The following is a 132925-nucleotide window of genomic DNA, read 5'->3' as shown; positions in this document are numbered from 1 at the left end:
ACCTCCGATCCGGTGATACTAGAGCCCGATGAACCCGACACTGGCCTTCAAGCCGAATCAGCCTTGCCAGAAGAACCTACTGCACCATCAGAAACTACTACACCCCCGAGGCGTTATCCGGGCCGAGTCAGGAAGCCTCCTGAGAGACTAACTTATAATTAATTAATACAGCAATGTATATTATTTTGCATATAACATGTAATTAATAATTACTTAAAATATGATGTACTAGTTAGCCAGAAGGGGAGGAATTGTGGTGTATGTGCCTTTAAGAGCAATTATGGTGTATGTGCCTTTAAGAGCCCCAGGTGTGCGTAATGCCGGTAATTGCCACTTGGGCTATATAAGCCTGTGTATTGTGTATATCCTTTGGAAACCCCCCCCCAGACTTGCTTAGTAAATACCTATGAACCAACTCCTGTCTTCAGTGTCTTTATCTACACACGGACACTACAATCACCATCACCTGTGATCAGAATGTCGTCCAGGTAGCATTGTGTGCCTGGAATTCCCTGTAATACCTGCTCCATGGCCCTCTGCCAAATTGCTGGAGCCGATGCCACACCAAAAACCAGCCTATTGTACCGGTACAACCCTCGATGCGTGTTGATCGTGAGGTATTGGCGTGACTCTTCTTCAACCTCCATCTGCAAGTACGCCTGCGCCAGGTCTATCTTGGTGAAGTGTTTCCCGCCAGACAGTGAAGCGAAAATATCCTCAATCCGTGAAAGCGGATACTGCACCGTGTGAAGCACTGGATAAACGGTGATCTTGAAATCTCCACAGATGCGAACCTTCCCTGGATCTCCTGGCTTATTGTTCGCAGGACGTTTCATAATGGGAACAATGGGCGTAGCCCACTCACTCCAATCTACTTTAGACAGTACCCCTGAACGTTCTAGTTCTTCCAGCTCCGCTTCAACCGCAGGTCGTATTGCATAGGGTACCGGTCTGGCTTTAAAAAATTTTGGTTGTGCATGTTCATCAATCTTGATGTTTGCCGTAATTCCTCTCAGTGTTCCCAGTCCCGGCTGGAACACCTCTTTAGCCTCATCCAATATTCTGGACAATCGTTTAGGTTTGACAGCTGTTTCCCCGGAATCTACCGTTAGTGCTTTCAAGGAGTGCCAGCCCATATTCATTTTCCTAATCCACTCCCGTCCTAGTAGTGGTGGACCTCCTTCAGGTAGCACATATAAGTCCATTACTTGGCTTCCTTCGCCCTTGTGGACCACTTGTACCTCTATTTTTCCGATGGGGTACACTCTTTGCCCCGTGTACGTTTTCAATATAATCTCCGTATCCTGTAAGGGAATATGTTGGAATAACCTTCTGTAATCTTTCTTATTCATGACCGTCAATGCCGATCCAGTGTCCAATTCCATTTTTACTTGGACTCCTGCTATCTTAAGAGTGACCCAAATTGTCTGGAGGTCTGTATCCTTACCAACGTTGTGTATTCTTAAGCTATCCAGTTCATTACTGCTAGCGTCTGAATCTGACTTCTGTTCAGTCAAAATGTTCTTTGTCACCTTGTGTACCTTTGCATATTTTCCTTGCGGTGACTTTTTATTGCTGGTCTTCTTTCCTGACCGGCATATTTTAGCTATGTGGCCAAACCTGCCACACGTTCTGCATTCTTGGTTTTTAAACCAACACTGGTTCTGATCGTGCGTTGTCTTTCCACAACGATAACATTTGACAGAACTCAAACCCAATTTGTTTGTACCTAGTTCCGGTGGCCGTAGCTGCATTACTGCCGTGCCTCTCGCTGCGGCCTCGTGTGCTGCTGCCATAGTGACCGCCTTCTCGAGAGACAGCTCATTCTCCTCGAGCAGTCGCCTTTGTGTATCCTGTTTAAATAAACCACACACAAATCTATCTCGAAGTGCCGCTGTCAGTCCCGTTCCAAACGGACAATATTTTGCTAGCTTACGTAATTCCATCAAATATTCAGCATTGCTTTCATTTTGCAGCTGTCTTCTATCGTAAAATTTAAATCGTTCCGCTAGCATCAGCGACGTGGGGCTAAGATGATTTTTTAGGACAGTAACAATCTGTTCGAACGTCTTATCCGCCGGTTCATCTGGTGATAACAGGTGTTTCAATTGCCTGTATGTCTTCGCACCCATTAAGTTTAGTAATGTTAGTGCTTTATCTGTCTCAGGAATTTTATTTGCCTTACAATAGTTTTGTATGCATTCTACATACATAGCCCAGTCTTCTGTATCACTGTCGAAGGCATTAATGTTCCCATGTTTAGGCATCGTAGCAATTTATCGTATTTTTAATGTTATCTAAGATGGCAGCTTCCCGCTCTTGCCGTCGTCCTCCGCCCACAAAATGGCGGTTTTCCCGCGCTTGGCGGTCTTCACCCGTCCCCCGACGCTGTCTCCGCTTCACCGCGGCTCTCGCGCCTTCAGTTTCCCCAGACGCTGCGCCTTTAGCGCGAATGCGGCCCTTATCTCCGGTCGCGATCGACCTCACCGCCCTTATTCCTCCGTCTTCCCAGCCCCGTCTGTACAGCCAACGCGGTTGACTTTCTGTCACGTCGCTGCCCGGCTTACCCACCACGAGGTAGTAGAAGAAGCTGACCGTCGCTGATGGAGGCTTCGAGGTCAGGATGTCTTCTGCACTCCGGTTGCTCGATGCCTGCCGCTCGACGTGTCTTCCCGTAGGTGATGAGGGTGGAAACCTCTCTTCGACGTTCTGTCTGTGGACGAAGTCACCGTGGAAATTACTGCAGCAGGGTAAGAATCGGACTCGTCGCCACTGTTAAGTCTGTGTTATAGTGAGAATTACTACACAGACCACAAGAGTAAATTCAACAGGTCTTTACTGGTTGGAGGTTGGACTATACTGAATACAATATTATTACACTGTGCTTATATACCGGTGTGGTCACCACCGGTATTACGTATACAGCAGCCAAAGAAAGTAGTACCTTTCTTAAGGTGGACCAGGCTTAAGTTCTCTTAAGGTGGAACAGGTTACATACACCACAGCGACGAGGCGGTTGGGCAGCCACGACAGGCTCACTCTGATCTAGGTGGGCTGGTTTGAGCCAGTCGATAGAGATGGTATCAGACTTTCCACCGACTTCGACTGTGAAAAACTTTTCCCCTGATGAGATGACACGAAAAGGTCCGGTTAACGGCGGCTTGAGCGGGTCTCTGTGACCATCCTGTCTAATAAAGACATAGTCCGAACTCATGAGCTCTGTCAGGACGTGAGGCCTCTGCAGGTCATGCTGTGAGGTTGGGATGTGTAGGATTCGCAAAAATCCATGAAATACAGTATACGGGTAGGGCCCCTGAAGTGGCCACATTGTGAGAACACAGAATGGAGTTGGCAGTTCTCATGGCCCAGTTCAAAAGGACACACACACAGTACCTAACAGCAGTCTGAGTCATCATCGATTAGAATAATCCAATACCTTACTGTTTTTGATATTGTAATGTGGTTACAGCAGTAAACAAAACTATTAGCACCTGGAGGTGCGCTAATCGCTGGCAGAGCAGTAACTGATCTCAGAAACCACTGAGCACACACAAACGGAGGGACACTAAACGGATTCCCATTATGGTAAAGCGGTAACCGATCTCAGAAACTGCTGAGCACACACAAGCGAAGGGACACTAATCGGATTCCCATTAGTTCGAGTTGCGAGCAGTTAAAATTAATGTGCTTGCTTTTGTTAAAGCAACCTTAACAAAGGAAAACGGTTGATTTGGCGCCAATATTAGGGCCAGAAAAGAGTATAACCGTTCAGGTAAATCATCAGCAAGTCAGTCTAAGATTCGACCAGAGTAAGGAAGACTCCTCCGGAGACGGTTCACACCGTGAAGTCCAAGTCCAGTTACCATCAAGAGTTCGAGGACCGTGCGGAACAGAAAACGGCTCAAGGATTTCGGAGGACTTCCAAAGTTTGTACAGGAGAGCGAGTCCAGGAGCCGGTCCCATAAGGAAGGTTGGAGGTCCCGGACGACACCAAGTAACAGGGTCCAGGAGCTGGTCCCATAAGGAAGATCGGAAATTCCAGACGTAACAAGAAGTACCAAGGTCCAGAAGGGTTTTGAAATTCTGGTGAGCATAAAGGCCCAACTCTACCTAACTGACATAATTGAGGTATATTCAGTAACGGGAGGGTTTGTAACGTTAAGGGTATTTGTAAGTCAGGAGTGTGATTTATCCCTCGATGTGTCCGTGCGCTTCCCTCACCCCCGCTTTTAGCTTATCGCTATTTTAGAACTGTTTATATGCTTTAAAGTTATTTTTCTCAGTGTATAATTTAGTCCTCTGTGAGAAACGTTATTTTTCGTCTGCATTTATTCTTGCCATTTTTCTCTGTGCACATTCCCTTTCAAAAATAAAGATCGTTTTGATTTAAAACTCAATCTGTCTCATCTGACCATTTGTCTTCCGAATCACGAGTTGGGCCAACACACAAAGGTTGTCTGGCAATAAGCCCAGTGTCTAGAACCATGAGGGGGGAGCGCTTTGAAACCACTCATGAGTAGTGCGAAAATCAATACCGATTTAGCACACCATAAGCTCGTTAAAATGACCCCTTACAGAATGGCGACCGCGGCAGGACACTGGCTACAGAAACGTTGTGTGGTGGACAAAGACTCGGGTGAGACAGATGTGATGGAAGATAAGTTAGCTTCCTACGTGTGTGGGAAAGTCAATGTAGCGAAAAAATGGGTGTATAACATGTTAGGAGCCGAGCGTCCCCTAAAGGCAGCCGCTCAGTGGATGGCTAGTAAAAAGCACCGCAAGGGCATTGAGAAAGCGGTATGGCTCATGTGTTACAAAAAGCAGGTTCTGGTACTGGACCACGCAGTGGCCAGTAAAGAATCTAAGATGAGGCATTTGTCCCAAGAGCTGCAGGAAAAGGTTGCAGCAGAAGGGAAAGTGCTAGTGGCCCTGGAGGCAATAAGCCAAGAGAGGGCAGCGATGGTCCGGGATCATCGGGGGAAAGTAGAGCACATGGAAAGCCAGGCCGCTGAAGTACAGCATGAGCACCAAGCCAGGGTAGGAAGGCTAATGGGCAAGATAGCTGAGTTAGAGGGGAGTGCTAGTTTTAGGGTAGAACATGTTGAGTACCAAGCAAGAGAATCTAGGGAAAGAGAAAGGAAGTTAAAGGCGGAAATTAGCAGTCTCACGGGGGAACTTAAGGCACAGGAGGAGAAAGTAGCCGAGGTAAAAGCAGCTTATAAGGTGGCTTGCGCTCAGGGGTTTGAGGAAGCAGACCACGGCCCCTGTAGGCAGGAAATTGAAAGCCTACGTATGGAGTTGGCCAAAGCAAAGGGGATGATATGTCTCATTAGCCCAAAAATCGGCCAGGCCAAATTTAACGGCAACCCCCAGAACAAAACGGGTTAGGGAACCTGAGGTTGCACAGCCACCACCCCTAGCCCCTAGTTTTCCAGAGGTCTGGGAACAGGAGCAGGTGGGGGATGAAGAACCCCAGGTAGACCAGGCTAGCCCAAGAGAGAGCCAGGGACCGGGACCGGTGTACCCCGTTGTACAGCGGAGGTACGGAACACCTGGTAATGACGGGGAAACTGGGGACATCCAGAACCAATTCCAGATTCCACACGGTACGCAACGATTGCGTTCCATGGTGAGCTACATCCCCAAGCTCACCATGTAATGGTGGATCCCTCACCCTGTCAGTACTGGTACTGGCCCCTCTCCTGCAGTATTAACAGTGAGCCTTATCTCACAGCACTGGTGAATCGCTCACTCTGTCAGATTGAACCACCCATTCTCTCGGGCTGAACCGTCCCCTCTCTCAGGCTGAACCGTCCCCTCTCTCAGGCTGAACCGTCCCCTCTCTCAGGCTGAACCGTCCCCTCCCTCAGGCTGAACCGTCCCCTCCCTCAGGCTGAACCGTCCCCTCCCTCAGGCTGAACCGTCCCCTCCCTCAGGCTGAACCGTCCCCTCCCTCAGGCTGAACCGTCCCCTCCCTCAGGCTGGACCGTCCCCTCCCTCAGGCTGGACCGTCCCCTCCCTCAGGCTGGACCGTCCCCTCCCTCAGGCTGGACCGTCCCCTCCCTCAGGCTGGACCGTCCCCTCCCTCAGGCTGGACCGTCCCCTCCCTCAGGCTGGACCGTCCCCTCCCTCAGGCTGGACCGTCCCCTCCCTCAGGCTGGACCGTCCCCTCCCTCAGGCTGGACCGTCCCCTCCCTCAGGCTGGACCGTCCCCTCCCTCAGGCTGGACCGTCCCCTCCCTCAGGCTGGACCGTCCCCTCCCTCAGGCTGGACCGTCCCCTCTCTCAGGCTGGACCGTCCCCTCTCTCAGGCTGGACCGTCCCCTCTCTCAGGCTGGACCGTCCCCTCTCTCAGGCTGGACCGTCCCCTCTCTCAGGCTCAACCGTCCCCTCTCTCAGGCTCAACCGTCCCCTCTCTCAGGCTCAACCGTCCCCTCTCTCAGGCTCAACCGTCCCCTCTCTCAGGCTCAACCGTCCCCTCTCTCAGGCTCAACCGTCCCCTCTCTCAGGCTCAACCGTCCCCTCTCTCAGGCTCAACCGTCCCCTCTCTCAGGCTCAACCGTCCCCTCTCTCAGGCTCAACCGTCCCCTCTCTCAGGCTCAACCGTCCCCTCTCTCAGGCTCAACCGTCCCCTCTCTCACGCTCAACCGTCCCCTCTCTCACGCTCAACCGTCCCCTCTCTCACGCTCAACCGTCCCCTCTCTCAGGCTGAACCGTCCCCTCTCTCAGGCTGAACCGTCCCCTCTCTCAGGCTGAACCGTCCCCTCTCTCAGGCTGAACCGTCCCCTCTCTCAGGCTGAACCGTCCCCTCTCTCAGGCTGAACCGTCCCCTCTCTCAGGCTGAACCGTCCCCTCTCTCAGGCTGAACCGTCCCCTCTCTCAGGCTGAACCGTCCCCTCTCTCAGGCTGAACCGTCCCCTCTCTCAGGCTGAACCGTCCCCTCTCTCAGGCTGAACCGTCCCCTCTCTCAGGCTGCACCGTCCCTCTCTCAGACTGAATCCTCCCTCTCAGAATGAACACCCTCTCTCTCAGACAGAACCCTCTCTCTGACTGAACCGCGCCCTCTCACACACTGAACCGCCCCTCTCTCAGACTGAACCGTCCACTCTCTCAGGCTGAACCGCCCCCTCGCTCAGACTGAACCGTCCCCTCGCTCAGACTGAACCGTCCCCTCTCTCAGGCTTAACCGCCCCCTCTCTCAGGCTTAACCGCCCCCTCTCTCAGGCTTAACCGCCCCCCTCTCTCAGGCTTAACCGCCCCCCTCTCTCAGGCTTAACCGTCCCCCTCTCTCAGGCTGAACCGTCCCCTCTCTCAGACTGAACCGTCCCTTCTCTCAGACTGAACCGCCCCCTCTCTCAGACTGAACCGTCCCCTCTCAGACTGAACCGTCCCCTCTCTCAGACTGAACCGTCCCCTCTCTCAGACTGAACCGTCCCCTCTCTCAGACTGAACCGTCCCCTCTCTCAGACTGAACCGTCCCCTCTCTCAGACTGAACCGTCCCCTCTCTCAGACTGAACCGTCCCCTCTCTCAGACTGAACACACCCTCTCTCAGACTGAACCGTACCCTCTCTCAGACTGAACCGTCCCCTCTCTCAGACTGAACCGCCACCTCTCTCAGACTGAACCGCCCCCTCTCTGACTGAACCGCCCCCTCTCTCAGACCGAACCGCCCTCTCTGAGACCGGACCGTCCCCTCTCTCAGACACAACCGTCCCCTCTCTCAGACCGGACCGTCCCCTCTCTCAGACCGGACCGTCCCCTCTCTCAGACCGGACCGTCCCCTCTCTCAGACCGGACCGTCCCCTCCCTCAGACACAACCGTCCCCTCTCAGACACAACCGTCCCCTCTCTCAGACACAACCGTCCCCTCTCTCAGACACAACCGTCCCCTCTCTCAGACACAACCGTCCCCTCTCAGACACAACCGTCCCCTCTCTCAGACACAACCGTCCCCTCTCTCAGACACAACCGTCCCCTCTCAGACACAACCGTCCCCTCTCTCAGACACAACCGTCCCCTCTCTCAGACACAACCGTCTCCTCTCTCAGACACAACCGTCCCCTCTCTGACTGCACCGTCCCTCTCTCAGACTGAATCCTCCCCCTCAGAATGAAAAACCCTCTCTCTCAGACAGAACCCTCTCTCTGACTGAACCGTCCCCACTCTCAGACTGAACCTCCCCTCTCTCAGACTGAACCCTCCTCAGACTGAACCGCACCCTCTCACACACTGAACCGCCCCCTCTCTCAGACTGAACCGTCCCCTCTCTCAGGCTGAACCGCCCACTCTCAGACTGAACCCCCCCTCTCTCAGACTGAACCGCCCCCTCTCCCAGACTGAACCCCCACTCCCTCAGCTGAACCCCCCCTCTCTCAGACTGAACTGCCACTTCTCTCAGACTGAATCCTCCCTTTCAGAATGAATACCCTCTCTCTCACACAGAACCCTCTCTCTGACTGAACCGTCCCCACTCTCAGACTGAACCTCCCCTCTCTCAGACTGAACCGTCCACTCTCTCAGACTGAACCTTCCCCTCTCTCAGACTGAACCGCCCCCTCTCTCAGACTGAACCGCCCCCTCTCTCAGACTGAACCGCCCCCTCTCTCAGACTGAACCGCCCCCTCTCAGACTGAACCGTCCCCTCTCTCAGACTGAACCGCCCCCCTCTCAGACTGAACCGTCCCCTCTCTCAGACTGAAACGTCCCCTCTCTCAGACCTAACCGCCCCCTCTCTCAGGCCTAACCGCCTCCTCTCTCAGGCCTAACCGCCCCCTCTCTCAGGCCTAACCGCCCCCTCTCTCAGGCCTAACCGCCCCCTCTCTCAGGCCTAACCGCCCCCTCTCTCAGGCCTAACCGCCCCCTCTCTCAGGCTTCACCGCCCCCTCTCTCAGGCTTCACCGCCCCCTCTCTCAGGCTTCACCGCCCCCTCTCTCAGGCTTCACCGCCCCCTCTCTCAGGCTTCACCGCCCCCTCTCTCAGGCTTCACCGCCCCCTCTCTCAGGCTTCACCGCCCCCTCTCTCAGGCTTCACCGCCCCCTCTCTCAGGCTTCACCGCCCCCTCTCTCAGGCTTAACCGCCCCCTCTCTCAGGCTTAACCGCCCCCTCTCTCAGGCTTAACCGCCCCCTCTCTCAGGCTGAACCGCCCCCTCTCAGGCTGAACCGCCCCCTCTCTCAGACTGAACCGCCCCCTCTCTCAGACTGAACCGTCCCCTCTCTCAGACTGAACCGTCCCCTCTCTCAGACTGAACCGTCCCCTCTCTCAGACTGAACCGTCCCCTCTCTCAGACTGAACCGTCCCCTCTCTCAGACTGAACCGTCCCCTCTCTCAGACTGAACCGTCCCCTCTCTCAGACTGAACCGTCCCCTCTCTCAGACTGAACCGTCCCCTCTCTCAGACTGAACCGTCCCCTCTCTCAGACTGAACCGTCCCCTCTCTCAGACTGAACCGTCCCCTCTCTCAGACCGAACCGTCCCCTCTCTCAGACCGAACCGTCCCCTCTCTCAGACCGGACCGTCCCCTCTCAGACCGGACCGTCCCCTCTCTCAGACCGGACCGTCCCCTCTCTCAGACCGGACCGTCCCCTCTCTCAGACCGGACCGTCCCCTCTCTCAGACCGGACCGTCCCCTCTCTCAGACCGGACCGTCCCCTCTCTCAGACCGGACCGTCCCCTCTCTCAGACCGGACCGTCCCCTCTCTCAGACCGGACCGTCCCCTCTCTCAGACCGGACCGTCCCCTCTCTCAGACCGGACCGTCCCCTCTCTCAGACCGGACCGTCCCCTCTCTCAGACCGGACCGTCCCCTCTCTCAGACCGGACCGTCCCCTCTCTCAGACCGGACCGTCCCCTCTCTCAGACCGGACCGTCCCCTCTCTCAGACCGGACCGTCCCCTCTCTCAGACCGGACCGTCCCCTCTCTCAGACCGGACCGTCCCCTCTCTCAGACCGGACCGTCCCCTCTCTCAGACCGGACCGTCCCCTCTCTCAGACCGGACCGTCCCCTCTCTCAGACCGGACCGTCCCCTCTCTCAGACCGGACCGTCCCCTCTCTCAGACCGGACCGTCCCCTCTCTCAGACCGGACCGTCCCCTCTCTCAGACACAACCGTCCCCTCTCTCAGACACAACCGTCCCCTCTCTCAGACACAACCGTCCCCTCTCTCAGACACAACCGTCCCCTCTCTCAGACACAACCGTCCCCTCTCTCAGACACAACCGTCCCCTCTCTCAGACACAACCGTCCCCTCTCTCAGACACAACCGTCCCCTCTCTCAGACACAACCGTCCCCTCTCTCAGACACAACCGTCCCCTCTCTCAGACACAACCGTCCCCTCTCTCAGACACAACCGTCCCCTCTCTCAGACACAACCGTCCCCTCTCTCAGACACAACCGTCCCCTCTCTCAGACACAACCGTCCCCTCTCTCAGACACAACCGTCCCCTCTCTCAGACACAACCGTCCCCTCTCTCAGACACAACCGTCCCCTCTCTCAGACACAACCGTCCCCTCTCTCAGACACAACCGTCCCCTCTCTCAGACACAACCGTCCCCTCTCTCAGACACAACCGTCCCCTCTCTCAGACACAACCGTCCCCTCTCTCAGACACAACCGTCCCCTCTCTCAGACACAACCGTCCCCTCTCTCAGACACAACCGTCCCCTCTCTCAGACACAACCGTCCCCTCTCTCAGACACAACCGTCCCCTCTCTCAGACACAACCGTCCCCTCTCTCAGACACAACCGTCCCCTCTCTCAGACACAACCGTCCCCTCTCTCAGACACAACCGTCCCCTCTCTCAGACACAACCGTCCCCTCTCTCAGACACAACCGTCCCCTCTCTCAGACACAACCGTCCCCTCTCTCAGACACAACCGTCCCCTCTCTCAGGCTGAACCGTCCCCTCTCTCAGGCTGCACCGTCCCTCTCTCAGACTGAATCCTCCCTCTCAGAATGAACACCCTCTCTCTCTCTCAGACAGACCCCTCTCTCAGACCGGACCGTCCCCTCTCTCAGACCGGACCGTCCCCTCTCTCAGGCTGAACCGTCTCCTCTCTCAGGCTGAACCTCCCCTCTCTCAGACTGAACCCTCCTCTCAGACTGAACCGCGCCCTCTCACACACTGAACCGCCCCCTCTCTCAAGCTGAACCGCCCCCTCTCTGACTGAACCGTCCACTCTCTCAGACTGAACTGCCCCGCTCTCAGACTGAACCGTCCCCTCTCTCAGATTGAAACACCCCCTCTCTCAGACTGAACCCCCCCTCTCTCAGACTGAACCGCCCCCTCTCCCAGACTGAACCCCCACTCCCTCAGCTGAACCCCCCCTCTCTCAGACTGAACCGTCGCGTATCTCAGACTTAACAGCCCCCTCTCTCAGACTGAACTGCCACTTCTCTCAGACTGAATCCTCCCTTTCAGAATGAATACCCTCTCTCTCACACAGAACCCTCTCTCTGACTGAACCGTCCCCACTCTCAGACTGAACCTCCCCTCTCTCAAGCTGAACCGCCCCCTCTCAGACTGAACCGTCCCCTCTCTCAGACTGAACCGTCCCCTCTCTCAGACTGAACCGTCCCCTCTCTCAGACTGAACCGTCCCATCTCTCAGACTGAACCTTCTGTTAAATCTGTGAGTTGTTCAAGTAATTAATACTCAGACTTAATCAGTAACAATAAAACAGGTCTTTACTGGTTGGAGGTAGGGACTATACGTAGGTCTTTACTTCATGCCCACAGGCGGGAACTGAGGGGAGATCAGTACCCACAGTACTATTTATACCCCTATGGCCAGGAGTGGTACTGCGTATCACTACGCCCAACAAGTAGTGCAGTCCTGTCCATAGGTTCAAAGTAGCACACATATTACATACACAACACCTTCCCCTCTCTCACACTGAACCGCCCCCTCTCTCACACTGAACCGCCCCCTCTCTCACACTGAACCGCCCCCTCTCTCACACTGAACCGCCCCCTCTCTCAGACAGAACCGCCCCCACTCTCAGACTGAACCGTCCCCTCTCTCCGACTGAACCGCCCCCCTCTCAGACTGAACCGTCCCCCCTCTCAGACTGAACCGTCCCCCCTCTCAGACTGAAACGTCCCCCCTCTCAGACTGAAACGTCCCCCCTCTCTCAGGCTCAACCGCCCCCTCTCTCAGGCTCAACCGCCCCCTCTCTCAGGCTTAACCGCCCCCTCTCTCAGGCTTAACCGCCCCCTCTCTCAGGCTTAACCGTCCCCCTCTCTCAGGCTTAACCGTCCCCCTCTCTCAGGCTGAACCGTCCCCGCTCTCAGGCTGAACCGTCCCCTCTCTCAGACTGAACCGTCCCCTCTCTCAGACTGAACCGTCCCCTCTCTCAGACTGAACCGTCCCCTCTCTCAGACTGAACCGTCCCCTCTCTCAGACTGAACCGTCCCCTCTCTCAGACTGAACCGTCCCTCTCTCTCAGACTGAACTGTCCCTCTCTCTCAGACTGAACCGCCCCCTCTCTCAGTCTGAACCGCCCCCTCTCAGACTGAACCGTCCCTCTCTCAGACTGAACCGCCCCCTCTCTCAGACTGAACCGTCCCTCTCTCAGACTGAACCCCCACTCTCTCAGCTGAACCCCCCCTCTCTCATACTGAACCGTCTCGTATCTCAGACTGAACAGCCCCCTCTCTGACTGAACCACCCCTTTTCTCAGGCTGAATCCTCCCTCTCAGAATGAACACCCTCTCTCTCTCAGACTGAACCGTCCCCACTCTCAGACTGAGCCTCCCTTCTCTCAGACTGAACCCTCCTCAGACCGAACTGCGCCCCCTCTCACACTGAACCGCCCCTTCTCTCAGACTGAACCGTCCCCTCTCTCAGACTGAACCGTCCCCTCTCTCAGACTGAACCGTCCCCTCTCTCAGACTGAACGCCCCCTCTCTCAGACTGAACCGCCCCTTCTCTCAGACTGAACGGCCCCTCTCTCAGACTGAACCGCCCCCTCTCTCAGACTGAACCGCCCCCTGTCACACTGAACCGCCCCCTCTCTCAGACTGAACCGTCCCCCCTCTCAGACTGAACCGTCCCCCCTCTCAGACTGAACCGTCCCCCCTCTCAGACTGAACCGTCCCCCCTCTCAGACTGAACCGTCCCCCCTCTCAGACTGAACCGTCCCCTCTCTGACTGAACCGCCCCTCTCTGACTGAACCGCCCCCTCTCTCAAGCTGAACCGCCCCCTCTCTCAGACTGAAACCCCCTCTCAGACTGAAACCCCCTCTCTCAGACTGAACCGTCCCCTCTCTCAAATTGAACCGCCCCCTCTCTCAGACTGAACCGTGTCGTCTCTCAGACTGAACCCCCCCTCACAGACTGAACCGTCCCCTCTCTCAGACACAACTGTCCCCTCTCTCAGGCTGAACCGTCCCCTCTCTCAAGCTGACCCGCCCCCTCTCGCAGACTGAACTCCCCCTCTCTCAGACTGAACCGTTCCCTCTCTCAGACTGAACCGTCCCCTCTCTCAGACTGAACCGTCCCCTCTCTCAGACTGAACCGTCCCCTCTCAGAGGCTTAACCGCCCCCTCTCTCAGGCTTAACCGCCCCCTCTCTCAGGCTTAACCGCCCCCTCTCTCAGGCTTAACCGCCCCCTCTCTCAGGCTTAACCGCCCCCTCTCTCAGGCTTAACCGCCCCCTCTCTCAGGCTTAACCGCCCCCTCTCTCAGGCTTAACCGCCCCCTCTCTCAGGCTTAACCGCCCCCTCTCTCAGGCTTAACCGCCCCCTCTCTCAGGCTTAACCGCCCCCTCTCTCAGGCTTAACCGCCCCCTCTCTCAGGCTTAACCGCCCCCTCTCTCAGGCTTAACCGCCCCCTCTCTCAGGCTGAACCGCGCCCTCTCTCAGGCTTAACCGCCCCCCTCTCTCAGGCTTAACCGCCCCCCTCTCTCAGGCTTAACCGCCCCCCTCTCTCAGGCTTAACCGCCCCCCTCTCTCAGGCTTAACCGCCCCCTCTCTCAGGCTTAACCGCCCCCTCTCTCAGGCTTAACCGCCCCCTCTCTCAGGCTTAACCGCCCCCTCTCTCAGGCTTAACCGCCCCCTCTCTCAGGCTTAACCGCCCCCTCTCTCAGGCTTAACAGCCCCCTCTCTCAGGCTTAACCGCCCCCTCTCTCAGGCTTAACCGCCCCCTCACTCAGGCTTCACCGCCCCCTCTCTCAGGCTTCACCGCCCCCTCTCTCAGGCTTCACCGCCCCCTCTCTCAGGCTTCACCGCCCCCTCTCTCAGGCTTCACCGCCCCCTCTCTCAGGCTTCACCGCCCCCTCTCTCAGGCTTCACCGCCCCCTCTCTCAGGCTTCACCGCCCCCTCTCTCAGGCTTCACCGCCCCCTCTCTCAGGCTTCACCGCCCCCTCTCTCAGGCTTCACCGCCCCCTCTCTCAGGCTTCACCGCCCCCTCTCTCAGGCTTCACCGCCCCCTCTCTCAGGCTTCACCGCCCCCTCTCTCAGGCTTCACCGCCCCCTCTCTCAGGCTTCACCGCCCCCTCTCTCAGGCTTCACCGCCCCCTCTCTCAGGCTTCACCGCCCCCTCTCAGGCTTAACCGTCCCTCTCTCAGACTGAACCGTCCCTCTCTCAGACTGAACCGTCCCTCTCTCAGACTGAACCGCCCCCTCTCTCAGACTGAACCGGCCCCCCTCTCAGACTGAACCGTCCCCTCTCTCAAGCTGAACCGCCCCCTCTCTCAGACTGAACCGTCCCCCCTCAGACTGAACCGTCCCCTCTCTCAGACTGAACCGGCCCCCCTCTCAGACTGAACCGTCCCCTCTCTCAGACTGAAACGTCCCCTCTCTCAGACTGAACCGTCCCCTCTCTCAGGCTGAACCCTCCTCTCAGACTGAACCGCGCCCTCTCACACACTGAACCGTCCCCTCTCTCAGACTGAACTGCCCCCCTCGCAGACTGAACCGTCCCCTCTCTCAGACTGAACCGTCCCCCCTCAGAGAGGGGACGGTTCAGTCTGAGGGGGGACGGTTCAGTCTGAGAGAGGGGACGGTTCAGTCTGAGAGAGGGGGCGGTTCAGCTTGAGAGAGGGGACGGTTCAGTCTGAGAGAGGGGACGGTTCAGTCTGAGAGAGGGGGCGGTTCAGCTTGAGAGAGGGGACGGTTCAGTCTGAGAGAGGGGACGTTTCAGTCTGAGAGGGGGGACGTTTCAGTCTGAGAGAGGGGCCGGTTCAGTCTGAGAGAGGGGACGGTTCAGTCTGAGAGGGGGGACGTTTCAGTCTGAGAGAGGGGACGGTTCAGTCTCAGACTGAACCGTCCCCTCTCTCAGACTGAACCGGTCCCTCTCTCAGACTGAACCGGTCCCTCTCTCAGACTGAACCGCCCCCTCTCTCAGACTGAACCGCCCCCTCCTCTCAGACTGAACCGTGCCCTCTCACACACTGAACCGCCCCCTCTCTCAGACTGAACCTCCACTCTCTCAGGCTCAACCTCCCCTATCTCAGACTGAACCCCCATCTCAGACTGAACCGTGCCCTCTCACACACTGAACCGCCCCCTCTCTCAGACTGAACCGCCCCCTCTCTCAGGCTGAACCGTCCCCCCTCTCAGGCTGAACCGTCCCCCCTCTCAGGCTGAACCGCCCCCTCTCTCAGGCTGAACCGTCCCCCCTCTCAGGCTGAACCGTCCCCCCTCTCAGGCTCAACCTCCCATCTCTCAGACTGAACCCTCCTCAGACTGAACCGTCCCCCCTCTCAGGCTCAACCTCCCCTATCTCAGACTGAACCCCCATCTCAGGCTGAACCGCCCCCTCTCTCAGACTGAACCGCCCCCTCTCTCAGACTGAACCGTCCCCTCTCTCAGACTGAACCGTCCCCTCTCTCAGGCTCAACCTCCCCTATCTCAGACTGAACCCCCATCTCAGACTGAACCGTGCCCTCTCACACGCTGAACCGCCCCCCCTCTCAGGCTCAACCGCCCCCCCTCTCAGGCTCAACCGCCCCCCCTCTCAGGCTCAACCGCCCCCACTCTCAGGCTCAACCGCCCCCCCTCTCAGGCTCAACCGCCCCCCCTCTCAGGCTCAACCGCCCCCCCTCTCAGGCTCAACCGCCCCCCTCTCAGGCTCAACCGCCCCCCCTCTCAGGCTCAACCGCCCCCCCTCTCAGGCTCAACCGCCCCCCCTCTCAGGCTCAACCGCCCCCCCTCTCAGGCTCAACCGCCCCCCTCTCAGGCTCAACCGCCCCCCCTCTCAGGCTCAACCGCCCCCCCTCTCAGGCTCAACCGCCCCCCCTCTCAGGCTCAACCGCCCCCCCTCTCAGGCTCAACCGCCCCCCCTCTCAGGCTCAACCGCCCCCCCTCTCAGGCTCAACCGCCCCCCCTCTCAGGCTCAACCGCCCCCCCTCTCAGGCTCAACCGCCCCCCCTCTCAGGCTCAACCGCCCCCCCTCTCAGGCTCAACCGCCCCCCCTCTCAGGCTCAACCGCCCCCCCTCTCAGGCTCAACCGCCCCCCTCTCAGGCTCAACCGCCCCCCCTCTCAGGCTCAACCGCCCCCCCTCTCAGGCTCAACCGCCCCCCTCTCAGGCTCAACCGCCCCCCCTCTCAGGCTCAACCGCCCCCCCTCTCAGGCTCAACCGCCCCCCCTCTCAGGCTCAACCGCCCCCCCTCTCAGGCTCAACCGCCCCCCCTCTCAGGCTCAACCGCCCCCCCTCTCAGGCTCAACCGCCCCCCCTCTCAGGCTCAACCGCCCCCCCTCTCAGGCTCAACCGCCCCCCTCTCAGGCTCAACCGCCCCCCCTCTCAGGCTCAACCGCCCCCCCTCTCAGGCTCAACCGCCCCCCCTCTCAGGCTCAACCGCCCCCCCTCTCAGGCTCAACCGCCCCCCCTCTCAGGCTCAACCGCCCCCCCTCTCAGGCTCAACCGCCCCCCCTCTCAGGCTCAACCGCCCCCCCTCTCAGGCTCAACCGCCCCCCCTCTCAGGCTCAACCGCCCCCCCTCTCAGGCTCAACCGCCCCCCCTCTCAGGCTCAACCGCCCCCCCTCTCAGGCTCAACCGCCCCCCCTCTCAGGCTCAACCGCCCCCCCTCTCAGGCTCAACCGCCCCCCCTCTCAGGCTCAACCGCCCCCCCTCTCAGGCTCAACCGCCCCCCCTCTCAGGCTCAACCGCCCCCCCTCTCAGGCTCAACCGCCCCCCCTCTCAGGCTCAACCGCCCCCCCTCTCAGGCTCAACCGCCCCCCCTCTCAGGCTGAACCGCCCCCCCTCTCAGGCTGAACCGCCCCCCTCTCAGGCTGAACCGTCCCCCCTCTCAGGCTGAACCGTCCCCCCTCAGGCTGAACCGTCCCCCCTCTCAGGCTGAACCGTCCCCCCTCTCAGGCTGAACCGTCCCCCCTCTCAGGCTGAACCGTCCCCCCTCTCAGGCTGAACCGTCCCCCCTCTCAGGCTGAACCGTCCCCCCTCTCAGGCTGAACCGTCCCCCCTCTCAGGCTGAACCGTCCCCCCTCTCAGGCTGAACCGTCCCCCCTCTCAGGCTGAACCGTCCCCCCTCTCAGGCTGAACCGTCCCCCCTCTCAGGCTGAACCGTCCCCCCTCTCAGGCTGAACCGTCCCCCTCTCAGGCTGAACCGTCCCCCCTCTCAGGCTGAACCGTCCCCCCTCTCAGGCTGAACCGTCCCCCCTCTCAGGCTGAACCGTCCCCCCTCTCAGGCTGAACCGTCCCCCCTCTCAGGCTGAACCGTCCCCCCTCTCAGGCTGAACCGTCCCCCCTCTCAGGCTGAACCGTCCCCCCTCTCAGGCTGAACCGTCCCCCCTCTCAGGCTGAACCGTCCCCCCTCTCAGCTGAACCGTCCCCCCTCTCAGGCTGAACCGTCCCCCCTCTCAGGCTGAACCGTCCCCCCTCTCAGGCTGAACCGTCCCCCCTCTCAGGCTGAACCGTCCCCCCTCTCAGGCTGAACCGTCCCCCCTCTCAGGCTGAACCGTCCCCCCTCTCAGGCTGAACCGTCCCCCCTCTCAGGCTGAACCGTCCCCCCTCTCAGGCTGAACCGTCCCCCCTCTCAGGCTGAACCGTCCCCCCTCTCAGGCTGAACCGTCCCCCCTCTCAGGCTGAACCGCCCCCCTCTCAGGCTGAACCGCCCCCCCTCTCAGGCTGAACCGTCCCCCCTCTCAGGCTGAACCGTCCCCCCTCTCAGGCTGAACCGTCCCCCCTCTCAGGCTGAACCGTCCCCCCTCTCAGGCTGAACCGTCCCCCCTCTCAGGCTGAACCGTCCCCCCTCTCAGGCTGAACCGTCCCCCCTCTCAGGCTGAACGTCCCCCCTCTCAGGCTGAACCGTCCCCCCTCTCAGGCTGAACCGTCCCCCCTCTCAGGCTGAACCGTCCCCCCTCTCAGGCTGAACCGTCCCCCCTCTCAGGCTGAACCGTCCCCCCTCTCAGGCTGAACCGTCCCCCCTCTCAGGCTGAACCGTCCCCCCTCTCAGGCTGAACCGTCCCCCCTCTCAGGCTGAACCGTCCCCCCTCTCAGGCTGAACCGTCCCCCCTCTCAGGCTGAACCGTCCCCCCTCTCAGGCTGAACCGTCCCCCCTCTCAGGCTGAACCGTCCCCCCTCTCAGGCTGAACCGTCCCCCCTCTCAGGCTGAACCGTCCCCCCTCTCAGGCTGAACCGTCCCCCCTCTCAGGCTGAACCGTCCCCCCTCTCAGGCTGAACCGTCCCCCCTCTCAGGCTGAACCGTCCCCCCTCTCAGGCTGAACCGTCCCCCCTCTCAGGCTGAACCGTCCCCCCTCTCAGGCTGAACCGTCCCCCCTCTCAGGCTGAACCGTCCCCCCTCTCAGCTGAACCGTCCCCCCTCTCAGGCTGAACCGTCCCCCCTCTCAGGCTGAACCGTCCCCCCTCTCAGGCTGAACCGTCCCCCCTCTCAGGCTGAACCGTCCCCCCTCTCAGGCTGAACCGTCCCCCCTCTCAGGCTGAACCGTCCCCCCTCTCAGGCTGAACCGTCCCCCCTCTCAGGCTGAACCGTCCCCCCTCTCAGGCTGAACCGTCCCCCCTCTCAGGCTGAACCGTCCCCCCTCTCAGGCTGAACCGTCCCCCCTCAGGCTGAACCGTCCCCCCTCTCAGGCTGAACCGTCCCCCCTCTCAGGCTGAACCGTCCCCCCTCTCAGGCTGAACCGTCCCCCCTCAGGCTGAACCGTCCCCCCTCTCAGGCTGAACCGTCCCCCCTCTCAGGCTGAACCGTCCCCCCTCAGGCTGAACCGTCCCCCCTCTCAGGCTGAACCGCCCCCCCTCTCAGGCTGAACCGCCCCCTCTCTCAGGCTTAACCGCCCCCTCTCTCAGGCTGAACCGCCCCCTCTCTCAGACTGAACCGTCCCCCTCTCTCAGACTGAACCGTCCCCCCCTCTCAGGCTGAACCGCCCCCTCTCTCAGGCTTAACCGCCCCCTCTCTCAGGCTGAACCGCCCCCTCTCTCAGACTGAACCGTCCCCCTCTCTCAGACTGAACCGCCCCCTCTCTCAGACTGAACCGTCCCCCTCTCTCAGACTGAACCGCCCCCTGCCTCTTCATTGTCTCTGAACAACTATACGAATTTCTGCAGCTCCTTTAATGTAGTAAAACTTCCCGAGCTCTTTACAGGAGCGTAATCTGAAAAAACATTGAGACCGAGTCACCTTAGGAGATATTAGGACAGGTGAGCAAAAGTTTGTTCACAGAGGTAGGTTTTAAAGAGAGTCTGAAAGCAGGACGGAGTGGGAATGCCTGAGCTTCGGGCCGAGGCAGCTGAAAGCCAATGGATGGATGAAGGAAATCAGGGATGTCCGAGAGGGTAGGCCATTCAGGACTGAGATGAGAAGAAATTTCTTCACAAGGAGGGTGGTGAATCTTTGGAATTCTCTACCACAGAGAGCTGTGGAGGTGCAGTCATTGGGTATATTCAAAACAGAAGTCAATGTTTTTCTGACTAGTAAGGGCATCAAGGGATATTGCGATAAGGCCAGTGAATGGAATTGAGGCAGAAGATCAGCCATGATCTCATTGAATGGCGGAGCAGAATCAAAGGGCCGAATGACCTACTTCAGCTCCTATTTCTTATGTTTTAATGTTCTTATGCAATGGTGGATCCCTCACCCTGTCAGTGCTGGTACTGGCCCCTCTCCTGCAGTATTAACAGTGAGCCTTATCTCACAGCACTGGTGAATCGCTCACTCTGTCAGATTGAACCACCCATTCTCTCGGACTGAACCGCCCCCTCTCTCGGACTGAACCGCCCCCTCTCTCGGACTGAAACCCCCCTCTCTCGGACTGAAACGCCCCCTCTCTCGGAATGAACCGCCCCCTCTCTCGGAATGAACCGCCCCCTCTCGGGCTGAAACCCCCCTCTCTCGGGCTGAAACGCCCACTCTCTCGGGCTGAAACCCCCCTCTCTCGGGCTGAAACCCCCCTCTCTCGGGCTGAACCGCCCCCTCTCTCGGGCTGAACCGCCCCCTCTCTCGGGCTGAACCGCCCCCTCTCTCGGGCTGAACCGCCCCCTCTCTCGGGCTGAACCGCCCCCTCTCTCGGGCTGAACCGCCCCCTCTCTCGGGCTGAACCGCCCCCTCTCTCGGGCTGAACCGCCCGCCCTCTCGGGCTGAACCGCCCGCCCTCTCGGGCTCAACCGCCCCCCCTCTCGGGCTCAACCGCCCCCCCTCTCGGGCTCAACCGCCCCCCCCTCTCGGGCTCAACCGCCCCCCCTCTCGGGCTCAACCGCCCCCCCTCTCGGGCTCAACCGCCCCCCCCTCTCGGGCTCAACCGCCCCCCCTCTCGGGCTCAACCGCCCCCCCCTCTCGGGCTCAACCGCCCCCCCTCTCGGGCTCAACCGCCCCCCCCTCTCGGGCTCAACCGCCCCCTCTCTCAGACTGAAACGCGGCCCCTCTCAGACTGAACCGCCCCCTCTCTCAGGCTGAACCGTCCCCTCTCTCAGACTGAACCGACCCCTCTCTCAGACTGAACCGCCCTCTCTCTCAGACTGAACTTTGCCCTCTCTCGGACTGAACCTTCCCCTCTCTCGGTCTGAACCGCCCCCTCTCTCGGACACAACCCCCACTCTCGGGCTGAACCGCCCCCTCTCTCGGACACAACCCCCACTCTCGGGCTGAACCGTCCCCTCTCTCGGGCTGAACCGTCCCCGCTCTCGGGCTGAACCGCCCCCGCTCTCGGGCTGAACCGCCCCTCTCGCGGACAGAACCCCACCTCTCTCGGGCTGAGCCGCCCCCTCTCTCGGGCTGAGCCGCCCCCTCTCTCTGACTGAACCGTCCCCTCTCGCAGTCTGTACCGCCCCCTCTCTCTGACTGAACCGTCCCCTCTCTCTGACTGAACCGTCCCCCCTCTCTGACTGAACCGTCCCCCCTCTCTGACTGAACCGTCCCCCCTCTCTGACTGAACCGTCCCCCCTCTCTGACTGAACCGTCCCCCCTCTCTGACTGAACCGTCCCCCCTCTCTGACTGAACCGTCCCCCCTCTCTGACTGAACCGTCCCCCCTCTCTGACTGAACCGTCCCCCCTCTCTGACTGAACCGTCCCCCCTCTCTGACTGAACCGTCCCCCCTCTCTGACTGAACCGTCCCCCCTCTCTGACTGAACCGTCCCCCCTCTCTGACTGAACCGTCCCCCCTCTCTGACTGAACCGTCCCCCCTCTCTGACTGAACCGTCCCCCCTCTCAGGCTGAACCGCCCCCCCTCTCAGGCTGAACCGTCCCCCCTCTCAGGCTGAACCGTCCCCCCTCTCAGGCTGAACCGTCCCCCCTCTCAGGCTGAACCGTCCCCCCTCTCAGGCTGAACCGTCCCCCCTCTCAGGCTGAACCGTCCCCCCTCTCAGGCTGAACCGTCCCCTCTCTCAGGCTGAACCGTCCCCCCTCTCAGGCTGAACCGTCCCCCCTCTCAGGCTGAACCGTCCCCCCCTCTCAGGCTGAACCGTCCCCCCTCTCAGGCTGAACCGTCCCCCCTCTCAGGCTGAACCGTCCCCCCTCTCAGGCTGAACCGTCCCCCCTCTCAGGCTGAACCGTCCCCCCTCTCAGGCTGAACCGTCCCCCCTCTCAGGCTGAACCGTCCCCCCTCTCAGGCTGAACCGTCCCCCCTCAGGCTGAACCGTCCCCCCTCTCAGGCTGAACCGCCCCCCCTCTCAGGCTGAACCGCCCCCCTCTCTCAGGCTTAACCGCCCCCTCTCTCAGGCTGAACCGTCCCCCTCTCTCAGGCTGAACCGTCCCCCTCTCTCAGACTGAACCGTCCCCCTCTCTCAGACTGAACCGTCCCCCTCTCTCAGACTGAACCGCCCCCTGCCTCTTCATTGTCTCTGAACAACTATACGAATTTCTGCAGCTCCTTTAATGTAGTAAAACTTCCCGAGCTCTTTACAGGAGCGTAATCTGAAAAAACATTGAGACCGAGTCACCTTAGGAGATATTAGGACAGGTGAGCAAAAGTTTGTTCACAGAGGTAGGTTTTAAAGAGAGTCTGAAAGCAGGACGGAGTGGGAATGCCTGAGCTTCGGGCCGAGGCAGCTGAAAGCCAATGGATGGATGAAGGAAATCAGGGATGTCCGAGAGGGTAGGCCATTCAGGACTGAGATGAGAAGAAATTTCTTCACAAGGAGGGTGGTGAATCTTTGGAATTCTCTACCACAGAGAGCTGTGGAGGTGCAGTCATTGGGTATATTCAAAACAGAAGTCAATGTTTTTCTGACTAGTAAGGGCATCAAGGGATATTGCGATAAGGCCAGTGAATGGAATTGAGGCAGAAGATCAGCCATGATCTCATTGAATGGCGGAGCAGAATCAAAGGGCCGAATGACCTACTTCAGCTCCTATTTCTTATGTTTTAATGTTCTTATGCAATGGTGGATCCCTCACCCTGTCAGTGCTGGTACTGGCCCCTCTCCTGCAGTATTAACAGTGAGCCTTATCTCACAGCACTGGTGAATCGCTCACTCTGTCAGATTGAACCACCCATTCTCTCGGACTGAACCGCCCCCTCTCTCGGACTGAACCGCCCCCTCTCTCGGACTGAAACCCCCCTCTCTCGGACTGAAACGCCCCCTCTCTCGGAATGAACCGCCCCCTCTCTCGGAATGAACCGCCCCCTCTCTCGGAATGAACCCCCCCTCTCTCGGGCTGAAACGCCCCCTCTCTCGGGCTGAAACCCCCCCTCTCTCGGGCTGAACCGCCCCCTCTCTCGGGCTGAACCGCCCCCTCTCTCGGGCTGAACCGCCCCCTCTCTCGGGCTGAACCGCCCCCTCTCTCGGGCTGAACCGCCCCCTCTCTCGGGCTGAACCGCCCCCTCTCTCGGGCTGAACCGCCCGCCCTCTCGGGCTCAACCGCCCCCCCTCTCGGGCTCAACCGCCCCCCCTCTCGGGCTCAACCGCCCCCCCTCTCGGGCTCAACCGCCCCCCCTCTCGGGCTCAACCGCCCCCCCTCTCGGGCTCAACCGCCCCCCCTCTCGGGCTCAACCGCCCCCCCTCTCGGGCTCAACCGCCCCCCCTCTCGGGCTCAACCGCCCCCCCTCTCGGGCTCAACCGCCCCCCCTCTCGGGCTCAACCGCCCCCCCTCTCGGGCTCAACCGCCCCCTCTCTCAGACTGAAACGCGGCCCCTCTCAGACTGAACCGCCCCCTCTCTCAGGCTGAACCGTCCCCTCTCTCAGACTGAACCGACCCCTCTCTCAGACTGAACCGCCCTCTCTCTCAGACTGAACTTTGCCCTCTCTCGGACTGAACCTTCCCCTCTCTCGGTCTGAACCGCCCCCTCTCTCGGACACAACACCCACTCTCGGGCTGAACCGCCCCCTCTCTCGGACACAACCCCCACTCTCGGGCTGAACCGTCCCCTCTCTCGGGCTGAACCGTCCCCGCTCTCGGGCTGAACCGCCCCCGCTCTCGGGCTGAACCGCCCCTCTCGCGGACAGAACCCCACCTCTCTCGGGCTGAGCCGCCCCCTCTCTCGGGCTGAGCCGCCCCCTCTCTCTGACTGAACCGTCCCCTCTCTCTGACTGAACCGTCCCCCCTCTCTGACTGAACCGTCCCCCCCTCTCTGACTGAACCGTCCCCCCTCTCTGACTGAACCGCCCCCTCTCTCAGGCTGAACCGCCTCCTCTCTCAGGCTGAACCGTCCCCTCTCTCAGGCTGAACCGTCCCCTCTCTCAGGCTGAACCGTCCCCTCTCTCAGGCTGAACCGTCCCCTCTCTCAGGCTGAACCGCCTCCTCTCTCAGACTGAACCGCCCCTTCTCTCAGACTGAACCGCCCCTTCTCTCAGACTGAACCCTCCTCTCAGACTGAAACGCGGCCCCTCTCTCGGACTGAACCGTCCCCTCTCTCGGACTGAACCGTCCCCTCTCTCGGACTGAACCGCCCCCTCTCTCGGACTGAACCGCCCCCTCTCTCAGACTGAACCGCCCCCTCTCTCAGACTGAACCCTCCTCTCAGACTGAAACGCGGCCCCTCTCTCGGACTGAACCGCCCCCTCTCTCGGACTGAACCGCCTCCTCTCTCAGACTGAACCGCCCCTTCTCTCAGACTGAACCCTCCTCTCGGACTGAAACGCGGCCCCTCTCTCGGACTGAACCGCCCCCTCTCTCGGACTGAACCGCCCCCTCTCTCGGACTGAACCGCCCCCTCTCTCAGACTGAACCGTCCCTCTCTCAGACTGAACCGTCCCTCTCTCAGACTGAACCGTCCCTCTCTCAGACTGAACCGTCCCTCTCTCAGACTGAACCGTCCCTCTCTCAGACTGAACCGTCCCTCTCTCAGACTGAACCGTCCCTCTCTCAGACTGAACCGCCCCTCTCTCAGACTGAACCACCTCCTGCCTCTTCATTGTCTCTGAACAACTATATGAATTTCTGCAGCTCCTTTAATGTAGTAAAACTTCCCGAGCTCTTTACAGGAGCGTAATCTGAAAAAACATTGAGACCGAGTCACCTTAGGAGATATTAGGACAGGTGAGCAAAAGTTTGTTCACAGAGGTAGGTTTTAAAGAGAGTCTGAAAGCAGGACGGAGTGGGAATGCCTGAGCTTCGGGCCGAGGCAGCTGAAAGCCAATGGATGGATGAAGGAAATCAGGGATGTCCGAGAGGGTAGGCCATTCAGGACTGAGATGAGAAGAAATTTCTTCACAAGGAGGGTGGTGAATCTTTGGAATTCTCTACCACAGAGAGCTGTGGAGGTGCAGTCATTGGGTATATTCAAAACAGAAGTCAATGTTTTTCTGACTAGTAAGGGCATCAAGGGATATTGCGATAAGGCCAGTGAATGGAATTGAGGCAGAAGATCAGCCATGATCTCATTGAATGGCGGAGCAGAATCAAAGGGCCGAATGACCTACTTCAGCTCCTATTTCTTATGTTTTAATGTTCTTATGCAATGGTGGATCCCTCACCCTGTCAGTGCTGGTACTGGCCCCTCTCCTGCAGTATTAACAGTGAGCCTTATCTCACAGCACTGGTGAATCGCTCACTCTGTCAGATTGAACCACCCATTCTCTCGGACTGAACCGCCCCCTCTCTCGGACTGAACCGCCCCCTCTCTCGGACTGAAACCCCCCTCTCTCGGACTGAAACGCCCCCTCTCTCGGAATGAACCGCCCCCTCTCTCGGAATGAACCGCCCCCTCTCGGACTGAAACCCCCCTCTCTCGGGCTGAAACGCCCCCTCTCTCGGGCTGAAACCCCCCTCTCTCGGGCTGAAACCCCCCTCTCTCGGGCTGAACCGCCCCCTCTCTCGGGCTGAACCGCCCCCTCTCTCGGGCTGAACCGCCCCCTCTCTCGGGCTGAACCGCCCCCTCTCTCGGGCTGAACCGCCCCCTCTCTCGGGCTGAACCGCCCCCTCTCTCGGGCTGAACCGCCCCCTCTCTCGGGCTGAACCGCCCCCTCTCTCGGGCTGAACCGCCCGCCCTCTCGGGCTCAACCGCCCCCCCTCTCGGGCTCAACCGCCCCCCCTCTCGGGCTCAACCGCCCCCCATCTCGGGCTCAACCGCCCCCCCTCTCGGGCTCAACCGCCCCCCCTCTCGGGCTCAACCGCCCCCCCTCTCGGGCTCAACCGCCCCCCCTCTCGGGCTCAACCGCCCCCCCTCTCGGGCTCAACCGCCCCCCCTCTCGGGCTCAACCGCCCCCCCTCTCGGGCTCAACCGCCCCCCCTCTCGGGCTCAACCGCCCCCCCTCTCGGGCTCAACCGCCCCCCCTCTCGGGCTCAACCGCCCCCCCTCTCGGGCTCAACCGCCCACCCTCTCGGGCTCAACCGCCCCCCCTCTCGGGCTCAACCGCCCCCCCTCTCGGGCTCAACCGCCCCCCCTCTCGGGCTCAACCGCCCCCCCTCTCGGGCTCAACCGCCCCCTCTCTCAGACTGAAACGCGGCCCCTCTCAGACTGAACCGCCCCCTCTCTCAGGCTGAACCGTCCCCTCTCTCAGACTGAACCGACCCCTCTCTCAGACTGAACCGCCCTCTCTCTCAGACTGAACTTTGCCCTCTCTCGGACTGAACCTTCCCCTCTCTCGGTCTGAACCGCCCCCTCTCTCGGACACAACACCCACTCTCGGGCTGAACCGCCCCCTCTCTCGGACACAACCCCCACTCTCGGGCTGAACCGTCCCCTCTCTCGGGCTGAACCGTCCCCGCTCTCGGGCTGAACCGCCCCCGCTCTCGGGCTGAACCGCCCCTCTCGCGGACAGAACCCCACCTCTCTCGGGCTGAGCCGCCCCCTCTCTCGGGCTGAGCCGCCCCCTCTCTCTGACTGAACCGTCCCCTCTCGCAGTCTGAACCGCCCCCTCTCGCAGTCTGAACCGCCCCCTCTCTCTGACTGAACCGTCCCCTCTCTCTGACTGAACCGTCCCCCCTCTCTGACTGAACCGTCCCCCCTCTCTGACTGAACCGTCCCCCCTCTCTGACTGAACCGTCCCCCCTCTCTGACTGAACCGTCCCCCCTCTCTGACTGAACCGTCCCCCCTCTCTGACTGAACCGTCCCCCCTCTCTGACTGAACCGTCCCCCCTCTCTGACTGAACCGTCCCCCCTCTCTGACTGAACCGTCCCCCCTCTCTGACTGAACCGTCCCCCCTCTCTGACTGAACCGTCCCCCCTCTCAGGCTGAACCGTCCCCCCTCTCAGGCTGAACCGTCCCCCCTCTCAGGCTGAACCGTCCCCCCTCTCAGGCTGAACCGTCCCCCCTCTCAGGCTGAACCGTCCCCCCTCTCAGGCTGAACCGTCCCCTCTCTCAGGCTGAACCGTCCCCCCTCTCAGGCTGAACCGTCCCCCCTCTCAGGCTGAACCGTCCCCCCTCTCAGGCTGAACCGTCCCCCCTCTCAGGCTGAACCGTCCCCCCTCTCAGGCTGAACCGTCCCCCCTCTCAGGCTGAACCGTCCCCCCTCTCAGGCTGAACCGTCCCCCCTCTCAGGCTGAACCGTCCCCCCTCTCAGGCTGAACCGTCCCCCCTCTCAGACTGAACCGACCCCTCTCTCAGGCTGAACCGTCCCCTCTCTCAGACTGAACCGACCCCTCTCTCAGACTGAACCGCCCTCTCTCTCAGACTGAACTTTGCCCTCTCTCGGACTGAACCTTCCCCTCTCTCAGTCTGAAATGCCCCCTCTCTCAGTCTGAACCGCCCCCTCTCTCAGGCTGAACCGTCCCCTCTCTCAGGCTGAACCGTCCCCTCTCTCAGGCTGAACCGTCCCCTCTCTCAGGCTGAACCGTCCCCTCTCTCAGGCTGAACCGCCTCCTCTCTCAGACTGAACCGCCCCTTCTCTCAGACTGAACCCTCCTCTCAGACTGAAACGCGGCCCCTCTCTCGGACTGAACCGTCCCCTCTCTCGGACTGAACCGTCCCCTCTCTCGGACTGAACCGCCCCCTCTCTCAGGCTGAACCGTCCCCCCTCTCAGGCTGAACCGTCCCCCCTCTCAGGCTGAACCGTCCCCCCTCTCAGGCTGAACCGTCCCCCCTCTCAGGCTGAACCGTCCCCCCTCTCAGGCTGAACCGTCCCCCCTCTCAGGCTGAACCGTCCCCCCTCTCAGGCTGAACCGTCCCCCCTCAGGCTGAACCGTCCCCCCTCTCAGGCTGAACCGCCCCCTCTCTCAGGCTTAACCGCCCCCTCTCTCAGGCTGAACCGTCCCCCTCTCTCAGACTGAACCGTCCCCCTCTCTCAGACTGAACCGTCCCCCTCTCTCAGACTGAACCGCCCCCTGCCTCTTCATTGTCTCTGAACAACTATACGAATTTCTGCAGCTCCTTTAATGTAGTAAAACTTCCCGAGCTCTTTACAGGAGCGTAATCTGAAAAAACATTGAGACCGAGTCACCTTAGGAGATATTAGGACAGGTGAGCAAAAGTTTGTTCACAGAGGTAGGTTTTAAAGAGAGTCTGAAAGCAGGACGGAGTGGGAATGCCTGAGCTTCGGGCCGAGGCAGCTGAAAGCCAATGGATGGATGAAGGAAATCAGGGATGTCCGAGAGGGTAGGCCATTCAGGACTGAGATGAGAAGAAATTTCTTCACAAGGAGGGTGGTGAATCTTTGGAATTCTCTACCACAGAGAGCTGTGGAGGTGCAGTCATTGGGTATATTCAAAACAGAAGTCAATGTTTTTCTGACTAGTAAGGGCATCAAGGGATATTGCGATAAGGCCAGTGAATGGAATTGAGGCAGAAGATCAGCCATGATCTCATTGAATGGCGGAGCAGAATCAAAGGGCCGAATGACCTACTTCAGCTCCTATTTCTTATGTTTTAATGTTCTTATGCAATGGTGGATCCCTCACCCTGTCAGTGCTGGTACTGGCCCCTCTCCTGCAGTATTAACAGTGAGCCTTATCTCACAGCACTGGTGAATCGCTCACTCTGTCAGATTGAACCACCCATTCTCTCGGACTGAACCGCCCCCTCTCTCGGACTGAACCGCCCCCTCTCTCGGACTGAAACCCCCCTCTCTCGGACTGAAACGCCCCCTCTCTCGGAATGAACCGCCCCCTCTCTCGGAATGAACCGCCCCCTCTCTCGGAATGAACCCCCCCTCTCTCGGGCTGAAACGCCCCCTCTCTCGGGCTGAAACCCCCCTCTCTCGGGCTGAAACCCCCCTCTCTCGGGCTGAACCGCCCCCTCTCTCGGGCTGAACCGCCCCCTCTCTCGGGCTGAACCGCCCCCTCTCTCGGGCTGAACCGCCCCCTCTCTCGGGCTGAACCGCCCCCTCTCTCGGGCTGAACCGCCCCCTCTCTCGGGCTGAACCGCCCGCCCTCTCGGGCTCAACCGCCCCCCCTCTCGGGCTCAACCGCCCCCCCTCTCGGGCTCAACCGCCCCCCCTCTCGGGCTCAACCGCCCCCCCTCTCGGGCTCAACCGCCCCCCCTCTCGGGCTCAACCGCCCCCCCTCTCGGGCTCAACCGCCCCCCCTCTCGGGCTCAACCGCCCCCCCTCTCGGGCTCAACCGCCCCCCCTCTCGGGCTCAACCGCCCCCTCTCTCAGACTGAAACGCGGCCCCTCTCAGACTGAACCGCCCCCTCTCTCAGGCTGAACCGTCCCCTCTCTCAGACTGAACCGACCCCTCTCTCAGACTGAACCGCCCTCTCTCTCAGACTGAACTTTGCCCTCTCTCGGACTGAACCTTCCCCTCTCTCGGTCTGAACCGCCCCCTCTCTCGGACACAACACCCACTCTCGGGCTGAACCGCCCCCTCTCTCGGACACAACCCCCACTCTCGGGCTGAACCGTCCCCTCTCTCGGGCTGAACCGTCCCCGCTCTCGGGCTGAACCGCCCCCGCTCTCGGGCTGAACCGCCCCTCTCGCGGACAGAACCCCACCTCTCTCGGGCTGAGCCGCCCCCTCTCTCGGGCTGAGCCGCCCCCTCTCTCTGACTGAACCGTCCCCTCTCTCTGACTGAACCGTCCCCCCTCTCTGACTGAACCGTCCCCCCTCTCTGACTGAACCGTCCCCCCTCTCTGACTGAACCGTCCCCCCTCTCTGACTGAACCGTCCCCCCTCTCTGACTGAACCGTCCCCCCTCTCTGACTGAACCGTCCCCCCTCTCTGACTGAACCGTCCCCCCTCTCTGACTGAACCGTCCCCCCTCTCTGACTGAACCGTCCCCCCTCTCTGACTGAACCGTCCCCCCTCTCTGACTGAACCGTCCCCCCTCTCTGACTGAACCGTCCCCCCTCTCTGACTGAACCGTCCCCCCTCTCTGACTGAACCGTCCCCCCTCTCTGACTGAACCGTCCCCTCTCTGACTGAACCGTCCCCTCTCTGACTGAACCGTCCCCTCTCTGACTGAACCGTCCCCTCTCTGACTGAACCGTCCCCTCTCTGACTGAACCGTCCCCTCTCTGACTGAACCGTCCCCTCTCTGACTGAACCGTCCCCTCTCTGACTGAACCGTCCCCTCTCTGACTGAACCGTCCCCTCTCTGACTGAACCGTCCCCTCTCTGACTGAACCGTCCCCTCTCTGACTGAACCGTCCCCTCTCTCAAGCTGAACCGCCCCCTCTCTCAAGCTGAACTGCCCCCTCTCAAGCTGAAACCCCCTCTCTCAGACTGAACCGTCCCCTCTCTCAGATTGAACCGCCCCCCCACTCAGACTGAACCGTCCCCTCTCTCAGACTGAAACGCCCCCTCTCTCAGACTGAACCCGCCCCCTCTCAGACTGAACCGCGTCGTCTCTCAGACTGAACCGCCCCCTCTCAGACTGAACCGCGTCGTCTCTCAGACTGAACAGCCCCCTCTCTCAGGCTGAGCCGCCCCCTCTCTCAGGCTGAGCCGCCCCCTCTCTCAGGCTGAACCGTCCCCTCTCTCAGGCTGAACCGCCTCCTCTCTCAGGCTGAACCGTCCCCTCTCTCAGGCTGAACCGTCCCCTCTCTCAGGCTGAACCGTCCCCTCTCTCAGGCTGAACCGTCCCCTCTCTCAGACTGAACCGTCCCCTCTCTCAGGCTGAACCCTCCTCTCTCAGGCTGAACCGTCCCCTCTCTCAGGCTGAACCGTCCCCTCTCTCAGGCTGAACCGTCCCCTCTCTCAGGCTGAACCGTCCCCTCTCTCAGGCTGAACCGTCCCCTCTCTCAGGCTGAACCGCCTCCTCTCTCAGACTGAACCGCCCCTTCTCTCAGACTGAACCGCCCCTTCTCTCAGACTGAACCCTCCTCTCAGACTGAAACGCGGCCCCTCTCTCGGACTGAACCGTCCCCTCTCTCGGACTGAACCGTCCCCTCTCTCGGACTGAACCGCCCCCTCTCTCAGACTGAACCCTCCTCTCAGACTGAACCCTCCTCTCAGACTGAAACGCGGCCCCTCTCTCGGACTGAACCGCCCCCTCTCTCAGACTGAACCCTCCTCTCGGACTGAAACGCGGCCCCTCTCTCGGACTGAACCGCCCCCTCTCTCGGACTGAACCGCCCCCTCTCTCGGACTGAACCGCCCCCTCTCTCGGACTGAACCGCCCCCTCTCTCGGACTGAACCGCCCCCTCTCTCGGACTGAACCGCCCCCTCTCTCGGACTGAACCGCCCCCTCTCTCGGACTGAACCGCCCCCTCTCTCGGACTGAACCGCCCCCTCTCTCGGACTGAACCGCCCCCTCTCTCGGACTGAACCGCCCCCTCTCTCGGACTGAACCGCCCCCTCTCTCGGACTGAACCGCCCCCTCTCTCGGACTGAACCGCCCCCTCTCTCGGACTGAACCGCCCCCTCTCTCGGACTGAACCGCCCCCTCTCTCGGACTGAACCGCCCCCTCTCTCGGACTGAACCGTCCCTCTCTCGGACTGAACCGTCCCTCTCTCGGACTGAACCGTCCCTCTCTCGGACTGAACCGTCCCTCTCTCGGACTGAACCGTCCCTCTCTCGGACTGAACCGTCCCTCTCTCCGACTGAACCGTCCCTCTCTCAGACTGAACCGTCCCTCTCTCAGACTGAACCGTCCCTCTCTCAGACTGAACCGTCCCTCTCTCAGACTGAACCGTCCCTCTCTCAGACTGAACCGTCCCTCTCTCAGACTGAACCGTCCCTCTCTCAGACTGAACCGTCCCTCTCTCAGACTGAACCGTCCCTCTCTCAGACTGAACCGCCCCTCTCTCAGACTGAACCGCCCCTCTCTCAGACTGAACCACCTCCTGCCTCTTCATTGTCTCTGAACAACTATATGAATTTCTGCAGCTCCTTTAATGTAGTAAAACTTCCCGAGCTCTTTACAGGAGCGTAATCTGAAAAAACATTGAGACCGAGTCACCTTAGGAGATATTAGGACAGGTGAGCAAAAGTTTGTTCACAGAGGTAGGTTTTAAAGAGAGTCTGAAAGCAGGACGGAGTGGGAATGCCTGAGCTTCGGGCCGAGGCAGCTGAAAGCCAATGGATGGATGAAGGAAATCAGGGATGTCCGAGAGGGTAGGCCATTCAGGACTGAGATGAGAAGAAATTTCTTCACAAGGAGGGTGGTGAATCTTTGGAATTCTCTACCACAGAGAGCTGTGGAGGTGCAGTCATTGGGTATATTCAAAACAGAAGTCAATGTTTTTCTGACTAGTAAGGGCATCAAGGGATATTGCGATAAGGCCAGTGAATGGAATTGAGGCAGAAGATCAGCCATGATCTCATTGAATGGCGGAGCAGAATCAAAGGGCCGAATGACCTACTTCAGCTCCTATTTCTTATGTTTTAATGTTCTTATGCAATGGTGGATCCCTCACCCTGTCAGTGCTGGTACTGGCCCCTCTCCTGCAGTATTAACAGTGAGCCTTATCTCACAGCACTGGTGAATCGCTCACTCTGTCAGATTGAACCACCCATTCTCTCGGACTGAACCGCCCCCTCTCTCGGACTGAACCGCCCCCTCTCTCGGACTGAAACCCCCCTCTCTCGGACTGAAACGCCCCCTCTCTCGGAATGAACCGCCCCCTCTCTCGGAATGAACCGCCCCCTCTCGGACTGAAACCCCCCTCTCTCGGGCTGAAACGCCCCCTCTCTCGGGCTGAAACCCCCCTCTCTCGGGCTGAACCGCCCCCTCTCTCGGGCTGAACCGCCCCCCTCTCGGGCTGAACCGCCCCCTCTCTCGGGCTGAACCGCCCCCTCTCTCGGGCTGAACCGCCCCCTCTCTCGGGCTGAACCGCCCCCTCTCTCGGGCTGAACCGCCCCCTCTCTCGGGCTGAACCGCCCCCTCTCTCGGGCTGAACCGCCCCCTCTCTCGGGCTGAACCGCCCCCTCTCTCGGGCTGAACCGCCCCCTCTCTTGGGCTGAACCGCCCGCCCTCTCGGGCTCAACCGCCCCCCCTCTCGGGCTCAACCGCCCCCCCTCTCGGGCTCAACCGCCCCCCCTCTCGGGCTCAACCGCCCCCCCTCTCGGGCTCAACCGCCCCCCCTCTCGGGCTCAACCGCCCCCCCTCTCGGGCTCAACCGCCCCCTCTCTCAGACTGAAACGCGGCCCCTCTCAGACTGAACCGCCCCCTCTCTCAGGCTGAACCGTCCCCTCTCTCAGACTGAACCGACCCCTCTCTCAGACTGAACCGCCCTCTCTCTCAGACTGAACTTTGCCCTCTCTCGGACTGAACCTTCCCCTCTCTCAGTCTGAAATGCCCCCTCTCTCAGTCTGAACCGCCCCCTCTCTCAGGCTGAACCGTCCCCTCTCTCAGGCTGAACCGTCCCCTCTCTCAGGCTGAACCGTCCCCTCTCTCAGGCTGAACCGTCCCCTCTCTCAGGCTGAACCGCCTCCTCTCTCAGACTGAACCGCCCCTTCTCTCAGACTGAACCGCCCCTTCTCTCAGACTGAACCCTCCTCTCAGACTGAAACGCGGCCCCTCTCTCGGACTGAACCGTCCCCTCTCTCGGACTGAACCGTCCCCTCTCTCGGACTGAACCGCCCCCTCTCTCGGACTGAACCGCCCCCTCTCTCGGACTGAACCGCCCCCTCTCTCGGACTGAACCCTCCTCTCTCGGACTGAAACGCGGCCCCTCTCTCGGACTGAACCGCCTCCTCTCTCAGACTGAACCGCCCCTTCTCTCAGACTGAACCCTCCTCTCAGACTGAAACGCGGCCCCTCTCTCGGACTGAACCGCCCCCTCTCTCGGACTGAACCGCCCCCTCTCTCGGACTGAACCGCCCCCTCTCTCGGACTGAACCGCCCCCTCTCTCGGACTGAACCGCCCCCTCTCTCGGACTGAACCGCCCCCTCTCTCGGACTGAACCGCCCCCTCTCTCGGACTGAACCGCCCCCTCTCTCGGACTGAACCGCCCCCTCTCTCGGACTGAACCGCCCCCTCTCTCGGACTGAACCGCCCCCTCTCTCGGACTGAACCGCCCCCTCTCTCGGACTGAACCGCCCCCTCTCTCGGACTGAACCGCCCCCTCTCTCGGACTGAACCGCCCCCTCTCTCGGACTGAACCGCCCCCTCTCTCGGACTGAACCGCCCCCTCTCTCGGACTGAACCGCCCCCTCTCTCGGACTGAACCGCCCCCTCTCTCGGACTGAACCGCCCCCTCTCTCGGACTGAACCGCCCCCTCTCTCGGACTGAACCGCCCCCTCTCTCGGACTGAACCGCCCCCTCTCTCGGACTGAACCGCCCCCTCTCTCGGACTGAACCGCCCCCTCTCTCGGACTGAACCGCCCCCTCTCTCGGACTGAACCGCCCCCTCTCTCGGACTGAACCGCCCCCTCTCTCGGACTGAACCGCCCCCTCTCTCGGACTGAACCGCCCCCTCTCTCGGACTGAACCGCCCCCTCTCTCGGACTGAACCGCCCCCTCTCTCGGACTGAACCGCCCCCTCTCTCGGACTGAACCGCCCCCTCTCTCGGACTGAACCGCCCCCTCTCTCGGACTGAACCGTCCCTCTCTCGGACTGAACCGTCCCTCTCTCGGACTGAACCGTCCCTCTCTCGGACTGAACCGTCCCTCTCTCGGACTGAACCGTCCCTCTCTCGGACTGAACCGTCCCTCTCTCGGACTGAACCGTCCCTCTCTCGGACTGAACCGCCCCTCTCTCAGACTGAACCGCCCCTCTCTCAGACTGAACCGCCCCTCTCTCAGACTGAACCGCCCCTCTCTCAGACTGAACCGCCCCTCTCTCAGACTGAACCGCCCCTCTCTCAGACTGAACCGCCCCTCTCTCAGACTGAACCGCCCCTCTCTCAGACTGAACCGTCCCCTCTCTCAGACTGAACCGCCCCTCTCTCAGACTGAACCACCTCCTGCCTCTTCATTGTCTCTGAACAACTATATGAATTTCTGCAGCTCCTTTAATGTAGTAAAACTTCCCGAGCTCTTTACAGGAGCGTAATCTGAAAAAACATTGAGACCGAGTCACCTTTGGAGATATTAGGACAGGTGAGCAAAAGTTTGTTCACAGAGGTAGGTTTTAAAGAGAGTCTTAAAGCAGGACGGAGTGGGAATGCCTGAGCTTAGGGCCGAGGCAGCTGAAAGCCAATGGATGGATGAAGGAAATCAGGGATGTACGAGAGGGGAGGCCATTCAGGACTGAGACGAGAAGAAATTTCTTCACAAGGTGTTGTGTATGTAATATGTGTGCTACTTTGAACCTATGGACAGGACTGCACTACTTGTTGGGCGTAGTACATCGGGCTCGAACTCAACTCCATTTCAAACTACAACAGCAATTAGAACAAATGCTTCGCCGTTTTGAGCAAGAGTTGAATGCAACGAAAGAGTTCTTTGATATAGAGTTGGAGAATCTGGAAAGACAACAGAAGCAGCTGATGGAGAAAATGGAGCAGGAGCACACAAAATGTCTGATGTCAGAGGAGTTAACGGTCAGCCAACTCCTGCATATGCTGAAGGACAGGACTCTGAAATGGAAAAAACTTGAACACGAACTTCAATATTCAAACGAAAGGGGTTCGGAGCTCACAAAGGTTATTGGAAGAGCTGAGGTGGCAACACAGACTGAGATGACTGCAACAGAGCAGCCCTTGGATGCCAAAAGTACGCTGACTCACGTCAACGTAGAACAACAGACCGCTGAAACAGCTGCTCCGGTAGAGGGATTGAATAGTCCGATCAATCAATCTCCAAAAGAAGTTGAAGTAGTAAAATCTCAAATGAGGTCATTAGTAAACGACTTGCTGAAAGCCCAGAAAAAGCTGGATGAAGAGGTACGCATGAAGAAGTCTCTTCAGGAAAGATGTCTGGACTTGGAACAAAAGCTGGCTAACGCCCAGCTGGGTATGGAGGAAATAGAAGACCCTCTCGCTGGCCTAGATCAGGACGACACCGAATATTACTATGTCCTGTCCTGCCCAACTTGTAACTTCGACTCCCACCATACAGAAATCATGGAGGAGCACCGAAAGTCTACGGAACATCGGGAGAAGGTGGCTCTACTACGGAAAAAGGAGGGAGAGAAGGAGGAACTGCGCATGCAGCTGGCAGCTGACAGTGGAGCCCAGAGAGTCTCCAAGAAGCAGAAAAGGAAAAGTCGAAACAGAAGATGACCCATCTGAACCATTATTACCTCTACCAGATCACACACGTGGTCCCTCCGAACGGAGCCAATTCAGTTCGGAAGTTCAAACTGTTAAATCCATGGAAGGACTATTGAATGAGTCACTCCAGCAACGTGAACCGACTCCACCACAGAGATTGAATCTGTGAACTGTTTTCCGCAGAGACTGAATCTGTGATCTGTTTTGACATGAAGTTATCTATGTATCTATGTTATTCTGTTATGTAAACCTGAAGTTATATATGTATATATGTTATTACGTTATGTTAAATGGGGAGATGACTGTAAAGCTAGGAAGGGAGGAATGTTGTGTATGTAATATGTGTGCTACTTTGAACCTATGGACAGGACTGCACTACTTGTTGGGCGTAGTGATACGCAGTACCACTCCTGGCCATAGGGGTATAAATAGTACTGTGGGTACTGATCTCCCTCAGTTCCCGCCTGTGGGCATGAAGTAAAGACCTATGTATAGTCCCTACCTCCAACCAGTAAAGACCTGTTTGAGTTATACGTTTAAGTCTTTGTGTTAATTGTTCAATACAATACACATACTTAACACAAGGAGGGTGGTGAATCTTTGGAATTCTCTACCACAGAGAGCTGTGGAGGTGCAGTCATTGGTTATATTCAAAACAGAAGTCAATGTTTTTCTGACTAGTAAGGGCATCAAGGGATATAGCGATAAGGCCAGTGAATGGAATTGAGGCAGAAGATCAGCCATGATCTTATTGAATGGCGGAGCAGAATCAAAGGGCCGAATGACCTACTTCAGCTCCTATTTCTTATGTTTTAAAGTTCTTATGTAATGGTGGATCCCTCACCCTGTCAGTGCTGGTACTGGCCCCTCTCCTGCAGTATTAACAGTGAGCCTTATCTCACAGCACTGGTGAATCGCTCACTCTGTCAGATTGAACCACCCATTCTCTCGGACTGAACCGCCCCCTCTCTCGGACTGAACCGCCCCCTCTCTCGGACTGAACCCTCCTCTCGGACTGAAACGCGGCCGCTCTCTCGGACTGAACCGCCCCCTCTCTCGGACTGAACCGTCCCCTCTCTCCGGCTGAACTGCCACCTCTCTCGGACTGAAACGCGGCCCCTCTCTCGGACTGAACCGCCCCCTCTCTCGGACTGAACCGTCCCCTCTCTCCGGCTGAACCGTCCCCTCTCTCCGGCTGAACCGTCCCCTCTCTCCGGCTGAACCGTCCCCTCTCTCCGGCTGAACCGTCCCCTCTCTCCGGCTGAACCGTCCCTCTCTCAGACTGAACCGTCCCTCTCTCTCAGACTGAACCGTCCCCTCTCTCAGACTGAACATTGCCCTCTCTCAGACTGAACATTGCCCTCTCTCAGACTGAACATTGCCCTCTCTCAGACTGAACATTGCCCTCTCTCTCAGTCTGAACCGCCCCCTCTCTCAGGCCGAGCCGTCCCCTCTCTCAGGCCGAGCCGCCCCCTCTCTCAGGCCGAGCCGCCCCCTCTCTCAGGCCGAGCCGCCCCCTCTCTCAGGCCGAGCCGCCCCCTCTCTCAGGCCGAGCCGCCCCCTCTCTCAGGCCGAGCCGCCCCCTCTCTCAGGCCGAGCCGCCCCCTCTCTCAGGCCGAGCCGCCCCCTCTCTCAGGCCGAGCCGCCCCCTCTCTCAGGCCGAGCCGCCCCCTCTCTCAGGCCGAGCCGCCCCCTCTCTCAGGCCGAGCCGCCCCCTCTCTCAGGCCGAGCCGCCCCCTCTCTCAGGCCGAGCCGCCCCCTCTCTCAGGCCGAGCCGCCCCCTCTCTCAGGCCGAGCCGCCCCCTCTCTCAGGCCGAGCCGCCCCCTCTCTCAGGCCGAGCCGCCCCCTCTCTCAGGCCGAGCCGCCCCCTCTCTCAGGCCGAGCCGCCCCCTCTCTCAGGCCGAGCCGCCCCCTCTCTCAGGCCGAGCCGCCCCCTCTCTCAGGCCGAGCCGCCCGCTCTCTCAGGCCGAGCCGCCCCCTCTCTCAGGCCGAGCCGCCCCCTCTCTCAGGCCGAGCCGCCCCCTCTCTCAGGCCGAGCCGCCCCCTCTCTCAGGCCGAGCCGCCCCCTCTCTCAGGCCGAGCCGCCCCCTCTCTCAGGCCGAGCCGCCCCCTCTCTCAGGCCGAGCCGCCCCCTCTCTCAGGCCGAGCCGCCCCCTCTCTCAGGCCGAGCCGCCCCCTCTCTCAGGCCGAGCCGCCCCCTCTCTCAGGCCGAGCCGCCCCCTCTCTCAGGCCGAGCCGCCCCCTCTCTCAGGCCGAGCCGCCCCCTCTCTCAGGCCGAGCCGCCCCCTCTCTCAGGCCGAGCCGCCCCCTCTCTCAGGCCGAGCCGCCCCCTCTCTCAGGCCGAGCCGCCCCCTCTCTCAGGCCGAGCCGCCCCCTCTCTCAGGCCGAGCCGCCCCCTCTCTCAGGCCGAGCCGCCCCCTCTCTCAGGCCGAGCCGCCCCCTCTCTCAGGCCGAGCCGCCCCCTCTCTCAGGCCGAGCCGCCCCCTCTCTCAGGCCGAGCCGCCCCCTCTCTCAGGCCGAGCCGTCTCCTCTCTCAGACCGAACAGCCCCCCTCTCAGACTGAACCCTCCTCTCTCAGGCTGAACCATCCCCCCTCTCAGACTGAACCTCCCCTCTCTCAGACTGAACCCTCCTCTCTCAGACTGAACCCTCCTCTCAGACTGAACCGCCCCCTCTCACAGACTGAACCGTCCCCTCTCTCAGACTGAACCTCCCCTTCTCTCAGACTGAACCGTCCCCTCTCAGACTGAACCGCCCCTTCTCTCAGACTGAACCGTCCCCTCTCTCAGACTGAACCGCCCCCTCTCTCAGACTGAACCTCCCATCTCTCAGACTGAACCTCCCCTCTCTCGCAGACTGAACCGTCCCCTCTCTGACTGAACCGTCCCCTCTCTCAAGCTGAACCGCCCCCTCTCTCAGACTGAACCGTCCCCTCTCTCAAACTGAACCGTCCCCTCTCGCAGACTGAACCGTCCCCTCTCTGACTGAACCGTCCCCTCTCTCAGGCTGAACCGTCCCCTCTCTCAGGCTGAACCGTCCCCTCTCTCAAACTGAACCGCCCCCTCTCTCAGACTGAACCGCCCCCTCTCGCAGACTGAAACCGCCCCCTCTCAGACTGAACCTCCCCTCTCTCAGACTGAACCGCCCCTTCTCTCAGAATGAACCGCGTCGTCTCTCAGGCTGAACCGCCCCCTCTCTCAGGCTGAACCGCCCCCTCTCTCAGGCTGAACCGCCCCCTCTCTCAGGCTGAACCGCCCCCTCTCTCAGGCTGAACCGCCCCCTCTCTCAGGCTGAACCGCCCCCTCTCTCAGGCTGAACCGCCCCCTCTCTCAGGCTGAACCGCCCCCTCTCTCAGGCTGAACCGCCCCCTCTCTCAGGCTGAACCGCCCCCTCTCTCAGGCTGAACCGCCCCCTCTCTCAGGCTGAACCGCCTCCTGCCTCTTCATTGTCTCTGAACAACTATACGAATTTCTGCAGCTCCTTTAATGTAGTAAAACTTCCCGAGCTCTTTACAGGAGCGTAATCTGAAAAAACATTGAGACCGAGTCACCTTAGGAGATATTAGGACAGGTGAGCAAAAGTTTGTTCACAGAGGTAGGTTTTAAAGAGAGTCTTAAAGCAGGACGGAGTGGGAATGCCTGAGCTTAGGGCCGAGGCAGCTGAAAGCCAATGGATGGATGAAGGAAATCAGGGATGTCCGAGAGGGTAGGCCATTCAGGACTGAGATGAGAAGAAATTTCTTCACAAGGAGGGTGGTGAATCTTTGGAATTCTCTACCACAGAGAGCTGTGGAGGTGCAGTCATTGGTTATATTCAAAACAGAAGTCAATGTTTTTCTGACTAGTAAGGGCATCAAGGGATATAGCGATAAGGCCAGTGAATGGAATTGAGGCAGAAGATCAGCCATGATCTCATTGAATGGCGGAGCAGAATCAAAGGGCCGAATGACCTACTTCAGCTCCTATTTCTTATGTTTTAATGTTCTTATGTAATGGTGGATCCCTCACCCTGTCAGTGCTGGTACTGGCCCCTCTCCTGCAGTATTAACAGTGAGCCTTATCTCACAGCACTGGTGAATCGCTCACTCTGTCAGATTGAACCACCCATTCTCTCGGACTGAACCGCCCCCCTCTCTCGGACTGAAACGCCCCCTCTCTCGGACTGAAACGCCCCCTCTCTCGGACTGAAACGCCCCCTCTCTCAGAATGAACCGCCCTCTCTCAGACTGAAACGCCCCCTCTCTCAGAATGAACCGCCCCCTCTCTCAGACTGAACCGCCCCCTCTCTCAGACTGAACCGCCCCTTCTCTCAGACTGAACCCTCCTCTCAGACTGAAACGCGGCCCCTCTCTCGGACTGAAACGCGGCCCCTCTCTCGGACTGAACCGCCCCCTCTCTCGGACTGAACCGCCCCCTCTCTCGGACTGAACCGCCCCCTCTCTCGGACTGAACATTGCCCTCTCTCAGACTGAACCGTCCCCTCTCTCAGTCTGCACCGTCCCCTCTCTCAGTCTGAACCGCCCCCTCTCTCAGACAAAACCCCCACTCTCAGACTGAACCGTCCCCTCTCTCAGGCTGAACCGTCCCCTCTCTCAGGCTGAACCGCCCCCTCTCTCAGTCTGAACCGCCCCCTCTCAGACTGAACCGTCCCCTCTCTCAGGCTGAACCGTCCCCTCTCTCAGGCTGAACCTTCCCCTTCTCAGACTGAACCTCCCCCCTTCTCAGACTGAACCGCCCCCTCTCTCGGACTGAAACCCTCCTCTCTCGGACTGAACCGCCCCCTCTTCTCGGACTGAACCACCTGCTGCCTCTTCATTGTCTCTGAACAACAATACGAATTTCTGCAACTCCTTTAATGTCGTGAAACTTCCCGAGCTCCTTTCCAGGAGCGTAATCTGAAAAAACATTGAGACCGAGTCACCTTAGGAGATATTAGGACAGGTGAGCAAAAGTTTGTTCACAGAGGTAGGTATTAAAGAGAAGCTTAAAGCAGGATGGAGTGGGAATGCCTAAGCTTAGGGCCGCGGCAGCTGAAGGCCAATGGATGGATGAAGGAAATCAGGGATGTACGAGAAGCCACAATTGGAGGAGAGCAGAGTTATCGGAGGGTTGCAGGTCTGGAGGAGGTTACTGAGATAGAGAGGAGCGAGGCCATGGATGTGAACTTTAAAATCGAGGCGTTACTGGACCGGGCGCCAATGTAGGTCAGTGAGCACAGGGGTGATGGGTAAACAGGGAGCGGCACTGAATACCATCCACTCACATGAGAGAAGTGACCATGGAGACATCATTTCCTCCCCATTCAAGGACACCTTTCAGCAGTGAAATGGTTAATGTGTTGGTCCTTCGAGGCGGCTGGTCCTCCCCGCACTGAAACACCGGCTCTGAGGTGTTGGTCTGAAAGTGAAGTCCAAGATAGAGGCATTACAATTCATTCGTAGAACTGTGTCTCTTTTATTGGGATAATACTTCATAAAGAATTGTTTCTAATTAACTTTGTTCATCGTTAAACAAGTTGTCAAACCGGTTCGATTAGTATTTTGAAACAGCAGCTTCCAGTCAGAGGGCAGAGATTGGCTCAAATCTCAAATAACAAAGATCAGCTCCAATTACCAAACTGTGATTGGCAGGAAGAAAACCAGGAACAGCCTCCTGATTGGTGGCAATGAGTTTACAAAGACAGAACTCGCAAGCTGCACACGGAACGGGAGATTCTGCGGATCCAGGTAAGGTTCATGTAGTTTGCAGCCCGTGTCCAGTGTGTAACTTTAATCTCCCTGTTTAAAGCCGGTGTCTCCCGGTGAGATGATGTTCCACGGGCCCCCTCCCCGCAGCTCTAGCCATTCTCTCAGTGTGAACTCGGACAGTTTCCCAGGGCAGAGGCTCTTGTTAACAGCGAGGGTCCCGGGGACCAGCCCACTGCACCGCCCTTCTCAATCTTCAGAGGGATGGAGTGAGATGAATTAGAGTGTTACCCCATCCTCGGCAGCTGAGACTGCGGTGGGCTCTGGACCCTCTTCCTCTCTGAGGATCTTCACCACACACACAGACTGTGTTCACACACTGCCTCTTTTGGGGACGCTCTCAGTTTTGAAGGTGATGTGGACCAGGTTGAGGAACTCTGGCGCTCGCCACCCACACAGTGGATCTGCGCCCATCCCCTCACTCGGACCTCAGCACCTCAGCTCATGAAAGCGCTCTCAGGTGTTTGACTCAATCTCCAAACATCAGGCGATCGGTGGGAGTTTCCACAATGTCCCAAATGTTAATGGAACAATTGATCTAACACTGGGTCTGTTTTGCTGCACTGACTGAACAGGAAGTGATACAGAAATGTTTCTAACTCACTTTGTCTATAGTTGAACGGGGCGAGGACTTGTCAAACCGGCTCGATTGGTTTTTACCAGAAACTCCGCTCTTCTTTCTAAAAATAGATTGTTTTGCATCTGAAGAATTTCTAAGAGCAAAAACCACCTTTTCACCAGAGGGTGAAACTCTGGCACAAATCTCAACAAGGATCAGCTCAAATGGCTGCAGTGAATTTCCACAGACGGAGCTTGCAGAGAGACAGAGAATCCCGGGGACCAAGGTAATGTGAATGGAGCTCAGAAACATAGAAGATAGGAGCAGGAGTAGGCCATTCGGCCCCTCGAGCCAGCTCCGCCATTCAATGAGATCATGGCTGATCATCCAAATTCAGTACCCTGTCCCTACCTTCTCCCCATATCCCTTGATCCCTTTAGCCTTAAGAAATATATCCAACTCCTTCTTGAATATATTTAATGAACTGGCCTCCAACCTGTATTCTGTCTCACTCCGCATTGATTCTTTACTCTTCCCTTTTAAAGCCGGGCTCTCCCGGGGAGATTCTGTTCCACGGGCCGCTGTGGCCAATCCATTCCCTGGCGGCTATCGCCATTGCCTGTGTCCGCTCGCACAGTGACTGAGAACGGTCTGTCCAACACTGGGGCCCGCGGCTCAACCTGCTCCCATTAACCACAACAACAACTTGTATTTATATAGCGCCTTTAACATAGTAAAACGCCCCAAGGCGCTTCACAGGAGTATTATAAGAAAAAAAAATTGACACTGACCCACGTAATGAGAAATTGGGACAGGTGATCAAAAGCTTGGTCAAAGAGGTCGGTTTTAAGGAGAGTCTTAAAGGAGGGTGGAAAGGATTAGGTAGGGAGTTCCAGGGCTTCGGGCCGAGGCAGCTGAAGGCACTGTCAGCAATGGTTGAGCGATTTTATAATCGGGGATGTTCAAGACGGCAGAATTTGAAGAGTGCAGATATCTAAGGGGGAGGGGGGTGTTGTGGAGCTGAAGGAGATTAGAGATAGGGAGGGGCGAGGCTAACAGGGATGATAATTTTGAAGTTGAGGCTGTGCTTAACCGGGAGCCACTGTAGGTCAGCGAGCACCGGGCAGACGGGTGAATGGGACTTGGTGTGAGTTAGGACATGGGTTGCTGAGTTTTGGATGACCTCAAGTTTACTCCACCATCCCCCTCATTGTTAAGAGGGGTCAAGCGAGAGTAACCAGGAACACGGACTCCACAGTGTCCGCCAATCCTAGGCTGGTCAGGCAGACAGCGGTGGGGTTGTGGAAATAGTTTAATGTAACACAATGTGGGCCAAATACTCTGGAATGAAGAGTTACAGGCTGGAATACAGCGTGAATAGGGAATGACTGGGAGAGGGTCACAGAGTTCGCTCTAGATCCAGAAATCACTAAACCTTGGATTCATGCTCTAAACAATACTCGAGGTCACTGCAGTTGTTCAATGAGCTGGAACTCGGTGTATTGAGCTTGAGACGCCTGTCGCAGTAAGGACAGATTGGCTCTGGAGGGAGTCTGGCTGGAATTGTTCAGGGTGAGAGCTGAGATGAAGGGACTGAGCTGTGATGAGAGTCTAGGTTAAATTTAGTAAGATGATTAAACATGGAGTGAGAGGAAATCCTATTAAAATGAGTTAAACTCTGTACAAAATGCACACAGTTTCTGTAATAAAACAGGGGAGCTGAAGGCAATCATAAGACACGAGGAACCAGACGTAGTAGTGATTACTGAGACATGGCTACAGAAAAATCAGCACTGGGAATTAAACATTGCACGGTATAACATATTTAGAAAAGATAGAGGGATAAATGGGATGTGGAGTACCTGTACTTAGGGATAACATAATGGCAGTAGAAAAAAGTGATGCAGATATCCGCAAGACAAATAGAATCCATATGGATAGAGATAAAAGATAAAGGATCAATCACATTAATAGGCATAATCTACAGACCACCTAATAGTGGAAGGGAGGTGGAGGAAGAAATATGCAGATAAATTAGGGAAATGAGTAAAAACATAGAATAATCATGGGGGATTTCAACTACTGTGATATTGATTGGACAGAAGAGGTAGGTAAAGGGGATAAGGGAATGGAGTTCCTACAATGTCTACAGGACTCCTGTCTAACCCAATATGTAAAAAGCCCAACAAGGGAGGATTCGATATTGCATCTAGTAATGGGGAATGAACCAGAGCAGATAAGAGAAGTAATGGTAGGGGAACATATAGGCAATAGTGACCATAATATAATACGCTTTAAGATGATAATTGAGAAGGACGCAAGTATGATGAAAACCAGGTTAATAGATTGGGGAAAAGTTGTTTTTGAGGGGCTGAGAATAGAACTTGGGAAACAAAAATGGGCAACAATATTTACAAGCAACGATGCAGAATAGCAATTGGAAACATTAATGCGAAACATTTGAAATGGTTTTCAACAGAGTGCAGGGAAAATATATTCCGCTAAAAGGGAAGAACAAACTAAACAATAATGAGACTCTGTGGATGAATAAAGCCATAAGGGCACAATTGAGGGTAAGGAAAGAGACATACATTAACTACATAGACAGCAGGGGAGTGCATGATAAGAGAGAATAAGAAAAGATTAGGAGAGAAGTCAAAAAAACAATTCGGGAGGCTAATAGGAACGATGAAATTAAATTATCAGGGACCATAAAACAAAACATTAAAATATTTTATAGGTACATCAATAAAAAATGGAAGGTTGGGATGGGAATACGGCCATTAAGGGATAGTCAGGGCAATACCACAGGTAACGATAGAAAGATGGCAGAAATATTAAATAATTATTTTGCTTCAGTATTTAATGGGAGATAGAACAGGAGGACATGAAATTGGATGATAAGATTAGTAATGGCATAAGTGCATTTAAAATAATAAAGGTTATATATTAAATAAATTAATCAAACTCAAGATAAAATCCATCGTCTGGATGGATTGCATCCACGCATTTTAAAAGAATCTAGGGAAGAGATAGCAGAGGCATTATTACAAATATTTAATAATTCATTAGAAAAAGGTATAGAGCCAGAGGATTGGCGGATAGTTGACATAATACCGATATTTAAGAAGGGCGATAGAACATGTCCAGGGAATTCTAGACCGGTCAGCTTAACATTGGAGGTAGGAACAATAATGTAATTCCTAATAAAGGAGAATATAGAAGAACATCTAGAAACCAAAAATAATAATAATATTCAATATGAATAATGTTGCTTGACCAACATTATTGAATTTTTTGAAGAGGTAACCGAGAGAGTAGACAATGGTAATGCAGTAGATGTAATGTATGTGGATTTTCACAAGGCCTTCGATAATATACCCATAATAGACTGATGAACAAGGCCAGCGAATGCGGAGTCAGGGGACAAGTAGCAGAATGGAATGCTGGCTGGCTTCAGGGCAGAAAGCAGAGAGTTGGAGTAAAGAGTAGCTATTCACAGTGGCGGAAGGTGGGTAGTGGTGTTGTAGAAGGATCAGTGCTGAGATAACTGCTGTTCAGAATTTACATTACCGATTTAGACTTGGGAAACAAAAACACAAATTCTAAATTTGTGAATGACTCCAAATTGCGGGGGGAGGAGTAATCAATACTGAGGATAAGATACAGGACATTAATAAACTTGCTGAATGGGCATTTAATTGGCAAATGAAGTTCAACACAGATAAATGTGAGGTATTATTTTGGCAGGAAGAATAGGGAGGTCACCTCACTTTGTGCGATTCTAGATGGGGTAGAGGAACAAAGGGATCTAGGAGTACAAATACACAAATCACTAGAAGTTGTGACACAGGTTAGCAATGCCATAAAGAAAGCAAACCAAGAACTAGGGTTTATTTCTAGAGGTATAGAATTAAAAGTAGGGAAGTTCTACTGAACCAGTATCGAACCTTGGTTAGACCACACTTGTAGTACTGCGTGCAATTCTGGTTGCTATATTATAAAAACGGATATAGAGGCACTGGAGAGGGTGCAGAGATAATTTACAAGGATGATACCAGAAATGCGAGTGTATTCATATCAGGCAAGGATGAACATGGTCTCTTTTCCCTTGAAAAAATAAGGCTGAGGGGTGACCCAATACAGTTATTTAAAATTATGAAAGCTCTTGAAGTGGAAACATTCTCTCTCTAGCCATTCTGTTGGGAGGAGTATAATAGAGGCCATCAATATATAAGATAGTCACCAAGCAACCCAACATGGAATTAAGAAGAAACTTCTTTACCCAAAGAGTGGTGAGAATGTGGAACTCTCTACCACTGGGAGTGGTTGAAGCGAATAGTATAGATGCATTTAAGGGGAGGCTAGACAAGCATTGAAGGAGAAGGGAATAGAGGGTTATGCTGATAGATTTCGATGAGGAAAGGCGGGAGGAGGCTTGTGTGGAGCATAAACGCCGGCATGGCCTGTTTGGGTCGAATGGACTGTTACTGTGCCTGTATATCCTATGTAATCCTGTTTGTAATCCTCTTGTTGTCTCTTGCTCTCCAACACGGGGACATTTCCCTCTGAGTTCCCGCATTGAGCCACATTTAATGCTGGTTGTGATTGTTGCATATTCTGATTAATATGCCTCACTTGTAAATAGAAACTTTCCCGCCCCGCCCCACACAGCCAAACGTTACAGTTTGCAGCGAACTGCAGACACGGCTCACCTCTCAGTCAGTGAGAGAGGGAGATTCCCATTGACATGGTTACATAGAAACATAGAAAAATAGGAGCAGGAATAGGCCATTTGAGCCTGCTCCGCCATTCAGTATGAATCACAGAAACCCCACAGTGCAGTTAGAGGCCATTTCGGCCCATCGAGCCTGCACCGATCCCACCCGATCCCCGTAACCCCTACACCAACACATAGCCCACCCTATCCCCGTAACCCCACGTATTTAATCCCCCTAACACTAAGGGTCAATTTATCATAGCCAATCAACCTAACCCGCACATCTTTGGACTGTGGGAGGAAACCGGAGCACCCGGAGAAAACCCACGCAAACACGGGGAGAATGTGCAAACTCCACACAGACAGTCACCCGAGGCCGGATTCGAACCTGGGTCCCTGGCGCTGTGAGGCAACAGTGCTAACCACTATGCCACCGTGCTGATCCTCTATCTCAATAGCATGTTCCCGCTCTCTCCCCATATCCCTTGATGCCTTTTGTGCCTAGAAATATATTCAGTGACTTGGCCTCCACAGCCTTCTGTGGTAGAGAATGCCACAGGTTCACCACCCTGAGTGCAGAAAGGTCTCCTCATCCCAGTGCTAAATGTTCTACCCTGTATCCTGAAACTATGACACCTCGTTCCAGACCCTCCAGGCAGGGGAAACATCCTCCCTGCATCCAGTCTATCTAGACCTGTCAGAATTTTATTAGTTTCAATGTGATCCACTCATTCTTTTAAACTCTAGTGAAAACCGGCCTAGTTGACCCACTCTCTCCTCATACAGCAGTCATGCCATCCCAGGTATCAGTCAGGTGAACCTTCGCTGCACTCACACTATGGCAAGTATATCCTTTCTTAGGTAAGGAGACCAAAACTGCACATAGTACTCCAGGCATCCTCTCACCAAGGCCCTGTACAACTGTAGTAAGACATCCTTGCTCCTGTACTCAAATCTTCTTGCAATGAAAGCCAACATACCATTTGCCTTCCTAACTGCTTGCTGCAACTGCATGTTTGCTTTCAGTGACTGGTGACCAAGTACACACAGGTCCCTTTGTACATCAACATTTCCCAATCTGTCACCATTTAAGTAATACTCTGCCTTTCTGTTTTTCCTACTGAAGTGGATAGCTTCACATTTATCCCAGTTATACTGCATCTGCCATGGATTTGCCCACTCAATCAACTTCTCTAAATCGCCTTGAAGCCTCTTTCCATCCTCCTCACCACTCACAATCCCACTTAGGTTTGTGTCATTGGCAAACTTGGAAATATTACATTTGGTTCCCTCATCCAAATCATTGATATATATTGAGAATAGCTGGGGCCCAAGCATTGATCCCTGCGGTACCTCACTAGACATTGCCTGCCACCCTGAAAAAGACCCATTTATTTCTACTGTTTCCTGTCTGTTAAACAATTTTGAATCCATGCCAGTATATTACCTCCAATCCCATGTGCTTTAATTTTGCAAACTAACCTCTTTTATGTGGGACTTTTTTAAAGGCCTTCTGAAAATTCAAATACACCACATCCATTGGTTCTCCCTTATCTATTCTACCAGTTACATCCTCAAAAACGCCAGAAGGTTTGTCAAACATGATTTCCCTTTCATAAATCCATGCTGACTGTCTAATCCTGTTGATATTTTCAGTGTCCTGTTATCACATTCTTTATAATAGACTCTAGCATTTTTCCTACTACTAATGATAGGCTATCTGGTCTGTAGTTCACTCTTTTTTCTCTTCCCTCCATTGTTAAATAGTGGGGTTACATTTGCCACCCTCCAATCTGCAGGAACTGTTCCATAATCAATAGAATTTTGGAAGATGACAACCTATGCATCCAATATTTCATGGCTACCTCCTTTAGTACTCTGGGATACAGATTAACAGTCCATAGGGATTTATTGGCCTTCAGTCTCATTAATTTATTCAGCACTTTTTTACTGTTACTAATTTCCTTTAATTCCTCCTTCTCACTAGATTCTTCGTTCCCTAGCATTTCTGGGAAGTTATTTGGTTCTGTCTTCATGGAAGAGGGCACCATGTATTTTTTTAAAGCTCTGCCATTTCCCTGTTCCCCATTATAATTTCTCCTGTCTCAGCCTGTCAGGGACCTACATTTGTCTTCACTAGTCTTTTTCTTTTTACATACTTGTAGAAGCTTTTACCGGCCGCTTTTATGTTCCTTGCCTGTTTACACTCCTACACTATTTTCCCCTTTTAATCCAGCTCTTGGTCCTTTTTTGCTGAACTCTAAACTGCTCCCGATCCTCAGGCTTGCTACTTTTTCTGGCAACTTTATATGACTTTTGGATCTAATAATATCCTTAATTTATTTTGTTAGCCATGGTTGTGCCGCTTTTCCTTTATGTTTTTGTTCCAGAAAGGAATGTTCAACAGTTGCAAGTCATGCATTCGTTCCTTAAATGTTAGCCATTGCCTATCCACCGTCATGCCTTTTAATGAAGCTCCCCAATCTCATTGCCAACTCACTCCTCATACAGTCGTAGTTTCCTTTGTTTAGATTTAGGACCCTAGTTTTGGAGCAGACATTTTCACTTTCCATCTTAATGAAGAATTCTATCACGTGTTTTTGCGCCAGAAAGGAATATATAACTGTTGCAATTCATGCATTTGTTCCTTAAATGTTAGCCTTTGCCTATGGTTCTGGAGATGGACTGGGGAGAAAGGTTAGAGATTCCCTATGACTCAGATACACACTGGTCCTGGAGATGGACCGGGGAGAATGGTCAGAGAGAGTCACATTGACTCAGATACACACTAGTCCTGGAGATAGAAACATAGAAGATAGGAGCAGGAGTAGGCCATTCGGCCCCTCGAGCCTGCTCCGCCATTCAATGAGATCATGGCTGATCATCCAAATTCAGTACCTCGTTCCAGCCTTCTCCCGATATTCCTTGATCCCTTTAGCCTTAAGAAATATATCCAACTCCTTCTTGAATATATTTAATAAATTGGCCTCTACTGCCTTCTGTGGTAGAGAATTCCACAGGTTCACCACTCTCTGGGTGAAGAAATTCCTCCTCATCGCAGTCCTAAGTGGCTTACCCCTTATCCTTAGACTATGACCCCTAGTTCTGGACTCCCTGGCCATCAGGAACATCCTTCCTGGATCTAGTCTGTCCAGGCCTGACAGAATTTTATAGGTTTTGATGAGATCCCCTCTCAATCTTTTAAACCCCAGTGAGTACAAGCCCAATCGACCCAGTCTCTCCTCGTACGTCATTCCTGCCATCCCAGGTATTAGACTGGTGAATCTTCGCTGCACTCCTTCCATGGCAAGACTGTCCTTCCTCAGATAAGGCGACCAAAACTGCACACAATACTCACGGTGCGGTCTCACCAAGGCCCTGTACAACTGCAGCAAGACATCCTTGTTCCTGTACTCGAACCCTCTTGCTATGAAGGCCAACATACCATTTGCCTTTTTAACCGCCTGATGCACCTGCATGCTTACTTTCAGCGACTGGTGCACAAGAACACCCAGGTCTCTTTGCACTTCCCCTTCTCCCAATCTATCGCCATTCAAATAATAATCTGCCTTCCTGTTTTTGCCACCAAAGTGGATAACCTCACATTTATCCACATTATAGTGCATTTGCCATGTTTCTGCCCAATCTCACAACCTGTCCAAATCGTACTGGAGTTTCACAACATCCGCCTCACAGCATACCCTCCCACCCAACTTTGTGTCGTCTGCAAATTTGGAGATACTACATCCAATTCCCTCGTCCAGATCATTAATATATATTGTGAACAGCTGGGGTCCTACGACCGATTCCAACGGTTCCCCACTCGTCACTGCCTGCCACTCGGAAAACGACCCGTTTATTCCAACTCTTTGCTTTCTATCTGCCAACCAGTTCTCTATCCAAGTCAATACCTTGCCCTCAATCCCATGTCCCTTAATTTTACAAGCTAATCTCTTATGTGGGACCTTATCGAAAGCCTTCTGAAAGTCCAAATACACCACATCCACTGGTTCTCCCTTATCTATTTTACCAGTTACATCCTCAAAAAAACTCCAGTAGATTAGTCAAGCACGATTTACCTTTTGTAAATTCATGTTGACTTTGTCTGATCCTGTCGCTGCTTTCCAAGTGCTCTGCTATTACATCTTTTATAATGGACTCTAGCATTTTCCCCACTACCGATGTCAGGCTTACCGGTCTATAATTCCCTGCTTTTTCTCACCCCACTATTCAAAAAAGGTGGTAAACATTAGCTACCCTACAATCCATGGGTACTGTTCCAGCGTCTATCAAGTTCTGGAAGATGACCAGCAATGCATCTACTATCTCCAGGGCCACTTCTTTAAGTACCCTGGGATGTAGATTATCAGGCCCTGGGGATTTATCGGCCTTCAATCCCATCAACTTCCCCAACACCATTTCCCTACAAATACTGATTTCTTTCAGTTCCTCCCCCTCAATAGTTCCTATTTTCCCCGACATCTCTGGGAGGTTATTTGTGTCCTCCTTTGTGCAGACAGAACCAAAATATGTATTTAATTGGTCTGCCATTTCTTTGTTCCCCATTATAATTTCCCCTGATTCTGACTGCAAGGGACTTCACCAATCTTTTTCTCTTCACTTATCTATAAAAGCTTTTACAGTCAATTTTTATGTTCCCTGCAAGCTTACTTTCATAATCTATTTTCCCCCTCTTAATGAATCCCTTTGTCCTCCTTTGCTGAATCCTAAACTGCTCCCAATCCTCAGGTTTGCTTTTTTTGGCCAATTTATATGCCCTCTCTTTGGATCTTATGTTATCCCTAATTTCCCTTGTTAGCCACGGTTGACTCACCTTTTTTGTTTTATTTTTATGCCAAACAGGGATGAACAAATTCTGTAGTTCATCCATGTGATCTTTGAATGTTTGCCATTGCCTTTCCACCGTCAACCCTTTGAGTGACATTACCCAATCAATCCTACCCAACTCGCGTCTCATACCATCATAGTTCCCTTTATTTAAATTCAGGACCTTCGGGCTAGATTTTCAGTTGCTTGCGCCAGCAGTTAGCGCCTTAAGAGCAGTGATTTTCGGGCGCTATGTGTGTAGCGCCCGGGCGCAGCGCAGTTTGCGCCCCGCCCCAAATTAAGTTGCCCGTTAGCGCCGGCGCAAAGTTTAGCGCCCGGCCGGATGCGCGCGCAGAAAATGACGTCACATCCTCGTGCAACGCCCTTTGGCCGCCCCGAATCCAAACTTCAGTCGGACCGCCCCATTGTGCGGCTGGCGTGCAGAGCGTTTGTAAAATGGAACGCAACACACCCCTGGGGAGCGCAAATTAAAGGGCACTCCTCCTGCACTATAACAGGCAGTCTGCATGTGTTGTGTGGAGGGATCCAGTGTGCTGTTGTGAACGGTACCACCACCACTCCCCCAGACTCTGCCTTTGAAAAAAGCACATACACCCCCTTCCCCTTTAAGAGCTTACTGGCACCAGAGTGTCTGCCGTGCGCTGCGGGCGCTAACCTCGGGCGGGCGCAAAGGTTAGCGCCCCAAAACTGTCTATACTGAAAATCTAGCCCTCCGTCTCTGAGTCAACTACTTCCCTCTCCATCTTAATGAAGAATTCGATCATATTATGATCGCTCTGACCTAAGGTGCCTCGCACAACAAGATTGCTTATTAATCCTTTCTCATTGCATAATACCCAGTCTAAGATGGCCTGATCCCTAGTTGGTTCCTCGACATATTGGTCCAGGAAACCATCCCATATACACTCCAGGAATTCCTCCTCCACAGTATTGTTACTAATTTGGTTAGCCCAATCTATATGTAGATTAAATTCACCCATGATGACTGCTGTGCCCTTATTGCACGCTTCTCTAATTTCCCTTTTAATGCCATCCCCAACCTCTGCATTACTGTTTGGGGGTCTATACACCACTCCCACTAATGTTTTCTGCCCTTTGGTATTTCTCAGTTCTACCATACAGATTCCACATCATCAGAGCTAATATCTATCGTTACAATTGTGTTAATCCCCTCTTTAACCAGCAATGCTACCCCACCTCCTTTTCCTTTTTGCCTATCTTTCCTGAATATTGAATACCCCTGGATGTTGAGTTACCAGCATTGGTCCCCCTGGAGCCATGTTTCTCCGTAATTCCAATCATATCATGTTCATTTACCTCTATTTGCGCTGCTAACTCATCCACCTTATTACGAATACTCCTTGCATTAAGACACGAAGCCTTCAGGCTTGTTTTTGTAACGCACTTAGACCTTTTAGAATTATTATTTACTGTGGCCATGTTTGTTTTAAACACTTGGGCCTAGAAATTCAGTATAGCCACTTTTGGGGCAGTAAAGTCGGGCGGGCGCTAAAGTTTGCGCCCGGTGCAAAGTCGATGGCACGTCGCCGATATTCAGTAGCTTCGCCCTAAGAGGTTGCTTGAGCGCTAAAACTGGCGTTGCACGCCTATCTTTAGGCGCTAAGCTGGCGGTGCAGAGGGATAGCGCCGAGGCCGGGCGCAGCGCAGGTGCGGTCATTTCTTGATTGACAGCAGACACCCTGGCGCCGGCTAGCTCTTAAAGGGGGAAGGGTCGACTTGCTCTGCTGCAACGGCCTGCACACTGCAGCCTTCCAGCTAGGCCTGAACACTGCTGGTGATCAGAAGGAGCCATGGCAATGGTACAGAAGGCCCGTGAGCGTGCCCTGCGCTTCTCAGCCCATGACTTGAAGGTGATGGTGAGGGCCTTGGAGAAGAGACAGCACATCTTGTTCCCGGACACTGGCAGGAAGCCTCCAACCAGCGTCTATAGGAAAGCCTGGAGGGAGGTCGCCCGCTGGGTGTCGGCCACCGGCGATGCCCCCAGGGACAATGTCCAATGCCGGAAGAAGTTTAATGACCTGGCCAGGATTGTCAGGGTGAGTACCCTTTCCAGTCTCCTCCTCATCCTTGCATGTACACCTGACATGATGGGCAAAGGGACCTGAAAGCCCTAATGGTCAGCCCTCAGCCAGCAGCTATGGGACAGTCATGAACATCAATTGCACATTCTGCACTTTACACCATGGGAGGCAGCGCACACCACATCAGGGCTACACACTGGCCAAGCTATTCCACCATGGGAGGCAGTGCACACCACATCAGGGTTACACACCGTACTTACAGGCTGTCCTTTCTCTTGCAGGGAAAACTTGCCAACAACCGAAGGCACCAGGAGCGGACCGGGGGAGGCCGCCCCCAGATCCAGGAGCTCACTCCCCTGGAGGAGCGCGTGAGTCGCCTCATGGGACCCCGGGTGATTGGGCCCGTCGCCTGTGGAGATGCCGACCCTCTTCTGGGCCACAATGGTATGGACATCACCTTTTGGACCTCTCTCGTCGCACTTGTGCATCCGATCTACCTCCTTTGCCATTGTCCGACCAATGCGCTGAATGCCACCAGTCATGCCTCCCTCGCTGACGCCCTCTCCTCACTCTAAAGCTACTCTTGCGCCTTCCTGCTTTCAGCTGGTGATGAGGAGCTCCCTGAAGCTGCCAGTGACAGCCCCGAGGAGGAGGAGGAGGAACAGGAAGGCGGACCTTCCCCCCCCCCCCCCACAAGAGGGGGGAAGGATCGGAGGGGAGTGCAGTAGCTGGGCCCAGTCGCTGCCGGCAACGTGGCAAGGGTCGGCCAGCTCTGCCCCCTGCGCCCCAGCGGGAGAGTCCGGACTCCAGTCCGGCCACCTTCAACTCAGAGGAGGTGCGCCACCTCGATCAAATGGCCCAGGATTCGGATCACCGGCACACCGAGCTGATGGGGGTAGTGGCACGGATGCCTGAGGCCATCGAGTCCCTGGCTAGTAGTGTGCGCGAGTTCGGGGCCTCGCATGCCGCGAGTGGCCGGCTGATCAGTGATGCCGTCCAGACAGTGGCTGCTCTGTTGCGGTCGCAGGGCAACAGGGGCACTGACTGCTGCCACACACGCTGCGTCAGCCAGGCATCGCCTGGACACCCGCCGTGCTGCAGCAGCACAGCAGGCTGCCCTTCGGCAGATTGGTGCGCATGCTGCAGTGCGGGCCCGTGCGAGTGCCAGAGTGGCACATCACCAGCCAGGGCCGACCATCCGCCAGATTGCACACATTCCTCCAGCCGTCACCGCCACTCCCCCAGTGGCGCCTCAACGGCAAGCGGCTGCGAATGATGTTGGCCAGGCACAGCTGCGCCAATCACCAGCCGGACCCTCGAGGGGCAAACCCCGTCTAGGCCGCCCCCCAAGGGCACCTGCCGGAAGGACATCTGACCCTCAGGAGCCTTTCCCCAGCCTCGCAGCAGCCACTGGGCAGAGCTTGCGGAGGAGCAGCAGGCCGGGCAGGGGCCCCAAAAGGCTCGACAAGGTCTCGCCCTCGTGGCCCAAGAAGTAGACGGTGTGGCCAAGTGTTATTTTATATGGCGATGCCTGTTTCTTTTGGCCATGGTTGTTTTGTTTCTGGGGATGTTTTTTGGGTTAAGGCCGAGGATGAAGGCCATTTTTGAACAAACGTTCAGTTATTCCTCCCCAGGTTGTGGGAGTGAGTCATTTGATGTACTGCTTTTTGGGGCCGTTTAATGTTTCTGGGTTTCATGTGTGAAGGGGTTTCATTGGTCTAAAATAAAGATTTCTCTTTATTCAGAGAGTGTCCATGTTTGTTGCTGTAAGTGTTTGTTGCCTTCGCCGGCTGAGGGCTTGCGGAGCGGCTGCGTTCATGTTCCTTCATGGCCACTAGGCATTCCCTGACGGGGCTTAGAAGTGACGTTCAATAAGCCGCCGACGGACAGCCCTTGGACCTTCTCGCTCCCTCCTGGGATGGTACTCCTCCTCCTCATGCTCCTCCTCCTGAGGTGGTGGTCCAACGTGAGGTGGCAGTGCCTGAGTCCTGCGGAGAGCCAGGTTGTGCAGCATGCAGCAAACAACGACGAATTGGGACACTCGGTCCGGGGAATACTGCAGAGATCCGCCGGAACGATCCAGGCAGCGGAACCGCTGCTTGAGGACGCCAATTGTTTGTTCGATTATGTTCCTGCTCGCTTGATGACTCTCGTATGCCTCTTCAGCAGGGGTCCTGGGCGCGCGGAGCGGGGTCATGAGCCAGGTACACAAAGGATAGCCTTTGTCCCCGAGAAGCCATCCTCTTGGGGGAGGCTGTGCCTCGAACATGTCACGCACAGTTGTCTGCCGCAGGATAAAGGCATCGTGGCTGCTGCCTGGAAAGCGGGCATTGACAGCTAGGATGCACTGCTTGTGGTCACACACCAGCTGCACATTGAGGGAATGGTAGCCCTTCCGGTTGCGGTAATCCTCGGCATGCTCCACAGGTGCCCGCAAAGCCACATGCGTACAGTCAATGGCGCCCTGCACCAAGGGGAAGGCCGCAAATCTTGCAAATCCCAGTGCACGCTGATGCTGCCTCTCCAGGGCCATGGGGAAGGAGATGAATTGCCGTCTCCTTCTGAAAAGGGCATCGGTCACCTGGCGGATGCAGCAATGCACGGCAAACTGGGATATGTTAGCTATGTCCCCAGCAGCGGATTGGATGGAGCCGGTGGCATAGAAGTTCAAGGCCACCGTCACCTTCGCCTCCACCGACAGAGACGTCCTGCTCCTGAGCTTTGGATGCAGATCTCTGTGAAGCAGATGCCAGATCTCTGCAACCACCTCCTTTCGGAATCTCAGCCTTTTTACACATCTCGCGCCACTCATGTTGAGGTAGGTGCGCTGCTGGCGGTATGCCCTGACTGGGTAAGGCCTATGTTGCCAGCGCCTGTTGCCCCCGCTGCGTCTAGCCAGGGCTGCCCCTCTCACACCGCGTCTGCGAGCCCTACGGACATGACGCTGAAACTCAGCGTTGGCACCCCATGCAGCACCCATAATATGCTGCCAAACAGTCAAATATACAAGAGGCCACTTGCAACGCTCTGGCCTGAAGCCAAAAATACCTGAGCTAGTGTGGGCCCAAACCAGAAAGCTGTCTTCCTTGGTCTCTCGCTCCAGAAATCCGTTGCACAAGAGCGTTTGCTGCAAAATGGCTGCCCTTTATAGTGCAGGGTAAGTGCCCTTTAATTTACGCTCCCCGGGTCCCGCGTCGGCTCTGTTGCGTTCCACTAAACAAGCGTGCCGGCCGCACAATGGGGCGGTCCCACTGAAGTTCTGGATCGGGGCGCGCAAAGGGCGTTGCACGAGGATATGACGTCATTTTCTGCGCGCGCAGGTGAGCGCGTGCTAAACTTTGCGCCGGCGCTAAATGTGTACTTAATTTGGGGCGAGGCGCAGATCGCGCTGCGCCCGGACGCTACACACATAGCGCCCGAAATTCACTTCTCTTGGCGCTAACGGCTGGCGCAAGTAACTGAATTTCTAGGCCTTGATTTCTCCGTTTGCCACCTTTGTTATTCTCCTTCCTGTATTTTGCTTCTATCCTTGTTTCCCTTTCCTTTGTCTCCCTGTTCAGGTTCCCAACCCCCTGCCATTTTAATTTAAACCCTCCCCCACAGCACTAGCAAACACTCCCCCAAGGACTTCGGTCCCGGTCCTGCCCAGGTGCAGGCCGTCCAGTTTGTACTAGTCCCAGCGTCCCCAGAACCGGTTCCAATGTCCCAGGAATTTGAATCCCTCCCCCTTGCACCATTCCTCTAGCCACGTATTCATTTGAAGTATCCTTCTATTTCTACTCTGACTTGCACGTGGCACTGCTAGCAATCCTGAGATTACTACCTTTGAGGTCCTATTTTTTAATTTACCTCCTAACTCCCTATATTCAGCTTTTAGGACCTCATCCTGTTCTTTACCTATATCGTTGGTGCCTATATGCACCATGACAACTGGCTGTTCACCCTCCCTTTCCAAAATTTTCTGCAGCTTCTCCGAGACATCCTTGACCCTTGCACCAGGGAGGCAACACACCATCCTGGAGTCTCATTTGCTGCCGCAGAAACGCCTATCTATTCCCCTTACAATAGAGCCCCCTATCACTATAGCTCTCCCAGTCCTTTTCCTCCTGTTTTGTGCAGCAGAACCACCCCTGGTGCCTGGAAGTTGGCTGCTGCTGCCTTCCCCTGGTAAGCCATCCCCCCCCCCCCCCCCCCCCCCCCCCCCCCCCCCCCATCAGTATCCAAAGCGGTATATCTGTTTGAGGGGGGGATGGCCACAGGGGACCCCTGCACTACCTACCTGCGCCTACTCACAGAAACCCCACAGTGCAGATAGAGGCCATTTCGGCCCATTGCGCCTGCACCGACACATATCCCACCCGAACCCCGTAACCCCTACACCAACACATATCCCATGTTGGTCTGTTGGTCACCCGCTCCCTCTCTGCCTGTGCCAACTTTACCTGCGGTGTGACCGACTGATCAAACGTGCTATTCACGTTGTCCTCAGCATCGCGAATGGTCCAGTATGTATCGAATCGCTGCTCCAGCACCGTAATGCGGTCTGCCAGTAGCTGCAGCTGGACACACTTCCTGCACACATGGTTGTCAGGGACACAGGAAGTGTCCATGATTTCCCACATAGTGCAGGAGGAGCATACCACGGCACCGGGCTGCTCTGCCATGAATTACCCTTTAATTAATTGCAATTAAATTAAACAAATGAATCCCACCAATTTCAGTACAGTTACATGATATATTTAAGGGCACTGGTTTACAAACTGTCCCCGCTACACCACAGAGACCTTAAACTATAAACCACAGAGTTAAAATTTTAAGAGAGAAATACTCCAGCCAATCACTTACCTGTTTTGGGGTGACGTCACACCGCGATTACTTTTTACTTCTCTCCTTCCCTGAGATTGGAGATTAGTAAACCTACCTGAGCCTCTGGGGCCTCTTGTAGTCGATCCTCCGCTCCGAGATTCCTCCCGCCGCTGATGCACTGAGGCCTACCTGAGCCTCTCGGGCCTTTTGTAGCCGCTCCGAGATTCCTCCTGCCGCTGACGCACTGAGGCCTAACTGAGCCTCTGGGGCCTTTTGTAGACGCTCCGTTGCTCCGAGATTCCTCCTGCTGCCGCCGCCGCTGATGCACTGAGGCCTACCTGAGCCTCTGGTGCCTTCTATAATCACTTCGCCGCTCCGAGATTCCTCCCACCGCCGCTGACTCACATGGACTTGATATTAAAGGGACGGTGGTAAATTGTTTTTTTAATTGCCTGAGTGATGGGAGGCAGTGAGCAGTTGTGAACAGATGTTCTTTCTGACTAGAGAGAAGTATGCATTGGGACATCCAGGGGTCGGAATTGGGACCTTTGGCTTCCTTATGTTTTAAATGACCTGGACTTTGGGATAGGGACTGGACCTTTGCGGTTTGCTGATGATACAAAGTTTGACTCTTGTAAATGCTGACCAGGGTAGTAGCAGACATTAGAAATACACAGACAGTCCTCTACTCCCTCTTCACCCACGACTGTGTGGCTGTTAATGGTTCCAACACCATCATCAAGTTTGCAGATGACACCACGGTAGTAGGCCAGATCACCAACAACGATGAGTCAGCCTACAGGGAGGAGGTCCAGCTTCTCGAAGTGGTGCGCCGACAACAACCTGGCCCTTAACACCAAGAAAACAAAGGAAATAATCGTGGACTTCTGGAAGTCCAAAGGCGGAAGTCACACCCCCATCCACATCAATGGGGCGGAGGTGGAAAGGGTGGCCAGCTTTAAGTTCCTCGGAGTCCACATCACGGAAGACCTCTCCTGGTCCTTCAACACCTCCTCTCTGGTGAAGAAGGCCCAGCAGCACCTATATTTCTTGAGGAGGCTGAAGGGATGTAATCTGTCACCCCCGATCCTCTCTAACTTCTACCGCTGCACTATAGAGAGCATCCTGACAAACTGTATCACGGTATGGTACGGCAGCTGTAGCTCCCATGACCGGAAAGCCCTGCAGCGGGTAGTCAAAACTGCCCAACGCATTACCGGCACCCGGCTACCGACCATAAAACATATATATCAGAAACGCTGCCTACGGAGGGCACGGTCCATCATCAAAGACCCTACCCACCCCAGCCACAGTCTGTTCACCCTCCTACCATCTGGAAGACGCTACAGATGCATTCGCACCCGTACGACCAGATTTAGGAACAGCTTCTTTCCCAGGGCTGTCATCCTACTGAACTCCACAAATAAACACTAAAGCCTGCACATCTGCCGATGCACTTTATTATGGTCATATTTATGCTAATATATATGTACAAATGTATGTTGAAATGTTTAAGTGTCCTAATCCAAATTGTACACTCTCTGGAGCCGCAAGCCTACATTTCGTTGTACAGCACTTGTGCACTAACAATGACAATAAAAGTTGATTTGGTTTGATTTGATTTGGGCAGACACATGGCAGATGCTATTTAATGCGGATCAGTGTGAACTGACTTGATTGTCGTATTTTGAGTCTGTGGGAAATAGCAGAGGGATTGGCGGGGGTGGGGGGGGGGATTATTCAGAAATCTTTGAAGGTGGCAGGCTACGTTGATGAGGCTTTTGAGAGTGCGTGGGATATCTTGCTTTGTAAATGGGGCATTGAACTCTATAACAAGGAGGTCAATGCTAACCCATTACAAATCACTGGTTGGGCTGGAGTATTGTGTACAATTCTGGACACCGCACTTTAGGAAGGATGCCAAGGCCATGGAGAGGGTACAGCGGTGGTTTGCCAGGATGATACCAGGGATGATGGACTTCAATTATGTGGAGAGATTGGCGAAGCTGGGATTCTTGCCTTTAGAGCCAGGAAGGTTAAGGGGAGACCTAATAGTTATTCAAAATTGTCGGGGGTTTTGATAGATCAAGTAGGAAGAAAGGTTTCCTCTGGCAAGTGGGGTGTTAATGAAAGGTCATAGTTTTAAAATAATTGACAAAAGAGCTGGAGGAGAAATGAGGAGTATTTGTTTTTCAGAGGTTTAAAATCTGGAATGCACCACCTGAGAAACTGATGTAAACAAATTCCATGGGAGCTTTCCAAAGGCAATTGGAGCTGTACTTGAAGAGGATGATTTTCCAGGGTTATGCGGAGAAAGCTGGGGTGTGGGATGAGTTTGCACATTTTTTCAAAGAGCCGGCACAGGCACCGTGGGCCGAATGGCCTCCTGTGTTGTAAGATTGGAAGGGGTTTGATCCAAGAGCCCAGCAGATATTAACTGTCTGCCCGCCCGCAGCACCAACTTGGAAAGAACTGACTTTTTTGTTCCCCACAATATCAATATTCTACTGCGTGTTAAGGTAGTAGCAGACACCCAAATATATTTCAAATCCAACTCTCAATAAATAATCTTACAATTCTGAACTGGACACTGGGTTTTACTTAGTTATTTTCTATCAGTAAATCTATTTCTGAATTTCACAATGGCAGTTGAATTAAATGATTATCATTTAAGTATAAACAGATAAAATGATACGTAAATCTCATATTTTACTAAATATTAGTAAAATTATTCCAATTAATTATTTTGTGCTATCAGAATAAAGTTTCTTGTTGGTCACATGAACCAGGCTAATAAATACATATAATTTGTTAACAGTAACAAATTGAAATGGTTTAAGACAATCAGATGTTCAGAGCTGATGAGGTGTATTTCTAACATATAGTCATAATGGCACAGAAGGAGGCCATTCGACCCTTCGAGTTCATGCCGGCTCTCTGCAGTGCAATCCAGTCAGTCCCATCCCCCTGCGCTATCCCCGTAGCCCTGCAAGTTTATTTCACTCAAGGGCCTATCCAGTCTCCCTTTAAAAATATTGAGTGTCTCTGCTTCCACCATTTCTTCTGTCGGCAGCGAATTCCAGGTTATCACCACTCGCTGCGTAAAAAAGATTTTCCTCACATCCCCCCTGTATCTCTTGCCCAAAACCTTAAATCTGTGTCCCCTAGACCTTGCACCATCAACTAGTGTGAAAAGCCTTTCCCTGTCGAGCCTATCCAAACCCATCATAATCGTGTACACCTCTATCAAATCACCCCTCAACCTCCTTTCCTCCTATGAAAACAAATCCAGCTTCTCCAACCTGTCCTTGTAGCTAAGATCCCCCATCCCCAGAACCATTCTGGTAAATCTCCTCTGCACATTCTTCCTAATGTGTGGTTACTAGAACTGGACACAATACTCCGGTTGTGGCCTAACCAGCGCTTTATAAAGGTTTAGCATTTCTTCTCTACTTGTGTACTCAATACCTCTATTAAATATGCCCACGATTCCTTATGCTTTGCTAACCACTCTCTCAATATGCCCTGCCACCTTCAGGGACCTATGCACATTAATTCACAGGTCCCTCTGTCCCTGCACATTCTTTAAAACTGTGCCATTAAGTGTACATTGCCTCTCACTCTTCCTTCTGCCAAAATGCATCTCCTCATACTTGCCTGTATTAAATTCCATCTGCCACTTGGCTGCCCATTCTGCTCGACTTTCTATGTCCTGTTGCAGTCGATTGGTATCATCATCACTGTTTGCCACACCACTAAGTTTGGTGTCATTGGCAAATTTAGAAATTCTACTCTGTATTCCAATATCCAGGTCATTTATTTAGATCAAAAACGCAGTGGCCCCAGCACTGACCCTTTGGTAACACCACTGTCTACCATCCTCCAGTCTGGATAAACAGCCATTTGCTACAATGTGCCGTTTTCTGTACTGAAGCCAATGCCTTATCCAAGCTGCCACTGACCCACCTATTCCATGAGCCTCAATTTCATTAACCAGCCTTCTATGTGGTACATTTCCATCCTCCGGCAGCCCCCCCGCCACCACCGCGCATCTAGGGAATATTGGAAAATTATGGAAAGCCCTTCCACTATCTCCTCTCCTAATTCCCTTAGCAACCTGGGATGCAAGCCATCTGGACCAGACGATTGTCCACTCTAAGCATAACCAGCCTTTTTAGTACATCCTATATCAATTTTCACCCCTTCCATTGCTTCTACCGATATTTTGTCACCTCCTTAGTAAACACCGATACCAAGTACTCTTGAGTATTCTATCCTTGCCCTGCGTCTCTAAGCATATAGCACCTTCGTTGTCTCTAATAAGCCCCACCCCACCTCTTACTACCTGCTTACTGTTTACATGCCGGTAGAATATTTTTGGGTTCCCTTTTATGTTAATCGCCATTCTACTCTCATATTCTCTCTTTGCCAATCTTATTTTCATCTTCAGATCACCTCTCAACTTATTGTATTTGATCTGATTCTCCCTTAAAGAAATCAACTGACATGCATCATACACCCTCCCTTTTTTTCCCCATCATTTTCTCTATCTCCCTCCTCATCCAAAGAGCCCTTGCTTTGGTTCCTTCACCCTTCCCTCTTGTTGGAATGTACCTAGCCTGTACTTGGAACATCTCCAGAAAGATCACCCATTGTTGCGTTACAGTTTTTCCTGTCAGTCTTTGGTTCCATTTTAGCATGGCTAGATCCTTTTGCATCCCAATGAAGTTAGCCCAATTCCAGTTTAGAAGTTCCACTCTAGATTGTTACTTGCTGATCTAAATCTTATGATAAGATGATCACTCGTACCCAAGTGTTCTCCCAAAGACACTTGGTCGCCCTGGCCCATTTCATTCCCCAGCACCAAATCCAGCAATGCCTCCTTCCTAATTGGGCCAAGAACATATTGGACAAGGAAATTCTCCTGAACACATTTCAGAAATTCCTCCCCCTTCTCTCCCTTTACCCGAGCATTGTCCCAATCGATATTTGGCTAATTAAAGTCCCCCAATATCAACACTTTATAGCTCTTGCATATCTCTGCAATTTCCCTGCAGAATTGCTCCTCTGCCTCCCTCACTATTTGGGTGGGGAGGATGGGCCCAGTGAGCTCACAGTGTGTAACCCGGGGAGGAACAGCCAGTGAGACCAGACAGGTGGAACCCGGGGAAGATGGGCCCAGTGAGATCAGACCGTGTGTAACCTGGGGAGGATGGGCCTAGAGAGATCAGACAGTGTGATACCCGGTGTGGATGAGCCCAGTGAGATCAAACAGGGTATAGCCCGGGGAGGATGGGCCCAGTGAGATCAGACATTGTAGCACGGGTAGGATGGGCCCAGTGAGATCAGTGTTTACCTGGAGAGGAAGGGCCCAGTGAGATCAGACATTGTAACACAGGGCAGGTGGGCCCAGTGAGATCAGACAGTGTGTAACCCGTGGAGGATGGGCCCAGTGAGACCAGACATGTGTAACCCGGGGAGGATGGACGCAGTGAGATCAGACATTATGTATCCTGTGTGGAACGGGCCCAATGAGATCAGAGTGTGTGTAACCCAGGGAGGATGGGCCCAGTGCGATCAGACAGTGTGTAACCCGGGGAGGAATGGCCCAGTGAGATCAGACAGTGCATAACCTGGGGAGGAAGGGCCAGTGAGACCAGACAGTGTTTTACCCAGGGAGGATGGGCCCAGTGAGATCAGACAGTGTGATACCCGGTGTGGATGAGTCCAGTGAGATTAAACAGGGTGTAGCGCGGGGAGGATGGGCCCAGTGAGATCAGACATTATGTATCCTGGGTAGAACGGGCCCAGTGAGATCAGACAGTGTGTAACCTGTGGTGGATGGTCCCAGTGAGATCAGACATTGGCCCAGAAATTAGGTTTGGGGGCTTGCCGCTCGTGCAAGCCTCCGATTTGCACTCACCTGGCGTGCCGACATATGAAGCCTGGGCCTGCTTGGAATTCCTGTCACTGGCCCGGTTCAGATGTCGGCACGCTGTGCTTGCCTGATCCAGTGGCGTAGTTAGTGCGATGTGCCGGCAGGGATCAGGTGAGCACTGTGCAGCAAATCAGGGGAGGGGAAACTTCATTCATGAGTTTGATAGTAAGAACTGTCAAACTCATGAAAAGTACGGGCGCCCAAAAGACTAGTTTAACTTTAAATAAAATTTTAAAAAACAACCCAATAATTAAATAAACTATAAATAACTTTAAAAAACTATTTTAAACAATTAATCAAATTTTTGAAAAAAATAATTTTTTAAGAAATCGGGTCTAAAAATAAACTTACCTTACTGTCAAGTCCTTAAAAACAATAAAGCTGTGGAAAAAATGTCATAATTTTAAATAATAGACCACTTACCTTAAAGAATCAAGTCCTTACGCCTCCTTTTTATATGTCTAAAAAGTTCAGGCCCTTACACACGGGCAAACCTGTCAAAAAGAAGGAAGTTCAACACGTGCGCGCAGAGTCCTGCGCGCGCGCGTTGGACCTCTGAACCCCTTGGAGGAAATGCCGTTTCCCGCGCATGCGCTGTGCATGCTGAAATCCGGCACTTCCAACGGGTCCATGCGTGAGTACCCCGTCCGTACTCACGCGTTGGGACCGAAATTACTGGCCCATTATATATCCTGGGTGAGATTAGACAGTGTGTAACCTGGGGAGGAAGGGCCAGTGAGACCAGACATGTGGAACCTGGGGAGGATGGGCCCAGTGAGATCAGACAGTGTTTTACCCAGGGAGGATGGGCCCAGTGAGATCAGACAGTGTGTAACCTGGAGAGGATGGGCCCAGTGAGATCAGACAGTATGTAACCCCGGGGAGGATGGGCCCAGTGCGATCAGACATTGTAACACAGGGAGGATGGGCCCAGTGTCTAACCTGGAGAGGATGGGCCCAGTGAGATCAGACAGTATGTAACCCCGGGGAGGATGGGCCCAGTGCGATCAGACATTGTAACACAGGGAGGATGGGCCCAGTGTCTAACCTGGAGAGGAAGGGCCCAGTGAGATCAGACTGTGTGTAATCCGGGGCGAATGGGCCCAGTGAGATCAGACAATATGTAACCCCGGGGAGGATGGGCCCAGTGCGATCAGACAGTGCGTAACCCATGGAGGATGGGCCCAGTGAGATCAGACTGTGTTTGACCCGGGGAGGATGGGCCCAGTGTGATCAGACAATGTGTAACCCTGGGAGGATGCGCCCAGTGAGATCAGACTGTTTGTAACCCGGGGTGGATGGTCCCAGTGAGATCAGACATTGTAAGACGGGGAGGATGGGCCCAGTGAGTTCATGACAGTGTGTAATCGGAGAGGATTGGCCCAGTGAGATCAGAAAGTGTGTAACCCATTGGGGATGGGCCCAGTGAGATCAGACATTATGTATCCTGGGTAGAACAGGCCCAGTGAGATCAGTCAGTGTATAACCCAGGGAGGATGGGCCCAGTGAGATCAGACAGTGTGTAACTCGGTGTGGGTGGGCCCAGTGAGATCAGACAGTGTTTTACCCAGGGAGGATGGGCCCAGTGAGATCAGACATTGTAACACGGGGAGGATGGGCCCAGTGTTTAACCTGGAGAGGAAGTGCCCAGTGAGATCAGACACCCAGAGAGGATGGGCCCAGTGTGATCAGAAAGTGCGTAACCCGGGGAGGATGGGCCCAGTGAGATCAGACATGTGTAACCCGTTGTGGTTGGTCCCAGTGAGATCAGACATTATGTATCCTGGGTAGAACGGGCCCAGTGAGATCAGACTGTGTGAAACCAGGGGAGGATGGGCCCAGGGATGTCAGACAGTGTGTAACCTGTGGTGGATGGTCCCAGTGAGATCAGACATTGGCCCAGAAATTAGGTTCGGGGGCTTGCCGCGCGTGCAAGCCTCCGATCTGCACTCACCTGGCGTGCCGACATATGAAGCCTGGGCCTGCTTGGAATTCCTGTCACTGGCCCGGTTCAGATGTCGGCACGCTGTGCTTGCCTGACCCAGTGGCGTAGTTAGTGCGATGTGCCGGCAGGGATCAGGTGAGCACTGTGCAGCCAATCAGGGGAGGGGATACTTCATTCATGAGTTTGATAGTAAGAACTGTCAAACTCATGAAAAGTGCGGGCGCCCAAAAGACTAGTTTAACTTTAAATAAAATTTAAAAAAACTCTTTTAAACAATTAATCAAATTTTTGATTTTTTTTTTAAGAAATCGGGTCTAAAAATAAACTTACCATAGAGTTATACAGCACGGATCGAGGCCCTTCGGCCCATCGTGTCCGCGCCGGCCATCAAGCCCTGTCTAATCTAATCCCATATTCCAGCATTTGGTCCGTAGCCTTGTATGCTATGGCATTTCAAGTGCTCATCCAAATGCTTCTTAAATGTTGTGAGGGTTCCTGCCTCCACAACCCTTTCAGGCAGTGAGTTCCAGACTCCAACCACCCTCTGGGTGAAAAAGTTCTTTCTCAAATCCCCTCTAAACCTCCCGCCCTTTACCTTGAATCTATGCCCCCTAGTTATTGACCCTTCTACTAAGGGGAAAAAGCTCCTCAGTATCCATCCTATCTATGCCCCTCATAATTTTGTACACCTCAATCATGTCCCCCCTCAGCCTCCTCTGCTCCAAGGAAAACAAACCCAATCTGCCCAGTCTCTCTTCATAGCTGAAGCGCTCCAGCCCTGGTAACATCCTGGTGAATCTCCTCTGCACCCTCTCCAAAGCTATCACATCCTTCCTGTAGTGTGGCGACCAGAACTGCACACAGTATTCCAGCTGTGGCCTAACCAGTGTTTTATACAGCTCCATCATAATCTCCTTGCTCTTATATTCTATGCCTCGGCTAATGAAGGCAAGTATCCCATATGCCTTTTTTACCACCTTATCCACCTGTTCCGCCGCCTTCAGGGATCTGTGTACTTGCACACCCAGATCCCTCTGACCCTCCGTCTTGCCTAGGGTCTTACCATTCATTGTGTATTCCCTTGCCTTGTTAGTCCCCCCAAAGTGCATCACCTCGCACTTTTCCGGGTTAAATTCCATTTGCCACTGTTCCGCCCATCTGACCAACCCATCTATATCGTCCTGCAGACTGAGGCTACCCTCCTCGCTATTTACCACCCTACCAATTTTTGTATCATCCGCGAACTTACTGATCATACCTTTTACATTCATATCCAAGTCATTAATGTAGACCACAAACAGCAAGGGACCCAGCACCGATCCCTGTGGTACCCCACTGGCCACAGGCTTCCAGTCACAAAAACAACCTTCGACCATCAATTCAATTCAATTCAATTCAAATCGCTTTATTGGCATGACAAGTTACATCTTATGTTGCGAAAGCATTGGAAAACATTCATGTTTGTTCACAAAAATACAGATCTATCCATACAGTGTATAGACAGATATATCCCTGAGTGTATAAATATACTTTCATATAATTTATATATACTCTTATCTTATCTTTAGTGGTTGTCCCTCTGTTTATGGCAAGCTGTAACATAGTGTGCCGCCAGTGTTATGCAACTTCTCTCTTCCCCTAGTAGGTATGGGAGATTTTGGTCGTCATTCAATTTTCTGAATTCCGGGCATATTTTTGTAAATTTTGGGTAGAAATTCTCCCTTATGCCCTGATATTTTCTACAAGCTGTGAGGAAGTGCATCTCTGTCTCCACCATTCACTGACTGCAGTGAGAGCATATCCTGTCCTCCCTTGGTAGCCGGGTCTGCCTGTGTCTATCTTTTTCGATCGCCAGGCTATGTTCACTAAGTCTGTACATTGTCAGGATTTTTCTCAGTTTGCTGTCCTTTACCATGGTCAGGTAATCAGCTATGTTGTATTGTCTGTTTAGGGCCAAGTAGCAATTGAGTTTGCTTTGGGTTTTTGTTGTTTCTGCCCAATATGTCAGATATTTTTCCTTTTGCTTAGCGACGATTGTGTTGGGTCGAATTCTTTGTGTTACGCTGTCACTGTCCTGTGGCTGGTTATTGTTAGTAGTGTTAGTAGTTACTTCACTGAGTCCCAGGACTAGTTGACTGAGGGTATTCTTCTTTATGGTCAGCTCTTGGCATTTCAGGGCGTCGTAGTGATAGCATTGGGGGTTGCTCATTTGTAGGTGATTCCAAAATTTGGTGGCTCTTTTTTGGATAGTGATTATTAATGGATATTGGCCTAGTTCCGCCTTTGCCTTCTGCCTTCTGTCACTAAGCCAGCTTTGTATCCAATGTGCCAAGGCACCCTGGATTCCATGGGCTCTTACCTTCTTGACCAGCCTCCTGTGCGGGACTTTATCGAAGGCCTGACTGAAATCCGTGTATACCACATCCACTGCGTTACCCTCATCCACACACCTAGTCACCCCCTCAAAAAATTCAATCAAATTAGTCAGACATGATCTTCCCTTGACAAAGCCATGTTGACTATCCCTGATTAATCCTTGCCTCTCCAAGTGGAGACAAATTTTGTCCCTCAGAATTTTTTCCAATAATTTTCCTACCACTGATGTTAGGCTCACTGGCCTGTAGTTCCCCAGTTTTTCCCTATTTCCCTTCTTGAATAATGGTACTACATTAGCGGTTCTCCAGTCCTCTGGCACATCCCCTGTGGCAAGAGAGGTCCTGAATATATGTGTTAGAGCCCCCGCAATCTCTTCCTTTGCCTCACACAGCAGCCTGGGATACATTTCGTCCGGGCCTGGGGATTTATCCATTTTTAGGCCTGCTAAAACCGCCAATACCTCCTCCCTCTCGATGTTAATATGTTCGAGCATATCACAGCCCCCCCGCCCTATTTCTATGTCTACATTGTCCTTCTCCATAGTGAAAACAGATGCAAAAAATTCATTTAGAACCCCTCCTACATCTTCCGGCTCCACACACAGATTGCCACTTTTGTCCCTAATGGGCCCTATTTTTTCCCTAGTTATCCTCTTACCCTTAATATACTTATAAAACATCTTAGGATTTTCCTTTATTTTGCTTGCCAGTGTTATTTCATGGCCCCTCCTTGATCTCCTAATTTCTTTTTTAAGTATCCCCCTGCATTTTTTGTACTCCTCTAGGGCTTCCTCCGTCTTTAGCCTTTTGTATCTGCCAAAAGCCCTCCTTTTTTTCCTAATCCATTCTCGTATATCCCCTGACATCCAAGGTTCCCTGTGGTTTTTGGAACCACCCTTGACCTTTACGGGAACATGTTGCCATTGTATGATCTCAGTCTCTCTTCTGAAAGCCTCCCATTGCTCCGATGCGGATTTTCCTACAAGTAGCTGATCCCAGTCCATTTTGGCCAGATCCTGCCTTATCCTATTAAAATCGGCCTTTCCCCAATTTAGAACCTTTATTTCCGGCCCATCCCTGTCCTTTTCCATGACCACCTTAAATCTCACCATATTATGGTCACTGTCACCAAAGTGCTCACCTACTAGCACTTTTTCCACTTGGCCTTACTGTCAAGTCCTTAAAAACAATAAAGCTGTGGAAAAAAAATTATAATTTTAAATAATAGACCACTTACCTTAAAGAATCAAATCCTTACGCCTCCTTTTTATATGTCTAAAAAGTTCAGGCCCTTACACACGGGCAAACCTGTCAAAAAGAAGGAAGTTCAACACGTGCGTGCAGAGTCCTGCACGCACGCGTTGGACCTCTGAACCCCTTGGAGGAAATGCCGTTTCCCGCGCATGCGCTGTGCATGCTGAAATCCGGCACTTCCAACGGGCCCATGCGTGAGTACCCTGTCCGTACTCACGCGTTGGGACCGAAATTACTGGCCCATTATATATCCTGGGTAGAACGGGCCCAGTGAGATTAGACAGTGTGTAACCCGGGGAGGATGGGCCCAGTGCGATCAGACAGTGTGTAACCTGGGGAGGAAGGGCCAGTGAGACCAGACATGTGGAACCCGGGGAGGATGGGCCCAGTGAGATCAGACAGTGTTTAACCCAGGGAGGATGGGCCCAGTGAGATCAGACAGTGTTTAACCCAGGGAGGATGGGCCCAGTGAGATCAGAAAGTGTGTAACCCGTTGGGGATGGGCCCAGTGAGATCAGAGATTATGTATCCTGGGTAGAACCGGCCCAGTGAGATCAGTCAGTGTGTAACCCGGGGAGGATGGGCCCAGTGAGTACCGACAGTCTGTAAACCGTGGAGGAACGGCCCAGTGCAATCACACATTGTGTAACTTGGGGAGGATGGGCCCAGTGTGATCAGACAGTGTTTAACCCGGGGAGGATGGGCCCAGTGAGATCAGACATTGAGCAACCCGGGGAGGATGGGCCCAGTGAGATTAGTCAGCGCATATCCCGGGGCGAATTGGCCCAGTGCAATCACACATTGTGTAAACTGGGGAGGATGGGCCCAGTGTGATCAGACAGTGTGTAACCCGGGGAGGCTGAGCCCAGTGAGATGTCAGTGTGTAACTCGGGGAGGATGGGCCCAGTGAGATCAGACATTGTGTAAACTGGGGAGGTTGTGCCCAGTGAGATCAGACCATGTGTTACCCAGGGAGGATGAGCCCAGTGAGATCAGACAGTGTGTAAACCAGGGAGGATGGGCCCAGTGAGATCAGACAGTGCTTAACCCGGGGAGGATGTGTCCAGTGATATCAGACAGTGTGTAATCCGGGGAGGATGGGCCCAGTGAGATCACACTGCAGCTGTTTATCTAAAGCACAAAGAGTAAATTGCACATTTGCGCCCAAATCCCTGGGGATATTCAGGAAGCCGGGCTGGGGATCCGAGGGAAGGGACAAAATTAAACAAACACTCTGCCTTGAAATGTATTTTTTAGTACGCAGAATAAGGTCTACATTATTTCACGCTTTCAATATTTTTCTCATTTTCTACTCTGACATAATTACATCTCCCCGTGAATGACGGAATGATTGATGAAGGTCGACAACATGAAGTAAACAGGGACTGTAGACTGAGGAACAACAGCAGGTGAACCAGCACAGGATTGTGAGAGCACCAACCAGAGAGAACCCTTCTGATTCAAAGAGCTTCCAGAGATCGACTTTGGAGAAAGGTCAGAGAAAGTCCGAATGACTCAGATAAACACTGGTCATATAGACAGTACACAAAGTTTACAAGATGAGGCAGATATTGGTGAGGATGAGACTGGGAGAGTCTGACCACCGAGTACAATTATCCAGTATGTGGCCGTGCAATGGGATATGAAGTGAGATCAGTTTCTATCTCTAAACACACAGCGAATCTTGTGTTTTTGTTCGAGTAAAGGGGTTTGATCTAAGAGGTGACTCTGGGGTATAGTCTGTCAGAGCCCACCAGATGGACACGTCTCTGTTTATTAGGTGGGGCTGAACTCACACGGACACCATCAGATCTCAATGTTAAAATATCTCTGGTCTGGTGACAATTCAAGGGGAACAATTGAACAGAGAAACTAATTAAAATCAATTCATTGAACACGATTCAGAGACAAACCTATACCCTTTGACCTGCAGCTATGGAGTATTATTAGATAGTGAATGCTGAGCGCAGCATTATTACATCGGAAGTAGGAACACGAGTAGGCCATACAGCCACTTGAGCCTGTTCCGCTATTCGCTGAGATCATGGCTGATCATCGACCTCAACTCCACTCTCCTGCCTGATTTCCATATCCCTGGATTCCACTAGAGTCCACAAATCTATCTATCTCAGCCTTGAATATACTCAAAGTCTTAGCATTCACAGCCCTCTGTGGCAGAGAATTCCAAAGATTCATAACCCTCTGAGTGAGTGAAGAAATTCCTCCTCATCTCAGTCTTAAATAGCCGGCCCCTTATCCTGAGGCTATGTCCCCTAGTTCTAGACTCTCCAGCCAGGGGAAACAACCTCTCAGCATCTACCCTGTCAATCCCCTTCAGAATCTTGTATGTTTCAATGAGCTCACTCTCATTCTTCTAAACTCCGGAGAGTATCGGCCCATTCTACAGTGGCAATTTGTGTGTAGAGCCAGAGGATGTAGGCGGGGTTTTAAATGAATTTTTTGCATCTGTGTTCACTATGGAGAAAGACGATGCAGACATAGAAATCGGGCAAGGGGACTGTGACATACTCGAACATATTAGCATCGAGAGGGAGGAGGTGCTAGCGGTTTTAGCGGGCCAAAAAGTGGATAAATCCCCAGGCCCGGACGAGATGTATCCCAGGCTGCTGTGGGAGGCAAGGGAGGAGATTGCAGGGGCTCTGACACTAATTTTCAGAACCTCTCTGGCCACAGGGGATGTACCAGAGGACTGGAGAACAGCTAACGTAGTACCATTATTCAAGAAGGGTAGCAGGGATAAACCAGGGAATTACAGGCCAGTGAGTCTAACATCTGTGGTGGGGAAATTATTGGAAAAAATTCTGAGGGACAAAATTAATCTCCACTTGGAGAGGCAAGGATTAATCGGGGATAGTCAGCATGGCTTTGTCAAGGGTAAATCATGTCTAACAAATCTGATCGAATTTTTCGAGGGGGTGACTAGTGGGGTGGATGAGGGAAATGCTGTGGATGTGGTTTACATGGACTTCAGTAAAGCTTTTGACAAAGTCCCGCATAGGAGACTGGTCAAGAAGGTAAGAGCCCATGGGATCCAGGGTGCCTTGGCGCGTTGGATCCTAAACTGGCTGAGTGGCAGGAGGCAGAGGGTGATGGTCGAAGGTTGCTTTTGTGACTGGAAGCCTGTGTCCAGTGGGGTACCTCGGGGATCGGTGCTGGGTCCCTTATTGTTTGTGATCTACATAAATGATTTGGATGAGAATGTAAAAGGTATGATCAGTAAGTTCGCAGATGACACGAAAATTGGTGGGGTGGTAAATTGCGAGGAGGAAAGCCTCCGGCTACAGGACGATATAAACGGGTTGGTCAGATGGGCGGAAAAGTGGCAAATGGAATTTAACCCTGAAAAGTGCGAGGTGATGCATTTTGGACGGACAAATAAGGCAAGGGAATACACAATGAGTGGTAGGACCCTAGGAAGTACAGAGGGTCAGAGGGACCTTGGTATACATGTACATAGATCCCTGAAGGCAGCGGAGCAGGTAGATAAGGTGGTTAAAAAGGCATATGGGATACTTGCCTTCATTAGCCGAGGCATAGAATATAAGAGCAGGGAGGTTATGATGGAGCTGTACAAAACGCTGGTGAGGCCACAGCTGGAGTACTGTGTGCAGTTCTGGTCGCCTCACTATAGGAAGGATGTGATTGCTTTGGAGAGGGTGCAGAGAAGATTCACCAGGATGTTACCTGGGATGGAGCGCCTCAGCTATGAAGAGAGGCTGGGCAGGCTGGAGTTGTTTTCCTTGGAGCAGAGAAGGCTGAGGGGGGACCTGATTGAGGTGTACAAAATAATGAGGGCACAGATAGGGTAGATAAAGAGGAACTTTTCCCCTTAGTGGGGGGGTCAATAACAAGGGGGCATAGATTCAGGGTAAGGGGCAGGAGATTTAGAGGGGATTTGAGGAGGAACTTTTTCACCCAGAGGGTGGTTGGAATGTGGAACTCAATGCCTGAAAGGGTGGTGGAGGCAGGAACCCTCACAACATTCAAGAAGCATTTGGATGAGCACTTGAAATGCCATTGCATACAAGGCTATGGACCAAATGCTGGAAAATGGGATTAGACTGGACAGGGATGGATGGGCGGCGCAGACACGATGGGCCGAAGGGCCTCTTTCTGTGCTGTAAAACTCTATGACTCTATGACTCTCATCATAGGACAGCCCTCTCATCCCAGGAATCAATCTAGTGAGCTTTTGTTACACCACCTCCAAGGCATGTATATCCTTCATTAGATAAGGAGAACAAATCTGTGCACAGTACTCCAGGTGTGGTGTGACCAATGCCCTTTTCAATTGTAGCAAGACTTCGTTACTCTTATACTCCAAGCCCCTTGTAATAAAGGCAAACATACCATTTGCCTTCCTTATGCTTGCTGTACCTGCATGCTAGCTTTCTGTGTTTCTTGCATGAGGACACCCAAATCTCTCTGAACACCAACATTTGAAAGTTTCTCACCATTTAAAAAGTATTCTGTTTTTCTATTCTTTCTCACATTTCCCTACATTATACTCCATCTGCCACCTGACTGACCACCCAATTAGTCTGCCTATATCCCTTTCCAGACTCTGTGTTCCCCTCACAGCTCTCCTGTCCCACCTAGCTTTGTATCATCAGAAAACTTGGATACATTAACTCGGTCGTTCATCTAGGTCATTAATATAGATTGTAAATAGCTGAGGCTGCAAAACTGATCCTTGCGGCACCCCACTAGTTACAGCCTGCCAATGTGAGAAAGATCTGTTTATCCCTATTCTCTGTTTTCTGTCCGTTAATCAATCCGCTATCCATGCTGCTATATTACCCCCAACTCCATGAGCCCTAATCTTATCGATTGCCTTTTGGAAATCCAAATATCCTACATCCACTGGTTCCCCTTTATCTACCCTGCTAGTTACCTCCTCAAAAACTCTAATAAATTTGTCAAGCATGATATCCCTTTCATAAAACCATGTTGATTCTGCCTAATCATGTTATGATTTTTCTAAGTGACTTGATACCACTTGCTTAACAATGGATTCTAGCACTTTCCCAATGACTGATGTCAGGCTAACTGGCCTGTAGTTTCCTGTTTTCTCTCTTCCCTCCTTTCCTGAATAGCAGTGTTACATTTGTGACCTTCCAATCCGCTGGGACCCTTCTAGAATCTAGGGAATTTTGGAAGATCAAAACCAATGCATCCACTATCTCTTCAGCCACCTCGTTTAGAACCCTAGGATGTATGCCATTAGGTCCAGGGGATTTGTCGACTTTTAGTCCCAATATTTTCTCTAGTACTTTTTCTCTACTTACATTAATCACGTTCAGTTCCTCACCCTTGGTTCCACACCATTTTTAGTATGTTTTTTGTGTCTTCTACTGTGAAGATAGATACAAAGCATATGTTTAACTTTTCTACCATTTCCTTATTCTACTTAATAATTTCTCCTCTCAGACACTAAGGGACCAACGTTTACTTTTACTACTCTCTTCCTTTTTTACATACTTGTAGAGGCTCTTATAATCTGCTTTTATATTTCTTGCTAGTTTTCTCTCATTCTATTTTATCCCTTGTCAATTTTTTGGTCAACCTCAGCTGGCTTATGAAACTCTCCCAATCCTCAGGCTAACTATTATTCTTCGCAACATTATAAGCTTCTTCTTTCAATCTAATGCTATCCTTAACTTCTATAATTAGCCACGGTTGGATCACTTCTCCCGTGGTGATTTTGTTTCTCAATCGAATGTATTTTTTTGAGAATTATGAAATATTTCTTTAAATTCTAGCCAGTGCTTATCTACTGCCATACCTTTTAATCTATTTTTCCAGTCTACCTAAGCCAACTCGCCCCTCATACCATTTAATTGGCTTTATTAATTTACCTTAGGACTTCCCCAGTTTAGTACTGGGGATGGTGGAAGACATTAAACGCCGGGTAGGTGTTTGCCTCCTGTTTCATTGGTCACAGACACACACCATATAGAAGTACAACAACACGGATGATGGGCAGCACGGTGGCATAGTGGTTAGCACTGTTGCCTCACAGCGCCAGGGACCCGGGTTCAAATCCGGCCTCGGGTGACTGTCTGTGTGGAGTTTGCACATTCTCCCCGTGTTTGCGTGGGTTTCCTCCGGGTGCTCCGGTTTCCTCCCACAGTCCAAAGATGTGCGGGTTAGGTTGATTGGCCATGATAAAAATTGGCCCTTAGTGTTAGGGGGGATTAAATACGTGGGGTTACGGGGATAGGGCTTAGGTGGGATGTGTTGTGTATGTAATATGTGTGCTACTTTGAACCTATGGACAGGACTGCACTACTTGTTGGGCGTAGTGATACGCAGTACCACTCCTGGCCATAGGGGTATAAATAGTACTGTGGGTACTGATCCCCCTCAGTTCCCGCCTGTGGGCATGAAGTAAAGACCTATGTATAGTCCCTACCTCCAACCAGTAAAGACCTGTTTGAGTTATACGTTTAAGTCTTTGTGTTAATTGTTCAATACAATACACATACTTAACACTGGCGACGAGTCGGTTCGAACCCTGCGGCAGTTATTCCACAGCGGCTTCGTCCAAAGACAGGACGTTGAAGAGAGGTTCCAATCCTCAACACCCCACTGAAAACTGAAGGGCAGCAGAAATCCTGACAGCTTCCAGCGACTGGAAGCGACAGGCATTAGGACCCTGAAGCCTCCATCAACGACTGAAAACGGGAGGACAGAAGACATCCTGCAGCTTTTTCAACCTCGGTGGTGGGTAAGCCAAGCAGCGTTGGCTGCAAAGACAGGGCTGGGGGAAGTCGGAGGTAGAAGGGCAATCGATCGAAATCCCTGATAAGGGCCGCATTCGGGCTGGAAGGCGCAGCGTCGGCAGACACTGAGGGCGCGAGCGGGTAAGCCAGAGCCCGGGAGGGAGCGAGCAAGAGCCGCCGAGCGGGTGAGCCAGAGGCCGGGAGCCGCTTCAAGCGGGAGGCGCTTAGCGGGCCAGCGATCGCACCGGTGATAAGGGCTGAGAACCGTTTCGGGCGGGCGGCGCACCAGCGATCGCACAGGAGATAAGAGCCGCAGTCGGGCTGAAAGTCAGCGATGAGAAGCGCAGGAAAACCGCCATTGAAGTGGGCGGGGAGAGCGAGAAGCGCGGGAAAGCCGCCATTTTTCACGGGAAAACCGCTGGGGAAGAAGGCAGAAGCGGGAAAACCGCCATTTTGTGGGCGGAGGACGACGGCAAGAGCGGGAAGCCGCCATCTTGGATAACAGTAAAAAAAAAAAAAATCTGAGAAATTGCAAATCTGATAAAGTACTACAATGCCTAAACACGGGAATATTAGCAACTTTGATAGTGACATCGAAGATTGGGCCATATATGTTGAACGAGTTAAAAATTATTGTAAGGCCAATAAAATTCGTGAGGCTGATAAAGCACTAACATTATTAAATTTAATGGGTGCGAAGACATACGGGCAATTGAAACACCTGTTATCACCAGATGAACCGGCGGATAAGACGTTCGATGAGATTGTTACTGTCCTGAAAGATCATCTAAACCCCACGCCGCTGATGCTAGCGGAACGATTTAAATTTTACGACAGAAGGCAGCTACAGCATGAAAGCAATGCTGATTATTTGCTGGAATTGCGTAAATTAGCGAAATATTGCCAGTTTGGAACGGGATTGACAGAGGCACTTCGAGACAAATTTGTGTGTGGTTTATTTAAACAGGATACACAAAAGCGACTGCTCGAGGAGAATGAGCTGACGCTTGAGAAGGCGGTCACTATGGCAGCAGCACACGAAGCCGCAGCGAGAGGCACGGCAGTAATGCAGCTACGGTCACCGGAGCTCAGTGCACACAAATTGGGTGTGAGTTCTGGCAAATGTTATCGTTGTGGAAAGACAACGCATGATCAGAACCAGTGTTGGTTTAAAAACCAAGAATGTAGAACTTGTGGTAGGCTTGGACATATAGCTAGAGTATGCAGGTCAGGGAAGAAGACCAGCAACAAGAAGTCACCGCAAGGAAAATACGCAAAGGTACACAAGGTGACCGAACAGGAGTCCGATTCAGACGCTAGCAGTAATGAACTGGCTAGCTTAAGCTGTAATGAACTGGCTAGCTTAAGAGTACTCAACGCTGGTAAGGGTGCAGACCTCCAGACAATTTGGGTCACTCTTCAGATAGAAGGAGTCCAAGTAAAACTGGAATTGGACACTGGATCGGCATTGACGGTCATAAATAAGAAAGATTACGGAAAGTTATTCCAGCATATTCCCCTACAGGATATGGGGATTATATTGAAAACATACACGGGGCAAAGAGTGTACCCCATCGGGAAAATAGAGGTTGCAGTGGTCCACAAGGGCGAAGACAGTCAAATAATGGACTTATATGTGATATCTGAAGGAGGTCCTCCACTACTAGGACGGGAGTGGATTAGGAAAATGAATATGGACTGGCATTTCCTACAAACAATAACGAGTGAGAACTCGGTGAAGATAGTCGGCCCAGACTCTGGAACGGATGATGGTAAGCCCAACTCAGGTGCAAAAGACAAAGTTTCAGCACAGAATTCCACTGAGCAACAACAACATAGTTTAACTGTGGATTCTGAGTCTGGCAAGTCTACTGATGTGCCCATTTCTGAGGGACACCGGGCTCGAACTCAACTCCATTTCAAACTACAACAGCAATTAGAACAAATGCTTCGCCGTTTTGAGCAAGAGTTGAATGCAACGAAAGAGTTCTTTGATATAGAGTTGGAGAATCTGGAAAGACAACAGAAGCAGCTGATGGAGAAAATGGAGCAGGAGCACACAAAACGTCTGATGTCAGAGGAGTTAACGGTCAGCCAACTCCTGCATATGCTGAAGGACAGGACTCTGAAATGGGAAAAACTTGAACATGAACTTCAATATTCAAACGAAAGGGGTTCGGAGCTCTCAAAGGTTATTGGAAGAGCTGAGGTGGCAACACAGACTGAGATGACTGCAACAGAGCAGCCCTTGGATGCCAAAAGTACGCTGACTCACGTCAACGTAGAACAACAGACCGCTGAAACAGCTGCTCCGGTAGAGGGATTGCATAGTCCGATCAATCAATCTCCAAAGGAAGTTGAAGTATTAAAATCACAAATGAGGTCACTAGTAAACGACTTGCTGAAAGCCCAGAAAAAGCTGGATGCAGAGGTACACATGAAGAAGTCTCTTCAGGAAAGATGTCTGGATTTGGAACAAGAGCTGGCTAATGTCCAGCTGGGTATGGAGGAAATAGACGACCCTCTCACTGGTCTAGCTCAGGACGACACCGAATATTACGATGTCCTGTCCTGCCCAGCTTGTAACTTCGACTCCCAAAGTGCAGAAATCATGGAGGAGCACCAAAAGTCTACGGAACATCGGGAGAAGCTGGCTCTACGACGGAAACAGGAGGAAGAGAAGGAGGAACTGCGCATGCAGCTGGCAGCTGTGGCAGCTGACAATGGAGCCCAGAGAGTCTCCAAGAAGCAGAAAAGGAAAAGTAAAAACAGAAGATGACCCATCTGAACCATTATCACCTCTACCAGATCACACACGTGGTCCCTCCGAACGGAGCCAATTCAGTTCGGAAGTTCAAACTGTTAAATCCATGGAAGGACTATTGAATGAGTCACTCCAGCAACGTGAACCGACTACACCACAGAGATTGAATCTGTGAACTGTTTTCCGCAGAGACTGAATCTGTGATCTGTTTTGACATGAAGTTATCTATGTATCTATGTTATTCTGTTATGTAAACCTGAAGTTATATATGTATATATGTTATTACGTTATGTTAAATGGGGAGATGACTGTAAAGCTAGGAAGGGAGGAATGTTGTGTATGTAATATGTGTGCTACTTTGAACCTATGGACAGGACTGCACTACTTGTTGGGCGTAGTGATACGCAGTACCACTCCTGGCCATAGGGGTATAAATAGTACTGTGGGTACTGATCCCCCTCAGTTCCCGCCTGTGGGCATGAAGTAAAGACCTATGTATAGTCCCTACCTCCAACCAGTAAAGACCTGTTTGAGTTATACGTTTAAGTCTTTGTGTTAATTGTTCAATACAATACACATACTTAACAGGATGGCTGTCGGTGTAGGGACCGGGTGCTAGGGTTTGGATGATCAGCCATGATCTCGTTGAATGGCGGAGCAGGCTCGAAGGGCCGAATGGCCTACTCCTATCTTCTATGTTTCTATGTAACACTGGTCAAAGCAAGCAGGGAATGTGCTTCCAAAATCAACATCAGATACACAGCGAGCATCAGATTCCCAGTGTATTCTGAAATGGTGAGAACCCAAACCAAGTAAAACACAGAATATAGTCTAAAATGGGGATGAGTAAAAATATTAGAAATAAAAGCAGAAAATGCTGGAAACACTCAGCGGGTCAGGCAGTGTCTGCGGGGAGAGGAAGGTGGGGTTAATGTTTCAGATCCTGAACCCGTTCTCAGGAAAGGTCATCGACCTGAACCGTTAACCCACCATCCCCTCCCCACAGACACTGCCTGACCCGCTGAGTGTTTCCAGCATTTTCAGCTTTTGAGATTTCCAGCATCTCCAGTATTTTGCTGTTAGTAATAATATTAGGAGTAGTTTTTGATATTGGAAGGGATGTATGTTTCCTCCCTTGTACAATGCCCATTATATTCAGGGTAAGACTGTCCAGAGCGCAATAAATTCCTGTCTCCACTCTGCCCCCCTGCCTCCCCCTCTCTTTCCTCTGCCTCTACCCACGGCGGACTGACATAACAACTGTGCCCGATGGATGCCCAACCCCTCGGCCTTTGAGTGTGACCGGGCTTTCCATTGTAAGTGTTTCCTAGACTGTGCACCCTGCTGATGTGGAGATACATGAAAAGCAGCAACAAGCTGTGTCAGTGGGAGGGATTCTCCTGGGTGAGCAGCACGTGTGGGACAGGTAGACAGGTAACATTAGCCATTGTCTTCTGCCCTGCCACGAGCTGTGTTCCCGAGGCATCGACTCCATCCCACTCCCTGCCCACTGCCTGAGGGTGAATCAGAGCATTCACAACCTTGCTGTCGTACTTGACCATACGATGAGCTTCTGACCACGTATCTACTCCAGGACCAACACCGTCTACTTCCAGCTCTAACAGCACCAGTCTCTGACCCTGCCTCAGCTCATCTGTTGCTGATACCCTCATCCATTCCTTTATTACCTCTAGATGTGACTGTTCCAAGGCTCTCCTGGCCAGCCTCCTTCTTCCACTCTCCATAAACTTGAAATCATCCAAAAATCTGCTCCGTGTATCCTAACTCGCAACAAGTCCCGTTCACCCATCATCCCTGTGCTCGCTGACCTGTATTGGCTCCGGGTCTAGCATTGCATTGATTTTATAATTCTCATCCTTGTTTTCAAACCCCTCTGATGCGCTATCAATTACTCATAAAAGACGGAGAGTTAAGAGAGTAACTAAAAGGCTTTTATTAGCAAAGAACAGAGCATGCCTCTCGTGGTTGACTGGGTTCCAAGAAGGCAGGGGGCTGCAGAGCAGTCACCTTTATACCTGGGCCTGTGGGTGGAGCCAGGGGCGGAGCCAGCAGAGGCATGCTGAGGCATGCATAGATACAACAGTGTGCAACAACAACAACAACGGTGAACAACAATAACAGTGGTTTACCACACCCTCCAAGTCTGTGCCCCTGCCTAACTCTGTAATTGCTTCCAGTCCTACATCCCTCCGAATTCCCTGCGTTGCTCTAATTCTGATCTGTGGCACACCTCTGATTTCCTTCTCGCCACCATTGGTGGCCATGCTTTTAGCTGCGGAGGCCCCAAGCTCTGGAATTCCCTCTATAAACCTCTCTCTGCTCTTTTACGATGCTCCTTAAAACTAACTTACTTTGACCAAACGTTTGGTCTCACAAAACTCCTTGGGGCAGAGGCTGGGCAAGTGTGGGGCGGGGCCAGGGTTGTGGAGGGGGTCAGGGGGCTGGGCCGGTGGGGGTGGTGCAATGGGCTGGGCCAGTGTGGGGTGGTGGAGGAGTAACATTACTTGAATTGTACACGGTCGGTCAGAAGGTAAGTTCCATGTTGCTGAGCCTCACTACAAATATTAATGTATTGAGTGGGATGTTTGTAAACACATGAGGGAGAAATGAATATAAGGTTATGCTGATGGGGTTAGATGAAGAGCAGTGGCAGCAGGCTAGTGTGGACCGCAAACACCGGCACAGGCCACTGGGGCTGAATAGCTTGTTTCTCTGCTGTTAATTCTACGTAAAACAGGAAGTGACGATGCTGCATTTGCTGAGACAGTTTGGTATGAAGAGAACATCAGAAGCATTGTTCTAATTCTGTAGCCTGCAACAAGCAAACTCCTCCGGTGGAACTGGGAGATTCCGGTCGCCCAGCCAGAGTGTGTGGAATATTCTGTAAAAGTGAAATGAGTTCAACTGTTTCTATAACATTGAAACACAAATAAGGTTTGTCCATTTCAGAGAGGGTTTGATCAGAGACTCGCCCCGCGGGTGAAGAGTTAGAGAGGTGCATCTCCAACCTCCCTTTCCTCTTTTTTTTGCCTCCTGAATTTCTGCCCATCTTTTTCACAGCCTTCTGTTTGAATCTCTCCAATCGGGTTTCTGTTCCTGCCACAGCACTGAAATTGCAATAACCAAAGTCCCAATCGACACATTCTAAGACTGTTACCGTGGTAAACTATCCCTCCTCATTCTTCTCGACTTCTGCACTCTTTGACACAGTTGAACACATCATTCTCAAAAGCCTCTCATCCATTGTCCAGCTCAATGGGACTGCCCTCGCTTGGCTCCACTTTCATCCATCTAGTAGTCAGAGAATCTCCATCAATGGCTTCTCTTCCCTCTCCTGCACTTAGTTCTGGAGTCCACCATGGATCTCCCCTCGCCCCCTCCTATTTCTCATCTATGTGCTGCCCCTTGGAGACATCCAAAGACAAGTGGTCAGCTTTCACATGTATCCTGACAAAACTCTGCTCCACATCTTCTCCAGCTCTCTCAAACCCTCCACTGCCTCTGCTTTCTCATGCTACTTGTCCGACATCCATCTGATGAGGTACATATTTCTCCAATTAAGCATTGTGAAGACCAAAGACATGCTGTTTGGCCCCTGCCAGGAATGCTGTTCCCTCCCTGTCCCAATCAGTGTCTCAGATTTAAACATAAATTAGCACCTTATAGCAGGAAGGTCATACTGTAAGCTTTGACATAGGATTATTTTTTTTTTAAAACAGACTTTCATTTAAATAGTGCCTTTCACGACCACCGGATGTCCCAAAGCGCTTTACAGCCAATGAAGTACTTTTGAAGTGTAGTCACTGTTGTAATGTAAGAAAAGCTGCACACAGAAACCTCCTACAAACAGCAGTTACAATAATGACGAGGCAATCTGTTTTGGTGATTGCAGGATAAATATTTCCAGGATACCCGCGATAATTCCCCTGCTCTTCTTCGAAATGGTGCCATGGAATCTTTTACGTCCACCTGCGAGAGCAGACGGGGCCTCGGTTTCACATCTCATTCAAAAGACGGTGCCTCCGACAGTGCAGCACTCCCTCAGTTCTGCACTGGGAGTGTCAGCCTTGTTTTTTGTGTTGAAGTGTCTGGAGTAGGACTTAAACCCACAACCTCCTGACTCCAAGGCGAGGGTGCTAGCAACGGAGCCACGGCTAACACAATGTCTTGAAATTAGATGTGACTGGGCTCTTTTTATTGCCCTCTTTTTCCTGAAGGTAATGATCACTGTTGGGCTATGATTCTACAAGCACCTGCAACATTACCCAAGTGGCCATTCTTCATATGAGAGTCTAGACAATAAGCATCAGCAGGTTACTCAACCACTCCTCAATGCTGGGACTGAATATTTCCTCATACCTGTATTTTACAGTGGTGGAGGGGAGGGTTGAAGTTGAGGGTCATTGAATAATGATCAGACACAAGAACCCTGGCTGGTTATTCTTTCTGGCTTGTGTATCACAGTATTTGTAATTGTAAATTTGTATATTCAATAGCAGCCTTCAAAAGGAAGTGGATAAATGCTTGGCGAAAAAGTTGCGGGGGAGTGGAACTAACTGGATTGCTCTTTGAAAGTGCTAGCGCAGACTCGATGGGCTGAATGGCCTCGTTCTGTGCTGCACTATTCTATGATTCTATAAAGTATTTACAGGACAGAAACAGGCCATTCAACCCAATAGATCCATGCCGGTGTTTATGCCCCACTCTAGTGTCCTTTCATCCGTCTTCATCTAACCCCATCAACATATCCTTCCGTTCCTTTCTCCCTCATGTGCTTATCTAGCTTCCCCTTAAATGCTCTTAAGGCTAAAGGGATATGGGGAGAAGGCAGGGACAGTGTACTGAGTTTGGATAATCAGCCATGATCTCATTGAATGGCGGAGCAGGCTCGAGGGGCTGAATGGCCTACTCCTATCATCTATGTTTCTATGTTCACACGTGTTCTCAAGAAACAGCTGAACGCACTGGATACAGCAAAGACTGTGGGCCCCGACAACGTCCCGGCTATCGTGCTGAAGACTTGTGCTCCAGAACTAGCCGCGCCTCGAGCCAAGCTGTTCCAGTACAGATACAGCACTGGCATCTATCCGACAATGTTGAAATCTGCCCAGGTGTGTCCTGTCCACAAAAAGCAGGACAAATCCAATCCGGCCAATTACCGCCTCATCAGTCTACCCTCAATCACCAGCAAAGTGATGGAAGGTGTCGGCGACAGTGCTATCAAGCGACACTTACTCATCAATAACCTGCTCACTGATGCCCAGTTTGGGCTCCACCAAGACCACTCAGCTCCCGACCTCATTACAGCATTGGTCCAAACATGGACAAAGGAGCTGAGTTCCAGAGGTGATGTGAGAGTGACTGCCCTTGACATCAAGGCAGCATTTGATTGAGTGTGGCATCGAGGAGCCATAGTAAAACTGAAGTAAATGGGAATCCGGGGAAAAATCTTAACTGGCTGGATTCATACCTAGCACAAAGGAAGATGGTTGTGGTGGTTGGAGGTCAATCATCACAGCTGCAGGACATCACTGCAGGAGTTCATCAGGGCAGTGTCCTAGGCCCCACCATCTTCAGTTGTTTCATCACTGACCTTCCCTCCAACATAAGGTCAGAAATGGGGATGTTAGCTGATGACTGCTCCGTGTTCAGCGCCATTCCTAACAAGGAAGCCGTCTAAGCTCGCATGCAACAAGACTTGGACGATGTTCAGGCTTGGGCTGATAACTGGCAGGTAACATTCGCGCCACAGAACTGCCAGGCAATGACTATCTCCAGCAAGGGAGAGTCTAACTACCGCCCTTTGACATTCAACTGCATTACCATCGCCGAATTCCCCACTATCAACATCCTGGGGATCATCATTGACCAGAAACTTAACTGGACCAGCCACATAATTACTTTGGCAACAAGAGCAGGTCAGAGGCTAGGTGTTCTGCGGCGAGTGGCATAGTGGTTAGCACTGTTGCCTCACAGCGCCAGAGACCCGGGTTCGAATCTGGCCTCGGGCGACTGTCTGTGTGGAGTTTGCACGTTCTCCCAGTGTTTGCGTGGGTTTTCTCCGGGTGCTCCGGTTTCCTCCCACAGTCCAAAGATGTGCGGGTTAGGTTGATTGGCTATGATAAATTGACCCTTAGTGTTAGGGGGATTAAATACGTGGGGTTACAGGGATAGGGTGGGATATGTGTTGGTGTAGGGGTTACGGGGATCGGGTGGGATATGTGTTGGTGCAGGCTCGATGGGCCGAAATGGCCTCTATCTGCACTGTGGGGTTTCTGTGATTTCTGTGATTCTGAGTTTCTCGCCTCCTCACTCCCCAAAGCTTTTCCACCATCTACAAGGCACAAGTAAGGAGTGCTGGAATACTCTCCACTTGCCTGGATGAGTGCAGCTGCAACAACACAAGAAGCTCGACACCACCCAGGTTAATGCAGCACATTTAATTGGCACCCCATCCACCACCTTAAAAAGTCACTCCCTCCATCCTTGGCGTAGCGTGGCTGCTGTGTGTACCATCTACAAAGTGCACCGCAGCAACTCGCCAAGGCTTCTTTGGCAGCACCTCCGAAACCTGCAACCACTTCCACCTAGAAGGACAAGGACAGCAGGCGTATGGGACCACCACCACCTCCAAGTTCCCCTCCCAGTCACACATCATCCCGACTTAGAAGTATATCACTGATCCTTCATTGTCACTGTGTCAAAATCCTGGAACTCCCTACATAACAGCACTGCGGGAGTAACTTCTTCACACGGATGGTAGCGGTTTCAGAAGGCGGCTCAACTCCACCTTCTCAATCAGGGATGGGCAATAAATGCTGGCCTTGCCAGCGGTGCCCACATCCCAAAAACAAATTTTAAAAAATGTTAAAGCATTTGTTATTAGACAAGGGTGTTTAGGGTTACGGAACTAAGGCGGGTAACTGGAGCTAAAGAGAAAGATCAGTCATGATGGAATTGCTTGGCGGAACAGGCTTGTGACAATGAATAGCCTCCTGTTCGTATATTCCTACATCTCTACTTATAAAGCCCGGCATCCCATATGGTTTTCTAAAAGCCTTATGAACTTGCCCTGCCACCTTCCAAGATTTATGTATGCATACCCACATGTATGTCTGTTCTTGCAGCCCTTTACTCTTGTACGATTTTGTTTATGTTGCATCTCCTCATCCCTTCTTCCAAAATGCATCACTGCACACTTCTGCATAAATTTTCACCTGCCATATGTCTGTCCATTTCATCAGATGGTTTATGTCCTCTTGAAACCTTCTACGATCCTCCTCAGGGATTAGGACTTTTCCGAGTACACCCAGGTCCAGCTGAGTAATATATATATCAAAGGAGCAATGTTCATAATACCAAACCCTGAGGATACCACTGTATACTTCTCTCCAGTTTGAAAAAACATCCATTCACCACAACTTTCTGCCTACTGTCAATTAGCTAATTTAGTATCCACGCTAACTTTGCACCTTTAATATCAGTGGCTTCAATTTTGCCAACAAGTCTATTCTGTGGTAATTCATCAAATGACATCTAAAATTCCACGTACACAACATCAACTGTACAACATTCAAAAGTCCGCTATCTTATTTCATTGAAGAAATCAGAAAAGTCAGACTTGATTTGCCTTTAACCAATCTATTTAGGCTGCCGTTTGTTAACCAATATTCTTCCAAGTGACAAGTAATTTTGACTCTGGCTATTGTCTCAATGATTTGTCTTGTGAAGTTTCCACTAAGTTAGACTGATTCACCTGTAGTTATTTGTTTTATCACACTCTCCATTTTTAAACAGTTGAGTAACATTTGCAATTCTCCAGCACTCTGGCACCACTCCCTTATACAAGGAGGATTCAATGATTGTGGTCAGAGCCTCCACAATTTCCACCCTTACTTCTCTCAGCAACCTAGGATGCATCCAATCCAGACCATGTGACTTTTATGCTTTGAGCGCTGTGAACCGTTTCAGTACCTCCTCCTTATCTATTTATATCCTGTCCAATTTCTTGGCTAGATTCTCCTTTACTGTAACTTTGGCAGCATCCTCCTCTTGAGTGAAGACAGATGCAAAGTACTCATTTAGTACCTCAGCCATGCCCACTGCATCCACAAGATAAACTCATTTTGTCATTAATCGCTTGACTGTCCTTTTATATGCTTTATATATATATGTAGTGTTGCATACTATATTGCCACTATTCTTTTCTCACGCATTATCTTCGCCCCTCTTATTTCCTTTTTTTCATTTCTCCTCTGTACTTTCTGTATTCATCTTGATTCTCTACTGTGATGTTGTTGCTGTCGTGTGTATTATACCAATGTCTGCGTGTGTGAAACAGCAGAAAACTGAATTTTCCAAGGTCTCAAACTTGGTTAAAATTTAATGCCGGCGAATAACTTCAACTATAGTTTGTAGAAATTACTGACCCGAGACTAAATCGCTTTTAAATTTTCACAATGGGGAAAGGAAAGGACGCTGACTCAGTTTGTTAGACGCACGTGCGTGGACACACACAGCGAAACACATGAAAAATTATAATTGTAAAACAGCAGTCAGATCAAACCAGTTATGTATTTAAGGCATTTGCGGAGATTGTAAGACCCCTATAGATATTGCAAACAAAAATGTTGTGTGTCACCAATCTGTTTAAAGTTACACAACTGATAACATTGCACATTAGTTTAATATTAGTGGAGCAGTGGTGAATTCCTCACCTCCTACAGTGCTCATTAGTCAAGTGCTGACACCACAAGTGATGCATTTGGCTTTATTAATAGAGGAATAGCAAATAAGAGCAAGGAATTTATGTTAAATAGTTATAAAGACTGGTTAGGTCTCAGCTGGAGTATGGTTTTCATTTCTGGTGCCAAACCTTAGGAAGGATATCAAGGCCTTGGAGACGGTGCAGAAGAGATTTGAAAGAATTGTACCAAGGTTGAGCGACTTCAGTTATGGGGAGAGATTGGTTTGTTCTGTTTCGAGCAGAGATGGTTAAACGAAGATTTTATAGAGCTGTTCAAAACCAGTCATGATTTTGATCAGTAAATGAGGAAAACTTTCCTGTGGCAGAAGGGTCGGTAACCAGATGACGCAGATTTAAAGTGAGTGGAAGAAGAGCCGCAGGCACTGTGAGGAAACATTCTGTCACACAGCGAGTTAGTGTGATCTGGAATGCATTGCCCGAAATGGTGGTGGAAGCAGGTTCTATTGTAACATTGAAAAGAGAAGTGGATAAATACTTGAAGGGAAAACATTTACAGGACTATGAGGAAAGAGGGACAGTGTTAATAATGGGATAGCTCTTCCAAAGAGTCAGCACAGGCACGACGGACGGAATGACCTCCTTCTGAGCTGTATCATACTATGATTCTATGATGCAGCCTTGCCTAGTCAATGAAGGTGCACGATGAAGCGATCTCAGCACAGAGATTTGAATCCACCGGCAAATCCCAAGAAGCAGATATTGAAACAATCAAATCTGCCTCTGGCGCTACAGTAATCGGTTACTACGCAGCAGAAGCAGCATCATCGGTTCAATATTGGCCTGCAGTATAGGTGTGGATAGAAGGACGAAAGTTAACCCACTGCTGGAGATTTGCTGTCTGCGGTCGGAGAGCTAGGACAGTAAACACACGAGGATCAGTTTTATGGAATGGACAATGGAGGCCATGACATGGAAAAGGATGCCAGAGGAGACCATATCGAATGCTGTGGGAAGGTGAATGATGGACAAGGAAGGGTTACACACCATGGTCACAGAGATTGTAGCTTGTGACTGTTCAGGGCAGATTAGAGTTACATAGAAACTGTAGCAGGGAAACGGTCCATTCGGCCCAAGTGGTCTGTGCTGTGTTTATACTCCAGGGGAGCCCCCTCCCACTATAATTACATCTTGACACAGTTCAAGGGCGTTAGACTCGCGACACCAATATTAAATAACATTCAGAATGCCGGAGAACCTACCCTCCTGGAATGAATGGAGTGAGTTTGCTGCACTCCCCTCACTTCAGGAAAAAATGTCATTCACGTTGGACCTAAATAGAATAGATCAGCAAATTTTCTAAATGGTTAGAAGTTAGGAAGTGTGGATGAGCAGCGAGAACTAGGGGTCCAAGTACAGAAATCACTAGAAGCTAGATGATAGGTACCAAAAATAAGTAAAATTCTAATGGAATGTTGGCCATTATCTCGAGGGCTGGAATACAAAGGGGTAGAAGTTCTGTTCCAGCTGTTCAGAGCTCTGGTTAGACCCATTTAGTGAACTGTGTTTAGTTCTGGGCACCGCACCTCGGCAACAATATCTTGGCTTTGGAGGTGGTGCAGCTCATTCACCAGAACGATACCGGGGATAAAAGCTTTAATGTATGAGGATAGATTAAATAGACGAAGCTTTTACTCCCTTGATTATACAAAAGTAAGGGGTGATCTAACTGAGGTGTTTAAGATGATCAAATGTATTACTGGGATAGAAAGATTTAAACTATTTCCTTTGGTGGATCAGTCCAGAAAAAGGGCGCATAAACTTAACTGCTGAGCTCGGCCGTTCAGGGGTGATGTTAGAAAGCACTTCCTCAGTCACAGTGTCGTGGAAATCTGGAGCACTCGCCCTCAAAAAGCTGTTGAGGCTCGGTGAATTGAAAATTGCAAAACTGTGATTGATAGATTTTTGTTAGGCAATGGTATTTAGGGTTATGGAGCCAAGGCGGGTAGGTGGAGTTAAGATACAGCTGAGCCATGATCGAATTGAATGGAGGAACCAGCTCAAATGAATGAATGGCCTACTTCTGTTCCTATGTTCCCATGCCTCTATAAAGCCAATGGTCCTGTATACTTTTCTAAAAGCCTTATCGTCCTGTCCTGCCACCGTCAATGATTTCTGTATCTATACCCCCAAGTTTTTTTGTTCCTGCAACCCATTTAAATTGTACCAGTTGGTTTAAATTGCATCTCCTCATTCTTCCTTCCAAAATGCATCAATTGTACCAGTTGGTTTAAATTGCATCTCCTCATTCTTCCTTCCAGAATGCATCAGTTCACCCTTCTCTGCATTAAATTTGACCTGCCATGTGTCTGCCCATTTCACTAGACCATTTATTTCCTCCAGAAGTCTCCTGCTATCCTCCTCACGGTTTATGACTTTTCTGAGATTTGTGTCATTGACAAACTTTTTAATTATGCTCTGTAGACCTAAGTCCAGGTCACTAAAATATATCAGAGTAGTGGTCCTAATACCGACCCCTGGGGACACCACTATATACTTCCCTCCAGTGTGAAAAGTATCGGTTCACAACTACTGTCTGTTTTCTGTCCCTTCACCAATTTAGTATCCACGCTGCCACTGCTCCTTTAATATCATTGGCTTCAATTTTGTTAACCAGACTGTTATGAGGCAATTTATCAAACGCCTTCTGAAAGTCCACATACAGAACATCAACTGCACTACCTACATCGACCTTCTCCTATTTCATCGATTAACTCAATCAAGTCAAACAGATTTGATTTGCGTTTTAAAAAAAAATCCATTTTGGCTGTCGCTAATTAACCCAGGTTCTTCCAAGTGTAATTAATTTTGTTTCGGAAATTGTGTCCTGAAGATTTCCTCAACACTGATGTTAAGCTGAGTCACCTGTAGTTATTTGGTTCATAACTCTCTCCTTTTTTGAACAGGGAAGTAACATTTGCAACCCTCCAGTCCTCTGGCACCTTTCTCATATCGAACAATTGGAAGGTTGTGGCAGAGCAGGTGACATTTCTACTTTTAGCCCTGCCAACCGTTTTAGTACATCGTCCTCTATTTATATACTGTCCAATTTCTCTATCACCTCCTCCTTTACTGTACGATTGGCAGCAGCCTCTCCTTTAGTGAATACAGATGTAAAGTGTTAATTTAGTACCTCAGCCATGCCCTCTGCTTCCACAAGATGATTGCCTTTTTGGTCCTTAATCGGCCCCACCTTTCCTTGGGCTATTCTTTCATGTTTATAAAAGGTGTTAGTGTTCCCTATTATTTTACCACAAATCATTTCTGATACATTCTCCTTGTGGCAGCGTTAGTGAAACAGCAAAGTGCTGAATTTTACAAAGTCTCAAACTGGTACTGAATTACCGGAATCGCTTTTACATTTCCACAGTGGGCAAAGGAAAGTGCGCTGATCGATAGTTTCAATGGACGCACGTGCACGGACGCACACACAAGTGGAGAATTATGATTGTAAAACAGCAGTCAAATCTACCAGTTGTGTATTCATGGAGTTTTCTGAGATCCCAGAGCTAACAGCTGTTGTACTGATGGGGGAGGAGGGACTTGATATCATGTTTAACAAGGCAACGCTCTCCTCATTTTAATACTTCCGTCTAACCCTCCTATTATTATATTTGTTACAGAGCATCAGAATCTGGCAACGCCTGTCAGCACCATGGCTGAAAGTCCAAACAGGGGAGAAGATGCAACATCTTCAAGAATGAGAATGGACACAGGTATTTTCACAAAACTCTTTTAAAATACAATTTCTGTCCTTGCAAAAGGCCCAGATCTAGTGCAAGAACATGCAGCTCACACAGGAAGAGAGAACAGGACAGGGACTGAGTAGAGGGGCATCACAGTCACAGGTGGAGGGAGCCTCTGAGCACTGGAACTGTCCAATAGATGGGGACTGTAAGGTAGATAGAGAGTGACTCAGAGGAGGGTCTTCCTGAGAAACAGTATGACTCCAGGGAGCCACCCCGAGTGGGGTGGGGGTGAGAGCAGGTGGGCCACACGAATAGGAGAGCGATACTGGTGGCAGATTGTACAGTCAGGTGAATAAGCAACCTCTTCTGCAGCCGTGAGCAGGTCCCGAATGGTTAGTTGCCTCCCTTGTGCCAGAGGGAAGAACATCCAGGAACAGGTGGGACCACAACTGGGAAGGAAAGGAGAGCAGAAAATAGCCATGATCGGTACCAGTGAGACGGATAGAAATACGGTTATAGAGGGAATATTAAGAGTTAGGCACGAAACTAAGAAACCGGGCCTCAAGGTGGTGATCTTCGGATTGTTTTACACTGGGCTGCGTATGGAGGGAAATATGAGGCTGGTCAATGTGCGGCTGAGGGCTGGAGCAGGAGGGAAGGGTTCACGTCCTTTGGGGCACTAGAGTGAGTTCAGTTGGAAGGGAAGGGACGGTCGCCCTCTGTACCGACTAACAATAATGGTTTTACAGAAAAGGTGGGAGGGTATCAGTGGATGTGACTGGAGAGTGGGAAATATCCGGATCGGAGACTAGAGAGCGGAATTAATAAAAATGTTGGAGCTGAAATAGTGAAAAAGGTAGTAACAAGAAAAAGGAAGGAGGATTTGAAATAGAGAAATAAAGTCACCTGTTTTTGGGAAAAAAAGAAACTGGGACTAGTCAACATTCTAAACATTGGAGCTAGTATTGAGTGTAGTGTATGTGAGTGTACAAATCATTCCAAACATTCAGAAGCATGGGAGATGTGATCTACTATCTATAAGACAGGGCCTTGGTTTTCACAGGATTCAGAGGGAAATATTTCTGGTGATAACACTTTGAGGAAAGAGTAAAAGTTTGTAGGTGCCAGTATTAATAAAGCATTCTATGACAGCGCAAGAACAACAACAAGAACAAACTTGCGTCTATATACCGCCTTTAACGTTGAAAAACGTCACAATGTGCTTCACTGGAGTGTTATCAATCAGAATTTGACACCGAGTCACATAAGGAGAATTTAGGACAGGTGAGGTTTAAGGGACTGAAAGGGAGAGAGAGAGAGAGAGGTTTAGAACAAAAGGGTGGTCCAGCGAGCTATGGTAAGATGGAATGCATATGTACGCAGCTCAGCAATAGGAAGGGAAATAGCACAATTCTCATTGGCTTTGCAGGTCAACAAGCAGTAGAGGTGAGATAGAGGTGGAACTGGGGAAACTAGTTGTGACGGATGCAATTTTGGGGAGATACAAATTATTTCCTTTACTTTCTAAAAATGATGTAACTGAGAATATTGATGTACTAGAGGAGGATGTGGGTCCACAGTTAGAGATCACTGTAAAGAAGGATTTGGATCTGAGTAAAATAGCCGAGGTGGAGAAGTCACTGGGCTCAGAAATGATGCACGCAGACTGTTAACGGAAGTCAGAGAGGAGATGGGAGGGACTGACCACAGAATTTCAACCCACGTTTGATATCAAAAATATTTAGGTGGACTGAAGGAGCCCAAACAATGTTTCTGTTATAATGTGGAGAGAGGATCAACCTGGTAACCAGAGACCATTGTGTAGAATCTCCTCAAATCTGTTAACCCAGTTCGAATTAGTGAGCATTTCGCGATTGAGGAGAGGCTGGAACGGACTAGCTGTAGAAAAGTCGTATTTGACAATTTTACGAACAATGACGGACAGGTAAGTACCCTTTGGACCAGTGAGACTTTCCCTGGCAATTGTGATACTTTGTCGATACTTTGTTCCAGCTATCCCAAACAAAGCAATGTGATCTTCTGGGTGAGGTGGAAAAAAACAGGTAAAAGCACAGGCCAATTTGTGGGATTAAAATATGGAAAATTCGTCTCCGACCCATCTAGGCGATTGAAACTAGTCCAGCAGATCGCTCTTGCACTGAATTCCCGGAAGTGTCTTCCTGTTGTAAGAGGTGATGTCCGCACCAAACAGGAACAGGTCCAGCTCTCGCCTGAAGGAATTCACCGAGTCAGCGTCCACCGCTAGAGAAGGCATCCTGTTCCAGAGGTCGACTGTTGTCTGGGAAAAGAACCACCTCCTGACATCTAACTTAAATCTGGCCTTGCCCAACTTAAAATTGTGACCCCTGACCCTCCCTAACCTAACCCTAACAAACTGTCAACTGGAACACAATCTATTCCCTTCATCATCTTATAAACCTCAATCAGATCACCGCTAAGTCTTTGCTTCTCTAAAGTGTAGAGTCCAAACTCTTAGCCTATCTTGATAACGAAGTTGCTTTATACTGGGAATTAGTCTAATGTCCCTCCTCTGCAACAGTTTCAAAGCCTCAATATCACCCACCATGTGAGACGACCAAAACTGGACACAGTGTTCCAAGTGAGAACATAAGAAATAGGAGCAGAAATAGGCCAATCGGCCCCTGGAGCCTGCTCCACCATTCAATAAGATCATGGCTGATCTGATCCTAACCTCAAATCTACTATCACTCTCCATCCCATCCGAACCCATGTGATCTCCCGGGAGAGGTGAAAAACCAGTTTAAAAAAAACCAATCGCCAATTTGGGAGAAAAAATCTGGGAAATTCCACTCCGACCCATCTAGGTGATTGAAACTCGCCCAGGAGATCACTCTGTCTCTATATTTTCTATAGTACTTGCCTTCTGTAAAGGCGATCTCCACCCTGTAGTGATCAATAACATGTCATTCTATAGTGGACACTAGGTGGAGCCGTAGAGCTGCGTAGAGTTATTAATGAACATAAGACACCCCAGCCAGGAACAGGAATAAAACCATCTCCTGAAATCTAACACAGAATTAGAACAGAAGAAGTAGGAGCAGAACCAGGCTACACGGCCCCTGGGCCCGCTCCATTACCCACAGGGCCACGACCATTCCGAACCTAGACTCATGTCCAATTTCCTGCCCGCTCCCCGTAACCTTTAATTCCCTTTACTTCTAGGAAACTATCTATTTCTGTTTTAAATTTATTTAATGATGTAGCTTCCACAGCTTTCTGGGGCAGCAAATTCCACAAACCTACCACCCTCTGAGTGAAGAAGTTTCTCCTCATCTCAGTTTTGAAGGAGCAGCCCCTTATTCTAAGATTATGCCCCCTAGTTCTAGTTTCACCCATCATTGGGAACATCCTCACCGCATCCACCCGATCAAGCCCCTTCACAATCTTATGTTTCAATAAGATCGCCTCTCATTCTTCTGAACTCCAATGAGTAGAGTCCCAATCTACTCAACCTCTCCTCATATGTCCACCCCTGATCCCCGGAATTAACCGAGTGAACCTTCTTTCTACTGACTCGAGCGCAAGTATGTCTTTTCTTAAGTATGGAGACCAAAACTGTATACAGTATTCCAGGTGCGGTCTCAGCAATACCTTGTACAACTGCAGCAATACCTCCCTGTTTTTATATTCTATCCCCCTAGCAAAAAAGCCAACATTCCATTGGCCCTCTTGATCACTTGCTGCACCTGCATACTAACTTTTTGAGTTTCGTGCACCAGGACCCCCAGATCCCTTTGTACTACAGTACTTTCCAGTTTCTTGCCATTAAGATAATAACTTGCTCTACGATTTTTCCTGCCAAAGTGCATAACCTCACACTTTCGAGTATTGTATTCCATCTGCCAAATCTCTGCCCACTTACTTAGCCTGTCTATGTCCCCTTGCAGGTTTTTTATGTCCTCCTCCCTCACTACTTTCCCTCCCATCTTTGTATCATCTGCAAACTTTGATATGTTACACTCGGTCCCCTCCTCCAAATCGTTAATATAGATTGTAAAGCGTTGGGGACCCAACACTGACCCCTGCGGAACACCACTAGTTACTGATTGCCAGTCTGAGAATGAACCATTTATCCCAACTCTCTGCTTTCTGTTAGAGAGCCAATCCTCCACCCATGCCATAATGTTACCCCCAATCCTGTGATTTTTTATCTTGAGCAATAATCTTTTGCCAAAGTCTTGAAGTAAGACAAAATATGAATGGGCCCCAACACCCTCTTCTAGCTATCGCTTCACGGCATTGCTCCAGTACCTTTAGAGATGTTGGCACTAGAATGCCCGGATTTTCCATTCTGCCCCTTATTTAATGCTTCTCCATGAAGGGTGTATGCATGTTGAGCATTCACCATGTCCACAGGCATAACACGGCACTTATCAAAGCTAAACATAATTTGCCAGTAATGAGCCCAATCTCCCAACACCTTGAGATGCAGCTTTATGGAGACGTGACTATACAAGTTGATGGAATTTTGTAAATGCGCTGTATATGTGGGTTAGCAGAAGGTGTTTGACAATGTGGTGCACAGGAGGCTTCAGCCGTCTGGTATAAGATGAAATCTAGCAGCCGGGTAGAAAGTCGATAATGTGTTTACTTTTCTCCAATTTTGTTCACAGATCCGAACTCTACACTCACTGAATTCTTGAAAAAATGCGACGATTTCCAGCTGTTCCAGTTCACGAAATTCTATCGGAACAGACTGGAACAGGCGATTGAAGGAGGGGTGGATGGAGTCAGCTTGTTGTTAATGTACAAGAAGCATTTCAGTGGACAAGAACATCGGGTAAGTGGGAGGGACACAATGAGTTTGGGTTATTCAGACATCACAGAACTGACAGGATATCAGACCTTAGAATCACAGAATGTTCAGAAGAGAAACAGGCCCAGTAGGAAAGAAATAGATAAAACTGAAAGTATTGTGAAACTGAAACAATGATACGAAGAGGCGAAAATACCCAGCGGATCCGTTAGTATCTGTACAAAGAACAGAGGAGCAGTTCCGGTACAACTCTTGTGTGGACTGAAATCAAAGGTAAACAGTTTTAGTGGGACTGGGAAAAGGAGAGACCAGGGGCAACAGACGGGGATTAAAGGGAAGGCCATTAATTTACTGACCTGGAAACTATTTAACGTAAACTAAGGAACTGAGAGACGAGAAGAATCATCTGCGCAGTAAATGAGAGGCATTTCAAGAACAAAGACAAATGGTAAAATGTTTAAAATGTACGAGACGCAAACAGGAAAACTAACCCCCCCAAAAATGAGGATTGAAAACACGACGCTGTGCAGGTTTTTTCTCCCCCTGCATCACTGGGGGTCAATTCCAAATTCGGCAGAGATTCTATACGGGCGGGAGAACCTGTCGTGGAGCGTCACTCCCCGGGACAGCACTTCAGGAAATTACAGCAAGCAGCCTGTACTGTTCTGTCAGTTACCTTTAATGGAATAGAACTAAATGGAAATGATAATCGGGCAGGGAGTATAATTGACGGTCGACCTGAAACCAAATTACTCATGTTCCAACAACCAGCTCTCTACCCATTAACGTTAATATCCCACCTAGTCTAATCCCAGCCTCCTGCTGACTGCCTTATGGTTAGTATCCCAATTAGGCCAGGTGCAATCTTATTTTCACCCCTCATACTCCTTCATTCCTTTCTATCCACACAGCAATAGAAATAGTTTTTTTCAAAAAATTGTCGACTTACTTCCACAAAAGTTTGTGGGATTGAATTCTGCTTTCTAATCACCTTGTGTGTAAAAACAATTTTCAACATTCACCCTGAATTCTACAAATTAGCCTAAATATGTGCCCTCTGGCCAATCAGTGGAAACTATCAGTAACGATTTATTTGATCATATATTTAAGAAGGAGATAGATAGATTTCTCGACACAATAGGCATCAAATCGTATGGGGAGACAGCGGGAATGTTATGGAGATAGAGGATCAGCCATGATCATATGGAATGGTGGAGCAGGCTCAAAGGGCCGAATGGCCTACTCCTGCTCCTATTTATCTGATCATAACTCTTCAGAATCTGAAGACTTATAACAACTCCTCACTTAATCTGCTCACTTCTAGTGGAATGAGCCCAACGTTCTCAAATTGCAGTCTCCAACAGTAACTCCACATCCCTGGTAACATCCTTGTGCAACTGCACGCCAGTTTTCCCATAGCTTTTATATCCTAGAAATGGAGTGCCCAAACCTGTACACAACTGGGTAAATTACCTGCCCCTGCGCTCTTGGTGTGGAACGTTATCCCCCAGCGGGGAACATCAGCAAATTGAGATTACTCAGCCTGTACTTTTCCATCCGCTCACTTTAATGGTTTGGTTTCTGTATCATTTTCTTCACTATTTGAGTGACTGGGGGATGAAATCGTGGTAGTTTCATATTTTTGCAATAGGCCAGATTTTACGGTAGAACTAACGGTGGCGCTAACTGCGCTCACTATTACTAAAGGATAAATTGGACAGCAAATTCCAGCGACCGCTCATGCAGAGTTAAACACTAAAATCAGGAAGTTGCTGTCCGAGTTTCCCTGCTGCTCCAAAAGCTGCGCGAGAATGGTATCTCGCCAAGTGACTCGCCATTTAAATGTATGGAATGGCAGAAAATTCCTGTACTTACCTGATAGAAACACACACAACTCGTCAAGAAACGTCAGGGCTTGCCTATTCCAGTGTTTAATTGTTTAACGGTGTGATCAGTCTTAATTACTGCCAGACCACCTCTCTTGCACTGAAAATTAACCTTTACAGGTGTGAAGTCTCATTCCTTCGGATTTTAATTATTGTTGGAGCTGAACAAACAGAAATTTAAAAATGTTTGTACCTTTTCTTTCTGTCTCTTTTTCCACTCCCTCTGGACATAAGGACATAAGAAATAGGAGCAGGATTCGGCCATTTGGCCCTTCGAGCCTGCCCTGCCATTCAATAAGATCAATGGCTCATCCTCTACCTCATCTCAACTTTCCTGCACTCTCCCCATATCCCTAGATTGCATTAATATTGAAAAATCTATCGATCTCTGTCTTGAATATACTCGATGGCTGATCCTCCTCATCGCTGTGGGGTAGAGAATTCCAAACATTCACCCCCCTCTGAGTGAAGAAATTTCTCATCTCAGTCCTAAATGACCAACCATGAGAGTGTAACCCCCGGTTCTAGACTCCCCAGCCAGTTGAAGCATCCTCCCTGCATCTACCCTGTCAAGCCCTGTAACAATCTTGTATGTTTCAATGAAATCCTATCTGTAAGAATGTTGTATGTTTCAGTGAGATACAGTCTGAATGCAATCTTTCTTTCCCTCACGTTATTTCACTTTCTGCACATGATTTGACATTGAATTCTACATTCTAACTGAAACTTCCTGTTTCAGATTTTGCGTAAGGATTCTTCAATCTGATTGGTTAAGAAAACATACAGTTGTTTGTCCTGTTCCCTCTGTAGAGGGTGCTGTGCGTTTTGGCTCTAATTTACACTGACGATGAAGGAACAGCAATATATGTTCAAGTCAGGATGGAGTGTGACTCTAGGTGGCAGAGGCCGTGTGTTTGAGAACTGCTGTCAAAGAAGCCTTGGTGAACTGCTGCAGTGCTTTCTGTAAATAGTACACACTGCAGCTATGCTGCACCAGTGGTGGAGGGATTGGATGTTTAATGTGGTGGGTGGGCTGCCAATTAAGATTATTTCTTTGCACTGGATTGCGTGGAGCTTCTTGTGTTGCTGCAATGGCACCTACCAAGGCAAATGGAAAGTTTTCCATCACACGCCTGAGTTGTGCCTTGTAGATGCAGGAGATGCTTCTGGCTGGCCAGGAGGTGAGACACTCACCACAGAATACCCAGCATCTGACCTGCTCTAGTAGCCATGATTTTTTTTGTGGCTGGTCAATGGTAGTGAATAAACGATGACAATGCCACTGAATGACAAAGGGACATGGGTGGACTCTCTTATTGGAGATGGTCATTGTGTTGAAGTGCCTTACTTCTTAGCTCTGGGTAATGACTCAATACACACTTGGATTCGTCAGACAGACAGGCCTTTTATTTCACTTCTTGCAAGGGGAATCAGCACCTCTACTCAAGGGGTGAGGCTACTATTCCAATGATACAGCGTAAGCGTTCCATATTTATACAGTGTAACAAACAAGTTTGATTGACATTCCTTTGTTCCTCTATCAGGATACATTTTAGATTAATCATCAGGTCTTATGACATATTGACAGAAGGATCCTGGACACATAAGTCAACCGTTAATCTATAACAGGGCATGAATCGTGTAACCGGAGGTCCTCTTTAATCTTAATCGTGTATTGGGAGGCTAGGTTTGCTTACGGTCGCAAGTTATCAGGTCACTGGGTAAATCAAACGAAACCCATTGTTTCACTTCTACATTCTTATTAGGTGGGCAGACATCTGTTCTTGGCTGTAATCCAGGTTCGTGCAATAGCTCTAGTTACACATCGACTCTTTACCTGTGTCAAGTCTGAAAACTTTTACCAAGCAAGCACTTGAAATTAACCCCTTATATCATGTAGATTTCCTCATTCCCCCCTTTTGTCCTTTCTAAGGACAATCTATTTCGCTAAGTTTAAGAAATTCCACATCAAAGGTTTCACCCTTAATATCCTCATATTCAGACATCACGGGTACTGGGGGAGTTGATGTTAATGAGGAAAGGGCTTTTGTACACAATTTTAAACAACCAATCAATAAACTAATTAAAATTATTATCATCACAATTGCGATTAAGGCTTCCAAAATTTGCTTTCCTAGTGCTCCTCCCCATCCTGAAATCCAATCCCACATGGACCACGGTTCAGGTTGACGTAGTTTCTCTACAGCCTCCTTTATGTGGTTTACCAGGTTGGTGATATTTTCTGAGCTATCTGGGATATAGGTGCAACATTCTGTTTTTATGATTGCACATGTGCCCCCTTTTGCCAACAAATAGTCCAGAGCCATGCGGTTTTGTAAAGCAACAGTGCGCATAGCCACCATTTCTGCGTTTACATCACTAAGAGCATCAGCAGTATCATTGGCTATTTGTTCCAACACTGCTGCCATGTTTATAGATTCTCTTGCTAGCTTCTCTGTTCCATACCAGGGAAATGCTATAGCAAAGAACCTTTCAGTTTCTGTAATGGCTCGTTTTGCTCGTGTCCCAGGGTGGCTATCCAAAGATGAAATATGATGTATATAGGGCACTACATATCCCAAGTAACATGACCCAGTCCAATTTTGTGGTAACCAAGGGTATGCTCTATGCCCACAGATGAAATAGGTGTTATTATAGGCTTCAAATTTGTTCCATATCTGGTGCATCATTCCTATTCCTTGTTCTCCTTTCCAGATTTTTTTACTAGTCAAATTTTGTACTGTGGACAGGTTCCACCGTCCCCAATAGGGCCATTCGACTGCACGCGGTGGTTTAGTAGTAGTTTTAGTCAAAGTGTAGTTACATTTGCACTCACTCCATCCAACCATCAATCCTTCTCCATTGTCGTTTACCAGACAGACGTCTCCTTTTGTTTTATTTACGGTTCCCATTGACATCACTAATAGACTCTCTGGATTCCTTCGATTATCATATTGGGGATGAAACCATCCTTCGAATTTCGTTAGGTTATATCCTGCTCCCTTCCACTCATCTTCTAGTTGTTCTGGATCTGTCTTATTAAGTTTTCTTTTCTGAGTAGCTAATGTTGAAATAAAGGGCTCTGTAACTGGATTGTTACAAAGCATTGGCCTGGCCGTCAGGGCCAGTCCTCCCTTTGGATTACCACTACAGATAACTCCTTCATTCGCAATTCTTTCACTTGGTGACACAGTATCGGGGCATGTAACCCATAGCTTATCAAGCTTCTGTCCACTATCTTCTTCTACTATCTTATTCTGCCTAATCCTAAGACTCAGGGGTTGATACGGGGGTACCTGCATAGTGTGATCCTGAAGCTGAACCTTCATAGTCTCGTTATAGCATATAATATAAAAGAAATCACTGTTTAAAAATACACATTCTTCTATGCATGGTTTGCCCTTCAGGGGATCTGGGTAAATCAATATGGCAGTTTCAATTATCGTTAACAAAGGGAACAGTCTTATTAGAGTCCAAATCCAGTTCATCTTAGCAGTGTATCGTCTTCAACTGATGCCTTCTTACAATGGGACCCATGTATCCATGTTGGTCGCTCCTTTACTTTTACAGCGGTGTTTGTGGTCAGGAGTACTTGGAAGGGTCCCTCAAATCTGGGTTGAAGGCCATTCTTTCGCTTGAAGATTTTTATGTAGACGTTATCTCCTGGCTCGAAAGTATGGCACTTTCCTTCAGCGGGATCGACCTGGGCTTCCTTTACCTGTTGATGGAAACTAGAAATGTATTTGGTTAGTGCAATGCAATAACTCAACATATCTTCCTCCATTTTATGAATGTCCATTTGTTTAGCTGTTAAAGGTGCCGAAAAGGGCAATCTTTGTGGTCTTCCCATGACGATCTCGTGAGGCGACAATCCTGTAGTTCTGTTGGTAGCAGACCGCATTGTCATTAAAGCTATGGGCAACAAATCAACCCATTTAAGTCCAGTTTCTTTACACAGTTTTGCAAGCTTATTTTTCAGCATCCCGTTGTATCTTTCCACTAGTCCAGCCGACTGTGGATGATAACTGCAATGGAGGTGTTGATTAATCTGTAAGGCTTTGCATAGTTCCTTAATCACTGTTCCTGTAAAATGGGACCCTCTGTCACTTGACAGTTTTGCTGGTATCCCAAAGCGAGGCACAATGTCCTTCAATAAACATTTAGCAACAGTGGTAGCGTCCTTCTTTCTGCAAGGAAAAGCTTCAATCCATCTTGAAAACATATCAATAATAACTAATACATATTTAACGCTCATACATACAGGTAGTTCAATAAAATCCATTTGCAAGTCTACAAAAGGACCCATGGGGTTCGGATGGGATGCGGGCTGTACCTTCTTTATTTTTTTCCTGCATTCATGGTCTGGCAGATAATACAATTTTCACAAATTTGTTTTGCCAATTTTGAGATTCCTGGTGCATACCAGGTCTTGAGGATATAGTCCGCCATCCCCCCTTTGCCCGCATGGGTGAATTTATGAACACATTGGGCAATTGGTGATAGTAATGATTTGGGTGCCACCATGCGGCCGTCATGATGAACCCATAAGCCGTCAGTGTTTTTTTAAAACAATGATTAACAACCCATTCCTTTACTTCATCAGAACTGGCCCTATCTTGATGGGTCAGCACATCATCTAAGGACGGGGGCTGCGGTATCTCTGGCTTTTCCCTAACGGGGAAGGCTGAAACTTGTCGTTCAGTACTTGATATAGCTACTGACTTAGCAGCGCTATCTGCAGCAGCGTTTCCAAGCGCAACCTTGTCCAAATGCCCCGTGTGCGCTTGGCACTTAATAATTGCAATCTGTTTACGTCTCTGAATAGCTAGTAAAAGATTTTGCACTTCTTGTGCATTTTTAATCTGGGTTCCCGAGAACGTCAGGTAACCGCGAATTTTCCAAATTTGTCATGCTCATGTCCAATAGTGGTCTGGTTATTTCTAAATAGTTCAATATCCATTGTCTACAATAGCCAGTCATTCCTAGAAAATGCTTCATTTCTCTTTTAGTTTTTGGCAACGATGTGTTGCAAACGACCTTTATTCTATCCGGCGTTAACTCCCTGTTTTAACAATGATTCCATCACTGGCTCAATTCCTTTTTCTGCTTTCTCTGACAATGGATACTGTGACCTTTTGGGTAATGGTGCAGCTGGATTAATTGTAACTTTATAGGGCTGTGCAGTATACATCTTTCCTACCTCATTTGGGTGTTTTGCCCACAAAATATCGGGTAATTGTTTTAAAAGCGTTTCAGCCTCTTGGCATAGCCACGTTCTTGCTTCCAATTTTTCTTCTCTTGTCAGGAGTCCGTTGAAAGTTATTTTCTGATTTAATCTAACGGAAAATCCCTTATCTCCGTATTCTGTAAGTGTGGCGCCACTCCTACACCAAGTTTTCGAGGTGGGCAAAGAGCCCATACGCTTTACCATAGGTCCTAAATCTTTAGAATGGTGAAATTTGGCTACTGCAAGAGTGCAGTGAGGATTGGCATCATTTACCTTGTAGAGTGCCTTCGTAAACAACGGGCATTTGGTGGTCTGTGGCGCCTGGGGCTGCTGGTGTCAGTCAGTAATTCTGGTCTCTATTTCTCCTAAATCCCTGTCCGTTTGTAGGGTAACCTCCTGACTAGTCCAAAAAAGGGTTATGGACAGTGAAATTAGGACATTTATTCTCTAACGGAGGTCCATTATTGGAGGTTTGGTTCTGACGATTTTTCGCAGGGCATTGGTTTGCCCAATGTCCGGGTTGTCCGCAATTGTAACAATTACCAGATCGTCCATACCCTCTTACTCTACCACGTCTTCCTCTATATTCCCCTCTATTCGTCCTTCTATAGTTATCCTACCATAATAGAGGAGAAAGGTGTTTCTTCGGGGTAATTTTTTTTTTCTTCTGACTCAACAAACATAGAGGCAGTCTTTTTATCTGGCTGTTCTCTATTTCTCTCTTGTCCGTTAAACATTCCTCGAGACAAGTAATTCTTTCTATGTTAAATGAACCATCTGAGGGAAAGGGTCTAGTCTTATTTACAGTCCATTTGGACCAATTTGGTGGGTGATCAATGGATGATTGACCACAGTTCTTTAACATAAAGGCTGCTGGCGTGCCTTTCTCGGGTGGCTTACTGGTGCTAGCACCCATTTTAGCAACTTAAATGGTTCACTTAAAACAATCTAAACTCCCGTGACAATCCGTGATCTGCATTGTACGCCCCTACAGATCAGATTAATAAACTATACATACGTATCAAAATTACAGTCACATCCAATCTTCTTGGTCTTTACTACAAATCAGTGTCACAAAGTCCTTGACCATTTGTCACTCCGAGTACCTTTAGAGTTTCGGCGCCTACTTTATGGTCCCGGCCTTCACGTGGGGCATTTGCCCTCTTAATAACCGGCCTGAGGCTAGGCGACTGAAACTCAGCACTTCCCGACTGAATTTAGTCAACTGACTGCAACAAGGTTTTTTTAAAAATATTTACAACACATTAAGACATATCCTTATGCTTTAAAACTCGAGGGTTCTCAACCCTCGTGGAAGGTATTTCTAACTGGGGAAAATACTGAATCCACAATAGCTTAGTGGATCATGTAAAAGACATCACTATTTTCTCAACCATACATTCCGCCGCGGGACTCACTTCCCCGGCTTGGGTCTTTTCCAACCCCTTCTGCAGTTTTTTTTTCAGCTTAAATATTTTAGTTAAAACATACAACAATTCCGTAACACTCTATGATCTGCGTGGGACGCCTCTACAGATCAAACATGACTAAACATTAATACATATAACAATAAACAATACACTTGTTAAACAATAACCAAAGTGTTACTAAATCCCCAACCTATGCAGCCTTACTGGACAAAGTTGCAAAGTTGATTGATAATAACAAGTAGTTAAATACTCACTCTCATAAACATTAAACATTGACAGTGTTTCAGACAATCGCCCACTCTTCTCTCCTTTTACCCTATTCCCTTTAGCCAAATCTTTAGCAAAAAGGGCCTTCAATTTGTCCCAGCTAACTTCACCCACTCGCTTACCCTACTCCCTTTAGCCAAATCTTTGGCAAAAAGGGCCTTCAATTTGTCCCAACTAACTTCAAGCTGGAACCTTGCTAGTTCAATTTCCAGTAAATCGCTAGCTCCTTAGTTAATCAAATTCCTGACTTAACCTTCTCTCTGGTACCTTTATACAGTCCTTTTCTGCACGATCCTGTTCGCGGGGCGTCAGCGCCTCATGGCTGATCCTCTGTTCCATTTCTGAAAGGGAAGCAGTCACAACGGCAGTTTAACCTCCGAACCTTGTGAGTCAATTACCCAATGGCAGTACTGTCCAATGGAATAAACAGACTATGCGCAGCTATGCTTCTGGCAGGGAAAGTCCCAAAAATGTGGCAAAACACCACCTTCGGCCGATGGGATTTTCCCAACCGAGCAACGTACTCGGCGTCTGTTAACTCACCAATTGGCACAGCAAGCCATCTCGGTGGAACCTCCAAATTGTTGAAGTGCCTTACTTCTTAGCTCTGGGTAATGACTCAATACACACTTGGATTCGTCAGACGGACAGGCCTTTTATTTCACTTCTTGCAAGGGGAATCAGCACCTCTACTCAAGGGGTGAGGCTACTATTCCAATGATACAGCGTAAGCGTTCCATATTTATACAGTGTAACAAACAAGTTTGATTGACATTCCTTTGTTCCTCTATCAGGATACATTTTAGATTAATCATCAGGTCTTATGACATATTGACAGAAGGATCCTGGACACATAAGTCAACCGTTAATCTATAACAGGGCATGACTCGTGTAACCGGAGGTCCTCTTTAATCTTAATCGTGTATTGGGAGGCTAGGTTTGCTTACGGTCGCAAGTTATCAGGTCACTGGGTAAATCAAACGGAACCCATTGTTTCACTTCTACATTCTTATTAGGTGGGCAGACATCTGTTCTTGGCTGTAATCCAGGTTCGTGCAATAGCTCTAGTTACACATCGACTCTTTACCTGTGTCAAGTCTGAAAACTTTTACCAAGCAAGCACTTGAAATTAACCCCTTATATCATGTAGATTTCCTCAATTGGCAGGCACTTGTGTGGCGCGAATGTTACTTGCCACTTTTCCGCCCAAGCCTAGATTTTGTCCAGGTCTTGCTGCATGCAAGCATGGACCGCTTCATTATCTGACGAATTCAAAATGGAGCTGAACACTGCAATCAGCAGAGAACATCCCCACTCCTGGCTTTATGATGGAGGGGAGGTAATTGATGAAGTAGCTGGAATGATTAGTCCGAAGGCTCTGCCCCGAGGAACTCCTGCAGTGATGTCCTGGTGCTGAGACGATTCTCCTCCAATAACCACACTCCTTGATGTCACACACGTCGAACACTGCCTTGATGTCAGGCACAGTCACTCTCACATCTCAGCTGGAATTCAGCTCTTTGGTCCATGTTTGGAGTCGATTGGTCCTGGTGGAACTAAAATTGAGCCTCGGTGAGCAGCTTATTTGTGAATAAGTGCTGCTTGATAGCAGTTTTGATGATTCCCTCCAAGACTTTGATGATTGAGAAAAGGCTGATAGGGCGGTAATTGCGCGGGTTGGATTTCTCCTGCTCTTTGTGGACATGACATACCTGGACAATTCTCTACATTGTCAGGCAGATTAGTGTTGTGGATGTACTGGAACAACTTGGCTAGAGGTGCGGTTAGTTCCAGAGCACAGATCTTCAACACTACAGCCAGAATGTTGTCGGGACCTGTGCTGTGCCCAGTGCATTCATTCGTTTCTTGATATCGAATTAGTTGGGAAACAGGCATTAAATCTCCCACCTACTGTAAATTCTGCACCTTTTGGTACCTTTTAGTGCTTCCTCCCAGTTGTGTTAAATTGAGGAATACTGATTCATCGGCTGAGGGAGAGTGGTAGGTGGTAATCAGCAGGAGGTTTCCTTGCACATGTTTGACCTGAAAGCATGAGAATTTGTTGGCTCCGGAGTCAATGTTAACAATTCCCAGGGCAAATCCATCTGAGTGTTTATCACTATGGCCCAACACTGGTGGTCTGTCCTGCCGGTGGGACAGGAAATACTGATGAATGCTGATGGAGGTGCCTGGGACGTTAGCTGATAAATATGATTTTATAAGTATCACTGTGTCAAAACATTGCTTGACTAATGTGTGGTCCGTTTCTCCCCACTTTGGCACCAGTCCCCAGGTGTTAGTGAGGCGGGCTTTGCAGGGTTGGCTATTCCTTCGCTGTGTCCAAATCAAATGCCGAACCCGAGCGGTCCACTCTGCTTTATTCTTCTATATCTTTCTTTCTAGAGGCATTATCCGCCATTTCAGAGGCCACCACATTGGTGATGGACTGGCGTCACGTCTCGACCAGACGTAAAGGACATTAGGTTTTATGACAATCTTTACTAATATCAGCTATTTATTTTGAAATATTTCAAATTCAATTATAAATTCAAATTCAGGAAACGACCACGATGAGATTTGAACCGTTGTCTCTGGGCTACTCGTCCAGTAACATAACCACCTTCTTCTTAGACAGTCCCTCGGAACCGATGATGACTTGCTTCCACATTAAAAATGTGTTCACCGGTGACTGATGAGTCCAATGCGGGACCTACAGTCTCTGTGTCAGATGGGGCAGATGGTGGTTGAAGGGGCGGGTGGGTGGGGTGCTTGGGTTGACGTGCACTCCTTGCACTGTTTGCGCTTGGCTTCCACTTGCTCCCAGCGAAGAGACTCGGTGGTCGGCGCCTTCCTGGATGCTTCTTCTCCACTTTGTGCAGTCTTGGGCCAGGGATTCCTAGGTGTCGATGGGGATATTATACTTTTTCAAGGAGGCTTTGAGGGTGTCCTTGAAGTGTTTCCTCTGCCCACCTGGGGCTCTCTTGCTGTGCTGGAGCTCCGAGTGGAGCGCTTGTTTTGGGAGTCTCCTATCGGGCATGCGGACAATGTGACCCGTCCATCGGAGCTGATTGAACGTGGTCAAAGCTTCAATGCTGGGGATGTTGGCCTGAGCAAGAACACTGACGTTGGTGCGTCTATCCTGCCAATGGATTTGCAGGATCTTGCGGAGGCAGAGTTGGTGGTACCTCTCCAGTTGTTTGAGGTGCCTGCTGTACATGGTCCATGTCTCTGAGGCATACAGGAGGGCGGGTATCGCTGCTGCTCTGTAGACCATGAGCTTAGTGCCGGGTTTGATGTCCTGGTCTTCAAACACTCTCTTCCTCAGGTGACCGAAGGCTGCACTGGCACACTGGTGGCAGTGTTGGACTTCATCGTCGACGTCTGCCCTTGTTGACAGTAGGCTCCCGAGGTATGGAAAGTGGCCCACGTTTTCCAAGGCTTTGTCATGGACTTTGATAATCGGGGGACAGTACTGTGTGGCGGGGGCAAGTTGGTAGAGGACCTTTGTCTTACAGATGTTTAGTGTAAGGCCCGTGCTCTTGTATGCTTTGAAGGTGTTGATGATGGTTTGGAGTTCGATCTCCGAGTGAGCGCTGACGCAAGCATCATCTGCATATTGTAATTTGACGACAGAGGATGGGATGACCTTGGATCTGGACTTGAGGTGACGGAGGTTGAACAGTTTCCTGTTTGTTCTGCACATTAGCTCAACTCCAGTGGGGAGCTTACTGAGAGTGAGATGGAACATTGCAGCAAGGAAGATCGAGAAGAGCGTTGGTGTCATGACACAGCCTTGTTTGACCCTGGTTTGTACGTGAATTGGGTCTGTGGTGGAACTGTTGGTCAGGATGTTTTTAGTAACATAACCAACACACTCTTGTTCTCTGCCTCGCCGTCTCTGTGTCCAATGTCTGATTTCACCTCTGTGAAGTGTCTTTCAATGATTTATTTTCTGCTTTAAAGGTGTTATATAAATGGAAGCTTTGATGAAGAATGTCCTGACTACACCGACCCCATTGCTAGATATATGTTCACGGTTACCAAGGTTTCATACCGGCAGTGGATCAGTGGATGTGTCAAGTAATGGGTGTCAGACATTTCATTTACCGAGGGAACAAATGATTCGATTTTTCCTCTTTATTTTAATCGGTCGATTCTCCGGCCCTATACATCAACAGTGACTGTTTCAATTAGTCAGCGATTAATTTCTTGGGCAGTTTTCTTGCTGCTTCTCTCACTTCAGGTTTGTTCCTTCCCTGTAACTGGAGTTCAGTCTCGCTGCTGCTTTATTTCTAATTAAATCACAAAGTGGGGCAGCAGGAAAACATGTGAGAAACGAGTGTATCATATCGTCAATCAGTAAGCTGCTGTCATGTTGGACACGAATGGAGAGAGAAAACTAATCACGTTAAAACTGCTGCAGATTCTCAGTGATTCCTCAGTCTCCAAGAACTATAATTCATCACATTTCTTTGCCATTAATGGTGAATCAAGATGTTTACCGAATATTCAGCCCATATTCAGAATGGGTCAGTACCCGGCCCAGTGACTGCTTTCTCAGCTCAAAACAACTGGGAGATCCCATCACTGTGCACATCATTTCCCTCTCATTCTCAATGTGTATCTTTCACTACGCTCCTCAATATATTCATTATTATTCTTTACAGAAAGTCACTGATCTCGTGGAGAAGGGAAACCGGGCGAACAGTTCAAAACTTCTGTTAAATCTGGTGATGGAGAAAGGCTCTCGGGCCCGAAGGACAATGTGGGAATCCTTTGTGAAAATGCGCCATGGGGTACCAAAGTTGGACAAAATACTGAAAGAAATACTGGAACTTGGCATGGTAAAATTACTCAATGAATTCAAATTTTAATTTAAAGTCTGAACATTTTACAACAGTATTACAGAGATCTGAATTCATGTAAGTTCATTGATCTAAACAGGTTCTGATCCATTTGATTACATGACCATCGCACACAGTTTATCTGAAGTACCCAGTCACCTGAAGCGTAAGAGAGGAAATGAAGATTTTAAAATATTTATTTCACTTCTGAGAATCAGAATGTGTGACTGTGACCCTTTGTTTAGAGGTTGTCAGAAGCTGGGAATCAGAAGTTCAAAGACTGGGCCAATAGGTTTCAACGTAGTTTAGATTTGTCATCAATCCCAAACTATTCTGTGCAGGTTCAAGGGACAATTCAGTCAATTTCTGACATTTCCTGTAAATATGCAGAGGTTTATCATTTCACAAAATCCAGCTGCTGATCTCTTTCAATTGTGAATTCTTCAGCACACCTGGCAGGATCCTGATACACTGTGAAACCCCATACATACCAGGCAGGATCCTGATACACTGTGAAACCCCATACACACCTGGCAGGATCCTGATACATTGTGAAACCCCATACACACCTGGCAGGATCCTGATACACTGTCAAACCCGATACAAAACTGGCAGGATCCTGATACACTGTGAAACCATATACACACCTGGCAGGATCCTGAAACACTGAAACCCCATACACACCTGGCAGGATCCTGATACACTGTGAAACCCTATACAAAGCTGGCAGGATACTGATACACTGTGAAACCATATACACACCTGGCAGGATATTGATACACTGAAACCCCATACACACCTGGCAGGATATTGATACACTGAAACCCCATACTCACATGGCAGGTTCCTGATACACTGTGAAATTCCATACAAACCTGGCAGGATCCTGATATACAGTGAAGCCCCATACACACGTGGCAGGATCCTGATACACTGTGGAAAACCATACACACCTGGCAGGATCCCGATACACTGAAACCCCATACACACCTGGCAGGATCCCGATACACTGAAACCCCATACACACCTGGCAGGATCCTGATACACTGAAACCCCATACACACCTGGCAGCATCCTGATACACATTGAAACTCCATTCAAAGCTGGCAGGATCCTGATGCACTGTGAATCCCCATACACACCTGGCAGGATCCTGATACATTTTCAGACGCCATACACCTCAAAGGTTGTAATCTCTGGATTACTCCCGGTGCCACGTGCTAGTGAGTATAGAAATAGGAAGATAGAACAGATGAATGCGTGGCTAAAGGGATGGTGCAGGAGGGAGGGCTTTAGTTTCCTGGATCACTGGGTCTGCTTCTGGGAAAGGTGGGACTTGTACAAGTCGGACGGTTTACACCTGAACCAGAGGGGAACCAATATCCTTGCAGGGAGGTTTGCTAGCACTGCTGGGGGGGGTTTAAACTAACTTGGCAGGGGGATGGGGTACAGAGTGGAGTTATAGTAGGGGGTGATTTACAGCCAAATACAGAGGAAAAAACAAGTCAGCTGGGAAGGCAGAGCAAATATGTGAAGGCAAAAGGGAATATGGCAGGGCTGGAAGGCATTTATTTTAATGCAAGGAGTCTTGCAAATAAGGTGGATGTACTGAAGTTGTTGTTGAACACATGGGAGTACGATATTGTTGCCATCACGGAGACATGGTTGAGGGAGGGTCAGGACTGGCAGCTCAATATTCCGGGGTATAGAATCTTCAGGCGAGACAGAGGGGGGTGTAAAAGGGGAGGGGGTGTTGCAATATTAATTAAGGAGTCAATTACTGCTGTAAGGAGTGATGATATATTAGCGGGTTCCTCAAATGAGGCCATATGGGTAGAACTTAAAAACAAAAAGGGGGCAAGCACTTTGCTGGGAGTGTACTATAGGCCCCCAAACAGTCAGGGGGAGATAGAGGAACAGATATGTAGGCAAATCTCAGAGAAGTGTGAAAATAATAGGGTAATAATAGTGGGGGATTTCAACTTCCCCAATATGAATTGGGATAGTCAGAGTGTGAAAGGCTTAGAGGGTGCAGAATTCTTAAAGTGCATCCAGGAGAGCTTTTTGAGCCAACATGTAGAAAGTCCTACAAGAGAGGGGGTGGTACTGGACCTAATTCTGGGGAATGTAGCCGGGCAAGTGGTGGAAGTATCAGTAGGAGAGCATTTTGGCGACAGTGACCATAATTCGGTGAAATTTAAGGTGGTCATGGAAAAAGACAAAGACGGCCCGGAAATAAGGGTTCTAAATTGGGGGAAGGCCGATTTTAATATGATAAGGCAGGATCTGGCCAAAGTGGACTGGGAGCAGCTACTTATAGGAAAATCCACATCAAAACAGTGGGAGACTTTCAGAAGGGAAATAGAGAGAGTACAGCGCCAACATGTTCCTGTAAAGGTCAAGGGTGGGACCAACAAGCAAAGGGAACCTTGGATGACAAGGGAGATACAAAAATGCATTAGAAATAAAAGGGGGGCTTTTGGCAGTTACAAAAGACTAAAGATGGAAGAAGCCCTAGAGGAGTATAAAAAGTGCAGGGGTATACTTAAAAAAGAAATTAGGAGGGCGAGGAGGGGCCATGAAATAACACTGGCGAGCAAAATAAAGGAAAATCCTAAGATGTTTTATAAGTATATTAAGGGCAAGAGGATAACCAGGGAAAGGATAGGGCCCATTAGGGACCAAAGTGGCAATCTGTGTGTAGAGCCAGATGATGTAGGCGGGGTTTTAAATGAATTTTTTGCATCTGTGTTCACTATGGAGAAAGACGATGCAGGCATAGAAATCGGGCAAGGGGACTGTGACATACTTGAACATATTAGCATCGAGAGGGAGGAGGTGCTAGCGGTTTTAGCAGGCCAAAAAGTGGATAAATCCCCAGGCCCGGACGAGATGTATCCCAGGCTGCTGTGGGAGGCAAAGGAGGAGATTGCAGGGGCTCTGACACAAATTTTCAGAACCTCTCTGGCCACAGGGGATGTACCAGAGGACTGGAGAACAGCTAATGTAGTACCATTATACAAGAAGGGTAGCAGGGATAAACCAGGGAATTACAGGCCAGTGAGCCTAACATCTGTGGTAGGGAAATTATTGGAAAAAATTCTGAGGGACAAAATTAGTCTCCACTTGGAGAGGCAAGGATTAATCGGGGATAGTCAGCATGGCTTTGTCAAGGGTAAATCATGTCTGACAAATCTGATTGAATTTTTCGAGGGGGTGACTAGGGAGGTGGATGAGGGAAATGCTGTGGATATGGTTTACATGGACTTCAGTAAAGTTTTTGACAAAGTCCCGCATAGGAGACTGGTCAAGAAGGTAAGAGCCCATGGGATCCAGGGTGCCTTGGCGCGTTGGATCCTAAACTGGCTGAGTGGCAGGAGGCAGAGGGTGATGGTCGAAGGTTGCTTTTGTGACTGGAAGCCTGTGTCCAGTGGGGTACCTCAGGGATCGGTGCTGGGCCCCTTGATGTTTGTGATCTACATAAATGATTTGGATGAGAATGTAAAAGGGATGATCAGTAAGTTTGCAGATGACACGAAAATTGGTGGGGTGGTAAATTGCAAGGAGGAAAGCCTCAGGCTACAGGACGATATAGACGGGTTGGTCAGTTGGGCGCAAAAGTGGCAAATGGAATTTAACCCTGAAAAGTGCGAGGTGATGCATTTTGGACAGACAAATAAGGCAAGGGAATACACAATGAGTGGTAGGACCCTAGGAAGTACAGAGGGTCAGAGGGACCTTGGTGTACATGTACATAGATCTCTGAAGGCAGCGGAACAGGTGGATAAGGTGGTTAAAAAGGCATATGGGATACTTGCCTTCATTAGCCGAGGCATAGAATATAAGAGCAGGGAGGTTATGATGGAGCTGTACAAAACGCTGGTGAGGCCACAGCTGGAGTACTGTGTGCAGTTCTGGTCGCCTCACTATAGGAAGGATGTGATTGCTTTGGAGAGGGTGCAGAGAAGATTCACCAGGATGTTACCTGGGATGGAGCGCCTCAGCTATGAAGAAAGACTAAACAGGCTGGGGTTGTTTTCCTTGGAGCAAAGAAGGCTGAGGGGGGACCTGATTGAGGTGTACAAAATGATGAGGGGCATAGATAGGGTAGACAAAGAGGAACTTTTCCCCTTAGTAGGGGGGTCAATAACAAGGGGGCATAGATTCAGGGTAAGGGGCAGGAGATTTAGAGGGGATTTGAGGAGGAACTTTTTCACCCAGAGGGTGGTTGGAATGTGGAACTCACTGCCTGAAAGGGTGGTAGAGGTAGGAACCCTCACAACATTCAAGAAGCATTTGGATGAGCACTTGAAATGCCATTGCATACAAGGCTATGGACCAAATGCTGGAAAATGGGATTAGACTGGACAGGGATGGATGGACGGCGCAGACACGATGGGCCGAAGGGCCTCTTTCTGTGCTGTAAAACTCTATGACTCTATGACCTGGCAGGATCCTGATACATTTTGAGACCCCCATCCGCACCTGTACGCAACCTGACACATTGTGAATCACCAGATACACCTGGCAGGACCCTGATACACTGAAGTCACATACTCACCTGGCAGGATCATTATACCCTGTGACACATAGGACCTTGTGCCTGATGTTGAAGTTACTGCCCCCCTGGGATTCTATCCAGTACAAACTGTCGGAATAGTGGTGGAGAAATGGGAAAGATTTAAGTATTACCATTGTATTTCACGTCAAACCGTCCAATAGTGTTCGATCCAATCTGAGATGATGTACATATGTTCGCTCAATCACACATTAACCAAGGAGCAACATGAGATAAAGGCCATAATATGCGTAATTAGAAACTGATTGGACCAATTCCCATTGGCAGTGAATCATTCAAACTAGGCACAGAGCGGCTTGTTGTACTGAAAGAAGCGTCCTCTCATTCAGGAGGATTTTGATTCCCAATTTACTGATTATCAAACATATCTGTAATTTTCAAAACTACATTGTAGGAATCTCGTCTCCAAATGAAACGATGGAGTGTAATAATTGTAACTTTTGAAATGAACTCTGTCTTTTCTTCCCTAACGTAATACTGAATGAAGTGGGCGGTAGTTCTATTTCTGATTCTGATCGGTTATCTGATGAGACTGTTACATAAAAATAATGTGTAAAATTACTGCAAGCTGTCCACATTTTCTGAATCACAACAGTAGGATGTTTAGGGGAACAAAAGGCCACTTTGGTCTAAACACGTCTGTCCCTGTTGGAGATGAACCCACCTGCCCCTCCTCTCAGTGTATCCACAGAAACACAACCAATTGTCTCTTGTCCCCAGTGACACTGCCCCTTAGTGTCCTCCCTGGTAACTGGTCTCCCGCTCTGTTACACTTTGGTGCAGACTTCCCTTCTTCCTCCTGGCGTCTTAGTGTCAGTTTTCTCTTAATTAATTGCGACCATTGTGAATCTCATTCCGGCATTAATTATGTGAATTATGTTAGAAATTCTGATCAATAATTCTATATCCAAAGTCTCTAATTCCAAACGAAACAAATCTAACAATGCACCCATTCTCTGCATTAATTGTGCCATAATCATCTTATTTCTCTCTGCACCTTCAGCATTGCAATAACATTCTTCCGGTGATTAGGTGATGAGAAGAACACACAGGACCTGCCCAGGATCTGACACACTAGCGGAGTAACTTCTCGCTTTTCACAGTCTGTCCCTCTCCCAGTGAACAAAGGACACTATACAGCCTGTCCACGTTCTGATACAGTAGCAGTGGAACGTCTGTACATTCACAGTCTGTCTCTCTCGCAGTGCCCGCACTGCCCCAGATAGCCTGCCCAGGACCTGACATACTAATGGTGGAACTTCTGTCCATTCACAGTCTGTCTCTCTCCCAGTGCCCACACTACACCAGATAACGTGCCCAGGACCAGACACATTATCAGTGTAACTTCAGTACATTCACTGGCTGACACTGTCTTAGTTCTGACACTACCTCAGATAACCTGCCCAGGACCTGACATACTAACGTAGGAACTTCAGTACATTCACAGTCTGTCCCTCTCCCAGTGCCCATACTAACCCAGATAACCTGCCCTGACACACTACCGGTGGAACTTCTGTACATTCACATTCTATCCCTCTCCCAGTGCCCACTCTGCCCAAGATAACCTGCCCAAGGTGGAACTTCTGTACATTCACAGTCAATCCCTCACCCAGTGCCCACACTACCCCAGATAACCTCCCCAGGACCGGACACACTAATGGTGGAACTTCTGTACGTTCACAGTCTGTTCTCCGTGAAGACAGAAACAAAGTAATTATTTAATTTCTCAGCCATTTCCTCATTCCCCATTATAAATTCTCCCGTCTCTGACTGTAAAGGACCTACATTTACCTTCGCCGGACTTTTCCTTTTCACTAACCTATAGAAGCTTTTTAAATCCTTTTTTATATTTTTGCTAGTTTGTGCTCATATTCCATTTTCCCTTTCTTTATCAATTTCTTGGTCCCCCTTTGCTGATTTCTAAAATGATCCCATTCCTCAGGCTGACCGCTTTTTCTGGCAACTTCATAAGCTTCCTCCTTTGACTTAATACTAGTTTTAATTTATTTTGATAGCCATGGTTGGATCACTTTTCCTTTTGGTTTTTATGCCTTAGAGGAATATATGTTTGCTGTGATCTTCTATACATTCACATTCTATCCGTCTCCCAGTGCCCACACTGTCCCAGATAACCTGCCCAGGACCTGACACACTAACGGTGGAACTTCTGTCCATTCACAGTCTGTCCCACCTAACAGTTCCCACACTAACCCAGATAAACTGCCAACGGTTTGACACCCTAACGGTGGAACTTATGTACATTCACTGGCTGTCCCTCTCCCAGTGCCCACACTATCCCAGATAACCTGCCCACAGTCTGGTAAAGTAACGATGGATCTTCTGCACATTGTCCCTCTCTGTGAGCAACCAATCCCGTTTTCCATTGCTGCAGAAGGGAAGCACCACTGACGGTTTCAGGGATTGATCCAATAGGACCTCTACAATCGTATAAACAGGAACATGTGTGGATTTATAATGAGATTTCGATAGCACAGGACAGGCCGGATAGTATTAATCATCGGGGAATATATCACATTCATAAAAATCTCCATGTTTAATAAATATTAGATTAATGTGAGGATTTGAAACTTTTCTCAGTCATTGTTCACTTTAAAGTGTGTTTTCCATTAACTGAGTTTTAATTTCGACACGCACCTCAATTGAAACTGTGAATTAAATCTTGTAACATTTTACTGAATAGGGAAATGGCATTGATGAGTTGGTTTTTGTCACTACAACTAACATTTAGAACCACTTTCTCTCTGTTCTAATTTAAGATGTTCAACAGAAACACAAGGAAATATTCCGGGTACAAACTGAAACACAGAGTGAACACTATCCTAATAAAGGAGAAGGTTAAGAGTTTCCAGCTGGTTGATCGATACGCTGAGCTAACGGTCATTTCTACTGTTCGAGATCGAACACTTGTAGAACATGAACTGCTGGCAAGAGGCCGAGATCATGAAGAGTGGAGAGAGAAACATCTCCGGAGAGAACTGGAGAAAATACAAAATGATCAATTGTCCCAGAGCAGCTTTACCCCGAGAAAATCCAAATCTGGGAGTTCAGGAGCAGTGAGTGGAGTCCCGGGGATTGGAAAAACAACAATGGTACAAAAGATTGTTCATGACTGGGCCACTGGGAAAATATACACACACTTTCAATTTGTTTTCAGCTTTAAATTCCGGGATTTGAACGCTATTAATTGTAGAATAAACCTGAGGAATCTGATACTGGATCTGGATCCTTACTTTGGGAATGTACTGGGGGAGCTCTGGAAGAACCCAGAGGGATTGCTGTTTAAAGTCGATGGTTTGGATGAATTCAAGGACGGGATCGATTTTGCTGACAATCGGAGAAATACAGAACCTCAGCACATGTGCACAGATCCCGAATGCTGGTGTGAAGTGTCTGACATTGTGTACAGTTTAATACAGCACAAGCTGCTCCCAGGATGTTCAGTGCTAGTGACCAGCCGCCCCACTGCATTACATTTATTGGAAAAGGCGGAGATAAGTCTCTGGGCTGAAACCCTGGGATTTGTTGGTGAAGAATGGAAGGAATATTTCAACAAGTTTTTTGAAGATCAGACGGTGGCAGCAGCTGTTTTCAAACATGTGGCGGAGAATGAGATCATGTACACCATGTGCTACAACCCCTCCTACTGCTGGATCCTCGGCCTCTCACTCAGTCCCTTCTTTAAACAAAGAGACAGGAATCAGCAGCGACTTCCCAAGACCATCACCCAACTATATTCCTACTATATTTACGACATTCTGAAAAACCATGGCCGAGAGATTGAAAGCCCCCGTGATGTGTTACTGAAGCTTGGTGAGATGGCCTTCACAGGAATCTCCGAGAAGAAGGTTGTGTTTAGAAATGGAGATTTGATCAAGTACAATCTGCAACCTTCCCAGTTCCTGTCTGGGTTCATGATGGAACTTTTGGAGAGAGATGAATCTGCCCAGAGCGTGGTGCACACATTCCCGCACCTCACCATCCAAGAGTTTGTAGCCGCACTCGCACAATTCCTGACTCCAAATCCCGGGGACATCCTGAAACTCCTCAGAGAAGCCCACAGCAAGGAAGATGGACGATTTGAGATATTTCTCCGTTTTGCTGCTGGTCTGTCCTTTCTTCATCAAACCACCTGCCGAGTGATTGACTGGGTGAAGGAGAAGGTTGAACGACAGATTGGTAACACAGGGAGTGAAACTGGTAAAAGGAACCTCCTGAACACATTCCACTACCTGTTTGAGTCTCAGAATAAAGCAGTGGCTCGGGCCACAGTGGGATCTGTGGAAAACTTACATTGAGTGGATTGTGACTGACCCCGATTGACTGAGGTCCTGTCTCATGTCATTAGACTCTCTGATACAATAAAAGAACTCGATCTACAGGAGTTTTACATTCATTATGAAAGCCTCCAACGGCTGGGACCCGTACTGCACAAATGCCGAGTGTTGAGGTAACTGTTTATTTGTCTCTAACAGTTGGGCGAATTGTAGAACAATCACGGATTGTGTTGTTGCTCCGTAATGAAGAGAAACAAACAGTTCAGTTAAGCCAGAGAGAAGCAGATTCAACACAAATATGACCAATAATAAGAGGATTGGTTAGTAATTCCCTAAGGACTGGAGAATCTAAAATGGATCCTTGTGAACAAGTTGGGATTTTACAGTCTTTATCAGATCAGCAAATACAGGTCACGGAAAGTCTGATCATTTATTTACAATAAATCGTATTTAGTAAGGCTGGACAGCAGAATGCAAACATAAAATATAATCCGGCAATAAAGATAAAGTTCATTTAAAATGTTTTCCACATCCACCATTTCAACAACAGACAGGACAGAAACCTGAGTTGAAATCACTAACAGTTAGATATTTACTCCAATACCATTCAGGGTGTGTCTTGTCGAGGGGGTAGTTTCCTGGATTGGGAAAAATGGGGAATCGGGAATTCTTTCCACTGTAAATGTTTACAACTATACACAGTCCTGAACATTGATTAAAGATTGATATTCAGCATCTTAAGTCTGCCTTTGAAATGGTTCCAATCTAAGGTGTTGTCGGGTATGAGCCCCGGAACACAGACTTATGCCGGCCAGCGGTGGGGCCTCGCACACAGCGGGCGGCTCCTGGGTAAATGGGGGCAGTGAACCCGGGAATTCCCCATAATCTGTCCCCTGTGTGTGAGGCCCCACTCAGGGACGGAACTTCCGAAAATTCTGGAAACACTGTCGGGCCACTTACACCTGAAATAAATGTAGAACCAGTTTACACTCCTTCTGGGTGAAACAGCAATTTACTTGTACTTCTTGCAATTTAGTATACTGTATTCGCTGCTCATGATGCGGTCTCCTCTACATTGGGGACACCAAATGCAGATTGGATGACCACTTTGCAGAACACCTCCGCTCAGTTCGTAAGTGTGACTCCGAGCTTCTGGTCGCCTATCGCTTTAATTCTCTGCTCCACTCCCACTTTGATCTCTCCGTTCATGGCCTCTTACAATCTTCCAACAAAGTAGAACATAAGATTGAGGAACAGCACCTCATCTTTCAATTAGGCACTTTACAGCCTTCTGAACATCGAGTTCAACAATTTCAGTTTATAAACTCGGCCCCTATTTTATTTTTTTCATTCTTGTTTTTCCTTTTCCCTTTTTTTCTCTCGCATGACGGCTGTTGATGATTCTGCCATTGCCATTCACTCCTCATCTAGTTTCATCTTTTGTGTCTTAACTTGTCCCATTACCATCTCCTTTTGCTTTCACCATCATTCCCTTTGTCTTTTACTCTCTCCTGTCTTCCACCCTATCACGGACCTTCCCTTTTGTTCTTTCCTCCACTCCCGCCCCCTCCCCCCGCCACCTTTTGCTGCCCCTACACTTGCTTAAAAATCGGTTACATCTGTAACTTTTTCCAGTTCTGACGAAGGGTCCTCGACCTGAAACATTAACTCTCTTTCTGTTTCTCTATAGATGCTGCCTGACCTGCTGGGTATTTCCAACATTTCCTGTTTTTATTTCAGTATAAATTCTCCTTGTTATATAAAATCCTGAGGGACGGATTTTACAGCAGCAGTTAGCGTTTCACAATATAACTCACCCCGAGATGATATACAGATTAATATAATGCACAGAGTGTAAAGTGCAGGGAATCACCGCATTATCATTTAATTCTGGGATCATCGCCCCAGTTCCATAAAATCCAGGATTTAAGGAGCAGCAGAAATGAGGCAAGTTTCTCCAAACATGACGGAGCCGGACACTGAACTCCAGGAGGGTAATTCTGATCATCGGGGAATGAAACTGGACTGTGGAACATTTAAAGGCATCATACAGACAGCACTTTATTTAATATGTACATTTACTGACAGTCCCTGAATATATGGGAAGTTGGACAGAGTGAGTTAATTCCCAGTGATAGGAATAGGGGGGAATTTTGCGGGGGTTCAGCGGCGCAGTCGGTAGCAAGTCGGGTGGGAAAATGGATTTTAACCCAGGGGGTCGGGACCCCACTGTCAACCCCCCCACCACGTGCCTTTCCCAAATGTCGGGTCTGTCAGCGCTGAGCAGACCCGACATGCAGCGGCGTGGGAGGCAATTCAGGTCATTATGACCTTGTTAACAGAAGATTAACAACTATTTTCAGCTCACCTTCAAAGTTTACCAGGTCGCCCACGGGCTCCACGCTGCTCGGGGATCACGTCAGGTAAGCAGAGCGGGCGTTGGATGGCCATGGAATAATCTCATTACTTGACAGCTGGAAATGTGTTATAAAAGCTCCCATCTCACAGCTGTTCATTTTCCAAGCTCAGATGCTGTTACTTACTGCATTTGGAACACAGATTGAGCTTTATGTAGGTTGCTAGTCTTTGTAGCAAACTCTCTATCCATTATCCCCTCAATGGAACAACCTCTCTCACCATTAACAGATTGCTTCTGTCATCTCAAGGTCACCTGCCATCTATTACATCAGCATGGGTATGCTTTATACTGTCTCAGCTTGGGCCTCAGAGTCCCACCACCATTAGCGCCAACACCAGCAGCACCAGGCACACCAGCAGCACCAACAACAACACCAACCTGTTCTGCAACTCCTGATGCTGCACAACACAGAGGGCATCAAAACCTGTCCACATTGCTGATCGGGACGCCAGAGATGGCCTCACCATGGTCAGATTTACTTCACTTGATACTGCGCACCCTGGATGCCACATGATGTGCCAGGTTAGCACCGACCCCGGCTGCACCCGACCCACCACAGACCCCGGCCGCTCCCGACCCAGGTGGGAAATCGTGAGGGGAAACCGGGTTATTAATGTCCTGAAGTACTCTTGGTGATTGCTGTAATATCCGAGAGAGAGAAATAGATCAGGTCAGGGGTTTGGTTCAGTTTGTTTCTGTGTTTTTGTTTAGACTGGGGAACAATGAACTGGGTGATTCAGGATTGAAACTATTGTCTGCAGCTCTGAGGAACCCGGAATGTAAAATACAGGAACTGGCGTAAGTACCAGACTGTGTGAGATTATGTTTATAATAACTGGATGTCTAACACTGTACATTAGTATTAGTAACAGTAATAGTGTTATTAATAAACACTGGGGATTTACTCTGATTCCTGTTATTTCTCTCTCTTATCACAGTCTACGGGCTGTCGGTCTCACAGCTTTTTGTGCCGAGAATCTCGCCCCCGCTCTCAGTACAAACCGCTCACTGACGGTTATGAACCTGAGTCACAATAAACTGGGAGATTCAGGAGTGAAAATATTGTCTGCGGCTGAGGAACCCGGACTGTAAAGTACAGAAACTGGAGTAAGTACCAAATTGTGAGAGTGTGTTTATAATAACTGTAAATTATTATCAATAATGGTGTTATTAATAAACACAGTAATAATTTACCCTGATTCCTGTTATTTCTCTCTCTGATCCCCAGGCTGGAGGCTGTCAGTCTCACAGATTCTTGTGCCAAGGATCTTGTCTCCGCTCTCGGGACAAACTGGTCATTGACAGTTCTGAACCTGAGTTATACCTCCTTCACCGACCGATCTGTCCCCGCTGCCTCATACAGAACTGCAGGAGTCTGGAACAGATCTGGTGAGTGTTTGTGTTAATGCTTAATTTAATAAATATAATATAGATAGGATTCAGTCACTGTTAAAGGTGTTATTTTTCTGTAATTATTATTGAAATATTAACCCCAGTCTCTCTTTTATTTACACTGTTGTTCAATCTGTTTATTTCCTGTTTGATCTTTAATCTGTTTCAGGCTGTGGGCGAATCAGTTCAGTTCAAATGGAAAGAATCAGCTGAAGTCGCTGCAGGAATCCAGACCCGGACTGAGTGTGACAGTGTGAACATTTCAATTGATGACGTCACTTCTCTCATTATTTGACCATTTTTGGCCGATGATTTGATTTTAATTTAATTTTAGGATTTCCAGCTGGAGCTGAGCCCGGGTCATATCCCATTGTGAGGTCAGAGGCCCAGCCACAGGGTCACGAGACTCAGCCGCCCGGCCCCACAGCGCTGCTTCTGCAGGATATCCAGGGCTGAATGTTCCCCAGTGGTTCACTGGGGAAATGCACAGACAGGAAGGGCCCAGGGTGGGGCTCAGTCTGGGCAGCAGAGGGACACTGACAATTGCACTCAGTATTCCTTGTGTCTCTCCCAGTGTGGAGTCGGACTCTGTAACAAGTGAAGTAAAAACAGAAAATGCTGGGGACACTCAACAGGTCAGGCAGCATCTGTGAAGATAGAATCAGAGTTAACGTTTCAGGTCGATGACCTTATGTCAGAACTGGAAAAAAGCAGGAAATGGAACAGATTTTTAACAAGTTCAGGGACTGGGAAAGGGGGGAGGGGATGAAAGAACAAAAGGGAAGGTCTGTGATAGGATAGAAGGCAGGAGAGGTTAAGAGTCATTAAGAGATATTCAAGGCAAAAGGAGATGGTAATGGGACTGGTTAAGAAACAAAGGATGATTCTAGATGAACTGTAAATTGCGCTGGCAGAATGAACGACAGTTTCCATGTGAGAGAGAAGAAAAAAAGAAACAGACAATTAGTGTGGATGAGAAATATATATATGATCGGGACCGAGGTTATGATCTGAAATTGTTGAACACTAGTTGAGTCCAGAAGGCTGTAAAGTGCTTGATCTGAAGATGAGGTGCTGTTCTTGGAGCTTCCGCTGAGCTTCTGTGGAACGATGCAAGAGGCCGAGGACGGTGAGGCCTGAGTGGGAGTGGAGCGAAGAATTAAAGTGACAGGCGACCGGAAGCTCGGGGTCCCCCTTACGGACTGAATGGAGGTGTTCCGCAAAGCGGTCACCCAATCTGCGTTTGGTCTCCCCAAGTTAGATGAGACCACATCGTGAGCAGCGAATACATTATACTAGATTGCAAGTAGTACAAGTAAATCGCTGTTTCACCTGGAAGGAGTGTTTGGCGCCCTGGGAAGTGGGGAGGTATAAGGGCATGTACTGCATCTCATGCGTTGTACGGGAAGGTGCTGGGTGAAGGGGAAGAGGTGTTGGGGGTGATGGAGGAGTGGACCAGGGTGTCGCAGAGGGAGTGGTCCCTTCAGAATGCTGAAAGGGGAGGTGAGCGAAAGATATGTTTGGTGGTCGGATCACGCTGGACGTGGCGGAAATGGCGGAGGATGATCCGTTAAATGTGAAGGCTGGTGGTGTGAAAGGTGAGGACAAGGGGAACTCTAATGTGATTCCGGGAGGGAGGGGCAGGGGTGAGGGCAGAAGTGCGGGAGACAGAACGGACAGTCAAGGGCCGTGTCAAACATAGTGTCCCTGTGCACAGTGTGTTTCTGTCCCAGTGAGGAGTCGGACACTGTAACAAGTGTCCCTGTGTACAGTGTATGTCTCCCATTGAGGAGTCGGACTCTGTAACAAGTGTCCCTACAACCCTTCGTGATCTCTCCACTCCTCTGACCTCTTGCACATCCTCGATTTTCGTTGCTCCACATTGGTCTCATGACTTCAGCTTCCAAGGCACTAAAGTCTGGAATTCCCTCCCTAAACCACTCTGCAGCTTTACCTCTCTCTCCCCTCCTCCTTTAGACGCTTCTTAAAACCTACCAGTGGCTCAGTGTAGAATTTTGTCTGATAATTGCCTTGTGATGCTTCATTACATTAAAGCTGCTATATAAATGCAAGTTATTGTTGTCCCTGTTTTGTGTTAATAAAACTCACTGCTTACTTCAGCTCACGCCTGGTCTCTTTATTTTCATAAAAGCTGGCTTCATTGTTTTAATATATTAAATAGAGGTTCCTCAAATGTACATCCCATCTTCTGCAAACGACACCGCTTCTCTTCTTAGGCAGGTCCTCGGAACCGAGGATGCCTTGCTTGCAAATTAAAAATGAGTTTGCAGGTAACTGATGAGTCCCAGTCGGGACCTACAGTCTCTGTCACAGATGGGGCAGACGGTGGTTGAAGGGGCGGGTGGGTGGGGTGCTTGGGTTATGATATGCTCCTTGCGCTGCATGCGCTTAGCTTCCGCTTGCTCCCGGCGAAGAGACGCGAGGTGTTCGGCACTTTCCCGGCAGCTCCTCCACGTTGTACGGTCTTGGGCCAGGGATTCCCAGGTGTCAGTGGGGATGTTACACTTTTTCAAGGAGGCTTTGAGGGGGTCCTTGAAGCATTTCATCTGCCCATCTGGGGCTCCCTTGCTGTGTCGGATCTCTGAGTAGAGCGCTTGTTTTGGGAGTCTCGTATCGGGCATGCGGATGATGTGGCCCGTCCATCAGAGCTGATCGAGCGTGGTTAAAACTTCGATGCTGGGGTTGTTGGCCTGAGCGAGAACACTGACGTTGGTGTGCCTATCCTGCCAATGGATTTGCAGGATCTTGTGGAGGCAGCGTTTGTGGTACCTCTCCAGTGATTTGAGGTGCCTGCTGTACATGGTCTATGTCTCTGAAGCATACGGGAGGGCGGGTATCACTGCTGCTCTGTAGACCATGAGCTTGGTGCTGAGTTTGAGGTCCTAGTCTTCAAACACTCTTTTCCTCAGGCGACCGAAGGCTGCACTGGCACACAGAAGGTGGTGTTGGACTTCGTTATCGTTGTCTGCCCTTGTTGACAGCAGGCTCCTGAGGTATGGAAAGTGGACCAAGTTGTCCAAGGCCTCATCATCGATTTTGATAATGGGGGAGCAGTACTGTGTGGCGGGAGCAGGTTGGTAGAGGACCTTTGTCTTACGGATGTTTCCTGTAAGACCCATGCTCTCGTACGCTTCGGTGAAGGTGTTGGCGATGGTTTGGAGCACAGCCTCGGAGTGTGCGCAGAAGCAAGCATCGTCTGCATACTGTAATTCGATGACAGGATTACAGATTAACACTGTAGAGGCGACCTGTCAGTCTATTGAAGTGGGTGGGTCTTACTCGGGAGGCTGGATATACAATTTACACAAGATGGGGAGACTGAGTTTCAACAAAAGAGCGCAGCTGGGACTCTAAAAATGACGCCCCACAGGCAACGGGAAATGGCCGCCATGAACCTGTCGCAAAATGGTCAACAGCACCCTGCAGCAAAATGGCCCCCCATCAATCTGCAACAAATCATAGAATCATTCAGACCATTCGGCCCATCCTGCCTCATTGAAAGAACGATCCGATTAGTCCCTCTCACTCCCCATAGCCCTGCAAACTGTGTCTTTACAATTATACAAGTGCAATCTGCCTCCACCACCCTTTCAGGCAGTGCATTCCAGATCAGAACAACTCGCTGCAGAAAAAATCCACCTCATCTCCCTTCTCATTCTTTGCCAATTATTGTAAACCTGTGTCCTTTGTTTACCCTCCCTCCTGACCCGGAAATAGTTTCTCCCTATTTACTCTGTCAAACCCCCTCAAATAGCCTCCATGTCCCCTCAAAGTTATTGCATCGCTCCGAAACACAAGCATTATTTTGAAATGTCCATCCACAGGTTCCCGTTTCTGAATTTAATTTCCTCTCAGCTCCTGTTCATCACACAATGAGTAAACATATTTTCATCACATTGCAGGCTGGGCTACTTTAACCCCAGGCTTTAGACTATAAAATATAAAAGAGACCCAATCGAACAAGAAATTGTTAACCCGAGGCCAGAAAACCAGGGCTCAAAGAAGAAATGAAACCCCAGGTAATAAACTGATAGAAATCAGGTGGGCCCCAGTGGGTACAACCTGTGGAGGAGGCTTCGGTCAGTCACTTCTGGAGGAGGCATTGGTCAGTTTGCTCTGGAGGAGGTCTCACTTAGTCCCCTCTGGAGAAGTTCTCAGTGAGTCCCCTCTGGAGGAGGTCTCAGTCAGACACTCTGGAGGAGTTCTCAGTCAGTCACCTCTCGAGGAGGTCGCAGTCAGTCCCCACTGGAGGAGGTCTCGGTCAGTCTCCTCTGGAGGAGGTCATGGTCAGTCACCTCTGGATGAGGTCTCGGTCAGTCTCCTCTGGAGGACGTCTTGGTCAGTCTCCTCTGGTGGAGGTCTCGGTCAGTCCCCTTTGGAGGAGGTCTCTGTCAGTCTCCTCTGGAGGAGGTCTTGGCAGTCTCCTCTGGTAGAGGTCTCTGTCAGACTCCTCTGGAGGAGGTCTCGGTCAGTCTCTGGAGGAGGCCTCAGTCAGTCTCCTCTGGAAAAGGTCTCGGTCAGTCTCTGGAAGAGCTCTCAGTCAGTCTCTGTGGTGTATGTGCCTTTAAGAGCAATTATGGTGTATGTGCCTTTAAGAGCCCCAGGTGTGCGTAATGCCGGTAATTGCCACTTGGGCTATATAAGCCTGTGTATTGTGTATATCCTTTAGAAACCACCCCCCAGACTTGCTTAGTAAATACCTATGAACCAACTCCTGTCTTCAGTGTCTTTATCTACACACGGACACTACAGTGGCGACGAAGTGGAAACGGACTTACCTGCAATTCCTCCAGCATCCAGAAGACTCAAGGAAGTAAGAGAAACTGTGGTTTCACCAGCTGGCCAAGCTGGTGACAGGTACTGCGCTAATCCTTCCTGAGCGTCAGGCTGGAGCTCCAGCGGCGGGCTCTACAGCTGAGACAGGCAGCGAAATCAGAGGCAAGCAATAACGGACTGGGAGGGTGCACTCGAGAGACGGCCGGCGCGGCAAGCAGGTCAGCGTTTAGACCTCCATCGGGAACGAGTCTCCAACAGTGAATAAACGGAAACCACAGTAAAACAGCGTTGTTATCGGTAGCAGCGGCGGGAAGCGCCATATCGTTGCTACAGAGAGAAAAAAAAAAGCGCGGGAAGCGCCATATCTTTTCTGAAATGCCTAAATCTGGTAATATTGAGGCTTTTGATGGCGAAATAGAAGATTGGACCATATACGTGGAAAGAGTAGAGGTTTATTGCACTGCAAATGGAATAACAGATGAAAAAAAAGCTTCAGTACTTCTGAACTTAATGGGCGCGAAGACATATGGGCTGTTACGAAATTTAATCACTCCAGCCAAACCAAAGGACAAGACTTTTAAAGAAATTGTTGATACCCTGCAGGAGCATTTAAACCCAACACCGCTGCTGATAGCAGAACGATTCAAGTTCTTCAAGAGAAATCAACACAAAAATGAAAGTAACGCTGATTACCTAAACGAATTAAGAAAGCTATCAAAGTACTGCCAATTCGGAGCAGGACTATCGGATTATCTTCGAGACAAATTTGTTTGCGGTCTCTTAAGTGAAGGAACACAAAAAAGACTGCTTTCTGAAAAAGATTTAACATTGGACAAAGCTTTCAGTATGGCTGTATCATACGAAGAAGCAGCAAAAGGAACTGCAGAGATACAACAAGAGACACAGGACTTCGGCACCCATAAAATGACACAGGAGTTCGGAAGATGTTATCGCTGCGGCAGATCCACCCATAACCAGAGGGACTGCTGGTTCAAGGGCAAAGCATGCAGGCAATGTGGTAAGATTGGACACATTGCACGGGTATGCCAATCTGGACAAAATAAATCCACTGACAGAAAACAAAAAATCAATAAAGAAAAGTACAGGAAGGTACAAATGATGACGGACAATAGCTCCGAAGACCAGAATAGCGATAGTGACTCCGGAAACAAGAGACTAAGCTGTCTCAAATTACATAATGTACTTGCCAAAGAGGATTACCAAACCATTTGGGTTACCCTCACAATAGCAGGGTCCCCAGTTAAAATGGAGCTAGATAAAGGATCAGCTCTAACCGTAATAAATCGACGAGATTACGAGAGGCTATTTTCGCATATACCTCTAAAAGACACATCCATTATCTTAAAAACATATACGGGGCAGAAAGTCTACCCCAAAGGAAAAATAAGGGTGCCTGTGGTATACAACGGCAAAGAAATACAAAAGTTGTATTTATACATTCTACAAGATGGTGGTCCACTGTTGTTGGGACGTGAATGGATAAGGAAGATACGTTTAGACTGGCACTCCATTCAGGCACTGACGGTGACCAGTAAGGAAAAAAACAATGATGACATCATAATTGACAGATTAAAAGACATCTTGGCCAACGCCAAAGAAGTGTTTCAAGAGAAACTAGGAACCTTGAAAGGCATCACCGCCTCAATAAAAGTGGAAGATACAGCAATTCCAAAAATTTTTAAGGCAAGACCGGTGCCATACGCAATACGTCCAGCAGTCGAGGCAGAGCTGAAGAATTTGGAAAAGGCAGGCGTATTATCCAAAATAGATTGGAGCGAATGGGCAACACCCATCGTTCCAGTCATGAAAAAAACATTGAAAAATAACTCTGAGGAACAGAAAAAAATTTGCATCTGTGGGGACTTTAAGGTGACTGTAAACCCGGTCCTTCACACGGTACAGTATCCTCTTCCGAAGATAGAAGATATTTTCGCCTCACTATCCGGAGGGAAACGTTTCACAAAAATTGACTTGGCACAGGCATATCTACAGATGGAGGTTGAGGAAACCTCTAAAAAGTATCTCACAATAAACACACACAAAGGCCTGTACCAGTACAATCAACTGGTTTTTGGAATAGCATCAGCTCCAGCTATCTGGCAAAGAGCTATGGAGCAAGTCCTGCAAGGGATTCCGGGGTCTCGGTCATTCCCCTCTGCAGGAGATCTCGGTCAGTCACCTCTGCAGGAGGTCTTGGTCAGTCTCTGGAGGAGCTCTCAGTCAGTCTCCACTGGAGGAGGTCTCGGTCAGTCTCTGGAGGAGGTCTCGGTCAGTCTCCACTGGAGGAGGTCATGGTCAGTCACCTCTGGATGAGGTCTCCGTCAGTCTCCTCTGGATGAGGTCTCGGTCATTCCCCTCTGCAGGAGATCTCGGTCATTCCCCTCTGCAGGAGATCTCGGTCATTCCCCTCTGCAGGAGATCTCGGTCATTCCCCTCTGGAGGAGGTCTTGGTCAGTCTCTGGAGGAGGTCTCAGTCAGTCTGCTCTGGAGGAGGTCACGGTCAGACTCCTCTGGATGAGGTCTCGGTCAGTCCGCTCCGCAGGAGATCTCAGTCAGTCCCCACTGGATTAGGTCTCGGTCTTTCTCCTCTGGGGATGTCACGGTCCGTCTCCACTGGAGGAGAACTCAGTCATTCTCCTCTGGAGAAGGTACCGGTCAGCCTCCTCTGGAGGAGGTCTCGGTCAGTCTCTGGATGAGGTCTCAGTCAGTCTCCTCTAGAAGAGGTCTCGGTCAGTCCCCTCTGGAGGACGTCTCTGTCAGTCTCCTCTGGAGGAGGTCTCAGTCAGTCTCTTCTGGAGGAGGTCTCTGTCAGTCTCCTCTGGAGGAGGTCTCGGTCAGTCTCCTCTGGATGAGGTCTCCGTCAGTCCCCTCTGAATGAGGTCTCCGTCAGTCCCCTCTGGAGGAGGTCGCCATCAGTCCCCTCTGGAGGAGGTCTTGGTCAGCCTCCTCTGGAGGAGGTCTCGGTCAGTCTCTGGATGAGGTCTCAGTCAGTCTCCTCTAGAAGAGGTCTCGGTCAGTCCCCTCTGGAGGACGTCTCTGTCAGTCTCCTCTGGAGGAGGTCTCAGTCAGTCTCTTCTGGAGGAGGTCTCTGTCAGTCTCCTCTGGAGGAGGTCTCGGTCAGTCTCCTCTGGATGAGGTCTCCGTCAGTCCCCTCTGAATGAGGTCTCCGTCAGTCCCCACTGGAGGAGGTCGCCATCAGTCCCCTCTGGAGGAGGTCTTGGTCAGTCCCCTCTGGAGGAGGTCTCTGACAGTCTCCTCTGGAGATGGTCTTGGTCAATCCCCACTGGAGGAGCTCTCGGTCAGTCCTCTCTGGAGGAGGTCTCAATCAGTCTCTGGAGGAGCTCTCAGTCAGTCTCCACTGGAGGAGGTCTCAGTCAGTCTCTGGAGGAGGTCTCGGTCAGTCTCCTCTGGAGGAGGTCACGGTCAGTCTCCTCTGGATGAGGTGTCGGTCATTCCCCTCTGCAGGAGATCTCGGTCAGTCCCCTCTGCAGGAGGTCTCGGTCAGTCTCTGGAGGAGTTCTCAGTCAGTCTCCTCTGGAAAAGGTCTCGGTCAGTCTCTGGAGGAGCTCTCAGTCAGTCTCCACTGGAGGAGGTCTCGGTCAGTCTCCTCTGGAGGAGGTCACGGTCAGTCTCCTCTGGATGACGTCTTGGTTTGTCTCTGGAGGAGGTCTCAGTCAGTCTGCTCTCACGGTCAGTCTCTGGAGGAGCTCTCAGTCAGTCTCCACTGGAGGAGGTCTCGGTCAATCTCTGGAGGAGGTCTCGGTCAGTCTCTTCTGGAGGAGGTCACGGTCAGTCTCCTCTGGATGAGGTCTCGGTCTTTCCCTTCTGCAGGAGATCTTGGTCATTACCCTCTGCAGGAGATCTCGGTCATTCCCCTCTGCAGGAGATCTCGGTCATTCCCCTCTGCAGGAGATCTCGTCAGTCTCTGGAGGAGGTCTCGGTAAGTCTCTGGAGGAGCTCTCAGTCAGTCTCCACTGGAGGAGGTTTCGGTCAGTCTCTGGAGGAGGTCTCGGTCAGTCCCCTCTGCAGGAGATCTCGGTCAGTCTCCTCTGGGGGATGTCTCCGTCATTCCCCTCCAGAGGAGGTCTCGGTCTTTCCCCTCTGAAGGAGGTCTCAGTCAGTCCCCTCTGGAGGCAGTCTCGGTCAGTCACCTCTGGATGAGGTCTCGGTCAGTCCCCTCTGGAGGAGGTCTCGGTCAGTCTCCTCTGGTTGAGGCCTCGGTCAGTCTCCTATGGAGGAGGTCTCAGTCAGTCTACTCTGGAGGAGGTCTCGGTCAGTCTCCTATGGGGGAGGTCTCAGTCTGTCCCCTCTGGAGGAGGTCTCGATGAGTCGCTTCTGGAGGAGGCCTCATCAAACATGGCTGCCACAGACAGGAAGAGACACCATCAAAATTGACACTTGAAGACTGCACCCCTTTAAA

At 50.5% G+C, this 132925-nt stretch overlaps 1 protein-coding gene across 1 annotated transcript; it reads left to right on the top strand.

The window, feature by feature from the left end:
* Positions 1 to 42607: 42607 nt before the first annotated feature.
* LOC147092775 (NACHT, LRR and PYD domains-containing protein 3-like) lies at positions 42608 to 125807 on the top strand. Its single transcript, XM_085976022.1, has 8 exons — positions 42608 to 42924; positions 71927 to 72060; positions 92485 to 92577; positions 97206 to 97372; positions 110826 to 111002; positions 118359 to 123402; positions 123524 to 123684; positions 123857 to 125807. Exons 3-6 carry the CDS (start codon positions 92517 to 92519, stop codon positions 119895 to 119897), a joined length of 1944 nt encoding a protein of 647 aa, XP_085832148.1. The 5' UTR covers positions 42608 to 42924; positions 71927 to 72060; positions 92485 to 92516; the 3' UTR covers positions 119898 to 123402; positions 123524 to 123684; positions 123857 to 125807.
* The last annotated feature ends 7118 nt before the right edge of the window (positions 125808 to 132925 follow it).

Source organism: Somniosus microcephalus, unplaced genomic scaffold (genome assembly GCF_052327205.1).
Source record: "Somniosus microcephalus isolate GS21.2 unplaced genomic scaffold, FLI_Smic_1.0 unresolved_chr2, whole genome shotgun sequence".
In the NCBI taxonomy this organism is placed as follows: domain Eukaryota; kingdom Metazoa; phylum Chordata; class Chondrichthyes; order Squaliformes; family Somniosidae; genus Somniosus; species Somniosus microcephalus.
This window is presented reverse-complemented; position numbering and strand designations above follow the sequence as displayed.

Bases quoted from the DNA above. Each gene is read 5' to 3' on its own strand.
- LOC147092775 (XM_085976022.1), top strand. From the start codon at position 92,517: ATGGCTGAAAGTCCAAACAGGGGAGAAGATGCAACATCTTCAAGAATG. The intron at 92,578-97,205 runs GTATTTTCACAA...TTTTGTTCACAG, and splicing joins AAGAATGAGAATGGACACAG to ATCCGAACTCTACACTCACT. The intron at 97,373-110,825 runs GTAAGTGGGAGG...TATTCTTTACAG, and splicing joins TCAGTGGACAAGAACATCGG to AAAGTCACTGATCTCGTGGA.